This window comes from Perognathus longimembris, chromosome 17 (genome assembly GCF_023159225.1).
Source record: "Perognathus longimembris pacificus isolate PPM17 chromosome 17, ASM2315922v1, whole genome shotgun sequence".
NCBI lineage: Eukaryota > Metazoa > Chordata > Mammalia > Rodentia > Heteromyidae > Perognathus > Perognathus longimembris.
In genome coordinates, this window is record NC_063177.1 from 5,548,582 (window position 1) to 5,686,800 (window position 138,219).

Genomic DNA, 138,219 nt, shown 5'->3' on the forward strand with positions numbered 1-138,219 from the left:
AACTCTTAAGTGAGTTTTCCCTTGGTCTTCTTTTTCTGTGCTGTCATTAACAGTTTTTCATATGCTGGCTTTGCAGACTGATTTTGGAGGCAGTTCATCTTCTCCTACACCTTATGTCAGTCTATGAATCAGGGCAACAGTTTGTTCCTTGAGAGTTGAGAGAACAGCTCTGGTGTTTCAGGCCTCAACTGAGTTCCTTGATTGCCATTCCCTCAGCACCCTCTCTTGTTTCTTCCTTAGTTCTTTCTGAGTACATGCCTATGAACCAGCTTCCCCTACCCGACACCTGACAGTCATCATTGATCCCTGACGCAACAGTCAGTCACTGAGTCTCAGAGTCTTTACTTAATAGCCCTTCAGTTTATGGGAAGGCCATTTCCACAGCATGGGACAGGTTCATTTGGATTGAAGCTCAACTCTATGTGTCACCTTCAGGGAGGATGCTAATCAACCACCTGGTTTGTATCCAGAGAAAGGTGACCAAGGGGGAAATGACATAATACAAAATTATTAGAAACACAGGCAATGCTCTCTAAAAAGAGGAAACTGGAGAGAAGCAATGCCTATCTTCATGTTTGAAGAGCAGTATCCTTCGGAAAGGCAAAAGTCAAGTCGGGCGTCATGGCTCATGCTGGTAATCCTAGCTACTCAGGAGGCTGAGACTTGAGGATTGCAATTCAAATCCAGGCCCATCTGGAGTTCATGAAACTCTTATCATCAATTAACCACTAACAATCTGGAAGTGGAGGTGTGGCCCAAGTGGTAGAGCGCTAGCCTTGAGCGATAAAACTAAGGGACAATGCCCAGATCCTGAGTTCAAGTTCCATTACCAGCATTAATAAAGAAAAGAGGAAAGGAGAAGGGGGGGAAGGAAAGAAAAAGAAAGGTAAAGGATGGAAAAAGGACCATTGAAAGGAAACACTTCATCTTTTTTTTTTTTTTTTTTTTTTTTTTTTTTTTGGCCAGTCGTGGGCCTTGGACTCAGGGCCTGAGCACTGTCCCTGGCTTCTTCCCGCTCAAGGCTAGCACTCTGCCACTTGAGCCACAGCACCGCTTCTGGCCGTTTTCTGTATATGTGGTGCTGGGGAATCGAACCTAGGGCCTCGTGTATCCGAGGCAGGCACTCTTGCCACTAGGCTATATCCCCAGCCCGAAACACTTCATCTTGATACAGCAAGATGTTAGAGAAATCTAGAACAGAGTTTATTCTAACAGAGGTCTCAATTGGAGATCGTATTCAGAGAAAAGACATAGCAGATACTATAGAAACAGCTCATAGTGACAGTGTCTGACTGGCCGCATAAAGATTTATCATTCTGAAAACAATTTGAATTCAGGAAGTCGAATGGCCTTAAATTAATAAATAGCAAAACTGGGCAGTTCCCTCAAACATAATGTATCCATGCTCTACATCCTGTTCCCCAGAGCAGGAACTGTGTTAGGAAGCCATAACTATTTTTGTGAGGGACCCTAAACCCCACATTGGACACTCAGGATTGAGCTTTTCTTAGGGTTTCTTGTTCTAGGCATCTCTGACACCTAGTGAAATAAACTAAGAGTCCTACGTTGTGTCTTGCAGGTGGCCAGGCACCAGGCCTCCAGTTGAGTGTGGCTGAATGTTTGTGGGGCTTGTTTGTGGGGCTTCTGAGATAGCGTTTCATAAACCTTTGCATTTTTCATTCACTTCTGTACTGACACCTCGGGAGTTTCATTCTGAGAAATCGAGAAGCTCTGAGCTCTCCTTTGCCCCTTACTATACCAGAGAGAACTGGGAGGGTGTGATGTGATGTCCAGGCTGCTAGGTGGGAATTGATGTGGTCTTTCATGCTAGTTCCTTGTTATTATCTCATCTCTCTGGGTCTGTTGTGTCCTGGACCAAATGGATTCTGACCTGGGGGTTTACACATGCCTGCTCCCTGGAAGAGGCCAGGTAGGAGCTGCTCTAATGGCTGCCAGACAGACTTGCTCCCTTCCTCATGGTGTCCCCCTATGACAAGACTCCTCAAAGGGAGGGCCTCTTCAGACCCCAGAGTGGCCATCTCTCCCTCTATCCTTGATGGCTTGGCTTCCTCTATGGTGGCTTTGTGCAGGCAAATTCCAGTGGCCTCTTCCTACCTTGCATCTTCCTTGAGGGTTTCTTCAAAATGCGATAGCTACCATTCATCCCTGCTGGTTCCTCCCACTAGGAGCTCCTCCCTTATCATTCACCCCTGTTGGCTCCTCTTCTCCCCATCTGTGGATATGCTGCCTGCCTTTACCAGGACTCTTGTCTGCCAGGCCCTGCTGTGGTCCTTACCTGGCTGCCTGTCTCAGTGTATGCCTGCGTCTGGAGCCTCAGGGCAGGCTTACTCCACAGACTTCCCCATTTCTGTCTGCTGCACCCAGACGCCAAGCCCTGAAAGCTCTGTCTGCCTTCTGTCCTCCTCATTCATATTCCAGCCAGTCATGATGGTGCCCTTCAGTCCTCCAACCCCGTGCTTCTTCCTCCTGGCTCTTTGCCACCCAATTCAACTCTCTTCCTTGCCATAGGTTCTCTCTCTCTTGCTCCACCAGAAGAATCTTCTTTGGAAAACTCCTTCTCCATGTTCAGAAGCTGTTGAAGGAATCGGGTTCCCAGGGTGAGTGTGGAGGCCTTGGGCTTCCCTTCAGGCTCACGTCCCACTCTTTCTTCCTGAATCTTCATCTGCCTCAGCTCACTGCCTGACTCAGTTCCACCCAGAATTGGCGTATGTTCACGTCCCACTCTTTCTTCCTGAATCTTCATCTGCCTCAGCTCACTGTCTGACTCAGTTCCACCCAGAATTGGCGTATGTTTTTGCTCTCACTCCCTCCAAGCATTTGGTTCATTGCTGATTCCCCAGTGCTGTGTGGCCCACACATGGCTCTGGTCCCCCAGTGTTCCTGGATGAGTGACAGTCCAGTGGAGCAGCCAGCACAGGGGAGAGCCAGCCCTCAGCCTGCCGTGGCTGGCAATTGCCCGGCTGCACTGTGCCAATCTGAGAACCCTTGGGGTTCACCCATCTTCCCCTCAGGAGCTGTGCCCCCAGGCATTTCACTGGCCTCCTGGGGACATCTGAAGGGGCTTCACACACCATGTCATTGCCTCCCAGTGACAGGACAAGGCCAGGGTCCTGGGATTGCTTCAGACTGGAGCCCTGCCAAACTCCATGTGCTCAAGAACCCCTTTGGGGGAAATCTCCTTTCTACTCTCCAATTCAGTCAGCAATGAGTCAGAGAGCTGGGGAAGCCCTGCAACACCCCTACAAACACACACCCCAACAGGTCACTCCCTCTCTGCCCACAGCTTGCCTGGAGAAGTGTTGCTGCACCACCATGCTCACCAGGCCCATGGGTTCCTGGCCTGCCCACCTGCCCGCCCCCGGCAGACAGGCTGTGTGGCAATTAGGAGCAGTGTTCCCAGGGGGACTGGGGCAAAGAAATGATCAGGGGATGATGGTTCTGGGGAATCTTCAAACATCTGCTGACCTACCTACCTTCCAGAGATTAAGGCAAACTCAGAATAAAGATGTTTAAATTGGGAGCAAAGGAAGAATTGCAAATAACTGCACTTACTTTGTATGTTGTCCTTTATAGTTTGTGAAAACTCTAAGTGTCTTTCCCACATATGGGCCCTGGTCTAATAGGTATGTTAGAACAAATAAGAAAGGATTGTCTTCTCTCACGGGCAGGGGTCATAGGTCAGCGTAAACAAGGACAAAGTTTCCTGTCTCTGTTTCTCATTCCTTTCTCTTCCCTTCTCTCTTTTTTTTTTTTTTTTTTGGTCAGTCATGGGGCTTGAACTCAGGGCCTGGGCAGTGCTGTCCCTAAGCTTTTCTGCTCAAAGGTGGCATTCTGCCATTTTGAGCCACAGAGCCACTTCCAGTTGTCTGGTGGTTAATTGGAGATAAGAGTTTCACAAACTTGTCCTCTCCAGGCTGGCTTTGAACTGTACCCTTTAGATCTTGGCCTCCTGAGTAGCTGGATTACAGGCATGAGCCACCAGCACCCAGCTTCTCTTCCCTTTCCTCCCTTTCTCTTTTTCTTTCCTTTACTTTCCCTTACTTTCTTTTCTTCTGTTTCCCTTCCTTAACTTTCCTTTCTCCTTCCTTCCTGCCTTCCCTTCCCTTTCTTTCCTTCTCTGACTCTATCCCTTCTCTTTCCCTCCCTCCCTTCCTTCCTTCCTTCCTTCCCTCCTACCTTACTTCCTTCTAAGAGGTCTGCTCTGAAGAGAAAGAGGGCTTTCTGAGGCAGAGGTGAGTGAGCAGTAGATGAACTTCCCAGGAGATAGGCCCGTCCTATTCCTAGTTGGAGATTACCCACACTGGCAAGCAGCACCCTTCTCTGTGTGCAGGGAGGCTGATGGCCTCTCTGCTTCCTTGAAGGGCGTAGCCATGGCGGGGCGGGGGCGGGGGGGCGGGAGACACACCTGTAGGTCTGGAGACATAGCTATGACACCTGCAAGAACAGGAGCTTGTGTCTAGAGCCTCTTTTAGTCCCTGAGAGCAGGAATATTCTCTATGTTCTCTCTTTTGTGGGTGGGTGGGTAATCCAAGAGTAGGTGAACAAAAACCAAGGCCCTCCCACACCCTCAGTTGTAAAGATCTGGGGTTGGTCTCCAGGATGGATCCTTTTTCTGAATCTTCTAGGAGAGGGTTGGAGGGCTGGGAATATGGTCTAGTGATAGAGTGCTTGCCTCACATACATGAAGCCCGAGGTTTGATTCCCCAGCACCACATGTATAGAAAAAGCCACAAGTGGCGCTGTGGCTCAAGTGGCAGAGTGCTAGCCTTGAGCAAAAAGAAGCGAGGGTCAGTGATCAGGCCCTGAATCCAAGCCCCAGGACTGGCAAAAAAAAAAAAAAAAAAAAAAAAAGAGCATAGAAGAGGGATAGAGTGTGCAGCTGCCCAGCCACAAGGCCAGGATGTGGACAGCAACATATAGTCCTGAAGGTCGTGATGGAAAAATATTGGTTTGTGTGAGGCAGTGAGCTATGAAATGTACAGGCAGGTAAAAGCAGTGGTAAGGGTGTGGCTTTTAAAGCACTTGTTAATAAAAGCTGTCTACTTGATCACTGAGAGTCTACTGTGATCCCAACACTGGGAAGGAGGCTGAGCCAAGAAGACATGAGTTCAAGGCCAACCCACAGTACATAGTGAATTTGAGCCTGACCTGGGACACATAGCAAAAACCCTATCTTAAAAGGAAATGCATTTTTTTTTTTTTTTTTTTTTGCCAGTCCTGGGCCTTGGACTCAGGGCCTGAGCACTGTCCCTGGCTTCTTCCCGCTCAAGGCTAGCACTCTGCCACGTGAGCCACAGCGCCGCTTCTGGCCGTTTTTTCTGTATATGTGGTGCTGGGGAATCGAACCTAGGGCCTCGTGTATCCGAGGCAGGCACTCTTGCCACTAGGCTATATCCCCAGCCCAGGAAATGCATTTTTGAACTCATAAGTCTAAGGAACTCGGACCCAAGGCATGTGAGATACTTAGAGGAATCAAGAGGTTGTTCTAGAATGGAGAGAGGAACCGTGGGAGAATGCAGTCATAATATTCAATGCACATGTATGAAAATGGAACTAGGAAAACTGAAGGGAGGGGTTGTATTGGGAGAGGTGGGGGAGGAAGATGATGAAAGGGATGACGTTGATCAAGATGCATTGTGCTCATAAACTGGCATGTTGAATTGAAACTCCTTTGTACAACTACTTAAAGATAATAATTAAAAGAAAGACTGTGTATTGGCACTGACTAAATACAGAAGGAGGGGGCCCCAACTTCTCATTCCCTTCAGGCCAGCACCTCCTAACTCAGGGCACCAAGTGGCCTGGCCAGTGTTTTCCCCTGAGATGCTGTGGCTGGTGGAGATTGCCCCTTTGTAGAACTAGGCCCAGTATGCATGCTCTCTATGGACTGTCTAAGGGCTTGGGTCAGGACTGTGAGCATCATGTTTGGAATGACCACCATTCCACCTTGAGTCCAGAGCTCAGTCCCCCATCTTAGAGACTCCCGTCTTTTCTCTGGCAGCCATTCATTCAGTATTTCCAAAGATTGAGGATTATTTCTCAATGGTTAGTTCTCCTAAATTCTTTCAGATGAAAGTGGAAGGTCCTTTGGAATCTTCACTGAACATTTGATCTTGTTTAGGGAAGAGATGTTTTGTAATGCCCATCAGGCTCATAGCATCTTCTTATTGACCAGTGAAAGATCACCTCTAATTCATTTGCTAAAACAGTAATGGTCTCACTATGCTCTGCTTCAGTACCAACTGGCCAAGACTGTGTATGCTAAAGAATGTCTGCCCTTTAAATAACCAAGTCCAAACTGATATTTAGGGGTTTACATCTGCAATCCTAGCTACTTGGGAGAGGAGGCAGAGATCAGGAGGATCATGGTTCAAGGCCAGCCCAGGTAGAAAAGTTCAAGAGACTCCATCTCCATAGAGGAACACTAGATGCATCAGTGCACTTCTGTGATCACACCATTAACAGGAAACATAAAGTACATAAATGATAGGCTCAAGTGTGTGTCTACATGGGAAGTAAGATCCTATCTCAAAAATAAATTAAAAAATAGAGCTGGAGGCATGACCGGGCAGTAAGACCACCTGCCTAGCCTGCCTACATTTACTAATGTCTACTTGAATTCCAATGGCCATAAGAGAATCTGGGAAAAGCAATTTAAATTTCTTTAAAAGTTATTGCTGTATCTGGGTAACGGTGGCTCACACTTCCAAGGAATCCTAGCTACTCAGGAGGCTGAGATCTGAGGGACCTCAGACCTGGGGAAGAAGGTCCATGGGATTCTTATCTCCAATTAGTCATCGAAGAGCTAGAAGTGGACTTGTGGCTCAAGTGAAAAGTGAGCAAAAGAGCTCAGAGACAGTGCCCAGACCCTGAGTTCAAGCCCCAGGACTGACACACACACACAAAGTTAGTACTATAGAAGAAAGGAGAGTGAATGGAAGGCATAGTGGCTCACACCTTTGATCTCAGCTGCTTGAGAGGCAGGAGAGTGGGAGGACTAGGATTTGTGAGGTTCCTTCTCAACCGCTAAACTGACATGAATGGAGTGTGCCTGTAATCCCAGCTAAGCAGGAGGTACAAAGAGGAGGACCATAATCCAGACAGAAGAAAACAAAAATGGAGGATACCTTTGTTTGAAAAATAACTAAAGCTGAAGATATGATTGAGCACCTGCTTAGCAAATAAGAAAACCTGAATTCAAATCCCAGTGCTTCCTGTGAAATAAAATAAAGTAAAATACTAAGTCCCACACAGAAGTGGGAAATCCATAGAAGAAATTCATGCTGCCTCTCCAGGGGGTGTCTTCCACTTCGAGATGTCCCTTTCAAGGAAATTTGGGGTATACCACCATGTGGTTGCCATTTAAGGTCAGATTCTAAACCATACTCCACACACTTAGGGAAACTCCACAGTGCTGTGTCTAAATGTCACTGCAAGACAGATAAACAGAAACGTAATTTCACTTACTAGACAATTCAGCATTGGCTGAAATACAAGTTAGCGTCTTGGTTTGTCTATTGTATTAGAGAGACCTAAAATACTAGTATCTTAAACAATATAGAAGTCTATTTCTCTCTGATATCAAAGTCAGAACATAAGCTACCCACACATTTAAAGAGACAATTTCTTTCGATCTTATTCCTTTGTCATTCTCATGGTTGAGGTTGAATGTTGCTGTAGAAGTTGCCATCACACCTAGCATTCAAGCTCCCAAGAAGGGAACAAAAGGAAGAGGGAGGGCATGCTTGTTCCTTTTAAATGCATGACTTAGAAATTGCATTTACGAATGTCTACTCACTGTAATTTCATGGCCACACTTAGTTGTGAGAGAGTTTGGGAAATGCAATCTAAACTTTCTTTAAAAAAAAAAAAAAGTACTACTATAGAAGAAAGGAGAATGGATGGCTCACATGGTGGTTCACATTTATGATCCCAGCTACTTAAGAGACAAAGATGGGGGTGGGGGGAGAGGTACTGCACTTTGAGGCCAGCCCAGGCCAAAAAATTAGCAAGATCCCATTTAACCACTAAACTGGGCACAATCGTGTGTGCCTGCCATCCTAGCTATGCAGAAAATACAAACAGGAGGATCACAGCCTAAGCAGGACTGGGCAAAAATGCAAGACCCTATCTGAAAAATAACTAAAATGAAAAAGAGCTGCAGATGTCGCTGAAGTGGTGGAGCTTCTGCCTAGCAAGCACAAGACCTGAGTTCAACCCCTAAATGCCACCAAAAAGGAGGAAACGAGATGGGGCATGGATATGCAATGATAACTTGGAGTTGCATCTATGTTTGAACTCTGTGAGTTTGGGATCTTTGTAAATAGTAAATATGTAAATAGCTGTGGAGTAAGCATACCTTCTAAGCGTTGTTGAAAACCCTAAGGTGACATATATTCCTAAAGACAGAGTCAGAGTGCAGATCCAATAGATAGATAAACAGAAATGTAGATGAACAAAAACAACAATGCTCTTCAGCCTTAAAAAGGAATGAAGTCCTGACAGTGCCACTGTGATGACATTGTGCGTAGTAAAGTAAGCCATTTGCTGCCTGCTTCCGTTTACACAACAGCCAGAGTTGTCAGACTCAGGGAACAGAAAAATCCCATTGAGGTTACCAAAGGCTAAGCAGGAAGCATAGTAGGAAGTTAGTGTTGATTGAGACAGGGTTTCCATTTGGGGAGTGGAAAAAAAGCTCTGGGTGGATGGTGGCAAAGGATGACATTCACAACAACATGGATGTATTTGACGCCATGGAACTATACATCCAAAAATGATTACAATGATGAATTTTATGTTATGTGTATTTTGCCACAATGTGTGTGTATGCACGTGTGTGTCTGTGTGTATGTATTGGTACTGGTACTTGAACTCAGGGTGTGGACACTGTCCTTTATCATTTTCGTACAAGGCCAGCATTCTACCACTTGAGCCACAGCTCTACTTTCAACTTTTTGGTGGTTAATTGATGATAAGAGTCTCCTGGGATTTCCTGCCCAGGCTGGCTTCAAACTGTGATCCTCAGCCTCATAGCTAGGCTTACAGGTGTGAGCCACTGGTACCTGCCAATTTGCCACAAGTGTGTGTGTGTGTGTGTGTGTGTGTGTGTGTGTGTGTGTGCCGGTCCTGGGCCTTGAGCTCAGGGCCTGAGCACTGTCTCTGAGCTCTTTTTTCATGTAATTTATTGAAGATAAGAGTCTCATGGACTTTCTTGCCATGGCTGGCTTCAAACCACCATCCTCCAATCTCAATCTCAACTTCCTGAGCAGCTAAAATTACAGGTGTAAGCAACTAGCGCCTGGATTGTCAGAGGTTTTTTTTTTTTTTTAATGTCATAGTATAAAGGATCAACAGCCCAATTGTTTGGCATTTTAGTCCCTAGGGATAAAGGGACTCAACAGCCTTTGTGTGAGCTGTCTGCTTGTGTTACCCTTCAGCTCCCAGTGTTTTATGTTGTCTTGAGACGTTCACAAGACTTGGTAACATTCACATGTGTTATTTTTGTGGCACATTCTTTTATCACTTGCTCAGTTTTGAGCCCCTGGATTCCTTAAAGCCACTGATGGTCGCTGGACCCTTGCACTGATGTTCAAAGTTCCTCTTGGTGATGAGTGGGGAGAGCCTTGTCAGGGGCCTGGGGGACTCACAGGTAGAGTTTCCAGGATTTTATTTTTCCATTCCCTGAAATGAGAACAGACTTTTCCAATCTTTCCATGTCTCTCTCTCTGACTGGGTCTTTCTCTTTCATGTTTCATTTTCTCTCATTTTACGAACATAGTTGATGGCAGTTCCCTTTTATGACCTACAGTTTCTTTATGACTCTGAGTTGCACTTATCCTCATTTGCAATCTAGGACTCATTTAAGCAAGAGGGACGTTGGGGTGTGGCTCCATGGTAGAACACGGGGCCTAGCATGCACAAGGTCCTGGGTTCAATCCCCAGCACAGAGAAAAAATAAAAATGAGCAGCAAAGTTCTATTTTATTTCAGATCCTTTCATATCAGACTCCATCCCCAATCTGCCTCTCTTCTAAATCCCAAATGTGTCATCCACTAGCTCAAAATTTAACATTGGCTTTTGGCCTTTGAGTAAGTCTTTAACCACTTAGCTTGGTATAGGAAGCCATTGCTGCCTCCCTTACCACACCCACACTGTACCCTTTAATGGAGAGAAAGGATGGAGCTTACCTAAAGGAACTGTCTCCTGTCTCAAGTCTCTCTTCTCTGTCTATTTTCCATGTATGACTTTCGCCTAAGTAATTACTCCTTCCAGAAGATTCATAAAGTTTCTGGAGAAATGTGACCAGTTGACACTGCCGCTCTTCCAAAGTTCCTATTGTACCTGTCCTGACATGGGACCCTCCACTGCATAGGGCCATCTTTGAAAGTTGTTTTAGGTGCTGCCACTCTGCTCTTTCTGGCTGTGACCTGGCAGTCTACAAGGCATAGAATCGTTGAGTGCTGGGGCCAGCATAGGGTAGTCTTCAGTGGGACCAATGAATGGTTTTCCATTTGGAAAGTCATTAACCATTGGTTGTCTTGCCTTTGCATTGTCCTGAAATACCGTGTATTTTCCCCTCTTCATTTGAGCCATCTTGGGGGGGAAGCAATTATGGCTTTAACTTGCATTTCCCATGAGAGGAATGAAATGGAAGCACCTCTTGTATGCTTAGTGGCTTTTTGGATGCCCTTTGACCAAATATCTGTTCAAGTCTTTCATTCATGTTTTTAGAGGGTTATCTTTTTGTGTGTGTTCCTTGCTCTTGCAAGCACCTTTCTGTGGTGATTGTCCAGGGTTCTGTGTTTCCAGAGTGATGAACCCCATCAGGTTCTTAGATCTCTGGGGTCTGCTCAAGTCATACACCCTCATACACTTTTCTGTCTTGGTGGAATAAACCATCTTTGGACCATACTTTGCAGTAAGGCAACCCATTGTCCTTGAGGAAAATGAAGACAAAGTATGGCCTGCTTTGCACTTTGAAAGTAACTTCCCAGGCCGTTTGTGAATTTTTAGTATTTTCTTCAAGCCTTGCTTCTGAGATGTGCTCCTTGTCATTCTTCTGGATCCGTTCCTTTTCTGTGTGTGTGTGTGTGTGTGTAAAAGTGTGTGTGCATGCATGTGAGAATGCCAGTCCTGGAGCTTGAATTCAGGGCCTAAGCACTGTCTCTGAGATTTTGTGCTCAAGACTAGTACTCTACCACTTGAGCTACAACTCCACTTTCAGCTTTTTGCTGATTAATTGGAGCCTTACAGACTTTCCTGCCTGTACTGGCTTTGAAGCATGATTCTCAGATCTCAGCCTCCTGAGTAGCCAGGATTGCAGTGTGAACCCTAGTACCTAGACATCCATTAGTTATCAACATTGCTTCCATCTTTATGCATGCCTCAAGAAATCACCTTGGCTCCCTATGACACTGTGACCGCACCTCAGGTTTTAATTTTCCATTTTCTTTCTGTATAAAGCCATCCTCTCTGGTTCCTGATCTCTCTGGAAATCTGCTTCCTCAAACATCGGTGACGTGTGTTTGACCGTGTCTCATCTCTCGCTTCAGGATGATTACACACTGAGGGGATGTGGTCATTTTTTCCCTGTCTTCCTCTCTCGCTGCTGTTTTATAAGCCTTATGGTTTTCCTGGCCAAATTTTAAAACAGAAGACAGGAATTTTCATAGTGTTCTGGGCATCCTAAGAGAAGAGGGGAGCAGAAGATGAGGAATAGTCTATAGGCCTGGTTTCACCTTAGGAATCTCCAGCATTTTTCCAGTGAAGCACCTGCCATTCTTGGGCCTGGTCTGTGCATCAATGTTGTGACCCAGGTCAGACAAGCAACACCTAGTGCTCTGTGCTTCTCTCTTCTTTCCTCTTCCTTTACAACTCCTGATCATTCATTCATTCCTCCACTTGCTCACTCACTCATTCTTTCATTTATTCATTCACTAAGTACATGTACCAGGCACTCTTCTAAGCCCTCATGGAACTTACATTACAGGGGCTGCCAGTGAAATACAACACAGTAGAAAGTAAAATGTATACCATGACACTTGGTGCTGGAGCTGTGGTAAAAATAAAAAAAGAAGAAGAAGAAGTACAGCAGGTTCTTCCATCAATGGGAATTACCAGACCTCATTGAAAACATAACATAAAGACTGGAAGAAAGGGAGGGAGTGAGACAAGCAGACATTTAGAGGAAAGAGCCCTCCAGGAAGAGGAACAGCAAGTATAAAGGTCCTGGGGCAGGCCTGTATGCTATGCTGCTGTAATCCTTCTAGTCTTCAGAAAGAGGTGACTTCCATGTTGTCACCTGCAAAAGCTCAGTATTTGAAACACAGGACAGGGCATTATGCAACTGTATCTCCCATAGCATCCAAACAAGTTTCTTATGGTCATATTCACTAATATGGGTTTTTATCTGAGTCAGTAGGCTCAAGCTGGACATTCTAAGGGCCCTTCTACCTATAAAATTCTGTGATTATCTTAGATGCCTGGTAGCTTTCTTCTAGATTTTCCTTCTAGACTTTTCTGAATATGTGGTCCAATGGTCTGTGGTTACAAGGCCTTATCTCTATTAAAGTGTACGTTGCAAACACTATTACTGTGAAACAGTAGTAGTCACAATAGACATGTAGTCATTTAAGGCTCCAGTCATTTTGTTATGCTCCTGGATTGAGGGGGTCAGGACCTTGTGTGGGCACAATGGGGATGTCAGGTCTGTCTGTGGTTAGTGATGACTGGAGCCCCAGCTGGGGTGGTGCACAGAGCTGCAGACTGGACCTGGAAAGCAGGGTGCCTGCAGTTGCCTCTCCATGTGAGTTGGGCTTCCTCACATCAAGGCATCCTCCAGGAGGATTGTTGACTTTCCCATGCGAGGCCTCAAATCTTCAAGTGCAAGTCTTCTAACAACAGAGACTGTTATGTTCACCGTTCCTGACTGACATCATGCCCCTTCCACTGTAATTCACTGGTTTGAAGCAGACACCAGATGGCCTAGGTTTAGAGGGAGGGGAGTTCCATCTTACCCCTTGAAGAATGGCAGTGTTGGGATGTAGAAGGGGCTGTGTGATGGGAGACATTATCCTGACTATCTATTGGGCTTATGGTATTATGTTGTAGCTTCTGCTTTCCTAGTATCTTGCCATGCCTGGCAGGGTTATATTTAATACAGGTATGTTGCATCAACAACACAACTCATCTACCCTGTTAGGCCCATAAGATTACAAGAAAGTGGAAATTTCTCACTTCCTAGAGACCTCAAAGCCACCATAAGCTGTGTGTTCTTGTGTGTCTGTGTTGCTGCTGGCATAGCCAGACATACTGCACTGCCTATCATTGAAAGGATAGATGGGGAAGGATGTAAACACTTAATACGGCAATAGATATGTTGCTGGCTTACACTATACTGAACTTTTTTATCAGTGTTTTGGAGTGAGCTGTCTATAAGCGATTACCGTAAAGCAACATTGTGAAGCAGTGCCATAAAGCAAGATGCCATGTTACATCAACACAGCTTTCTATCTCGTGTTCATGTGAGCACACTCCGTGACACTGTAGGGCCAGATTCCCAATGATGTACTTCCTAAACTGTATTCCTATTGTTAAATAATGCACAAACTGTGCTTAGGAGGGGTGCATCACAATGTCACACACAGGAAACTCACTATAGCGTGTGTGTGTGTGTGTGTGTGTGTGTGTGTGTGTGTGTGTTTCCTCAGTGAGGATCCAGCCTTTTCAGCCAGGATAGATGATAAGTAGGAATAAGGCTGAGGGAATAATGAAGCTTGGAAATGCTCTTCTGTCTTCCTCCCTCCCTCTGTTCTTCCCTTCTCTCTTTCCCTCCCTCCCTCTTTCCTTCTTCCTTACCTCCCTCCCTTCCTTTTCCCTCCCTTCATCCCATCTCAGAGTCCCCACAACCTGTCTTGCACCCTGATGGGGCTAGGCTTGCTCAGACCTGAAGCAGTCTGAATACATAAAGCAAAATCTCCAGACTGGCAGGGAGAATGGCCCATTTTCTCAGGCCAGGGACATGAGGATGTGAGTGAGAAGCTGTGGTGGGGGTTCTGGTTGTGGGACATGTGAAGAGAAGGCATGGTAGAAGGATAGGAGGCACTGTGCAGGGGCAGTGATGTCTTTCTGGTTGGGGTTAGACAGGCAGGGTGCAGCTTTTGGAGAGGCCGTGAAATAGAGAGAAAAGCTAGAGACCCTTGACTCGCTGGGTGGAGCTTCAGTGTTAGCTAGGGCCTGCCCATCTGCCTGGAGTATGGGAGCCCCTGTGAAAACCAGAAAAGATGGGGCCTTTGTGGGGAGCTTGTGGGGTACCCTCACTTCTGCTTGAGTTGTGAGTCCCCATCCCCTGGGACACCTAGTCCCATGGGGTCTCCCTGGAGCGCTTGTACACACCTGACCAGAACTCATCAGAGAATTCAGACAGGCCTGGGGAAGCCCCCACCACAGCACTTCCTAGAAGGTTCTCTGATTCCTCTGTCTTCCCACATTTAATGCAGCAGGATGGATTTGAAGAGGTCATAGGATGGACTGGCTGGCAGATAGGGAATGGGCTACCATCTCTCAGCCCACATGGAGGGGGCAGCAGGAGGACCCTTGGAGGCCTGTGGCCCTGTACCTCTAGGGATCCCCAAATTGCAGAGCCTCCGGCTGCCCTGCCACATCCTGTGCCCCGTCCTCAGGGCTGCTCTCGAAGCACAGGGCAGATGTGCAAATTCTGCGGCTGTGCCCTGAGTGAGCACAGCGCAGCTTTCTTTTCTTGGAAATCATCAGTGATTTGTTAGAAAAACAGGAAACCTGGGGGCAGCTGGTGTGTGTCTTGACTTTTTTGTTTTTGATTTTTAGTTTATTTCATCTCTCCTCATCTCCATAGCCTCTCTGTCCTCTCCCTCTTAGGCTCTGCAGCCTTTTCTCAAAGCTCTAGACATTACTATGGGCAGGGACCAATGGAGGTAACCATGGAAACTGAGTGATGGATGCACCCTGGGTGTGTGCTTCTGCAGAACCTGATGTCCTTGTGCCTGACAGCTCTGTCTCAGCCTCAGTCCCAGACCCAGCTCAGCCATATTTGTGCCTTAACTCATTGTGCTTGGAATGGAAGCAACATAGTCTCTGCTCACAGGGTCCTGCTGTGGCTGTGACCACTGGGGTGACTCTCATTATCCTGTCCTGTCACTTCCCATGCTATGCAGGACGGGAAGCTCTCCATCCCTACTGGACCAGGTGGGAGTGGAAAGGGCCCTCAAATCTTGCTTTGCCCAGGGGCTGAGACAGAGGAAGAAGACTCTTCAAAGGCCCCAAGTTGGATGCCCTGGGTAAACAGGAGAAACCGAAAGGAGACGAGGTGATCTGACTCTCCCCTTGGTTTTTATTCATTCATCACTGGGGGCTTAGCAGCACCTCTTCAGCTGGGCCCCCTCTCCTCAGGAAGCTGGGCTTGGCAGCCACCCTTCTGAAGTCATATAAGGAATCTGATTTGAGCGATTAGAAACTCCCTGCACTTCTCAGAGTGTGCTGTTTTGAGAAGGAATTAACTGTCCAGAGAGAGAGAGAAAGTGAGAAACAAAGCTAAGGTGGACTCACATGAGACATGAAACATACTGTATTTAGGGAGCTCCCAAGAAAATAAGGGGATTGGTGGAACTCTGAACTACAGAAGGAAAGTGGCAGGGAGTGGCCACCTCTCCTGCCAGAACTCCTGGACATCAGTGAGTGACAGCAAACCCCAGGAGAGGGGGGGCCCTCCCTCCTCCATCCTCCTGAGTTGCATGACTTTGAGGGGAGCAGAGATGCTCACTCAGGACCTGTGAAATTGGATGGGGAACCCATGGCACCCCTAGTTTCAGCCACTCCCAGCCCAGCTTGAGAATTTCCTTCTATGATGAGTGTGTGCACTGAGCCGCCGTCTTAGCGCTAGCACCTGGAACTGTCACCAACAGAAATCCAGATGTGTTTGTATCACTTCACCACAGTTACTGCCAATACCTCAGATGCCATTTATGCTTGTCAATATTTTGGAGTGGTGGTAGTGGCAAGTGTTGTTATTTAATGGGATAGCCAGAAAAATCATAAATTACCACTGTATAAGTCTGATTATTTAAAAAAATAATTTGATAATTGTTTTTCAATGTGCAATCGCCTGTGATTTCTTGCATGCATTGAACACATTATTCTGAAGAAGGACTGGGAGATTTCTCCAGATTGTCAGATGAGCTTGTGGCAGAATACATACACACACACACACACACACACACACACACACACACACACAGTAATGCTAGGTGAAGAGGTCTGTTGCTAAGCAGATCTGAATTAGCATCTTTGCTCTGTGTCGCTCAGAGCTGTGGTTTCCTAATGTATAAGGTGATGAATTCCTACCTTGGAAGGTTGTTCCATGAGTAGGTGCCTGCCTTGTTCATCGCTTGGCAGGCCAGGGGAGTTCCACTGTGGGTGTTAACTGTGGCATAGCATCATCTTATTTAAGCCCAGAAGACTCAAGCAGGAAGCTTCTCTATCACAGGGGAAACTCCAGGCTGGCCTCATGTCTTAACTGTCCTTCACACTGAAGGGCAAACTTGAGTCATACCTGGATAATATCTCTCAACTTTTTTTCACTCCAGCCTAGGGGCAAGTATCCCCAAGGTTTAAATTTTGGCTCATAAACTCAATCACTTAAGAAATACTTGGGGCTGGGGATATGGCCTAGTGGCAAGAGCGTTTGCCTCATATACTTGAAGCCCTGGGTTCGATTCCCCAGCACCACATATACAGAAAATGGTCAGAAGTGGCGCTGTGACTCAAGTGGCAAAAAGAAGCCAGTGACAGTGCTCAGGCCCTGAGTCCAAGGCCCAGGACTGGCAAAAAAAAAAAAAAAAGAAATACTTGGCATATTCACACAGTGGAATATCACCCAGTTGTAAAAAACAGTAAGTGCTCTCCCCTGTAACAACATAGATGAACCTAGAAAACATGTGAGGTGGGGTGGGAGTCAGATGTGCTGAGTGCCAGTAATTTAGACCTGTAATCCCGTCTACTGACGTGGCTGAAATCTGAGGATCACAGTTGAAAGCCAGCCCAAGGAGGAAAGTGTAGAAGACTCTCCCCTCCAATTAAGCCCCCAAACAGCTGGAAGTGGCACTCTGGCTCAAGTGGTAGAGTGCTAGCCTTGAGCATAAAAGCTCAGGGGCAGTGCCTAGGCACTTTATGAGGTCAGCATTACCCACTACCAATACCAGACAGAGATAATAGCGAAAAGAAAAGCTACCGATCCGTATCTCTCTGCCCATCCATAGATGTAAAACTCCTCAACAAAGAAAAGAAACACAGCAACAATGTATAAAAAGAACTATACATGATCACCAAAGGGATTTATTCAGGCATACAAGACTTCTTCAGCACTTGAAAGTCAACTAATGTAATCCATGACATCAATGGAAGAAAGAAGAAAATCATAGCATCCTACCAATAGATGCAGAAAAAGAAAAGACAAAATCCAACACCCCAACGTGGCAAAAATTTTCAGCAAATTATGAATGGGGAGGAGCTTCCTCAACTTGATAAATAACACTTCTGAAAAAAAAAAAACATAGCTGACATCATTCTTCATGTCATGAAACTATGGGCTTTCCCATTGAGATCAGGAACAAATTCACACCAGTTCCCTCTTACCACACCTGTTCAGCCTCACATGGGGAATGAAAGCTACTGCAAAAAGACAATGAAAGGAAATAAGAAACAAGTAGAATGAGAAGGAACATGCTTTGGTCATAGATGGCATGGTTGTCTATGTAATCCAATCCCAAAGGATAGACAATAAAAACAATAAAACTCCTAGAATTAATCAGGGATTATAGAAGGTAGCAAGATACAAGACTGATAAGCAAAAGCAGTTGCTTCCCTCTATGCCAGCAATAGATAACTGAAATTTGAAATTAAATTAAAAAAAAAAAAACAGCCAGGCATCTGTGACTCGTGCCTATAATCCTAGCTGCTCAGGAGGCTGAGATCTGAGGATCCTGGTTCAAAGCCAGCCAGGCCAGGATGTCTGTGAGACTCTTATCTCCAGTAACCCACCAGAAAACCAGAAGTGGCGCTGTGGCTCAAAGTGGTAGAGTGCTAGCCTTGAGTAAAAAAGCTCAGGGACAGTGCCCAAGCCCTGAGTTCAAGGCCCACAACTGGCAAAAACAACAACAAAAACCACTCAGGTATGATCTAACAAAAATATATCAAGATCTATATGTTAAAAACTCCAAAACTGACTAAAGACATCTAAGGAAATTAAATGCATGGAAAAGTATTCTATGTTTATGGGTAGGAAGACTCACTATTATGACAGTGGTCATTCTTCCTAATCTGATCTATGGCTCCAGTGTAATTCCCAACAACAAGATCAATCTCAACAAGTTACTTAATCCATACTACCACTTCTGAGTTACACACCAGAAGCCCATGGTATTATATCACCAAGTATAATGTGAATGATCTATAAGCCAATAACTCAGACCAGTTTCCGTTCTGTGGATAGTCCAGAACTGGAAATCACCTGACTTGCAAAGGATCTCTTAAATATACCATATAACCATATTTTTTTTTGAGAAAAGAAGTCTTTTCAACACATGGTTCTAGGACAAATAGCCATCCACATGATAAAAAGATGAGTCTAGACTTAAGCTCCATCTTTTTTACATAAAAAACCAAAAGTACACTCAAAATGCATCATTGCCCTAACACTAAAATACCAAATAAAACACAAAATAAAATTAACATAGGAGAAAATCTTGACGTCCTTCCTCGGGTTTCTTAAAGCCTTCACTTTGAGTCATGATGGACACATCCTACAGGCACATTTGGGAGTCACAGCTGCAGTGACAGCTGAAGGAAGACAATTACATCAGAAAACTTGAATGCCTATCAGTTCATGTGGAAGATGCAGTTCTGGGAGTAGGACCTGCTTCAGGATGGAAAAGAAAAAAAAAGGATAGTGTTAATCTCCTTCCTCAGCCTCTTTTTCAACAGGGCAGACATCTCAGAAAGCTCTAGCAAACATCAGGTCAAGCCAAGTGGTCCCAGCTTCTGCAATGTCTGTGTTACCATTTAGCATGTGCCAGCTCACTGCACCTTAGTCAAGTCTCTGCCAGGTCTCATGGTGAGAGGCTGGTAACTGATGCCAGCTTAGAAGCCAGTGGGGAACCAAGCCCCAACAACAGGCATCAAGCCATGCATTGACCCTGATGAGGGTCGCATCTTACTCTCTGCTGATCTCTGCCACAGTAAGTGGGTCATGGTGGGTTTTGTCAGCAGAGATGCCCGATGCACATGTGGCCAGAGGAAGCAGATATGGACATGAGTACCAGGTTGGTTTGGCATTCTTTCAGATCACCTTTTATGGCTCCATCAAGTCTGAGGGAAGTGGTAAGGGAAGACGCAATGGTGGTAAGCAGGACAGTTGAGGTTAGTGTAGGCTGAGTGCTTAGGACTGAAGTTTCTGTGAAGCTGCCATCAATGTCCTCATTGTCTACCATGAAAAGCACCATCCGAACGCTCCAGGGTGGTGTGGGTGGTGAGGACGGAGTGGGAGAGTTCAGTGATAGCAGTGGAAACCTGAGGGCTGGCTATAGGGAAAACTAACTGCAGCTCAGCTTTGTTGCTGTAGTCAGCAGAGACATTTTACGATCACAAGGTCTTCCCTACTGAAGAGTCCCTGAGACCTGGGTTCCAATCAGGTCAGTTTATAGATCCTATCCGAGATGAAGTCTGTGATCTCCTTGCCAATGGCATTGGTGATTGGCAACATCTTCCTTGCCCGTGAGCAGCTGCCCGGGATGGGAGAGATGGCTGTCAGTGACAACACACACTTCAGCAATGAACCTGGGCTCCAGGTCTACAAACTCTGCTCCAGGAACATGCTTGCGAGTGCCATCTTATTGGAGGAATCTTCTCCTCCAAAGGGTTTGTCACATGGCATCTGGCCCGTGGGCTAAATGCTGTGTCCCAAGCAGCAGAGCTCCCAGCAGGCATTGCCCAACCAGACACCAGCCTGGCCAACATGCGTGGAGATCCACTCCTGCTTGCTGGCCTAGGATTAGGAGGGGACCATGACAGGAGCAAACATGGCCCCTGGTTACTGTCTCTGACAAGCTGAGCCAAGATAAGTAGCACAGTCAGCCAGTATTCCATACAACACCAAAAGCATGATCCGTGAATAGGAAAATTAGAGAAGTTGGACTTGATTAAAATTCTTCTACTCTTGGAAAAACACTGGCAAGACAATGAAATTCAAGCCAGAAAATGGGAGAAGATATTTGTAGGCACATACCTAACAAAGGACATGTCCAAAATATACAGAAAACTCTTAAACTAATAATTGTGAAATAGCCTGATTAGAATGTGGGCAAACTCATCAAAGAAGAACAAGTTCACCAAAGAAGATTCAAGAATGAAAATAAACACATTCAAAGATACTCAACATCATACATCCTTTGGAAATGCAAATTAAAGCAAAAATGAGACTCTACCACACACTTAACTGGTGAAAAGCCAAACTACTGACAACATCAAATACTGGCAAAGATACAAAACAACAGAATCTGGTTGATTGCTGGCGGGGATGCAAAATGGTACAGCCGTTTGGAGAGACAGACTGACAATTCTTACAATTCAAAAAGTAGGCTTCCAGGAGTATAAGAGACTTTCAGGGCAGTGAAGATATATGAAACTGTATTGATGTATAATTATGCATTGGCAAAACCCATCGTACTCTACAACTTTAATGCAAATGGTGGACTTTAGTTTGTACAAATGTATTGACATCAACTCTCCATGAGTTGTAACAAATGTACCACACTAATGGCAGTTATTAATAATAAAGGAAAGTGTGTGTGGGAGGGGAAGAAAGGGGGCCTATAAGATGCCTGTGCTTTCTGTTCAATGTTTCTGTCAACCTTTACAAATTAAGGGCCATAGAAAAATTTATGTCAAGTGAAATAAAACTCAGGCTCAGAGAGGCAAATGGCACAAGTTTTTCTCTTACATGTGGAGGTTAGATCTAAATTACATATACGAAAGCATAAACAGTGATATGAATATATACACAAACAAATTGACTAAATAAAGGTGGTGTTCCCTGGGTGAGAGTCCCACAGTTTCACTCCTCTGACCAACTAAAGGACAGCCTAACAAAATGTTCAGGAAGCTAAAACACATTTTGTCAGCTGGGGGAGAGGGATGACATGAATTGAGAGGGAAGCTGGGCAAATACAGTCATTCAGTGTACATTATGTAACGTTTAACTGTGTGAATTGATGATATGGAAATGGGAGGATGACATTGGGGTGATATTAATCAAGGTACATAATCTGATTTTTGACTTGAAACCTCTTTGAGCAACTATTTAAATTTTTTTTTTTTTTTTTGCCAGTCCCAGCTGGGCCTTGGACTCAGGGCCTGAGCACTGTCCCTGGCTTCTTTTTGCTCAAGGCTAGCACTCTACCACTTGAGCCACAGCGCCACTTCTGGCCATTTTCTATATTATGTGGTACTGGGGAATCGAACCTAGGGCTTCATGTATACGAGGCAAGCACTCTTGCCACTAGGCCATATTCCCAGCCAACTATTTAAATTTTTAAAAAGAATTTTGAAAAGCTAATACAAGGAGGTAAGGATTAAGGTCTATAAAAAGGGAAAAAGGAGAAATAACCATTTATGTTGCTAATCTTTTCCACTACTGAGGTTTGAACTAGGCAGATGCTCTACCATGTGAGCCACATCCCAAGCCCCTCTCTCTTTGCATCAACTAAGCCCCACTGGTTGCCCATCCTGCCAGGAGCTCAGTTGTTCCCTTTGCCACCATAAACCCTCCTCAGGATTGCCTGCCTTCGTAGCATGGCAATGGGGTGAGAGGAGAAAACAAGATAAGGAAGGAAATAGTTGCATCCTATACTCTCCTCTACTCATACTCTGAGCTTAGGAACAGCTCCCAGGAAGCCTGGACTCTGACCGAAACCTCTTCTCTTGGCCTTGGGCAGAGGAGATACAGGAGGAAGTTGGTATCCCAGGCAATAGGCTAATGCTGTGGGTGGCCCACAATCAACACCCCTGCCTAGTGACTCATGGGGTGTTATAATAGATGTGATTTCCCCGAGATTTCAGGACTACCTCTTTCTGCTCATATGGTCATAACATCATGGCCATGCATTTGGGAGAGGTGCTGGCTCACACTTTTATGGAACTGTTCAGAGAGTGTCTGTGCAGGCTCTTGGGTCAGACAGTGTGGTGGCACCATGAGTGTGGTAGACAGCACTATCATCAGTGGAGGTGTTGTCCTCAGTCTGAGCAATTTCCATTGCTTTATCCGTAAGTTCATTGAGCTTCTTTTGATGGTGGTGGTGGTGGTGGTAGTGGTGGTGGTGGTGGTGGTGGTGGTGGTGGTAATGGTGGTGGTGGTGGTGGTGGTGGCAGTTGTTGTGGTGCTTGAACTCAGGGCCTGGGTGCTGTCCCTGAGCTTTTTCGCTCAAAGCTCATGCTCTACCACTTTTGAGACACACTCCACTTTCAGTTTTCTGGTGATTAACTAGAGATGAAAGTGTCATGGACTTTCCATGGGCTGGCTTCGAACCACGATCCTTAGTTCTCAGCCTCCTAAGTAGCTAGGATTACAGGTGAAAGCCATTGGCACTGGGACTAATGTCCTTTTTTATTTTGGTTTTGTACATCCAATGATTTTTCAGAGACTATTTCTCAGTTCTGTATTTCTACTTGTTGTTGTTTTTTTTAATTTTCCAATTCTCTACTGAGATTTCTCCATTAATTTCTTGTGCCCATCTGTCCCTGAACTATTTTAATGTAATTATAGTATGTATTATATGTTATACATTATAACATATATTATATAGTAATTATATATTGCACATATTATATAATAATTATATATTACATATATTGTATATATTTTAATAATGTAATGTTTAACACATTTATTATATTATAATTCCAACACAACTTTCATCTTTTGCATTTATTTCTATTGTATTCATTCATTCCCTCATAATAGGTTACATTATTCTCCATCCATCCTTTTTTTACTCTTTTTTTTTTTTTTTTTTTGCTCAAGGATATCACTCTGCCAACTTGAGCCACAGCATCACTTCTGGCCTTTTCTATCTATATATGTATATATGTGGTGCTGAGGAATCCAACCTAGGGCTTCATGTATATGAGGCAAGCACTCTTTCCACTAGGCCATATTCCCAGCCCCCATCTGTCCTTTTTTTAAAACAAATTATATTCTAGGTGTTGTGTTGGATTTTACTGTTTTCCATTGAAAGATGTCTGTTTTTATTCTGGCTTGCAGTTCGTGTACAGGCAGATGAGCCATTGGGTGTTTCTTGAGCTTAGTCAGGATGTGTGTAGCACTGTCCTTGCTTGAGCTAGAACTGCCTTTCCAGGGTGTCAGCTGATGCCTGTGGTACCCAGGGAGGTGCTTCCACACTGGCTGATGGGAAATCTGATGGCTCCCAACACTGTGTAACTTCAAGAACCTCCATTTCATTCAAGGCTTCCTGTGTCTGCAGGTTCATGAGGTCTTGTCCTGTACATACTATTTCATATTTCAAGACTCACAAAAGACCCTCTTACAGATTTCTAGACCTCTTCTTTGTCCCATTTCCAGCTTTTCTAGTTCCCTAAGCCACAAACTTCTAGCCCCCTCAGGAGCACCAAGCTCAAATTCCTGCCTTCCCACCTCAGAAAGACCCCTGTGTCTGCTCAGGTTCTTTCTCCATGGTCATCCTCAGGGAAGTGCCTTCCAGCAGAAGAGGGTCATTTACCATGTATATTTTATTTCTTCTCTCTCTGAGGTAGCAGTCCTGGTGGGCTGCCTGGTGACTGTGTTTACAAACATTGCTTCGTACATTTTGGGCCTCCTTACAGCCATTATATTAACCAATCACTCCTCAACTCTACTGATGAAAATCTCCTCTGAATAGATTCTTAAATATGGCCTCTTTCAAAAGATTGAAATGTGGCTGATAAATTAAATGTGGATTTTTAGAAGGATAGAAATTAGAATATTGACAGTGGTTATTCTGGGTGGTTTTAAAGTTTATCCTTTAGGATTCTGAAGCTTACCTGTTCACGATTTTAACTTGTTGTTGTTGTTGTTGTTGTTGAGATTTTCAGGGAAGGCCCACATGTAGGACTATGAGCATATAGTTACATGCTCTATCACTTAGCTGTATCCGGCAATCTTAATTTTGGTTTTTTAATTAGTTTGTTCTTCCCTTAAGATAATTGTAGATTCATTTGTAGTTACAAAAAACAACAGAGGTCAGGCACCTGTGATTCAAGCCTGTAATCCTAGCTTCTCAGAAGGCTGAGATCTGAGGATCATGGTTCAGAGCCATCCCAGGCAGGAAGGTCCATGACACTCTTATCTCCAATTAACTATGGGAAAGCCAGAAGTGGAGCTATGGCTCAATGTGGTAGAGCACCAGCCTTGAGCAAAAGAGCTCAGAGATAGCACCCAGGCCCAGAGTTCATTCCCCACAACCAACCAAAATAAAGATTAAAAAAGAGAGGAAGAAAGAAAAAGAAGAAGAAATAACATAGGTCTCATGTGGTCCTTACCCAGTTGAATCGAAGGTAAATCTTGCAAAACTATAGTACTATCAACATTGGTACAGTCAATATATATACTCCATTACCAAAAGAGCCATCATATTATTACCCTTTTATAACCACATCCACTTCCCTCCTGCCTTCACTCAGCTCCTTAATCCCTGGCAACCACTAATAGGTTACCCTTTGACAATGTTGTCATTTCAAAAATGCCATTTAGGTCGAATAATATAATATGCAACCTTTATAGATCGTGCTCTTTTGGTATTGACCTTTTTCAGTTCAGTGTAATTTGCTAAACGTTCACCAAGGCCATTCATTATATGTGTCAGCAAGTTGTTCTTTCTCTGTTGCTGAATAATTTTTCATGGTATAGGTACATCATCATTTGTGAACTGCTCCTTCAATGAGAGACACTGGGTTGTGTCCAGTAATAGTTATTATAGATAAAGCCACTAACAAACATTCACGTGCACATTTTTATATAAACATAAGTTTGTATTTCTCTGAGTTAAATTCCCAGGAGTGTAATGGACAAACCAGTAATAGGTTTTAATTACACATTCTGGGCTACAGATTTCCCTTTCAGAAGTATGTTAGCTGTGTGAGACAAATCTCAATATAGCGTATATTCATTTTCAATCCATCAGTGAATTTTTGGGCTTTTCTTGAGCCTTCCTTCCTCAATGACTTCTGGATGATGTTTATTTCAGTTTCCCAGTAATTATTCCATTCCGGTCATAGAATGCACTCAGTTTGGTTTCAGTTATTTTAAGGTAATTAAAAGTGAGGTTAATTTTAAGTCCCAGATTATGATCTGTCTTGCCCTTTGTTCTGTGGGTACTTGAGTAGAATGTGTATTCTGCTCTGGTAGGGAAAGGGGGGGGGGGTTTCTTTTTTGTGTCAGGACTGGGCTTGAACTCAGAGCCTGGACTCTGTCCCTTTAGTTTAGTTTTGTTTTGTTCTCAAGGCTGAAGATCTATCACTTGAGCTCCACTTCTGGCTTTTTGCTGTTTAATGTAATGCTGCTTGTGCTGACATTAAACTTTGGTCTTTAGATCTCAGCCTCCTGTAATCCTAGGATTACAGGTATGAGCAACTACTAGTGCCAGGCAATGTTGAAGATATATAGATAGATAGATAGATAGATAGATAGATAGATAGATAGATAGATAGATAGATAGATAGATAGAGATATAGATATATATATATAGCCATTCCTGATTTCTGGATGTTTGCATGATATGTATTTTTCCATCCCTTTACTTCCAGTCTGCCTATGTCATTATATTTGAATTGGTTTTTTTTTTTTTGTCAGCCAGTGTTGAGTAATTCATTTCCAATCTCTATCGTTTAATCTCAGTGTATTTAAATGCAATGGAATGATTACTATGCCAGGGTTAATGTGTTATCTTATTAGTTTCCTAGTGAATTTATTTTCCTGTTGTTCTGTGTTTTTTCCACTTTGTGTATGAGCTGTATATTTTTAGAATTCATCTTGTTTTATCTATGATATTTTTACCTCTCTCCTTGTGCCCATCTCCTGCACGCCATCACACTGTGCATGCATGCATAACTTAGGAGTCTATGGGTGCTGTCAGCCCTGGTGAAGTGTAGAAACCTTGCCTTTCTTCACTTCCTCTATTGCCCCACTCATAGAATACATAGTTGCCTCTGCTCTGTAGACAGCTACTACCACATCAGATGGGTTATCATTTTCTATTTAATCATCAAACACAACCCAGAAAACTCAACAGGAGACAGCAAGTCTGTTGTAGCTACCCAGGTTTTTGCCTACCAGGTTTTTTTTTTCCTGATAAGCCAATGTCTTATCCCATTATAATCTTCTTCCTGTTTAGACAATCTCTTATAACCATTCTTCTCAAGTATTGTATGTCCCTAGCACATTCTCTGTTTTCCTTCATCTGAAGAGTGTTTTCTTATTTATTTGTGTTGTTATTGTTGTTTTGCCCACTGTGGGATTTTCAGTGTACAGTTCTTTATTTCAGCAATTGGAAAAAATAGTTTTATTAATAGCCTTTGTGATTTCTGATAAAGGAGCCACTGGCGTTCCCATTATTGTTCCTTGAGCCTAACGTCAGGCAGTGACTCTCTTCTGCCTCTCTCGTGGCTTTCTATTTTTCTTTAGTTTTTTAAGTTTAATAAAAAAGATACATTGAGCTTGGAGCAAGTGGCTCACGTCTATAATCTTAGTTACTCAGAAGGTGAGATCTGGAAACTTTTATTCAAAGACAGGCTAGGTAGAGCTGTCCTTGAGACTCCAAAATAATTAGCAAAATGTAGGCTGGAGCCATGGCTCAACTGGCAGAGCACAGCCAAGCAACATGAGTGAGCCAGAGGCCCCTGAGTTCAAATCCCAGTACTGGCATGAATGTTTAAGTTTTCTCTTGGGGTATATTTCCTTGTTTTTATTTCTTTAGGGTTCACACAGCTTATGACTCTAAAGTTTTAAAAAATTTATTTTGCAAGATTTGCCAAATTTTCAGCCCTCATTTCTTTGAGTATTTTTTCAGTCTTGCCCTCTTTCTCCTCTCTAGCTAGGACTCCAATGATGTGAGGATTAGAACTTTAGTTCCCCTCGCTTTAGTTTGTTTTCTATCTAGTGTTCACATAAGGTAATGTTACTATCCAGTATTTAAGTTCATTAATTTTTCTCTCTTCTATTCCCTACATTCTGTGGTTGAGCTCATTCACTGAATTTCTTTATTTCAGTTATTTTATTTCTCAGTTGTCATTTTTCTACTTAGTACTGACTTTTATTGCCTATTTCTTTGCTAAGACTTTGTTTTGTCCTGTTTCACTCAGTTTATCATGGTTTAGTGAAGCATTTTTACTGATGGCTGCTTTAAAACATTTACCATCCATCATCAGTACTGGCATCACTTGATTTTTTTTTTTTTTGGCAGTACTTGAGATGGAACTCAGGGCCTTGTACTTCTGAGCAGGTCTTCTACCACTTGAGCCATACCTCTAGCCCATGTTACTTTGGTTGGTTTTGAGGTAGGGCCTCACTTTACTCCCAGGGTCAGCCTGGGCTGCAATCCTCCTGTTTATACTGCCCTGTGTCGCTGAGGATGTCAGCTTGCACCACTGCACCCAGCTATTTTGTTTCTCTATCACTTGGGGATAACAGACACATGCCATCTAGCACAACCATTGCTCCAGATGGCGTCTCACAAAACAGCTTTTTTCCTCAGTTGGCCTTGAACCATAATCTCTGCTCTCCATGTGCCAAGTAGCTGGGATTACAGACTTGAGCCACCACACTCAGCTATGGACTCTTCTTAAATTTAATTTGAAATCTTCCTGGTTATTGAAGTGACACATTATTTTTGAAGCAACCTGGGCATTTGGGGGGATTAGGTAAGTAGATCTGAATCTTCTTCAGCACTTCTATTTTGGCTGGATTTCTCTAACAGTTCTCCACCAGGGAAGTGAGGGTACTGTCTCATTACACAGCCAAGTGGGGTGGAAATCCCAGTTCCATGCTCAACCTCTGCCCACACCACCCAAGTTCCATTTTCCTATTTGACCTTCACTGTCCAGAGGTTAGGAGGAAGACACGGTAATGACACAGTAGTGTGTGGTGACTGCTCCAGTGTCACCGTGATGGAGAGCGGGGCAGTAGCCAAAGTCCTGACTCTCACTTAGGCTCCTCCCAAACCCATCTCATGGTGGTCAGAGGAGTGGTGCTGGAGGAAATCCCAGATCCCAGCACCCAGTGGCATGAATGCAGTGGGAGGCACTCCTTGCTTGGCAATACTCATGGATGGGCAATGGGGTCTGAGGAACCTTGTCACAGGCCAGCATAGAAGTCCACCCCACCCACCACCACCACCTCAGTCTTCACTGGTGGATCTGACGTCAGGTTTTCTGGTGGAGTTGGTTAGAATCAAGCATCTCTTGAGTGTCTTGCTAAGCCTCCTCTTTCCTTAAACTGACTGGGAAGAGTCAGTATTCCCCAGCTGTATGCATTGGTTTTTCCAGATTGCTAGCTCTTCAGCTCCGAGGCTGGAATGGAGAAGGCAGAAAGAGAACCCAGGACACCTACTGCCCTGTTCTTCTGCCATTGTGGTGCCCATGTCCCCTAGCTGCTCTGCTTTCCTCTCCCTCAGAGTCTCTGGCAAGAGTTTCAGGCACAATGTGTAGATGAGGCATAAGCATCAGGCAAAAGCGTCTCTACTTTTCCTCCCAGAACCCTGACCTAGTGTTGCCACCTACAGCATCATTCTTTGTGTGATAAAAATGAAGTCTAAAGTAGGAATTAATATAAAAAGTTTGTAGGAAAAATAAGAAGCCTGCACCTTTTTTTTCTGCCAGTATTGTGGCTTAAAATCAGGACCTCCTGTATGTGCTTGGATTGCTTGCTCATGTTTGATATTCTACCACTTGAGCCATGCCTCCAGCCCAGCTTCCTGCTGATGATTTTGGAGATGGATTTAAGTTCTTGTTTCTTCTTAGTGAGGTCTGGTTCACACTAATAAACCATATTTATTAGATCAGGAGGATGAAGACTTTTCTTCTACCCATGGGCAAGAGTCTAAGGAGAAAGGAAAAGGGAGATTAAAGTAGATGGCCAAGCACCAGTGGCTCATGCCTGTTAAGCCTAGCTACTCAGAAGATTGAGATCTGAGAATTATGGTTCAAAGCCAGTCCAGGTAGGAAAGTCTGTGATACTTTTGTCTCCAGTTGGCCAACAAAAAGCTAGAATTGGAGGTGTGGCTCAAGATGTAGAGCACCAGCTTTGAGTTAAAAAGCTAAAGGACAGTGCCCAGGCCCTGAGTTCAAGCCCCAGTACCAGCAAAGAAGGAGGAGGAGGTGGAGAAAGAAGAGGATGAGGAATAGGTAAAGGAGAAGATGGAGGAGGGTTGGAGGAGAAGAAAGAGGAAGAAAAGGAGAAGGAGAAAAGGGAGAAGATATTTTATCAATGATTGAGAGCAAATTTCTGCAGCTGTGGAATTCCTGGGGAGAGCAGTGGTCGATGGATTTCTCTGGGGGGAGCCAAGCCACAGGACGGGAGAGATGATAAAATACCTGTAAGTCATGGTGCTCTCAAGGAGCAAAACTTCCTTTGTCCCAAACTGTGAAATATTCACATCAACCTGACATACCCGATAAGAGTTGATCTGTAGTGAGCAGCCTGTAATGAGTGCAGTGTATCACAACCACAAAAATTTTCCACAAAGTTTCTGAAAACTGCCCATAAATATGTGATTGGTCTTGGTGGAGTATTTGCATGTATTCACCACAGCATTACTCTACAAGGATTTGCTAACAAATATGACAGGTTCTTAATTCAAAAGGGGTCAGGATCAATTCGGGCATTTACCCAAAAGATTACAAATCAGGATACAGTAAAGATGCTTGCACACCCATGTGCACTGCTGCACTATTCACAATAGCCAAGTTATGGAAACAGCCCAGTTGTCCTTCAGTGGAGAAACAGATCAAGAAAATGTATATAGATATACAATGGAATTTTATTCATCCATCAAGAAGAATACTATTATGTCATTTTCAGAAAAATGGATGGACCTGGAAAAATTATGTTAAGTGAAATCAGGCTGAGAGACAAAGGTCACATGTTTTTTTCTCATATGTGGGAGTTAGATCTAAATTACAAATACACATGAAAATGTACCCAGGGTCATAAGAATATATACATAAACATATTGTCTAAAGTATGATATTTGCAGGGGAGGATCCCAGTGGTATAACTCCCTCGAATTATAGTCTAACAAAATGAATAGCAGGAAACTAAAACATATGTTTTAGAGGAGATGCATGGAGAAAGGAAGAGTGGATGAATAGTCATCATAGTCAATGTGTGTATGTGAAAATAGAACCAGTAATGTGGGGGGATGGATGGGGTTGGGAAAGATAGGGAGAATGATGGAAGGGGTGACATTGATCAAAATGCATTATACTCACAAATTGTTACATTGTATGAAACCACTCTGTACAACTACTTAAAAGACAGTTTTTTTATTGGTTGTGGGGCTTGAACTCTGGGCCTGGGCACTGTCCCTGAGCCCTTCAGCTCAAGGCTAGCACTCTCCCACTTGAGCCACAGTGCCACTTCCAATTATCTGGTGGTTAATTGGAGATAAAAGTCTCACAGACTTTCCTGGCCGGGCTGGCTTTGAAGTGGGATCCTCAGATCTCAGCCTCCCAAGTAGCTAGGGTTACAGGCGTGAGCTGCCAGCGCCCAGCAAGACAATTTTTTAAGTTAATTTTTTAAAAGGTGGGAGGATCTATAATCTCGGTGCCAGATGCCCATGGCTTAGCCCAGGGGTCTGTAGCATTTAGCCCAGTGGACAACCTGCAGCATCTCAACAGTAACTGCCTTTCCCATCTAGCACTCTCTCTCTCTCTGGCTTCCTTTGCCAGAGAGAGAGTAAAGGAGGTGATTGTGTATGGTGCACATCACTGACCAGCTCTGTGCTTCAATATCCTACTTGTAAAATGAAAGTGTTTGATGAAGGACTATCTCTTTCCCATGAAATTGTCTTGTTGAAATGTTTCAAACAGTGCCCAGCCTTATCTGCCATTGTTAGAATTACCACAGGCAAGCACAGCATCAACACTGAGCATCCTGGTTTCTTGTCTGAATACAAGGCCGTCAAGCAGACATGAGTTCAAATCCTTCCTAGGCTACTTGCTATTTGTGTGTCCTTGGGCAGGTTGTTCAGCCACCAGCAGCTTCACATTCCCCTCAGGTGTGTTTGGTGAGTTGTAGTCTTCACTATGTGGTCATTGGAGAACATTCCAGATCCATTCTATAGAGCTGGGTGTGGAGCTCAATGACAGATGACTTTGCATAAGGCTCTGGGTTCCATTCCCCAGCACCACAAATAGAATGGGGGAGAAAAGATGGAAACTGTAGCAAATGAAAGGCATTACTTTGCATGTTGAACTGTGGGTCAGAGTCATTTGGAGAATCTTTTTACTTCTTGAGTAATCCCAAAGGCGTCTGGAATTGGGCAGCCATAATGTGTATGGTACCAAAGCCCTCTGAGGGCCAAAAGACGGCAGTCACCCCACACTTATTATGTACATTATATTACATGTTTACAGTGCATCATTCTAAATATTTTCTCTGTAATATTCATTGTACTTAATCTTGGGCTCTCAAATACCTCAGCCTCATACCTGACATGGCCCTTCCTTTTACCCTGCAAGTGACATCAGCATCCTAATGGACACAAATGCACCCAGACAGGCAGTCCTGGGGATGCCACCTGTTTCAGTTCTGGGTCAGTCCTGGTCTCCATCATGCTGTCAACTTTGAAGATTCAATGGTCCCTTCCCTGTTTCTTTTTGCTATGGCTGCCTAAGGTAGACTCTCTTCAGTAACTCTAGTCAAAGAATAGTCTCATCCAAGCCAGAAAGACCCAGCAGAAACGGAAGAGCTTGGTCACTGTGGGTGGCAGGGGCAAGAAGGCATGAGACTTCTCTAAGGATACCTAGGTGGAGAACTTAGGCTCTTATGAATCAGTACTTTAGCTTGGCACTGGTGGCTCACACTCTACTTCAGGAGACTGAGATCTGAGATCACAGTTTCAAGCCAACCCTGGACAAGAAAGTCTGGGAGATTCTTATCTCCAATTAATTACCAAGAAGTTGGAAGTAGAGGTATGGCTCAAGTGGTAGAGCATAAGTCTTGAGCAAAAAAGTACAAAAATAGTATCTAGGTCCTGAGTACAAGCCCCAGGATGGGCATGAGGGGGCGGAGATGGGGGTGGGAGGAAAGAACCAGTATTTGTCTATCATTCTGTTTGTCTTCAGCTAGTCAAAATCCTATACACCGAAGTTCTTTAGATTAGTTCTCTTAATCTCCATCCCCTCTGTGAGATTGGTTTTTGTTGTTGTTTGTTGGTTTGTCCATTGTGGGGCTGAACTCAGGGCCTGGGCAATGTTCCTGACCTTTGCTCCTCAAGGCTAGTTAGTGCTCTACCATTTTGAGCCACAGTGCCACTTGGGATTTTCTGGTAATTAATTGGAGATAAAAGTCTCATGGACTTTACTGCCCTAGCTAGCTTTAAACTATGATCATCAGATCTCAGCCCCTGAGTAGCTAGTATTACAGGTGTGAACCACCAGCACCCAGCTTTACGTTTCTTATTTATAATACCATAAAGTTAATTTGTTATTATTGGCACTTCATTTTTGGTCCTCTGCCATATGTGGGACCAGAACTGTAGGACGCAGCCCTAGAATATTCCAGACTGCAAGGAAAGCAGTGTGAAGTGCTAGCCAGATGGGGAGGCCCATGCCCCTCTCCTATAAGATGTGGTCCACCAGCTCTGCCCTTTAGCACTGTTTGAGAAGTCCCCTTTCACTCTCCCCAAGAAAGGAAGCCCTGCCCTGTCAGAGGCAGAGGGAGAGACAGCCACCAGAAGAGAGACCCTGGCAGACCCACCCTCTGTCCAGCTCAGCAGTTAGAGTGATGGGGGTGCAGGGCTGCCTTTCCCCTGTGAAGCTTGGGCCCTCACAGACTGATCCCCAAATCTTAGCCATTCTTCCCTGCTCAGGGTCCCCACAAGGACTGGAAGTCCTCTGTGGTGGCCCAGAAGAGGAACTTGGGGTGGGGAGGCCCCATTGTTTAGTATTTCAACACTGCCCAGTGGGGGAGGTGCATTCCGGGTAGTTGCTAGAATTTCACAATGGGGGCTCCTTTTAACAAGTGGTGGGGAGTAGGAGGGTAAGGGGGCTAGGATTGGGATGGGATAGCAAGGAAGCCTGGCCTTGCTTTGTCCAGCATTTGACCAAAAGCAAAACCCTATTTCGAGGGATCCCATTGTCTTCCTCCCGTGCCCTCCTCCCCAAAGCAATGGGGTTCTGCCAACAAGTCACAGGATAGGCTGATGACTGGCTGAATCACCAGCGGGAAGGAGCGGTGTGAGGGGCAGGCACTGAGCTGCTCCCTCTGTGCTCTGGCTGGCTGACCGCCCCCCCCCCCACCTCCTCCCCACCTCATCTCCAGGGCCCAGAGCTCAGGCACATCCTGCCTCAGAAGAGTTCGGGCCAAGCTCTAGTTAGCCCTACAATGCTAGGGAAGGCAGCACAACAGAAACAGTGCCCAGGCCCCTTGGGTCACCCAACTCTACCCAACAGAGATCCATGATCTCCATCAAATCAGGAGACATGGAGGCCAAGAGGGAGAGGAACAGAGAAGCCAGGGCCAGCACAATGGATGGTGCTGGGTGGGTTGGCCCTCTGGGAAGCTGCCCCAGACACTGGGTTCTGATGTCCTGAAGGACGAAGTGTTGTTTTGGAAGGCTCCATTGTGTCACGGCATCATCATGGTGTGGGACATGTAAGTGATTCTGACTCTTGCCTGCTGGTGTCTCATGTTAGGGGTTGGGCTGAGGATGACTTAAAACCCAGTACAAACCAGGCACTGCTGGTTCATGCCTGTAATCCCATCTACTCCAGAGTCTGAGAGCTGAGAATTGCAGTTCAAAGTCAGCTCCAGCAGGAAAAACCATGAGACTCTTATTGGCAATTAACCAGCAAAAAGCTGGAAGTGGAGCTGTGGCCCCAGAAGTAGAGCACTTGACTTAAGCAAAAAAGATGAGGGACAATGCCCAACCCTGAGTTCAAGCTCCAGTACTTGCAAAACACTTGGGCCAGGTCCCCATAGAGATTGCTGCCAGCCGCTCCTGCTGGGCTCACCAGAACATCCTCCCTCTCTGGAGGAGGCAGAGCTATGCTGCACATTTGTTAGAGATACATATGATAAAACACAGATCCCTAGCATCTGAGAGTATAAACTTCCCAAGAAAAATCACGACAATTGAGTGGGGCACCAGTGGCTCATGCTGTAATCTTAGCTACTTGGGTGGCTGAGATTGTGGGGGATCAGAGTTTAAAGGCACTCAAGGAGACTCATCAACAAAAAGCCCATGCCTGTAATCCTAGCCTACACAAGAAGCCTGAAAGAAGTGAACCTTGCTCACTTGTATGCCTGAACAGGAAGTAAGACCCTGTCAGGGTCAGAGCTAAAACTGTGGCCCAGTGGAAGGACTGCCTGCTTAGCAAGTACAAGGACTTAAGTTCAATCCCTACCACTGCCAAAAAGAAATCATGGCAGTTCAATCTTCAATTCTTATGGTAGAAACAGGAGTTGTCCTATTTCTCCTCCAAATACTAAGGGCCATATACTATAGTGGTTAAACCTCAGACACCCCAGGTTTGCCTCCTGACTTTGCTATTTCCTAGCTGCTAGCTAAGGCAAGTTGTTTAACTTCTCTATTCCACTACTTGCCTCACCAAGGTGGGCCAGCCTTCAGCCCCCAATTCCTGCCTCCTTTGTGCCAGTCCTGGGGCTTGAATTCAGGGCCTCAAACTCTCACAAGGCTCTATCACTTGAGCCAGAGATCTACTTCTCCCTTTTTGCTAACTTACTGGAGATAAGAGGCTCATGGATTTTCTGGCTTTGAACCTCAATGCTCAGATCTCAGCCTCCTAAGTAGCTAGGGTTACACGCATGAGACACCAGTGCCTTGCCTAAGTCTTCAGCCTCTTACTGCTGGCTTTCCTCACCCTACTGGTTGGCCCATTAGTAGCAACAGAATGCTCTGGCTTAGCTTTGTTTCTAGATATGCTTTCCTCCATGACAGGAATGCATGGCTTTGACTTGCATGGTAGACCCGAAAGCTGCCCACACTCTGAGCTCTGCCCTTGCTTCTCCCAGTCCAGGGCAGGTGGCAGAATCAGCCAGCTACATAGATAGTGAAGTGGGAATGAGGTGTCAATGCCCTTACCTGCAGGCTGTCCAATCTATATGAGGGATTCTCTTTAAGCCCTGTGGATCCTGGCTTTGGGGAAAGAAAGGAGAACCTTCCAGAATGCTCTACCACCTTTTTTCTCACCCCAGTCTTACAATCTTACAATGAAGAACTCAGTTATCACCCCTATAGCCAGAGGCGTGGCACCTGGAGCAGGCTGTGTCCAAGGCCAGCCCAGCCCCCTGGCTCCGTGCTCCAATCCTGGCTGGATGCCTAGGCCTTGCCTATTCTGTCTCCTCTTTCTAAAACAGTCCGCCTCCTTCCGCTTTAGGCTTTAAGTTCCTTCTTCAGAGACCCCACACACACGACTAGAGTGAGCTTCCCTGCTGTCCCCTCCAGCACCGACCTCTCTTTCCCGTCTTTTCAGGGTTCCTCCTGGTATAGCTGTCAAGACCAGTGCCTCTCACCCCAAAGCATGCTCACTGAATTCCCTGCTATATCCCTGGCACATACTAGGTGGACAGGAAATCCGTCATGAAACAGAAGACTCCTCTACTTCGTACATCCAGGCAGCAAGGCTGGATGGCTCACAGGGCTTGTTGCTCACAGGAGCCACGTCCCTGTCCCAGACTGAGAACGTGCAATGATTTGCCTCTGTAGGGCTCTGTGCTCCAAGTGTCCCTGTTGCCCAGTTGGACCTGGGTTAGGAGTTCATGGCTCTTTGCGTATCATTTGCATACCTCAGTCTGAGCTCTCTGCTTCCTCTTCTGGCTTCCTGGTCCATCCCAGAGCCGCAGAGCTGGCCCACCAACTTCCTCCACTTGCTGGGTGATCTTATCTGACTGCCCAGTGATGGAGTCCAATGTGAAGGGGTGAATGCTAGGAAATTCCTGGGGTCAGGGCGAGTGTGGCAGAGATGGCAGCATGGTAGTGATCACATAGTGCACATTTGCTCCATGCACCCCGTGACATTTAATCCCCCCAACAGCCCTGGGAGATCTGCACCACTGTCATCCCTACTTTGTAGTTAAGCAAACTGAGTTGGAAAAAGTTAAAGAACCTGCACCAATGGTAGAGGAGTAGCCTTGAGCAAAAAGGGACAGTCCCAGGCCCTGAGTTCAAGCCCCATGACTGACAGAAAAAAAGAAGAATTTGCACCAATCTTACTACGGTTGGCAAATAGTAGCCTAGAGATTCTCTGAAGTCCTGTCAGTAGCCTTCCAACCCAGCCAGGCAGTCCTAGATCTGCCCTTGTGATGATGAGGAAAGGACCAGGCAAAAGCTTTGCACAACCATGACATCATGAACACTCAGAGGAAGAAAAAAGAAAAAAATGGCAAAACAAGGTCAGGCACTAGTGACTTCCCCCTCCCTGTAAGCCTAGCTACTCAGGAGGCTGAGATCTGAGGAAAGAGGTTTGAAGCCAGCCTGGGCAGCAAAGTCCAGAAGACTCTTACCTCCAATTCATCACCAAAAAATCCAGAAGTGGAGCTAAGGCTCAAGTGATTAGAGCACCAGCCTTAAGGGGAAAAGCTAAGGGTCAGTTCTCAGGCCCTGAGCTCAAGCCCCAGTACCAGTATTAAAAATAATAATAATAACAAAAGAAGAAGTTAAAGCTCAAAGGACAGGAGTGCCTGGGACCTGGGTGTGGTGGGAGGGGAGCAGGGGTGAGGACTCCATCAGCATTGGGGCACCCAGCACATGGAAAGAGAGCCTGAAACCCCCTCCCCGAAGGACTACAGGACGCATGCCTGGAAATTCAGAAGAAGAAAAAAATCCCCTAAGTGCTCTTGATTTTCCCCTGGAGGTCCCTGCCCAGCCAGCTGCCTGGGTTCTGGATGTACTTGGGCATTCCTTGGGCATCTGGTGTCCCTGTGATCTGCCCCTGAGCCCTCCCTCCCTCCCCCTTCCTGATGCTCTGCCACAGGAGTGCTCCATCTGGGAAGCATGCCTCCGGGAAGCCCTTCCACCCCAGGAGCTGCTGTAAGCCTGCACTTTTTTTTTTTTTCTTGCCAGTTATGGGGCTTGAGTTCGGGCCTAGGTGCCATCCATGAGCTTCTTTTGCTCAAGGCTAACATTCTACCACTTGAGCCATAGTGCTACTTCTGGCTTTTTTTAGTTTATTGGCAATAAGAATCTCACAGACCTTACTGCCTGAGTTGGCTTTGAACCACGACCCTTGTATCTCAGTCTCCAGAGTAGCTAGGATTACAGGCATGAGCTTAGCATGAGCTTGGGGTGGGGATGGAGAAAGGGTAAGGCTGAGTGCCTGCCCTGCAGGGCTGGGCACTCTAGGGCAGGGAGCTGGACAGGTTGACTGGTGTCTGTTCCCCATGCAGGTGATGACTCAGGATGCAGCCAGAGGCCACAACGTGCACAGAAGACCGCATCCAGCATGCCCTGGAGCGCTGCCTGCATGGGCTCAGCCTCAGCCGCCGCTCTGCGTCCTGGTCAGGTAGGACTGGGTTTGCGGCTAGGTCTTAGCAGGAGCTGTGGTAGGCTCTGGGCCAGGTTTGGGAGGTGGTACCTTCTAGGTCCAACTCTGTGTGTGTGGCTTGAGGTAGTCCTTCAACCTCACCTGAGCAGGCGCTCACCTGGTACAGCGCGACTCATCCGTATGAGGCTCTTTCTGTCCCCGCTTTGATGTCTTCCCCATCTTCCTCAGGCCTGTGTCTCCTGTCCACTCCTCATGCTCTCACTCTTGTCTTCTTATTCACTGGAAGCTTAAGGCCCCAAAGAAGATATCAAGCCTGCTTAGCCACAGCTGCTAGGGATTTGCAAGCAGCTGACCCCAGAAATCTGCCCTCTTCTGCCATGTGGAACAAAGGGACTCTTCCCCAGAGCCACGGGGAGCAGAAGGTCTCTGTACTCCATGCCCCCTCAAGACCAAGAAATGAGGTGTCTGAAGGCTGGGACTCCCAAGCCTGGGGTCTAGTTGCGTAAGCAAATTCCATATGCTGGGAAATTTTTCACATCTTGTGTCTCACTTGCCTCCCTAGCTTGGTGAGACACATCCAAGACTTCTTTTTTGTTTTTTGTTTTGTTGTTTTGTTTTTGTGCCTGTTGTAAGGCTTGAACTCAGGGCCTGGCCACTGTCCTTTCACTTGTTTCCCTTAGTACTGGTGCTCTACCACTTGATCTGTAGCTCCATTTGCAGCCCGTGGCTGGTTAATTGGAGATAAGAGTCTCATGCCCAGGCTGGCTCATTGAGTTACACACACACACACACACACACACACATGCACGCACGCACGCACGCACATATTTATGTATATAGTTACATATATATGTATTTACTAGTATATACTTATATATAAATATATAACATAAAGCTATTATATATTCATTGGTTATATATTTATTTATATAGGTGGGGGAGAGGTGGAAATATTTAAATCCTAGGGCCCCATGAACTTAGGTAAGAGCATCTGGGGCTCCGGAAGAGCTCCGTGGACATGAGGCAGCTAGGAAATGTATGGTTAGTCCATCTTGCCCACTGCCCCATCATACACACAGACTTCCCGCTCTGTGAGCATCCTTTAACTGTTAGGGGTTTGCCCATGCTGACTTCAAGAAATAGACTGACAAACTAAAAATCCTCTGGGGAAGTCACCATGACACTGAAGGCTCAGGGGATCTTTTCTTGACTGTAAGTGTATCTAGTTTCCTCTTCGTGTCTCCACGGCCAGGACCTTCTGGGAAACCAAAGATTGTTCTCCCTTGGATCTGGCATGGCTCTTGTCACGGCTTTTCGCTTTTCTTCCAAAATGATCTGCCCTGATCTAATGTCTCTAAGCAACCTATGCACCAGCACCCACTGTAGGAGCACAGGTCAGGGGAGAATGTGGGAGAACTGATGTCCCAGAGGTGCAGAACAAAGTTTCAGCCAATTGGTGGATCTCGGTGGGGGCCCCAGCCCATGTCTCAGATCCCTGTGTGATGCAGCCTCCTGTAATTCAGGAAAAAGAACAAAAAATGGATCATTGTATATGAATGGGAAATCATAGGGTTGAGTGTTGCCGGCAATTTCTTCAAGACTGTGACTTTGGAGAGTTCCAGGTCAGATCACCCTTGCCTATGGCCCTGCCTGAGTGCAGCCAGACCCTGGGGCTGACCACTGGCCTCTTGCTTCTGTGCAGCTGGGCTGTGTTTGAACTGCTGGAGCCTACAGGAGCTGGTCAGCAGGGACCCCGGACACTTCCTCATCCTCCTGGAGCAGATCCTACAGAAGACCCACCAGGTGAGGCCAGCTACAGAGTGGCACAGCTGGTGCCGACCTCATAGTGTCCAGGGATGATTCTGCCCTGGGTGCTCAGACTGCCAAGCATGGTCAAGGCCTAGGAACCAAGAGCTGTGCATTGAGGGTCTCTAGAGTGAACATATAACAAGGGCTTGAATTTTGGACCTGGATGCTAGCCCCTTAGCTTTATTTTTAACTCAAGGCTGGTGCTACCACTTGAGCCACAGCTGCACTTCTAGCTCTGAGGTAAAAGTCTCATGGACTTTCCTGCCCCAGCTACCCTCGAACCACGACCCTCAAGACCCTCAAATGGCAGCCTCCTGAGCAGCCAGGATTACAGGCGTGAGCTACCAGTGCCTGGCATAGGGGGAGGGTTTTGTAGAAGGGATCAAATAGTAATTGTAGCACACACAAGACCTACTCAGGATAAGGTGAAAAGAACAATTTAAACTTGAGCCTCTGAGACAGTGAGCCTCAGGTCCCCAGACTTCCAGAGTGGATGGAGGGATTTTTAGCAATTTAACCTCATTGTCTTCTCCACAGGTCCAAGAGACAGGTACCTATGACCTCCTCGCCCCTCTGGCTCTGCTCTTCTATTCCACGGTCCTCTGTGTAAGTGTAGGTGGGCCAGGACAGGAGAGGGGGGAAAAGGAAGAGAGGAGTCTCCATGCAATGACACTTGAGATGCATTTCAACTCTGATGCCTTCAGAGCTGCCATCATATATACAAATATATATGATATATTTTAATTAATTACATGAATACAGGATATATTTTTATATAAATACAGGATACATATATACATGAATACAGATATATACAGAATATATTTTTTCCACATTAAATGATTACCTGACTACAAGACACATTTTTTTTCTTTTTTTTTTTTTTCCTTTTTGCCATTCCTGGGCCTTGGACTCAGGGCCTGCGTACTGTCCCTGGCTTTCTTTTTTTGCTCAAGGCTAGCACTCTGCCACTTGAGCCACAGCGCCACTTCTGGCTGTTTCCTATATATGTGGTGCTGGGGAATCGAATCCAGGGTTTCATGTGTACAAGGCAAGCACTCTTGCCACTAGGCCATATTCCCAGCCCGGGATATATTTCTTAAAACATGAATGATCCACATTTCTCCAGCCTTGAGGAGAAAGGACCAATGCTGCCATCTTGAGAGGCCTCCATGTGATTGCCATTCTGCCTGGCATCTTCCAGGCTTCATTGAAGAATTGTGACCGTGTGTGTGCCTACGCCATAAAAAGTGTCACCTCATTTTTTCATTCCCAGTGGTCAGTTTCACCCAGCAGACTCATGACACATAATGACTCCATAGGCATGGAATCAAGCTACCCAAAGAATAAGCATTCTCCTGTAGTGAAAATAGTTAGATAAAAAAATTATCTAAGCATAAAAAAGTGTTCCCCAATATGAATAGCAGCAATGGCGCCATTTAAAATGACCTCTGAGGTGACAGCTTGGGTGAACTATGGCTTTTTTTTTGTAAAAATAATAATAATAATAATAAAAATAGCCATTATTTTGGGGACACCCCAGGTGCCATCTTACCCATCCGGGGAGTCACTTCTAGTTCTTGACCTTATCCTGGGACATACTGTTCCCATTAAATATATATCCATTGTGGAGCATTCTAGAAAGGGAGTAGAGACTGTTCTGAAATACCAATAAGTGGGACTGGGAATATGGTCTAGTGGCAAGAGTGCTTCCCTCGTATACATGAAGCCCTAGGTTTGATTCCTCAGCACCACATATATAGAAAAGGCCAGAAGTGGCACTGTGGCTCAAGTTGGCAGAGTGCTAGCCTTGAGCAAAAAGAAGCCAGGGACAGTGCTCAGGCCCTGAGTTCAAACCCAAGGGCTGTCAAAAATAAAAATAAAAAATAAATGAAATGAAATGAAATACCAATGAGCTCTTTTTCACTTGGACCTCCCTGCTTATTACCCACCTCTCCTCCCTAGACACCACATTTTCCACCAGAGTCGGATCTCCTTCTGAAGGCAGCCAAAACCTACCACCAGTTCCTCACATGGCCCGTTCCCTACTGCAGCATCTGCCAGGAACTGCTCACCTTCATTGACGCTGAGCTCAAGGCTCCAGGTAAGTGTTCAGAACACCAGCACAAGGAGCAGAGATCATGTGGTCAGGATGCTTCTGGATCTTCTGAAACTGTTCTTCAAATTGACCCTCCTCACCTTACAACCTTTGGTTCTTCTCATAGTCTTGGAGTCTCTGCTTCATGGTACACTGAGTAGGTCTGAGTCTGCACGAGCTAATGCAATAACCATGGAGGTCACTCCAAGAAGAACCAACAGAGAGTGATAGAGCCAGCATTCAGAACAAGGAGACCCCACCACTTGGCCCGCTGCTCTGAAGAGCTTAGCCAAAGAGGGTCTCTAAGGTCCTGTGGATCAGCCAGAGATGCCCCAGAACACACACACACACACACACACACACACACACACACACACACACACACATACACACACACACACTGCTTTTTCCTTGCAACACAAGCAAGTAGGCAATTGTGTGAGTGAAATGGCTCCGTTCTGGTGGTGCCAGGGAAGGACAAGTTGATGGCGCCATGACAAGGTTGGATAAAGACTTGGTTTGCATCAAGTTTGCGTAGAGGAGATCTGAAAAGAACTTCTTGGGAGATTGCAAGTACTATTATAGGCATGAGAATGAAGTCAGAGGAAACCACAAGAGCACAAGAGAAAACATAACCAAGGAAGATTTACTGAGAGGTAGCCCCAAATTAGAGTAATTCATCATGCTAATATTGCAAGGAATAAAGCCACCCACATTCACATCTCAATAGATGCCTCTAAGACATATGGTACACTTCCACACATGTTAATGGTATTCAAAACCCCTATATATATGAAAAGTATTGCCATAGAAGTATTTTAAATATGGCAAGAGGCGAAGGCAAAAAACTGGAGACACTTCCTCTACTTTCTGTCTCAGTTACTTTCTGTCTTTGCTCATAAGTATTTACCTATGCAAAAAGACAAAAATACAGACTATTTCCTTACCTGGAGACAATAACAATTTAATCATTTAAATTTCAAGCAAATGCTGATCTATCAAGTTTAGGAGAATCACCCGAATGAATAATTGTCAGAATTACAGAACAGAGAACTTTGCCTTATACCTGGACCAACCAGTAAGAAAATATAATGGGAGAAAAAAATATTGACAGAAGCCACTAAAAATATTTCTTAATGAAAGAAAAGTAGAAAAGTTAATATTTCACTGAGAGAAAACAAACTTTCCTAAGGGACAAATAATTGAACAGATGTCACTATTGAGTTGAATTGATATTATAATAACATCAGATGCTAGGAAAGTTAAGTGTAGCCACAATCAAAATTACCAACACAATTTTAAAATTTAGCACAATAACTTGTCTATCCCATAGAATAATGCTCTACAATAGCATATATATTATGCATTTATATTATGCATTATTGGCATATATTATGTGTTATCCATATGTTATGCATTTACTCTGTGTGTGTGTGCGTCAGCGTGCGCACGCGCGCGCTGTTCCTGTGGCTGAGATCTGAGATTTGAGAGTCAAAGCCAGCCCAAGCAGGAAACTCTATGAGACTCTCATCTCCAATTAACAACCAAAAAGCCTGAAGTAGAGCTGTGACTCAAGTGGTAGAGCACTAGCCTTGGGCAAAAAAAAGATCTGGGACAGCACCCAGGCAGAGTTCAAGCCCAGAACAGGTGTGTGCGCGCAAACACACACACACACACACACACGTATGAAAATAGATGAGTGGAACAAAGGTAATATCTGTAAACAAATTAAATATACAAGGGTTTATTATATAACCAAGGGGCATCCTCAAGCCAGTGATTTTTAAAAATCTCATTTAATAAATGATATCAGGATAGTTGAGAAATCCTTTTTTTTAATGAGTTAGAATTGTCTCCAAAATAGAAATAAGTTCTATCAGAGCCGTAAAATAACGTGCAAATAGGTGAGAAATCCAACTATAGAAACCAACTGTAAACGACAGAAGAAACTGTAAAAGCAGAAGAAAAATAAGCTACAGGAGCCTGAACCAGGCTGGGAATGTGGCTTTGCGGTAGAGTGCTTGCCTAGGATGCATGAAGCCCTAGGTTGGATTCCTCAGCACCACATAAACAGAAAAAGTCAGGAGTGGCACTCTAGCTCAAGTGGCAGAGTGCTAGCCTTGAGCAAAAGAAGCTCAGGGACAGTGCCTAGGCCCTGAGTTCAAGCCCCAAGACTGGCAAAAAAAAAAAAAAAAAGAGGCGCCTGAACCAGTGAAAACAGCTGTCACATACATCCCCAACACAACAATGGTAAAGAATTATAAAGATTTGAAAGCATAATATTAAATCTTATACATGGGAATCCATAAATGAAACATTTAAAAAATTAAATGCAGCAAAAATGAATTTATAAACCCAAGATTCATTTTGGTTTGGTTTGGTTTGGTTTTTACTGTTTAAAAAGTAAATACACCAATAGAAATATAAATAAGAATATGACCAGAAGTGGAGATGTGGTTCAAGTAGTAGAGCTCTCGCCTTGAGCTTTGGACAGTACCCAGGCTCTGAGTTCAAGTCCCAGTGAATCAACAAAAGAACCACAAATAGCTAAGCAATGGCTCCCAAAATATTCACCCCCACTAGTAATAAAGCAAATGCAAAACTAAAGAGTGAGACATCTTTTTTTCCTACCAAAATTAGCAAAGAGCTTTGTAAATGGATGAAAAGGAAGAATAGGGTGGCTCAAATCCTTTTACTCAGCAATGCCATTTCTATAAAGGATTCTGATGAGTAACTATAGAAATGCAAAGGTTTACATTTACAAGGATGTTCATCAGTGCATTCTTAACCACCTGCCAAGGCAAAAAGATCTAAATTTTGGCCATGATTCAGTGTGCTATTTGTTAGGAAAATGGAGGAGAAGGGAAAAGGAATAGGCCGGACTTGATTATCAACAGGCGAGGAATGTTTATTGAGGAACAGTGAGGGGCACAGACCTTCCTGTGGGATTGGAGGTTGTGCGAGGGGATGAATTTGGGGCCAGGCTTATATGGGGTCTGAGCAAGGAGGCAGGTTATTTAAAGTGCCACTAGGTCTAGGTCTAGGGCTTTTCCATTTGGCCCACAGAGGGTTGTTTACATCTGGGCCTAGGTGAGATATCCTGCCTGCATATCAAAGCAGGTTCGCTTATTGAGGTTCCTGCCTGGTGTCTGTATGGACCTGAGGCAGTAGAGTGAGGATCAATCCTTCACTATTCACTTGGGAAAAGTGATAAGATAGGTCCAGTTTGTCTGGTCAAAAGATTAACTAAATTGTTGAATAAAAAAAAGCGAGCCCTGAGGCTGCAGATGGGGCTCAGTGGTAGAGTCCCTCTCTCACAAGCAAGAAGACCTGAGTTCAAGTCCTAGTAGTACCAAAAAAGAAAGAATCAGAAGCAAAAGAAAAAAGTAGGCCCTCATGTACCTTGTAATCCAACTTTGTTTTTCCTTTATAGCATTTACCTTCTCTATGTCCTGTTTAATATTAACAGCATCTAATTGCCACCATCCAGATTAAACAACAGAGAAGAGAAATACCAAAACTTTTCTTCAAACTCATGCTCCCTAAAAAGCTCAGGACTGGGGCCAGGAATATGGCCTAGTGGTAGAGTGCTTGCCTCATATACCTGAAGCCCTGGGTTTAATTCCACAGCACCACATATATAGAAAAAGCCGGAAGTGGCACTGTGGCTCAAGTGGTAGAGTGCTAGCCTTGAGCAAAAAGAAGCCAGGGACAGTGCTCAGACCCTGAGGCCCCAGGACTGGCAAAAAACAAACAAAAAGCTCAGGACTGAACTTTTGCTTGTGAATTCCTTTAGAAGGGTCATGACTTCCTTCCTCAACCAATCAGCTTATCTGCCTGTCTCCCAACCAAGTGGCCATCTGTTTTTCCACCAACCAATCAGCTTATCAGTCTTCTCCTAACCAATCAAAATTCTGTTGTTACAAATGAGCAGCTAGAGTTTGCCAACCCCAAAGTGTACCTGTAAAATAGTCTCCCCCTCAAGGTAGATCCTTGGATACAGAGTTAAGACTTCACAAGTTCCTGAGAAGGTGTGGTGCACAGAAAGGTGTTTAGGCATATTCTAAAGAGTCTGCCAATCTACCTTCCTAAGGCATCCTAAATAAGCAAGCCAGCTAAGGTCAATCTCCTTCCTTCTCGCTTCCCACTTCTCTCCCTCCTCAACCACAGAAGGAAACTTTTTTTCTTTTCTTCTACCATTTCAAGGGAAAGAATTCAAAATTCAAAGAATTCAAAGGCCTTGACTGGGCCTTTGGTGCATACCAAAGATTTAAATGATACCTAGTGCTGGCAGCTAGCTACTTAGGAGGCTAAGATCTGAGGATTGCAGTACAAGCAGGAGAGTTCATGAAACTCTTATCTCCAAGCAGACACCAAAAAGCCAGAGTGGAGGTATGGTTCAAATGGTAGAGTGCCCGCCTTCAGCAAAAAAGCCAAGCAAAAGAGCCAGCCCTGAGTTCAAGCTCCAGCACTAGATAGATAGATAGATAGATAGATAGATAGATAGATAGATAGATAGATAGATAGATGTTAGCATTTCCCTAGCCTCAGGTCCTCAGCTCCTCCCACTAGCCCCCAGATCCACCCATACTCACTCCTACTCACTACCTAACTACTTCCCCTTTACCCCCTGAGAGAGAAGCTGCCACCTGGATAAGGTGCAGATGCCATGTAGCTCCCTCTCTCGTGGGAACTATGGCCCCACTAATAAACCTCCTTATGAACCTTCTTCTACTGTCTGTGGTTATCTCCGCCTGGTCCTCTGGGATGGCCGATACCTATGCTTTCAAAAGAGTGACAGAGTGATTTAAAAGATTGTTTCTTACTTTGAGGAGGCTAAGAGAGATTGGGCCGGGAAGGGGTGTCAGCTGTGGGGAGACCACTTCCCAGTTTTAAGTGGAGCCAGCTGGCTCACCTCAGCTGAGTGCATGCTATGCCTTGAGGTATTGTGGCAGGGTACTGGCCGCCCTTGAAGCAGATGTGGAGAGGCAGGCAAGAGCGAGGCATAGAACCAGTGATGATGGGAAGCCAAGCCTGAGCAGCAAGAGCCAGGCAGAGCACTGGAGGAGCACATGGAACGAAGGCCCTGATCAGAGAGGATCCCAGAACCCTCGCTCCCTCCTTCCCTGCTAGGGGTCTGATCTGCCCCCTCCCCCTCACCTGATGACCAGGGAGAAGTCAGATGCTGCACAGGGAAGCTCACCAGAAGCTACCCATGCTAGAAAGTTCTCTTCCAGGAAAGCAGAACTGAAATAGGAAACCATTCGCTCTCGCATGTCAGAGAACATTTTCAAACAGTTCCAAAAAATGTATTTAACTATTGCAGTGAGCCTGTGCTGACATGTATTCCACTCATTGCTGAGCAAAATGGTAGAACTGGCTTAAAGAAAAATGTGAGAAGTCAGGCTTGGTAGTTCATGCCTGTAAGCCCAGGTACTCAGGAACAAGAAGAGATCAGGAGAATCGCAGTTCAAAGCCAGGCAGGACAAAAAGTGTGCAAGACTCCATCTCAACTAAGAAAACAAAATTTAAAGCTGCATGTGGTAGAGTATACTTTTCATCCCAGCTACTCTGGATACAATAATAGGAGGATTATGGTCCAGACCAGGCTGGGCATAAATTAGACTTTATTTGAAAAATAATTAGCCAGGGACTATTGGCTCAGGACGATAATCCTAGGTACTCTGGAGGATGAGATCTAAAAGATCTCAGTTCAAAGCCCATCCAGGCAGGAAAGTCTACAAGACTTCAGCTTTAATTAACCAGCAAAAACATGGCTCAAGTGGTTGAGTGTTTGGAGTCAGGGAAACAAGGCTGAGCTGCAGGAAGGCAGTTGGGGGGTAGGAGGAGGGTGTTGCTCAGCACCCACAATGCAGTATTTCGCATGGAGAGAGTGGCTCCACAGATTGCTGCTCCTGCAGTGTGACAGATGAATGTCTTGGGTCAATCCAAACAGACAGGGTAAAGAGGACAGGGCTAGCGGGGTGTGGGTTATATCGCAGACATTAAATAGGGCATGCAGGTCAGTGGTAATGTTTGCCTAGCATGCACAAGGTCTTGGTTCCATGCCCAGCACTGCAAACAAAATAATTTAAGTAGTTGCAGAAAGGGGGAATATTTGCCTGTATGCCCTGAATTCAGGGAGGTTGGGGTGGGGCACCCCCACTCCTTGCCATGGCATTGGTAGTGCTTTTCTATGCAATGTATAGGAATGGTCACTAGATGGCGTCCCAAGTCCTGAGTACCAGCCACTGTTTCAGGAACATACACTAAACATAACCCAAAAAGCCAACGTTAGAGCAATTAGGCCCCACGTCAGAAGAGCATGATTTCCTGCCATTTCCTAAACACAGTGTATGGGCTTTGTGTTTGCCACTGTCTCTAAGTCCCCAGTCTTAGCTTCCCCTTATCAGAGGTGCGGCTCTTGGTTCCCAACTCTGGCAGAGGAGGTTGGAAGGCCTCTACCTAGCTGAGCTACAGCAGAAGAAGGAGGGGGGGAGGGGGACTGCCTACCACATCCCCACTACAGGAAGATGCCAACCCTGTGGGGGTGCAGAGCCAGAGACCCAGGAATGTCGGGGTAGCAGGGACTCCAAGCTGCCTGGGCCCAGGGTTGTCCCTTCCACAGTGCTCTGCCTCCCAGCCAAGACCTCTGGGAATCACAGGCGGATGAGCAGCCTCAGAGGCCATGCCTCTATGCTGCCCTTTACATGGAGAAACTGAGGCTGAGCTGTCCAATGACTGACTCAGGGCCACACAGAGGAGCCTGCCTGGCTTCCTCTCCTGCCTGGGGACCAGGCATGGGCAGAGTGGCTGAGAGGGGAGTGGGCAGCCTGTTGGAGGGATGGACAGCTGGAGAGGATGACCCTTGGGGTGGATTGAGGGAGGAGGCTGGGGTCCCAGGGCAGGGATGTTAAGAGGCAGACCGGGGTGAGGTATAGATGAAGATGGCTGTGGTCTTCCCAGGTTTCTCCTGAGCCCCCCAGGAGCTTCCAGCCTGAGCCGCAGTTCTTGGCCCACATGTCAAGGCATGAGGACATGACCAGTGGGAGGACAGGCAAACCCATACCTCCCTTTTTCTCTCTTGTCGGCCCGCAGGAATCTCCTACCAGCGACTGGTGAGAGCCGAGCAGGGCCTGTCCATCAGGAGTCACCGCAGCTCCACCATGTAAGTGCTGGGGAGGAGACAGAGCAAGAGGCCCCATTCACTGTCCCCTGCACCCCAGCATCCCCACCATTGCATACACACTCCCCCACCGCCACCACCACCAAGCTTCCCTGGGCACCTGGACGCTTTGCAGTTGCAGGGGGTGTTTTATGTGTGCTTTTGTGTTTCTGGGTTGAGGGTCTGCATCATTCATGCCAGGAACTGGATCCACATTACCTCACCTTCATTCCTACTCCACAAACAAAGACATACAAGATCAGAGAAGCCAAGTAACTTCCCAAAGGTCATACAGCTATAGTGAGGGTTTGAACTAGGATTTGAACCCAGTCTAACTTGGTATCTTTCCACCGAATATATTCCTCTGGGTACTAAAATAGCATTATCCAACCTTTGTGTCCAGGACCTACACAAAAGGTACATTGCCATGTGCCTATGAATCCTAGTTCCTCAGGAGGCTGAGATTGAGGATCGAGGTTTGAAGCTAGCCTTGGCAGGAAAGTCCATGAGACTTTTATCTCCAATTACTGACCAAAACCAGCCCAAAGTGGTAGAGCACTAGTCTTGAGCTTAAAAGCTCAGGGCCAGTGCCCAGGAGAAGGAAGGAAGGAAGGAAGGAAGGAAGGAAGGAAGGAAGGAAGGAAGGAAGGAAGGAAGGAAGGAAGGAAGGAAGGAAGGAAGGAGAAGGAAAGGGAAGGGAAGGGAAGGGAAGGAAAAGGAAGGGAAAGGAAGGGAAAAGAAGGAGAAAGAAAGAGATGGAGGAAGGAAGGAAGGTTGGTTGATTACAGTCCAAATTTTCTTTAAAACCCCAGCTCCATTTTGAAAAATTCTTTGTAAATATCATGTGCAAAATCCTGCAGAGTAGACCAAAGCTTCTCCTTGGCAGTGGGACCGGCACACCTCCCCATCCCCATCCCCATCCCCATCCTCCCTGGTCCTGCTGCATCCCCACATCCCCTGCAGCACCTGCAGGGCTGTGAGGAGCCACAGGGGCATGAAAGGTACGGCCACACCCTGGCCTGCCGCCCAGCCCCAGGTGCCATGACCCATGTCCCCCTCTGTGTCCCCAGCACTGTGCTGTTGCTGAACCCCATGGAGGTGCAGGCTGAGTTCCTGGCCGTGGCAGACCAGCTGAGCACACCTGGCCACTCGCCCCACCACGCCTACACCACCCTCCTCCTGCATGCCTTCCAGGCCACCTTTGGAGCCCACTGCGACCTCCCCAACCTGCACCACAGGCTTCAGGTGGGACCTCAGGTGCATCGTGGCTCGGGTGAAGCATTACCTGGGGCTGCGCTGGCAGGCTGGACAGTGCTTTCAGGGGCCCTGTGTGCTAGGCTGGGCTGCCGATGCCTGGTGCCTTGGAAGAATGGGAGCATGCTTTGGAGCAGGTCTGGCCTGGAGTCCTGGCTCGGAGGCCAGTCACCCTGGCCAGCCGCAGGGGAGGTGGGCCAGGAAACCACTGCTGCCCTAGATCAGCTCTTGTGAGCTAGACCAGGCCATGGGACAGAAATACACTTTGCATCCTCCTGGTCTTTCAGTCCAAGACCCTAGCAGAGCTGGAAGACATCTTCACAGAGACAGCAGAGGCCCAGGAACTGGCATCTGGCCTGCGGGACCCAGCCGAGGCCCGGCAGTGGCTCAGGACCAAGCTGCAGGCAGTAGGAGAAAAAGCTGGCTTACCCAGAGTCTTAGGTGAGACTTGGGGTTGGGGAGGGAGCAATGGGGCTCTGCCTGCTTTCTCCATCCCCTGATCTGGCCCCTTGGGTTTGCAGCCCAGTGGGTCATGTGACTGTTCCACAGAATCTTCCAGGGCCTGGTTCCTCAGCAGCTTGGGCTCCATAGTCCATCAGAGCACAGTTCCATTTGCAAGGTACAAGCTGCTGTCCGGGTCGGCCTGGAGGAAGAGGGAAAGACCAGGCTAGCTGAAGAGGAAGCTGCATGTCACATCTGCACTTGCCTTCTTTTTCTGTACTGGGGCTGGGGCTTGAACTCAGGGCCTGGACACTGTCCTTTAGCTTTTCCACTCAAAGCTAGTGCTCTACCACTTGAGCCACAGCTCCACTTCCTGATTTCTTGGGGTTAACTGGAGATAAGAGTCTCATGGACTTTACTGCCAGAGCTGGCTTTTGAACCATTCTCCTTATGTCAGCATCCCGAGTAGCTCAGATTACAGGCATGAGCCACTGGTCTGGCTGCATACACCAGTCTGGATGGGCCCACCTGTGCCACATGGCCACATCTTGTCCTAAATGCCCCTGGAAAATCTCAGCAGGTCTCCAGACAGGACAAGGGAGCAGACTGTGGGTCAATTAGCAGTTCCCATTACACTATTCTCCATAAGAACCTTTCTAGGGGCTGGGCAAGGTGGTTCATGCCTGTAATCTCACCTACTTTGGAGGTGGAGGTCAGAAGGACTGTGGTTCGAGGGCAGCCTGGGAAAAAAAAGTTAAGGAGCCCCTCCCCATCTCAACTAACAAGCTGGTGTGGTGGTATATATCTGTGATTTCTGCTATGCAAGAAGGCTTAGGTAGGAGGATGGACATCTGAAGCAAGACTACCTGAAAAATAACTAAATTGAGAGCAAAAAGAAAGGACTCAGGGCATAGCTCAAGTGGTAGAATACGTGCCTCGCAGGTACATGGCCTCCTGAGTTCAAGTCCAGTACTCCAGAAAGGACAGAAAGAAAGCAAGAAGGAAGGAAGGAAGGAAGGAAGGAAGGAAGGAAGGAAGGAAGGAAGGAAGGAAGGAAGGAAGGAAGGAGGACTTATTAATTTTAAGTACCTCTATGCTTGTGGGGTATGTGTATTGGTACCATAGCTTGAGCTCAGGACCTCCAACTGTTGCTCAGCTTGCTTGGCCTCATCATGCATCTCCAATCTGGCATTTTGCTGACTTATTAGAGAAGGACATTTCTGCCCACGCTGGTTTCAAACCTCAGTCCTCCAGCTCTCAGCCTCCTAAGCAGCTTAGATGACAGGTGTGAGCCACAGGCACATTGCTTGAGTAATTCTATTCTTTTCTCAGGTGGCTATGGGAAAGTGAGGCCCACAGGATATAACAGCCACACCCATACAACCAATCAAGGGCTTGGGGTACTTAAAAGAAAGTCCATCTAGGTAGGAGCCATGCAGGAGCCAGGCTGCCTAGCTCCCATTTTACTTTGGTCCATCCAGCTGTGGACCAGTTGGTCCTTTCCCAACTCTGGCTTTCTCTCTGAGGCCAGAGGACTGGGCTGGCCATCTTACAAGGCCTATCTCCAGCTCCCTTCTCTTGCCCTTCTTGCTCCTACAGACACTGCAAAACCGGGCATGCTCCACACCATCCCCATCCCTGTGGCCAGGTGCTACACCTACAGCTGGAGCCAGGACAGCTTTGGTAAGAAGTGGATTGGGCCCTTTCCCCATACTGCCCATTCCCCATACTGCCCAAGTTCTCTTTCTGGTCCGAGACTGTGCTGCCTTGAACCACACAGGATCTAAATAGAGGGGAACTCTGGGAAGGGGTGAGAAGGGTAGCACTCTCATCCTGGGCTAGCGCCAACTTCTCTCCTGCCTCCTCTTCAAGTCTGAAGGACTCCTGGGTCACACACACCAACAGTGTCTTTGTGTCCTTCTAGACATCCTCCAGGAAATCCTACTCAAGGAGCAAGAGCTGCTGCAGCCAGGGGTCCTGGGGGATGATGAAGAAGAAGAGGAAGAGGAGGAGGTGGAGGAGGAGGAGGAGGAGGAGGACTTGGAAACGGATGGGCATTGTGCTGAGAGGGACTCGCTTCTTTCCACCAGCTCCTTGGTGTCCGGTGACTCCACCTTGTCACTGGCTTTCCCCCAGGCCTCAGGGCCAGCGCTCTCTCGACACCTGCTGACTTCCTTCGTGTCGGGCCTCTCCGATGGCATGGACAGTGGCTATGTTGAAGACAGTGAGGAAAGTTCCTCAGAAGGGCCAAAGAGAAACACCAGCCATGAACACCACAGCCACCGCAGGCCCAAGCAGAAATTTCACAGGATCTATAAACTTTTCAAAAGCACTAGTCAGTTGGTTCTGCGGAGGGATTCTCAGAGCCTGGAGAGTGGCTCAGACATGCCACTGCCCCTCAGGAGGGCAGAGAGCCTCTGCAGCCCACTGGACTGCACCACAGAGCTCCCTTCCCGAGCCCAGCGCTCCCACTCCCTGCCCCAGCCCAGGCTCAGCACCCAGCTTCCCAGCTGGCTCCTGGCCCCAGCTTCCCACCACCAGCGCCGCCGCCCCTTCCTGAGTGGGGATGAGGACCCCAAGGCTTCCACACTCCGAGTTGTGGTCTTTGGCTCCGATCGCATCTCTGGGAAGGTAGCTCGGGCATACAGCAATCTCCGGTAAGAGCCATCAGGGCAGGCCTGTGTCTGCCATCTGATGGAATCCAGGGCCCAAGGCTCAGGGTACAGGGTTAAAACCCAGGGTTGTGATTCTCACCATCTTTCCTTACCAGGCGGCTGGAGAACAATCGCCCACTGCTCACACGGTTCTTCAAGCTTCAGTTCTTTTATGTGCCTGTGAAGCGAAGCCAGAGGACCAGCCCAGCCCCTCGGAGCCAGCCATCTCCCTTCCCCATGGACTCCCCAAAGCACCCCTGTCCTGCGGTATGTCTCCAACTCTAGACAGGGTGGGGTGGGAAAGAGGAATGGATGTAGGCAGATTCTAGCTTCCTGAAGGATGCTGGTGGATTCTATCCAAACCAATCAGCTGTGTCTGCAAGATGCCTCTCACTGCCTGACCTGCACTCTTAGTTTCCCCTCCTGTCTTGCACTTGGCCATGGCATTTTGCCATTGGACAAAGACTGAAAATCATCATGCTCCTGGGCCCTCCTGCAAGGGCAGGGAGAGGCTCAGCCTGGGGCTGCCTGCAGCTGTGGCCCAGGGCCCTGCAGCTGAGGGGTAGGTCTCCAGGGAATGATTCTGCTCCCTTGTCCCAGGAGCTAGGCCCAGCTCCCCGGGAGGACAGCACCAATGACATCTCCCGCTACCTCGGCATGCTTGACCCGTGGTATGAGCGTAACGTTTTGGGCCTCATGCACTTGCCGCCGGAAGTCCTGTGCCAGGTAAGTGGCCGGTGGGGTGGGGAGGGGCAGGGGAGCCAGGGCCTGAGAAGGTGCTGAGTTTAGGGAATCCTTCACGAGGCCTCCATGGAGGAACAGGGCTCACTTGGAAGAGAACAGGGAGCGTGCCTGAGAAGCAGGACTGAGCTTGATGGGGAGCCTGAGGACAAGAGCGCGGTCACAGGGTGATATGATCCTCAGAAGAGTCTGGAGGACCTTAGATTTCAGCTACTGGGTAGTCCAGCCTGACCAGGGACCTACCTCCCTAGAGACCCATGTGTTCCCTGAGAGGTATTAAGGCTTCCCCCTAATGTCTTCTCTTCCTCTCTTTCCTCCTGCTTCGGCCCCCTCTGCCTTCTCTGTGCCCATCTTGCTTTCCTCTCCTGGCTTCTGGCTCTCTGGACCTCTGTTCCTTTACTTTGCTCCCCCATGGGCTACAGCAGTCCCTGAAGGTGGAATCCCCGCCCCTGGAGGGCTCCTCTGCCCAGCTGCCCATCCTGGCAGACATGCTGCTCTACTATTGCCGCTTTGCCGCCCGGCCGGTGCTGCTGCAGGTCTATCAGGCAGAGGTAAGACCCTGGTGCCCACCTGGCCACCATCTCCTTCCCTAGACTCCCAGGATCAGCACCGGCAGTCCCAGCTGCACCCCCACACCGACCCCTGAGCATCAGCTGTGCGGGAGGGGCCGCATGTCCCACCCCCAGAGACCCACCCTGAACCACCTGCCCCTTGCCCTCTCCAGCTGACCTTTGTCTCTGGGGAGAAGACTTCAGAGATCTTCATCCACTCCCTGGAGCTGGGTCACTCAGCTGCTACTCGAGCTATCAAGGCCTCAGGTGGGTATGCCTGAGCCCTGAGCCCTAAGCTGGAGGAGGGGGCCCAAGAAAAGGGGGTGGGGAACCCTTGGAGACCAGGCCAAAAGAAAGGCGGGGCCAAAGGAAGACAGGGCCTGGGGAGGGAACCTGGGGGTGGGGCCAGAGGAGGGCGGGGCCTTGGAGGGATCCTGAGGGTGGGGCCAGAGGAAGATGAGGTCTGGGGCAGGGCCCTGGGTGCGGGGATAGGAAGATGTCTTTGGGGGCGGGGCCAGAGGGGTGGGGTCATGGGGGCGGGACCTGGGGAAGGAAGGTGTCCTGAGGGCAAAGCCAGAGCCAGGTAGGACCCTAGGGAGGTCACCCTGAGTCCTGGGGAGATTGGGATTGAGGGAACTGGGGCTCTGGGAGGCAAGGCCGATGGACGATGGGGCTCGAGGGGAGGCGCAGGGCCCTGGGGAGGCCAAGCTAAGCAAGAGGAAGTGAAGTGTGCATCTGCCTGTGGCACAGGTCCTGGCAGCAAGCGACTGGGCATCGATGGCGACCGGGAGGCCGTCCCTCTAACACTACGGATTATTTACAGCAAGGTAAGGTAACAGCTGGGCCTTCCCTCTGAGGTCTTCTGCTGATTCTTCCCCCACCACAGCTTGAGCCCTGAACGCATAGCAGAGTTCTCAGGCTCCCCTCCCCTGGGTGCTAAGAAGCGGCCAGCACCCAGGGGAGCAGATATCTCTCCCCTCTGGCCTCCGGAGCCTCCAAAAAAGGCTGAGGGGTCGGGATGTGCTGTTCCAGGGATCCATCAGTGGCCGTAGCCGCTGGAGCAACCTGGAGAAGGTCTGTACCTCCGTCAACCTCAACAAGGCCTGCCTGCTGGAGGATCTAGGTAAGGGGGGGAGGGCAGGGGGGGTCAACGAGGGGAAGGATATCCCAAGAAAAGGTTCTGAGCATGCTCTGAGCCTCCCTTGCCTTCCAGACTCCAGCATGGAGGCCCTGACACTAACCCTGACAGAAGTAGTGAAAAGGCAGAACCCCAAATCCAAGAAGGGCTTTAACCAGGTAAGTGTTTCCTTCACACATTCCAGGCACATCCCAGAGTGTGTCGTGGGCACGTGTACCCATGCACATCTTCATATTTGAATATGTGTTTATGAGCATCTGTTACGACGTGCATGTGTGCAATGTGAGAGACAGCAAAAAGGATGTCAGTGTCAGGGCCCATGGCTGGGAGAGAAGGGACAGATGAGGGCTATGGTGGGTCTGGGGTTTGCACAGGTGGAGAGCATAGTGGGCATCATGGTGGGATCTGTGTCCTGTGGACTGTGTGGGTTTGGGAAATATATGAAATAGCTATTTAGAAAAGCCCTGAGCCTGAGGAGTGCGTTCCATGCTGGGGGGGAGACCCCAGGGGCATCACAGTAGGGGTGGAGTGGGCAGGGCAGTCTCCTCAGGGGGTGATCACTTCCACTCAGGAAAGGAAAGAGGCCAGGGGGAAGGCAGAGCCGATAGAGGCCTTGGAACTGCTCCCCTGACCAGGCCAGTAGCCAGGGGGAACTGTCACACACACACACACACACACACACACACACACACACACATCTATTGGGCAGTTCTGGGGGATGGATGGAGCACTGAGGGATGGCAGAGTTGTGTGACCAGAGCTCCAGGTTCACCATGGCTCTCCCTTCCAGATTAGCACATCACAGATTAAAGTGGACAAGGTGCAAATCATCGGCTCCAACGGCTGCCCCTTCGCTGTGTGTCTGGATCAGGATGAGAGAAAGATCCTACAGAGTGTGGTCAGGTAGGAAGGAAGCCCCAGCTATTCTCCAGCTGAGAGGTGGGGGGAGGAATCCCTAGGTTAGTTTCTATACTCCCATCCAAGGCCTGGAAGGAGCTAGGGAGTGTTAAGGGGGACTGGGCCTTCTTACCCTGCCCTGCCCCCAACAGGTGTGAGGTGTCAGCCTGCTACAAGCCAGAGAAGAGCAGCCCATCACCCCAGATGTCCCCTGACCTGCCTGCCCAGGCCATGCCTGACCTCTGCTCCCTTCTCTGCCTGCCTATCATGACTTTCAGCGGAGCTCTGCCCTAGCATGGCCCTGGCACCAGACTGAATAGGAAGCACTGTGTGGCTTCTTCTAGACCTCTATCCAGGGCAGCTGCATTCAGTGGAGGACTGAGTGGCCCTGTGTTCGGTCAGGGTCCCTTTGTGGGCATCAGTGATCTTGGCAGGAAATGAGCATCAGGGCAGAGGCCTGGCTACTTGGCCTGACAAGTTCCACACAGCAGAAGGAAAGGGAATAGGGAGTTGACCTGTGAGGGAAGGTCAGAGGCTCTGGGCCTCCAGCTATGGGGTAGGCCTCCTCTTCCAGCCTTTGGTTGGTTGGTGGCACCCTTACTGGGTCAAGAACCCAAGGACTCTGTGTCTGGAGTTCAGTCTTCTCTACTCTGGGGCTCAAGTGGGAGAAATGTGTGTGAGGTTTCTTTCTTGACCTCCAATGCCATCTTTCCACCCCCACCCCCACCCCCAAGTGTGTGCACACATACAGACACACTTTCTTGCTCTCAACTACCCTGGATCCTCCAGAACACAGCACTAGCATCTGACCTGTCTACTACCAGAATTTGTTATAGAGTCTCTTGAGCCCCTCTCTGGCTTCCCGGTCCTGGAGAGACAGGATAGGCTCACACTCAATAGCAGCTCAGTTACCATCTAACTAAGGGGCCAAAAGATGTTAGTAAACTATCTTGAGCCCCTATTTCCTCAGCACTAAAATAGGAGGGAAAATAAGTTCCTCTTAAAAGGTCCACAAGCAGCCAGGCACCAGTGGCTCATGCCTGTAATCCTAGCTTTTCAAGAAGCTGAGATCTGAGGATTGTAGTTCAAAGCCAGCCTGGGCAGGAAAGTCTGTAAGACTCTTTCACCAACTAACCACCAGAACAAAACCAGAAGAAGCACTGTGGCTCAAAGTGGTAGAGTGCTGGCCTTGAACGAAAAACCTCTGGGACAGCACCCATGCCCTGAATCAAGACCCACAACTGACTAAAAAAAAAGTTCACAAGTGTCCACAGAAGCACCTCCCCCAGTGCCTCACAGTGGGTGCTCAGGAAAGATTGGTGCCTTACTCCCAGTGCAAATTCCTTGCCTTTGGCCACTGTGATACTCTGACTGCCTCTGGGAAGTTCTTCATGTAATCCTTCCCAGTGCACAGATGAGACAGAAGCCAGCATGAGTGGGAAAGGAGCAATCAGTTGTATCTTCTAAAGAAGGACTTGCCTTTGTCAAGGTTGAGGGAGGGCTGCTGGGGTGTTGTTTGCCCTTCACCACCCCCTCTCTATCAGGCTGGTCTCAGTGCCGCCCCATTCCATCTTCTGTGTGGTACACGTGTACAGAACACTTGGCCTCTCAAGTTTCACACAGCAGGAGCAGAGGAAACAGGGAATTGACATATAAGGGAATGTGTTGGGCTCTGGGCCATCAACTATGGGGTAGGCCTCCTCTTCCAGCCTCCTCTGTCCAGAGGATGAAGAGACTGGCATCATGAACTTGTGCCTGATTTTTTTTTGGGGGGGCGGGGAATATCATAGAAATCATTCATAGAAAACTCCCAGCACATGATGGAATGTGATAAGCTAAAGTGGAAGCCCATCAGGTTGAAGCAGTGAGAGGAGTTGACACAAATCTACATGGCCAGGGTGGTGGATGGCTGGACAGGACTTGCACTGGTCCAAGGAAGGGAAAGAAACTGTGGAAGCATAATGCTGTGTCCCATCCAGAGCCCCTCCTTCTTGTGCTCCTGCTTCAAAGGTCTTGGGATGATAGGAGTCCATAAAATCCTACTCTAAAGGAGAGAAGAGGACAGAGCCATCATGTCCCTATTCCCTCATCCTAGTCATCTGTATTTTCTCTAGGTGCTGAAAGAATGGCACATGCCTGCACTAGTACTAGGGTTTGAACTCAGCCTCATGTCCTCACTTGGCTTTCACTCAAGGCCACATCTCCAGCTTTTTACTGGTTGCTGGTTAATTGGGAAAAAGAATCTATCAGATTTGTCTATCCAGGCTGGCTTCAAACCATGATCCTCAGATCTCAGCCTTTTAAGTAGCTAAGTTATGCAGGCGTAAGCCACCACCAGCACCTGGTCTAATACATCTTTTTTGTCTACTGTGTTATTCTACTGTGTGATCAACAGATGTCCAGGAAAGAATGCATGGAATTTAATATTATTGTCCAATAAAACTTGATTTGTCTCATACGTAATGACCTGTGGTTATTTTGCTGAGTGACAATTAGCTGCTGTTTGGACAGTTTACACATACCACTTCATTTATAGCAGATTCTTGTGGGAAGGGTTGCATTGTTGCTCTTTTTGTCATTTTCTACTATACAAAAACTAAATATTTGCTCTCTAGGCCCTAGTGGCTCATGCCTGTCATGCTAGCTCCTCAGGAAACTGAGCTCTAAGGATTGTGGTTCAAAGCCAGCTGGAAAAGTTCATGAGACTCTTATCTCCAATAAACTATTCTGCAAAAGCTATAAGTGGCTCAAGTGGTAGAGTGCCAGCCTTAAGCAAAAGATGCTCAGGGACAGCTCCTAAGCCCCGAGTTCAAGACCCAGGGGTTGCAAAAAAAAAAAACAAAAAAAGAAAGAGGAAGGGAAGAAGGAAGGAAGGGAGGGAGGGAGGGAAGGAAAGAAATATTTGCTAAATTTTCCCTGATACCATTCCACTTAAGCCTCACAGGATTCACTGTCTCACTGAGCAACAACAAAAATCCTATACAAGTCCACAATTGGATTTCCTGTCCTCCAGCCCCAGAACTGAGTGGGCCTGAGGCTCCTCCCACTAATTGATGGTAACTAGGCTCCTGCACCCACTGTGCAACTGAGAGCTCATTCATGACTCTTTGCACCTGGGACTGCCTTTGGACTTGGATCACGCTGTGAGAGAGAAGAGGTGCTGTCGTGGTAGGAGTGCCCTGATTCCGAGCCGCAGGTGGGGTCCCGGTGTTCTCTGTGGGTTTTGCCCTGGACTGGCAAACCAGAATCAGGCAGGTGAATGGGCCAAGGCCTAGATATGAAGCAGTATCTCTTCTGCCAATATTCAGCTGGGCAAGGCCCATAAGGCACATCATCCCATGAATGGACTCAATCAGCTCCTTAAACTTCACACCGGATCACATAAAGTCTCATGAAAATTACCTTCCCTCTGATTTTATTTCCATAATCTTAGAGGAATCCTAAGAAAAATAGGAGACAAAGCTGGATTGTGGGTCCATCTACAGGAAGTCTGGCCACTGTCCCTCTAGTTTTCAAGATTAATGCTTACTGTCTGAGGAGACCACATAAGCCTGAAAACTAAACACTTGATGAAACCCTGCATTGGACAGAAAGAGGAAATTCATGAGAAAAAGATGAATAAAACCTACAGTAAGAAAACATAGCAGAGCTTTATTGTGTAAGCCAGCAGTCAAGCAGACAAGCCGACACGCAGAAAGGCAGGGGCATACCCTAACACCGCGTGGGTGCTCTCAAAGGGAGAAAGATTACAGTTTCATTTTTCAACACATACACACACACACACACACACACACACACACACACACACACACACAGTGCCAAATCTTAAAGACAGCCAGAAAGAGATAAAGAAAGCCCTAACAATTAATCCAGTTTCTTTCTCAACTTCCAAAACAATTGAAGCTGGTAGATAGTAAAATGACATCTTTAAAGTCTTGAGGGGCAAGAGGGAAAGAGGAATGGCAGTTGTCAACGAATTCTATACCTAGAGTTATGGTTAAGTGTCTGTAAATTTTACAGTGCTCACACAAGATACCCCCCCCCCTTTTTTTTTTAAAGTCCCAGTCCTAGGGCTTGAACTCTGAGCCTGGGCGCTGTCCCTGAGCTGTTTCTGCTCAATACTAGCACTCATCACTTGAGCCACAGGGACACTTCTGGCTTTTTCTCAGGAGTTGGATGGAGATAAAGAGTCTCCAGGACTTTCCTGCCCTGGCTGGCTTCAAACCACAATCCTTAGATCTCAGCCTCCTGAATAGCTAAGATTACAGACATGAGCCACCAGTGCTCCTCAAGATGCTTTTCAAATTTCAGATCATATGGACTTAGAGTTAAGCCAAGCTCAGAGAGACAAATGATGCGTGTTTTCTCACATATGTAGAAGCTAGATATAAAATATAACTGGACATGATAACCTATACAGGACACTGGACAACACAATCAGTTTAAAAGAAGATGCCCCTAGAACAGGAATGCAAAGTATAACTCCTCTAAACACTTAAAATACTATTTACCAAAATGAGCTCCAGAAAATGGAAATGGGTGGGGGTTGTTGGTAGGAATATTGATGGTTTTTGTTTTTGCTTTGGGGATTTTTGTGGTCATTTGGAGGCAGGGGTGGGGTGGAAGATGGGCACAGAAAGGGAGGGAAGAAGAGTGAACACATGCAGACATGGTGTTGGGAAAATGGAGAACAGAAAAGGAATAGGCTGGACTCAATCACCAACAGGCAAAGACTGTTCACTGAGAAACAGCTAGGGGCACAGACTTCCCACGGGATTGGAGATTCTTCAAGGGGGTGAATTTGGGACCAGGCTTATATATGGGGTCTGAGCAATGAGGCAGATTATTATTTTTTTTTTTTTGCCAGTCCTGGGCCTTGGACTCAGGGCCTGAGCACTGTCCCTGGCTTCTTCCCGCTCAAGGCTAGCACTCTGCCACTTGAGCCACAGCGCCGCTTCTGGCCGTTTTCTGCATATGTGGTGCTGGGGAATCAAACCTAGGGCCTCGTGTATCCGAGGCAGGCACTCTTGCCACTAGGCTATATCCCCAGCCCGAGGCAGATTATTGAAAGTGCCACTAGGTCTAGGAAGTTGGGGCCTTTCCTTTGGCCCACAAAGGGTTGTTTACAGCTGGGCCTAGGTGAGATATCCTGCCTGCATATCAAAGCAGGTTTACATTTTGAGGTTATGCCTGGTGCCTGTGTGCTTTGAACATCTGGACTCAAGAGATTCTCCTAACTCAGTGTCCCAAGTAGCTGAGACTATAAATATGCATTACTTCATCTAATTATAGATGTTTCTGTTTTTGTTTCTGTATGTCTGTTCTCAACGATTCCTAGATCTGTGGTTTGATGTCCGTTATTGATTTGGGGAAATCCTTAATTAATCACTATTGTTTCAAATATTTCTTCTGTTTCTATCTCCTTCCAACATTCTCATTCCTTTGTGGATTACAGCTGATGGGTCCACCAGAGGCATTCTTCATTTTGTTTACTATGCTTTTGCTCTCTAGTACTTCCTCTTGATTCTTTCTTGGAGTTTCCATTTCCATTTATATTACTGTACATGGTTTTGTGTGTTGCCTGTATTTGTTGGTTGATTTTTGTTTGGTTGTTTTTCCCCCCATTAAAGCCCTTGGAAGCTGAATGCCATTGTCTCCTGGCTGCAATCTTAGCTACACAGGAGGCTGAGGTCTAAGGATCTGAGTTTGAAGCCAGCCCAAGCAGCAAAGTCCATGAGACTCTTATGTCCAAATAACCTCCACAAAGCCAGAAGTGGAGCTATGGCTCAAGTGGTATAACACTAGCCTTGAGCAAAAATGCTCTGGAACATCACCCAGGCCCTGAGTTCAAATCCCAGGAGTAGCGTGCATGCACACGTGCGTGCACACACACACTTCCCTTAGAATATTAATTTAGTTGTTTTAACTTCTTTTCTTTTTTTTTTTCTTTTTTTTTTTTGCCAGTCCTGGGCCTTGGACTCAGGGCCTGAGCACTGTCCCTGGCTTCCTTTTTGCTCAAGGCTAGCACTCTGCCACTTGAGCCACAGCGCCACTTCTGGCCGTTTTCTGTATATGTGGTGCTGGGGAATCGAACCTAGGGCCTCGTGTATCCGAGGCAGGCACTCTTGCCACTAGGCCATATCCCCAGCCCCTGTTTTAACTTCTAAGTCTAATCATTCCAAGATCCTTGCCACTTATTAATATAGTTCTGATGCTTATTTTGCCCCTTCACACTGTTTCTATTTTATTGGTTGGTTTTGTCTTTGAAGATGGCTTGTAATTTTTTTGATTGAAAGCCAACCTAGTGGGCTGGGGATATGGCCTAGTGGCAAAGAGTGCTTGCCTCGTATACATGAGGCCCTGGGTTCAATTCCCCAGCACCACATATACAGAAAATGGCCAGAAGCGGCGCTGTAGCTCAAGTGGCAGAGTGCTAGCCTTGAGCAAAAAGAAGCCAGGGACGGTGCTCAGACCCTGAGTCCAAGCCCCAGGACTGGCAAAAAAAAAAAAAAAAAGAAAGCCAACCTAGTGTACTGATTCAAAGGAACTGACATAGGCAATTATTAGCATGAGGCTTTACATTTATCTCTCAGGAGCTGGGCTGTGTTTGTTGTGATTGTAGGTGTCAGAGGCTAGCATTTCTTCAGGTATCCTTTGTTTTGTTTCTGTTGTCCGGTTATACAACAATCTGTTGATGTGGTAGTATGCATATGAAGGGCAGGTGTCTATGGTCCTATGAGTAGGTATTTTAGAGCGTCTGACCCCTTTTTGTTTTCAAAAAGGAGTTTCATGTTTCTCAATTTCCCTCCCTTAGGTAGGGAGGGATGGCTAGGGAAGGCAACAGTAGATATAAGCTTGCTCCCACAGGAAGGCTAGAGTGGGCTAGAGTGAAATACTGACCTTTCCGCAGTAAAAGGAAGTCTCTGGTCTCTTGTGAAGCCACAGTCCATTAGGCTCTGGTTAAACAGTTTTTCTCTGAAAGCAAGCTTTGTAAACAGGACTAGAATGTTCTAGATGTATTTCAAACTGGCTGCTTGCCCTCCCTAGCTTGAAAGCGTAAGTACTTGCATTAAATGTGGATGGATGAAATGCTCCATAGACAGAGATTGTCAGTTTGAATTTTTTTGGTTTTTTAATGGATTTATTTATTGTCACCATGAGGTACTGAAGGGTTATAGTTTCATATGTAAGGCAGTGAGTACATTTCTTATCAAACTTGTTACATCCTCCCTCATTTTTCTTCCACCTTTTCCCCTCCCCTTCTCCCTCACCCTCCCCATGAGTTGTACAGTTGGTTTACAGCATAGAGTTTTGTAAGTATTGCTGTTGCATTGGTTCCTCTTTTAACCTTTGTCTCTCCATTTTGATGTTCCCTTTCCCTTCCCTAGTTCCAATAAACGTAGATATAATACCCATGGTACCAAAATCAATAACAGTGACATCAGGGGTAAAACCCTGGGGAAGAAAGACAAACTATATGCTGTATATAAAGATACATCTTCAAAGCACAAAAGTGTTGAAAATGAAAAGGTAGAAAACATGCACCAGGCACAGAGCAACAAGGAGGGATAATATTACTACTATGTTAGCACCAAATAAAATAGACTTAAGAAATATTACCAGAAGCCAGGCACTGGTGGTTCATGCCTGTGATCCTAGCTACTCAGGAGGCTGAGGTCTGAGAATCATGGTTCAAAGCCAACCTGGTGAAGGAAAATCCATGAGACTTGACTTATCTCCAATTAACCACTAGACAAGTAGCATGATAGCCTTGAATGAAGAAAGAAGCTCTGGGACACTGCCCAGGCCCCAAGTTCAAGCCTCATGACTGACAAAAAAAATTATATTATATATATATATATATATCCATAGACAAAGACAAAGATTGGCATTTCATAATGACATAAAATACGCCAAGAACATAATTACAGTAGACACTTTTTGGTCCCCACTAGTATATATCTCCAAGGGGACCGTTGAGCATGCTCATGATGCTCCATGTTCGGCACTGTACTGCAGGTATGTGATTCGCTTTTCCCATCATGCTGCTCAAGGTAGACTGTCTTTCAGCAAATCTAACATTTTCACCTTATCACTTAAGTTAAGCACATTACATATACATTTTTGGTTTGGAGGGATTACCACCATTTAACCTTGCTTTTTTTAGGCACCTTTTGGTTTTCTGGGGGAAGTGTACTTTCACAAAATTAAGGAAAGCTAACACTCAACAGATCACACAACTGACACGAGACTGACTGAGAATTTTCTCCACATCATCTGAGCTGAGTAACACACAGTGGAGATTAAAATTTTGTTTTTGAAATGTCTTTTCATATTTATTTACATATGTATTATTTATTTATTTATTTATTTATTTGGTAGCCTTGGTCAAAAACGTATGTATTAAATCCACAAATAAGATAGAATTACACACCTAATAATAAAGTCCAACAATATATTAAGTGAATAATGAATAAACTTGAGAGGAAAAAATAAATAATTCACCAAAAGTCCCACTCTTGATAACTAGACAAAAAACTAGCAAGGATATATAGAAGCTGCAATACCATTAACAAATTTACCTGACATTTATAGACCATTTCTCTCAATGGCTGTAAAGTAAACATTCATTTCAAGTCATAGTGTGATTCTTGCAAACAGCTAAAAATCTCTATTAAAAAAAATTCTAACACCAGGCACTGGTGGCTCATGCCTGTAATCTTAGCTACTCAGGAGGCTGAGATCTAAGGACTAAGTTTAAAGCCAGCTGAGGCAGGAAAGTCCATTGAGACTCTTATCTCCCCAATTAATGACTAGAAAGCTGGAAGTGGAGCTGTAGCTCAAGGGGTAGAGTGCTAGTCTTGAACAAAAAAGCTTAAGAGACAATGTAGGTCCTCAGTTCAAGCCCCAGTATTGGCGTGCGCGCACACACACACACACACACACACACGTGCATCTAAGAAAGTAAGAAAAATATGTTTGAGATGGTTGGTTTATTTAAGAATCTTTTGCAAAAGAATAAAGCCTGAGTCTCAGCTCAAGCTGACCAAAAAAGAATCTCTGAGAAATAGAACTTTAATATCCACATATTTTTAAGTACCCTTGCCACGTACCAGTAGCTCACATCTGTAATCCTAGCTACTTGAGAGGTTGAGATCTGAGGATTGAAGTTCAAAGTCAACCCAGGCAGGAAAGTCCATGAGACTTATATCTCCATTAACCACCAAAAATCTGGACCAGAGGTGTGGTTCAAGTGGTAGAGTGTCGGGATCTGAACGATCCCCTTCTCCCCGATCCCACGGGGAGAATGGTGAACCCTTAAATCTATGAAAGAGCACTCGGCCTTGCCCTCCGCCGGCGGAAGGCCAAAGGCATACTCACATGGACATGCGCTAAGTTGAGGAAAGGTTGCTGAAGCCTCCCCTCCCCCCAGTCCCCTCACATGTTACCAAGAGCGGGGGCGAAAAGGAAGGCATCAGGGACACGCTGCGGTGGTGGGATGCGTCTCAAAAACTTTAATAGGGAAAGGCATTTATATAGAGGCAATGGCAGGAAAGAAAGGGGGCTGGCCAAAGGGCCAGTCATAGGCTAAGGACCATGTCCATCAAGTGACATCACGAAACTTCCTTTGTGGGCGGGACAACCCCATCATGGTGGCACGCACGTGTTAGCCTCCCAGGGGCAGGGGGCTCCTCTTCCGGTTGAGGCCGGAAGGTGGGAGGGGCCCCCTCCCATTGTCTCAGGGCTGGGGGAAGGGCAGCCCCCAACAGTAGAGCACTAGCCTTGAACAAAGAAAATCGTAGGGACAGCACACAAGCCCTGAATTCAAGCCCCAGGATTGACACACACATAAAAATTCCCCCTGGTAATTCTGATGGATGATGAAAGTAGAGACCACTTCCCTGGCTAGTATCACCCACTATAGGAAAATTACTTAGGCCAAACTTAGGCATTAATCAATGGCCAGGCTTGGATGAGCACCTGTAAGATCAGGTGCACAGCCTAGATAGGCCCACCATGACCTGTGAACCAGTTCATGAGACAAAGGCCAAAGCTACAAGGGCTCTAAGCCATAATCTCTCATCTAGTCCATGAGTCCTGAGGAAAGTACTGGGGCCCTGGCACTAGAATTCCAGTTAGGTCTTGGCTGTTGGCAAGGAAAAGGAAAGCGGGGGGTGGTGGGGTGGGGTGGGTGGAGCTGAGTTGCTAATCTCCTCATACTCTTCTTCAAGCTAGACCTCCTCCACAGGGCTACTTGGCCATGGGCAGAGGAGGAACCGGCAATAGACTTGAAGCCCATGCAGTTCACAGTGGAGTCAATGCTACCCTAGGGCTAACACCACATAGGTAGCCTTGCCATCCCTGGCAGGGACATTACCTTGACTTAGGGCGATGGGAAAGTTGCCCTTTTGCTAGTGTCTGCTTCCAAGAAGGCTGGATGGGACCCAGTTAGAGAACCCAAATCAAGTCATGCACTGAGTATCCCAGAGTTAGGGCTATAAAATGGAGTGCTCCCTGACCCCCACTTCTAGAACCTTCCTCTGCACCTGTAGCAAACTGCAGGATCTTATAGTGGCTCTGCTCCCTTGGCTAGCAGAGGTGACCTTTGGGACTGACAATAGGGAGGCCTGGCAGGAACCGGAACTGCCACCCCTTTGTGACCTGGTGTAGCCAGCCCTGCCAAGCCCTGTTTTCTCACTCTGAAAGGGGAGGGGATGTGAGAGGAAGTGATGTGGAAGGAAGCCCACAGGCCCCAGGGGTCCCTGGGAGCAGAAAGCCAAGTCCCTTGGCCAGCTTGGAGCCTTCCTGAAGAGGAGGTTCCTCCAGAAACAATGGCTGGGGCTTCTGTTTGTTTCCCTCAGGCAGCTCCATGCTTCCTTTGGGGGCATCCCCAACCCCATCCCTCAAGCTCCCCGCCACCCCAAGCAGGGAAGCCCACAACCTCCCCAGAAGGGCTCAAAGCAGAGGAGCAGAGAAGTTTCCAGTCCTGGCATCTCCAGGAGACAGGAGATGAGGAGTGGTCCCCAGCCCCCTACTGTCTTGTCAGATTCCCCTCCCTCATTGACACTGGCATCTCCTACTTCAACACCGGAAGGGGAAGGGGAAGGGGAAGGGGAAGGGGAAGGGGAAGGGGAAGGGAAGGCTCTCAGCTCCCCTGGAGACAATTCACCTTCTTCCCCCACCTTTCTGAATCTCTCTTTTCCTCCAACCCTGCCAGTAAAACCAGGGTACCAGATGCCTGGCACCTGCACCTGTCCCCAGCACCTGTCCTCCACCTCCCTCTGGGGGGCAGAACAAGCAAACTTGGGGGCAAACTTGGGGGGCAAACTGTCCCCAAGTACAGCTGTTTATTTCTCTCTGTTCCATACATTGTGCACGTGCAAGTATGTGTGTCCCTGAGACCTGAGTGTGTAATCCTGGGTAAGCTGGCTGTGGCTGTGTTCCTCTGAGGGGTCTTATAAATCAAGACTGTACTAGTGACAGTGACCTGGCCAGTCCAGAAACCTGGCCAGACCTGAAAACACTCCCCACACTTCCTGTGTGCTAGCCAGCTGCAGAGCTGGGATTTCCCATTCACGTCAGCTCACCTGAGCTGAACCTCACAGGTACTGCAGGCCCAATGGGTACTGTTAGACCCATTTTACAGATGGAGAAACAGAGAAAGGGAAGTGGAGTAACTTGTCCAAGGTCACACAGGTAAGCTTAAAAAACAAACCATCAAACAGGGTTCCAGCCCACAGTCAACTCTGGAGTCCTTGGTGTGTGTGTGTGTGTGTGTGTGTGTGTGTGTGTGTGTGTGTGTGTGTGTGTGTGTGTTGAGGCTGGGACTTGATCTGGGCACTATCCTGGAGCTTTTTTATTTTTTGCTCAGGGCCAGTGCTCTACCACTTAAGCCACAGCTCCATGTCCAGCATTTGCTTAGTGATTAATTGGAGCTAAGAGTCTCAAGGACTTCAAACCTTGATCTTCACATCTCAGCCTCCAGAGCAACTAGGATTACAGGAGTGAGCCACTGGCACCAAGCTCTAGCCCCTGTTCTTAACCATTAACCCCTTCTCAACCACTGGCACCTAGTGGTGGGTAAAGTGAGCCTCGGGAAGACAGGGAGACAAAGTTCACAGGGATGTCTTAGAAGGATGGCTTCATTGGAATGTAATTCAAAAGGAGCTCTGGCAGTTTCCATCTGGGAAGTGAGGAAGGGGTGGGGTGGGGCTGGAGGAGGCCGGAAGTGCCTGGGAGAGGTCTGGTGGGGCTCAAGGGCTGGCTGTCAGGAAGGGAACCTGAGTGTAGCTTCTGCCCTGAGAACTAACTGTCCTGATGTGGTCCCTGGAGGACAGGAGAAAAAGGGAACAGAGGGGATCCCACTCCCAGCCCCCACCCCCATGGAGCGGGGCCTTTCACAGCCATGGTCCAGAGGCTTCTCAGGGCAAAACTGGAGCCATGAATCTTTAAGACCCGACCAGGATCCTTTGAGAGACTTTGAAGCTGAGGAGCCTCTGCAAACACACTCTCCCAGGTCACAAAGGGGGAAACTGAGGTCCAGAGAGGAGGGTCACACAGCTAGAGGCATTCCAGAAGAGGAGCCCAGCCTGGTGACTTTTCTAGCTTTTGGAGATATGTCTCCTGTGTGTGTATGTATGTGTACCTGTGCATGAACACCTGCGTGCACAAGCACATATATACGCATGGAGGCCAGAACATTTGCATAGGGTAAAGGTGGCTTTGCAGGCCTGTCCCTCGTCCTGGTAGGAATTCCTTTGCTGGAAGGCAACAGTGAGTGTGTACTTTACACAGATCAGGAAGCCTGGGCACCTCAACTTGTCCTGAGAAGCTCCATGGCCTGCTGCCCGGCTCAGCGGATACTAATTGTAAGCATGCTTCTCTTCATTATTACCCCCAGCAAATTCCTATTCTGCACACATAATCCACAGACCTGCACTGCTGGAAGTAAAAGAAGGGAAATTCCACTTTCAATACTGTTCTTCCCTTTCCATAGCCACAGCAGGCAGTACTAATCACCAACCAATTCTCAAGTGATGCTGATGCTGCTGATCCAGGGACCATGCCTTAGGAACTATTTGCTTAGAGTTAGACTTGTCCAGTTTCACTGGGTAAAGTGGGTGGAGGTTGGATAGGGTGCCCCAGAAGCAGGAGTACTTATCAGTATGCCACATCCCAGTGGCACAGCCTGAAGGTCTTCCTGTGTAGCGAGTACACTGGGTGTCCCTGCTTCCAGCCCCACCTCCATTAGGGATGTGAGCCTTCAATTCTTTTTTTAGCCATCTCTGTAACTATATTGTTTAAAGGAAGTAAAATATGTTATAAAGCTGTTTTCTGACCTGTTATCATCATTTTATAGACTTACAACTGGAGTCTGAACTCAGGGCTAGGCACAAGTGCTCTACCACTTATGTACCCGGTCCTTTTGCGCTTTTTAGTTCTTTTTCAGATTGGATCTTGCTAATGTTTACCACTGTAGCCTATAGCCATGACCCTTTTACCTAGGCCTTCCAAGTAGCCGGTGTTGCAGGCACATGGCTCCATGCCCGACCCTATATTCTCACCATTTTCTAAGAACAGATCTGACCAACCTGGGGTCCTTCTCATTTTGGGAGATTATTGGATGTCAAAACTAGGAGATGGAGGGCTGGGGAGATAGCCTAGTGGCAAGAGTGCCTGCCTCGGATACACGAGGCCCTAGGTTCGATTCCCCAGCACCACATATACAGAAAAACGGCCATAAGCGGCGCTGTGGCTCAAGTGGCAGAGTGCTAGCCTTGAGCGGGAAGAAGCCAGGGACAGTGCTCAGGCCCTGAGTCCAAGGCCCAGGACTGGCCAAAAAAAAAAAAAAACAAAAAAAAACTAGGAGATGGAGCTAGAAGGAACTGAAGTACTCTAAATGCACTTTCAATTCCATGGAAAAAAATCAAGAAAGGAGGAACTGGGAGCTACAGAGTTTGGGTCACTCGAGGAGAGAAAACCATAGAGTCCACGCCCAAAGCTACTTCAGGGAAGCCGGGTGATAAGAAGAGCAAGAGAAGCCAGCACTGACTCGTGATTTTCTATTTCAGTTAGATCAATGCTGATAATCAGAGTTTGCAGTGGGGTGGCTAAGTTGGGGGGTGGGGGGCGAACAGAGAGCTGCTCAACTCCTGCTGAGGCTACAGGGATGAGATCTGGGTCCTTCATCCTGTCCCGGGCTTATTCATTACATTCAAATCCCTCCATCCACTCACACCTCCTCATTTGCTCATTCTTCCATTTAATTATTCCCCATTTATTCATTTCTCCATTCATCCCATGCACTCATTCCCCATTCACTCCTCCCCCCACTTACTCATTCCCCCATTCATTCCTCTCCCATTCACTCGTTCCCCCATTCACACATTTCCCCAGTCACTCACCTCAGTCACTCATCCATTCAATCATCCCCCTCATTGACTCATCTCTCCATTCTCTCATTCCTCCATTAATTTCTTCATTTGTTCATTCATTCATCCATTTGCTTTATTGAATAGCTAAGCACACTCAACAATCTCTTGTTCTGTGATGGGTAGAACAGTGAATAAGAAACACCTAACCACTGTTCTCCCAGAATTCATTATAGGGAGAGTGAGGGACAAGGCAGGCTGGGATCTAAGAACAACAATACAAAGATGCAAGATAGAATGTCAGTCTAGTCATATGACAGCAACAGAAAAGAAAGACCTATGGGAGGGAGGCAGAGCCATGGAATAAATGATTTACATTTCTTGGCTATTCTCCCCCTGCTTATACATACATACATACACACACATACACACATATACACACACACACATGCATACACATATTCCTGTAAAATGAAGGGGACCCAGTTTAAAACCCAATTAAAGGCCCTGCAGATAAAGATCAATGATTTTACCACCCCAAAGCACCACTGGATACAAGTGACAGAAACCCACCATGAACTTCTTTTGCTCAAGGCTCGCACTCTACCATTTGAGCCACAGCACCACTTCCAGCTTTTTTGGTGGTTAATTGGAGATAAGAGTCTCATGGGCTTTCCTACGTGGGCTGACTTTGAGCCACCATTCTTAGATCTCAGCCTCCTGAGTAACTAGGATTGTAGGTGTGCACCACCAGCACCTGGCTTTTTTTTTTTTTCAAAAGAAGTTTTAACATTAGAATTTTTCTCTTGGGGAAACATACTTTAGGTCTTGACTTTTGTACAAAAAAAATTAAGTATAAAATATAGATATGTCTTATGTCTGTTGTTAAAAATGGAAATCAAAGCAGCTCATGCTTTTTATTTTATTTCTCCAAATGAATTTTCAACTAGATCTCTGTCATTTAAATTATTTGTGAGATACCTGATTATCAGGCAGCATAAAAAAACCAATGGGCCTTGATTATACAATAAAATATCAATTGATTCGTCATCAGAACCAGTTATTTCAAGTACATCTTTTTTTGTTTTTTTGTTTTTTGCCAGTCCTGGTGCTTGAACTCAGGGCCTGAACACTGTCCCTGAGCTTCTTTTTTGCCCTAGGCTAGCACTCTACCACTTGAGCCACAGCGCTATTTCTGGCTTTTTCTGTTTATGTGGTACTGAGGAATCAAACCTAGGGCTTCATGCATGCTAGGCAAGCACTCTACCACTAGGCCACATTCCCAGTCCCTCAAGTACATCTTATTAACAAAAAAAAAATTATAATACTAACTATAAAAATGTATAGTACTAACTCTCAAGCCTAACTGTGAATTTGAGGGGTTGGAAATCAGGACTCGAACTTGGTATCTGACACTTTAGGCTTGTTGGCTGGTGTCCTATCACTTGAGCCATGCCTCTAACCCCATTGTTTTGTATCTTAAATAAAGTAATAATATTCTCAAGCTGTGAACTATGAATTTTCCAATTAAATTTTCCATGCTAAACATGATTTTTTACGTGAACAACGTTTTGTTTAAACTATCAAATGTCAGTCAGTATCTTACAGTTTTATTATAAAGTCATTATCACTAAATGAAGATTGACTTTAAAAATCAAATTAACTTTAGTTGTTTTATTAATGCCAATCTTGGGACTTGAACTCAGGACCTGGCCACTGTCACAAAGCTTTCATGCCTAGGGCTAGCATTCATCACTTGAGCCACAGCTAGACCTCCAGCTTTTTGCTGGTTAATTGGATTTAGAAGAGTCTCACAGACTTTCTTGCCTGGGCTGGCTTTGAGCCGCAATCCTCAGATCTCAGCCCCTTGAGTTGCTAGGATTAGAAGGGTGAACCACTGGAGCCTGGCTGTATATTATTTTTTACGAATAAAGATAGGCTTAGAGTGAGAAGCACTGATGTGGAGCAGAGCTGGGGTGGAGGTGGGGGGTCTCTGTGTCTCAACCCCATCAGCACCTGTGCAAGGCCAGGTGGCTGCCCCGTCCCTCCCACAGAGTTTGACAGCAAAAATCAGAATGAAGAACCTAAGTGACCACAATGGCTTCTTTAGAAAAGACCCTGAAGCTAGTTGGCCTCATGGGGAGGAGCTTTGAAAGCCACAGGGAGGAAAGGGAGGGGGAAGGAAGAGGAGGGACAGGGCTACTGGGTGCAACACAAGACTTTTTCTCTGCAGATCTGGACAGAAAGGCTAACTCCTCCAAGACAGCTGGCCCCTCCAAGCTGTTGGGGGTCACCGGGCAGAATTTCAGGGAGCTCAATGACTGGAGGATTTGGGGAGCAGAGAAGCCACATCGAGGTAGGTGGTGGCTGGAGTGGAGGTATCTGTCGGGGAGCTGGAAGAAACAGAGCTGAGCCAAGGCAACAGGTGGGGAGTAGACCCCAGGTTGTTTGCCAAGTGCAGGGCTCCATGGGTCAGCCTTTCAGAGAAGAGTTTCCCCCAAATGTGGTGGGTATTTTGTGCTTGCTCAGATAGTTTTCAAATAATCGAAAGAGCATAGGACCCTGTGAAGGAGCCTCTCTGAGATCTTGTATTGTCAATGACAATAGATCCAATTCTACCTGTGCCATGATGTAGAAAATGCCTTTTTATTCCACTTGATTCTCTCTAGTGATAAATGGTGGGGGGGGGTGCCAATGCTGTGACTTGAACTTAGGACCTAAGTGTTCTTCCTTAGCTGTTTTGCTCAAGCCTGGCACTCTACCACTTGAGCCACAGCTCTACTTTGGGCTTTCTGGTGGTTCACTGAGATAAGAGTCTCATAGAAATTTCTGCCCAGGCTAGCTTTGAACTGCTATTCTCAGATCTGTCTCCTGAGTAGCTAGAAGTACAGGTATGAGACTCCCATGCCAGGATGGAGGGAAATGTTTTTAATGTCCATTTTCTAGGTCAGGATACCCAGGCTCAGGAATGAAGCAACTTGTCAAAAATGACAGAGTGGCTAAGCAAGCAGCAGACTCAAAAGGAATCTCCTGGGGCCCCATCTCTGTCCCTTCTTGGGCATGCTCTGTCCATCCCTCTCCTGGATAGGTAGTGATTGCATGCTGGCTTAGCTGATGTTCTCCATGTATGTGGATGAGGCATCTGGGTGGGTGGCCGTCTCAGAGCCTGATAAAGACATAGCCTTTGCCCCTGAGGAGCTGACCTCTGCACTGGGAGTTGAGACATAGCCATGATTGCAGAAAGCAAAATGCAATAGGGGGCCTAGGGAAATGAGGCTGTGCAGAAGTGGAAAGGGGGGTGGTGGTCAGGTGCAAGGTCAGAAAAAGACTCTGGGATGTACTTCTGAATGCCACTATGAAAGAAGGTGGGCCTGGCATGCAGACAGGAGGTAGAGGCACCCCAGCTAGAGGGGGCAGGGAGAGCAGATGTGTAGGCCAGGCTTTGGGCCACAGGTTCCTTGTGATGCCCAGAGGTATTTATGCAGGCCACAAGGGCCTGTTCTGCTCTTGAGCTCTAAATAATCATCCTCTTGTCCTTTACTTCTCCTGCTCCTCCTTTCTCTTCCTCCTCCTCCTTTCTTCTTCATATTCTTCTTCTTCTCCTTCTTCTTCTTCCTCCTCCTCCTTCCTTCTCTCCTCATTCTCCTTCTCCTTCTTCTTTCTCCTACTGTACCTCCTTCTTCTTTCTTCTTCTTCCTTCTTCTTTTCCTTCTCTTTAATCTTCTTCCTCTTCTGCACAAGGGATTGCCCTCAGGGCCTTGCACTTGCTAAGCAGGAGCTCTTCCACTGGAGCTAGGCTCCCTGCTCTCCATGTGAGTTTCAAGTATCAGCTGACTTCATCTTCATGGCAGTCTTATAAAGGAAAGTCTTCCCAGCTGCATGCTGTATGTTCGTATTATTTTATTTAAGTGTGTGTGTGTGTGTGTGCGTGTGTGCGTGTGTGTGTGTGTGTGTTGGTACTGGGGCTGGAACTCAGGGCTAGAGAACTTTCCTTTGAGCTTTTTTGCTCAAGGCTGGCACTCTAACAATTGAACTGTACCACTGCTGGCTTTTTTGGTGGATAACTGGAGATTGGAGGAAAATGCTGCAAGCAAGTCTCCTTTAAAGATGATGGAATCAAGGCAGAGCAGCCTCAGTAGCCAAGTATAGCCACCAGCCCAAATGACCCTAGTGACAGGACAGACTGAAGGCTGGCTGTGTGGCTACTGGTGCTGTGCCTCCTCCGCCCCTCACTAGGGCCTGTGGCTCCCCCTATCCACCCACACTGTTTCCCAGAAGGCACCTGGCTGATGTGGCTCAGAAGCACCCACCCCTCCTCACACTCTTCACTCAGCATCCAGGTCCCTTACACTCAGGTCTTGGGAACAATGCTGATGTACACACACACACACACACACACACACACACACACACACACACACGCACTTCTTCCCTGCCAGGTGTTTCCTTCCCAGCCAGGGAGGAAAACAACCACTGGAAGGAAGGCCAGGGTCCTTCCTTCCCTAGCCCTCTCCTTGAGCCTCTTGAGCTTTGCTGGGGTACAGGCTGAATACAAGATCTGATCTGCCCATGAAACATGGGGGAGGGGGGTCTAATGTGAGGGGAATACCAGGAGGACCCACACGGGGAAGTGACAGGCTCTGTGTGCTGAGTGCTGGGAAGTTTGGGGGTACAGTCTGCTGTTGAGGCAGACTGACTAGGAGCTGGAAATGGAGGTGGGTGCTGGAAGGCAGGGGCAGGCCTGGGCTCCAGCCAGGACCCCTGGGCTCCTCCAAGTCCTCTTTCCTCTAACCAGCCTTGTCCCGGCCCCAGGTTATCACACACCAGCCACACACTCCCCTTTGCTTTCCCCCACCCCCCTTAAAGTGGGTTCTTGGTCTTTTTATTTTTTGCCAATGTTCTGGATTTAAAAGAGAACACATGCTCTCTGGTCCCCAGTTGACTGGTTGATGTCTTCATTTGTTTGTTTCATGCTACCTTTGATCTCATCCCTCTGTCAAGAAAAGTGAAGACTCTGGGGGTGGGGGGGAGGGGGGGATGCGTGCACATGTGCACACCAGTACTGAGGCCTGAACACAGAGCCTCATCCTGTCCTTTAGCTTTTTCACTCAAGGCTGGTGCTGTACCACTTAAGCCACATCTCTACTTCCAGCTTTTTGTTGGTTAACTGGAGATAAGAGCCCCACAGACATTTCTGCCCAACCTGGCTTTGAACCATGATCTCATTCTCCTGAGTAGCCAGGATTACAAGCATGAGCCACCGCCCCCTGGAAAAGATGATCTTGAAACTACCCTAAGCTGTGCAGAGACCAAGCCTATGGAGACTTAACTCCCAACCCCCTCCCCTACTGGTACTGTCCCCTGAAGAGTGGCAAGCCAGGCACCCACCCTGCTCAGGACTTTGCTGTTTTCTTCGCTTGGGACATTTCTCCTGTAAATATGGCATAGTGTCCCTTGTCTCATTTATTTATTTATCTATCTATTTATTTTTGTTGGTCCTGGGGCTTGAACTCAGGGCCTGGGCACTGTCCCTGATCTCTTTTTGCTCAAGGCCAGCACTATACCACTTTAAGCCACAGCCCTATTTCCAGTTTTCTGGTTGTTAATTGGAGATAAGCATCTCATGGACTTTCCTGCCCAGGCTGGTTTCCAATCATAATCCTCAGATCTCAGCTTCCTGAGTATCTGAGTTTACAGGCATGAGCCGCTGGTGCCGGGCTCCTTATCTCTTTTATATCCCACTCAAATGTCACCTCTTGTGAAAATCTCCCTGGTTACTCTTTCAAACATGATGCACACATTTGGGGGTCAGGGAGATGACATATTGACAGTTTTACTTAGAAGGAATACATTAGATGAGATACTTTGCACAGCATGGTGACTGTAATTAGCAAGAACCCCTTGCATGTGATTGTCTCTGAGTGATTTTTTAAACACTTCATCATCCTCTAATAAACAATTTAATTATTTAGTTGGCTGTTGGCATCCTTAGTACAATCTTTATAAAAATAGGTATTTTTGCTTATTTTCACTTGCTGCTGTATCACTAGGACCTGGAACATTGTCTGCCCTATAGAAGAACTCTATAAATATTTGTTGGATAGATGGATGGATCCACCCCCTTAGGCAGTCTCCAGTGAAGACCCAGATTTCTCCTTGTGGTTATAATACACAGTGTGAATGAATGAAATGACCAATGGACGCTTCCAGGGGTAGAAGTGAGAGGCTATAGTCCCCGTTGATAGCATCCATGCTTATGCTAGCTGCTGAGGCTCTTCTTCAGCTGGCAGAGGTTGATAACCTGCTGTCCTACAAGGCTGCATTCTGTGGTTACCATGAAAGTGGGCAAGGGAGGGGAGTGTGCATTCTATCTGATTGGTCAGCACCTTGCCCATCATTTTGTGGCACAAAAGCAGCAAGCTGACATGGAAGCCTGGGTTGTCCAAGATGAGACCTGAGTTCAGTAAGCCACCACTGGTGACCAAAGTGATTACCCTGTGAGTGTGACGAAGCACAATGTCATTTTCACCATTATATCTGTCTCCTTGCTTCTTTTTAAAATCTTTTATGGAGTGGGGGTTGTTGCACAGTTTTCAAGCTTTTGCTCAGTTTTCTCACTCAATGCCCAATGCTCTACCTCTTGAGCTACATTTCCACTTCCAGATTTTTGCTGGTTTTGGAGTTAAGAGCCTTCCAGATTTGCCTAGTCAGGCTAACCTCGATCCTTAGATTTCAGACTTCTGAATAGCTAGGATTTCAGGTGTGAGCCACTAGTATCCAGATCAGACTGTGATTTTTTTTAATGCAAAATCTGAATTTGTTTAATGTTGGCCACAGATTGAGGTGCACCCTCTCTGGGAACAAGAACTAAATGGGCCAGAGGACAGGTGAGAAGGATGCTTTCTTTTCATGGTAGAATCACTCCCACCTTTTAGTCTTTCGGCCTAGGTACAGACGTAGTCTCCAGGGTCTCCCCTGGGAGCCTGTGGATAAGGAGGCTTGTTAAGCATCAGAGTAGGTGGGGTACTCTGGAGAAACAAAATCCACTGGTTATGCACATAAATGAAAAGAAATTTATTGCAGGATTGGCTCACATGAGTAAGGAGGCAGACAAGTCCCACAGTCCACCATCAATAAGCTGAAGGTCCAGTAACACTCATGCTATAACTCTTGATTTTCTTGTTCATGGCTGGTGCTCTGCCAGCTGAGGCACTATTTCTGGGCCCTGGTGGCTCCCACCTGTCATCTTAGCTACTCAGGAGGCTGAGATCCAAAGGATGTGGTTTGAAGCCAGCCCAGGAAGAAAAGTTCATAAGATTCCATTTCCAATAAGCCAGCAAAAATCAAGGCTGAGGACATGGCTCATGTGGTAGTGCACCAGCCAGCAAGCATGAGGCCCTGAGTTTGTTTCTTATTTAAATGCCGACTTTCCTCATGCGCACTAGAACACTGGTCCCCTGAGAGCCACGCTATGTTGCACAGGTGCACATTTTCTGTACTCACCACTCGCCCTCACTACCTGCCTCTTATTTTGCAGAACCTCTGTGTAGAGAAACAACCACGCTGCTTTCCATTCTTCTTCCTGAGACAACCACATCCTCCTCACAAACCCCACAGGCTGCCATGGAGGGCTCAGGTCAGTGTGGGGAGGGGGGCCTAGCGAGCCTGGCTGAACTCCTACAGATGCAGGTGGACACTGGAGCTGGCAGGACCACCCCTGCACTCATCCAAGTTGCCAGTCTCCAATCCAGCTGCCCATAGTGAGGACCTGGTGAACAACAGACAGCCACATTGCTTGTATTGGGCCCTGCCCCCTTACAGGTCGCTGAGCTGGGCAATGGGAAAGTAGTAAGAAGAGCCAAGGTGTGGCACCAAATTATTGTGGTTAAATAAAGAGTCAATAAGAGGGGCTGGGGATATGGCCTAGTGGCAAGAGCGCTTGCCTCGTATACGTGAAGCCCTTGGTTCGATTCCCCAGCACCACATATACAGAAAATGGCCAGAGGTGGTGCTGTGGCTCAAGTGGCAGAGTGCTAGCCTTGAGCAAAAAGAAGCCAGGGACAGTGCTCAGGCCCTGAGTCCAAGGCCCAGGAATGGCAAAAAAAAAAAAAAAAGAAAAGAAAAAGTAGCCAGAGATGGAAGTGGTGCTGTGACTCAAGTGGTAGAGTGCCAGCCTGGAGCACAGATCGGCTCAGGAACAGAGCCCAGGCCCTGAGTACAAGCCCCAGGACCAGCAAAAAAAAGAGTCAATAAGAATATTTCCTTTTTCCAAGGATCGGTGAAAACACTTGACAAATACCAACTGATTTGCTCCACTCTGGTGGGTTTTTGGGTTTTTTTGTCAGTTATGGGGCTTGAACTCTGGGCCTGAGCACTGTCCCTGAGCTCTTCAGCTCAAGGCTAGTGCTTTACTACTTTGAGCCACTACTTCCCCTGGTTGGTATTATCTCTTACTGTAATAAAAAGGAGAAACAGAGGTATGTTGAAAGGTGAGTATTTATAGGGAAGGCACTCTGCTTTACTTAGTCTATCCATTTAAATGTTAATCACATCCAATAATACCTGAACAGAATATAATGTTTGACCAACTACCTACCTGGACACCCTGTGTTCTAGTCAAGTTAATTCATAGAATTAAATATCACAAGTGGGTACAGGGTAACTTCAAGAAGATTAGTCTTCTTGAAAAAGGATTCTTAGGTTTCATTCAAATCAGGATGGACCCCCAAAAGAATTAGGGAACTACTATTGACTATTTGGCTCCAAGGTCACATTCCTGAACACAGAAAAACCCAGCAACAACAAATATATCAGCTTGCTCTACTTTTTGCTCTTCTAAATCTCTTCCCACCACTTCTGACAAACCAGGAGCCTTGCTGCTGTCCTGACACTGTGACCTTCCTCAATTTAGATAGCTGTCCTCTGTGAGCACTGGCCATCTTGTCATGGGACTCCCTTCTAGTCTAACACCGAAAGGACATGAAACTCCAATCTGGCCGCATAAGACAGTCATTATCACTTGAGCTTCACATCAGAGGCCCCTGGTGACGATAAAAAGTTCAGTGGTGTGGTCCTACCCTGTATGGTCTGATTTAATGGGAAGGGTTTTTGGGTGTTTTTTTTAAACACCCTAGGCAGCTGTGATAGGCACTCAAGTTTGGGTAAAGGTGAGCTCTCCTTGAGAAAAGAAGTTGAGAAGGGATTTTTCTCTGTAGGGTCACAGGAAAAGGAGGGCCACGAGGAAAAGGATGACTAGGAGAGGGAAGCCTTGAGACAGATTTGAATGGCCTGGAATTGAGGAGCAGGCCTTAGACTAGGGATATTCTACCACAGTCAGGATCTTACTAGCCTCTCCTTTACCTTCCTCCCTGTAGTCTTTTAGCTGTGAGAGCTGAGAACCTTTTGCAAGGGTGTTTGTTTCTGTGTATCATACCCCAGGTGCACATAACTGGACATACACAGTCTTTCCTGGGTCTAGCCTCTTGTTTCCTTTCTCAGTGAGCTCATGTAACTTTGATGGACGAGCATCTCATGAAGAAAGCTCTGCTTCCAACAGTTCTGTCCCCTCTGAGACTAATTTTTCCACCTATGAAATGAGAAGAAAGGTGCCTATTGGCCTGACGGTTGGCAGTTGAAGAGGCAATGTGGGACATAGAACCCAATGTGAGACTTGGAATCTAGCAAACCGAATTGTATTTTGTGCTGCTAAACTCAACAGGGCTCTAGTCCCAACCAAATGAGTTACCCATGGGAAAAGCTTTGTATATCCATGAGTCAATGACTAGGCACTGTTTCTTAGCTTTTCTTGCTCAAGGCTAACATGTTACCACTTGAGCCATAGCTCTCCTTCCAGCTTTTTGCAGGTTTATTGGACAGAAGCATCTAATGGACTTTCCTATCTATGCTGGCTTTGAATCAGGATCCCCAGAGCTCAGCCTTCTAAGCAGCTGGGATTACAGCTGTGAGCCACCACTAGCATGGCTTCCCTTCTCATTTTGTTGCTTAATCCAATCCAATCAAGTCTCAAGTCCTCAATTCCCAAGATTAGTATGAATTCTGGTGTCATCCCTTTGAGGAGCTACCTACTCCTGCGGGCTGCTGAAGAGCATGATTCCAAGCCAGCTCAGGCAGGAAGGTCCTTGAGACTCTTATTGCCAATTAACCACCAAGAACCTGGAAGTGGCTCAAGTGGCAGAGTGCTAGCCTTGAGCAAGAGCTCAGGGACAGCTCCCAGGCCCTGAATTCAAGCCCCATGGCCATGGGGTAGGGGTGGGGGGGAGGGAGATTACCTTTAACTAAAAGCCATTGTCATCATTGCACCCTTTGGGGACAACCCAGCTTGATGGGCCCAGCTAGCTATCTGGGGGTCTCCAGGGGCCAGGCAGGATGATGGGGGACAGTGGGGACTGGGATGGAGCATCTGGCCCCTGGCCCCTCAGCCAGCCCTCACACAGAATGTGCGTGCCCAGTGTCAATCCAGTTCCCAGTTTTGAGACTTGCCAGGCACTCTAACTTTCACTTACAATCTTCTGACTCACGGGTGTTGACAGCTAATTCATCTTTTAAGAGAGACTTCACAAACCCAAACAAAACATGTCTGCAAGCCACATCTGGAAGGAAGGAAGCCAAGGGTTTGTTCCTGTAGTCCAGACTTTGAAAACAAAGTTTGTTCGAGGTTGTCTCCTCAGCCTACTGGTAACTTCTCTGAAATTTGTCTTTGAAACATAAAAACATAATTCCTCTTGCAAAACAGGAACTCAGGGTGCAGGGACGAAGTCTCAGCTGCACTTCTAATGAGGAAGAAATCAAGTTGTCACCATTTTAGGACTTTCTGTGAAGCCCATGAAAAGGGGACAGGGGAGGAGGAAGGAATAAAGTGGAGAAGAGAGGGGAGAAAGGGAAGGGGGAGGAAGGAGAGAACAGAGGGAGGAAAGAAGGCATGGAGGGGAAGAGAAAAGAAAAGAAAGAAGAAGAAGGAAGGAAGGAGAGAGAAAAGAAGGAAGTAACCAATTGATTTCTGAATAACTCATACTGCATTAACTCATCAAATCTTACAGCAAGATGCAGAGGGGTAGACAGGAGGGCAGACTGGAGCCGCCTGCTTGCCAGGCTAAGTGATCAGTGTGGGGAGGTGTCATCCTACCCAGCCAAGCGTCCAGGAGGGCATGTGTGGCTATACCCTCTGTGCAGCCATTCTCCACCTGGAAGATGAGGCTTTGACAGTGGCAAACGTCTCATGGTGGAGGGTGGGGTGAGGGGACAATTAAGAGCCAGGGGAGAGCCAGGATGTCAGAAGTGCCAAGTGAGTCCCTTAGACTTTGCATGGTCCCATGTCAGAGCCATGGAAGGGCTATGTGGTGCTTTGGGCACCAGGGCCCAGCGCTGGGACTGGCCCAAGCTGAGTTTAACTCTTGGATTATATACAATGTGTCAGTATTGACATTTGTCATTTCTACCCAACTTCCTTCCAAAGGGAGGAAATTAAGAAAGGCAGTTAAGATACACAGTAACTAAGCTGGGCACTGGTGGCTCACAACCTTAAACCTAGCTACTCAGGAGGCTGAAATTTGAGGATCATAGTTTGAATCTAGTTAGGTAGTAAAGTCCATGAGATGCTTATCTCTAATAAAATACTCAGAAAAGGCTAGAAGTGGAGCTGTGGCTCAAGTAGTAGAGTATCTCTGAGCAAAAAAAGCTCAGGGATAGTGCCCAGGGTTAATACAATAAAAAAAAAATAAGAAGCAGTTAAGATATACATTTAGGGGTTGGAGGTTTGGCTCAGTTGGTAGAGCACTGGCCTGTGAGTGAAAGTGGCAAGTACCAAGTTTGAGTCCCAGTCTTGAACCTAAAGAAAGAGAGAAAGAGAGAGGGGGGGGGAAGGAAGGAAGGAAGGAAGGAAGGAAGGAAGGAAGGAAGGAAGGAAGGAAGGAAGGAAGGAAGGAAGGAAGGAAGGAAGGAAGGAAGGAAGGAAAGAAGGAAGGAAGGAAGGAAGGGAGGGAAGGAGGGAGGGAGGGAGGGAGGGAGGGAGGATATACATTAATTAAGCTGGTCTCTGGCAGCCCTCAGCTGTCATTCTAGTTACTCAGGAGGCTGAGGTCTGAAGATGGTTAGAAGCCAGCCTGGGCAGAACAGTCAGTGAGACTCTTGGTTCCAATTAACTACCCATCCAATTAACCACCCAAAAGTCGGAAGTAGAGATTTGGCTCAAATGGCAGAGTGTCAGCCTTGAGTACAGAAATCCAAGTAAGAGTGCATATAAGCCCTGTATTGGGGGGGGGGGGGGAAGGAGGGGGAGGAGGAAGAAAAGGAAGGAATGAAGGAAAGGAGGGAGGGAGAGAGGGGAAAGGGAAAGGGGGAGGAAAAGGAGAGAGAGATTAACCATGATGAAGCACCCAAGAGGAAAGGTTTCTGTCCCTTGAAATGAGCTCTTCTTTAGACTGGGTGGGAAGTGGCCTGCAAGATTGATTCCTGGCAACCATATCAAAAAGGGAACCCCTGACAAGTGTGCTGTGCATTGTCTGGCCTCTAGAGGCCGCATGCTATTATTCTGTAGGGACCTTTGGTGGGAGCTTGCTGCCAAGGGGGATTTTTGTGGGGGGAGGCCCCCAGGCTTCCTGCCCTGGCCTGAACCTTCCAAGAAAGGGACATGGCAACAGAATTAGGTATGCAAATGATACTGAAGCTGATGATGCCCTGGGAAGCCTCTTCCGGGTCCTTGAGTACCAAGTTTCATGATGTCACTACAAAGAATTTTAGAGCCAGGTGCTGTAATCCTAGCTACTCTTGAGGTCGTCATCCAAAGCCAGCCAGGTAGAAACACCCATAACACTCTTATTTCCAATTAACTAGCAAAAAGTCAGAAGTGCAGTTGTGGCTCGAGTGATAAAGCTCCAGTCTTGAGTGGAAAAAGCCAAGTGAGAGATCCAAGCCTCTCATTTGATGTGTAGGACACATCATGGTAGAGAGCAAGACAGTGAATATTAGTAAAGCTAAGACTGCAAGATTGCAGACATGGGATAGCGATGCAAGGGTGGCTCTCATAGCACGGGTTTATGATGGAAAGTTAGGGTTTCACTCCAGTTCACCTTAGGATGAGTGGTTCCAACACCTAACACATCTTATCACTCTTGGTGATACACTGTCTTTTATCAATTGGGCCTGGTGATCTCAAAGTTGGCTTATTTATTCTGGACCGTTGTGACATCAATGTTTAGCATCCCTTTAAACAAAGTGTGGATTTTCTCAGAGGCTCCCGTTAAAGCCAGTGACCATCCTTAAAATAGATATTTTCCTTCGCAAGCACATTTTGTGCCCAGAACATTTTCCCAATTGCTCCCTTCCCCTTGTCTCAGGACAGGCTCTTTCTTTAAGATATCCTTCTTCTGCTTCTGGAAAGCACTAATTATTTGGACACATGCACAAGGTCAGATGGACAAAGCTGATCTTCCTCTCCCCCTTTCTTCTCCTCAAAGTTCCTTTCTTCCTTCCTTCTTTCCTTCCTCCCTCCCTCCCCCCCTCCCTTCCTTCCTTCTTTCCTCCCTCCATTCCTTCCTTCTTTCATTCTTCCTTCCTTTCTTCCTTCTGTCGGTGGTGTCATTGAACTCAGGGCCTAGATGCAGTCTCTGAGTTCTTTTGTTCAAAGCTAGCACTCTACCACTTTGAGACAGTCCCATTTCCAGTTTTCTGGTGGTTAATTTGAGACAAGAGTCTCACAGACTTTCCTACCCAGACTGTCTTTGAACCATGATCCTCAGATCTCAGCCTTCTGAGTAGCTAGGATTATAGGCGTGAGCCACCAGCACCTGGGCATTAATGTGATATTGGTCTCTGAGTTCCTGGCTGCCTTGTTTTCCCTCATCCATCCTGCAAGGAGGGAATGGGGTCTGGCTGGGATACAAATCCTACCCACAAAGGAGAAGGGGAGGGCAGGACATGACAGCCTTAGACCAGCAGGAATTGGGAAAAAGGCATGACTACATGGTCAGGGAAGCTGAGGTAAAAATCACCCCTCTTGGTGTGGTCCTGCACTGAAGGATGGCTTTGCCAGCAACCTGGTACCACAGTCAGTTGCACTGCCTGGGTGGGCAACCAAGGCTGAGCCGTCCCCTCATGTGCCCTTCCTCATGTTCCCATCATGACCGTTGACCACCACTGAGGGGAAAATTTCCCTGATGCATGTCAAAACGACATGCAAAGACCTTATTCAAGATTGTTGCCACCAGGTGCTAGTGGCTTAGGAGGCTGAGATCTGAGGATTGCAGTTCAAAGCCAGCCCCAGCAGGAAAATCTGTGAGACTCTTATCTCCAATTAACCACCAGAAAACCTTCCTGAATTCAAACCTCAGAACTGACCCCAAAAAATTAAGAATTATTTATTTCTAGAATTTTCCATATAATATTTTATATTGTTGACCAAGGGTAAATTGAAACTGCACAAAGCAAAATCTCAGGTCAGGGAGGAATTTCACATAGGCACACATTGAGAAATGCTGGCTTTACAAACAGCACAGGCTGCAAAGGAAACGGAGTCTTCCAGCCCCAGGTTGAAGGCTGGCTGGCAGCTCTAACAGTTTGCATGGGTGAAGGGGATTTTCTCAAGGCTCCCTTCCTCACTGTCCCCCTCCAGATGTGGAGCTGGACCTGCAGAGGAGTGTGCAGGCTGTGCTACGGGAGCTCAGCGCCCCAGCCCTGCAGAGCAACCAGGGTGAGAGCTGGCCTGCAGGTGGGAACTACCCTACTCAGCCCCTCAGAGGGGCACTCAGGAGAGGGTCCTGGCTTGGGGTTCATGGGGAGTGGTTTCTGCTCTACCCATCCTCTCCTGGTGGAAATACCTGGAGCATCCAGAAAGTTCCCTGCTCCTGGTTCACTGTTACCAGCAGCTATGGCAGAAAGCAGTGGGGGTGGGGACGGGGTCCTGGCCCTCTTCTCACCACCTTCCCCAGCAGACCCAGCACCTCCCACCTCCTCACCTTCAGCAGGTCCACAATCCCCCCCTCCCCGAAAAGTGACTGGAGCACACTCCTGTCCCCATTTGTGACCCCCTTCCCCCTTCTGCCCTGGGAACTGTGTCCCAGCCTGTAGATCGGATGCCCCATGTGGACCCAACATTGGCTGCTGGGTCCAAGCCACAGTCTGGGGCTTGGGGCTCAGGGTCATCTCCTCTAGAGCCCCCAGCCCAGCCCTGTCATGCTGGGCTCCCTTGTCCCCTGGCCCAGGCATGTGGAGATGGTCCCTACATAAGAAGGTGGATCGAGATCCTGCTAAGAGCCCAATGCTGGTGCGCATTCTGCTCCGAGAGCTGGAGAAGGTGGGTATGTGCAGGCTGAGGGGGGCCACTGGGATGGGGCTCAGCTCCAGCCGCTCAGCACCCCCAAATGTGGGTGATCCACTTCATTTTTTACCAGACATGTCTGTGTGTGTATGTGTATGAGAGAGAGAGAGAGAGAGAGAGAGAGAGAGAGAGAGAGAGAGAGAGAGAGAGCATGAGAGCTTGAACTCAGGGCCTGGGCACTGTCTTGTGTTTTTGTTGCTCAAGGCTGGTGCTCTACCACTTGAGCCACAGCTCCACTTCTGGCTTTTTGGTGCTTAATTGAAGATAAGTGTCTAATAGACATTCCTCATTCTCAGCTCTCAGTCTTCCAAATAGCTAGGATTACTGGCGTGCACCACTGCAGCGTGCCCAGCTGGGGTCTCCTGTTTTGCAGGCGGACAGTGAGGACCACAGGCACGTCATCATTCCCCTGCTGCACACGCTAATGTACGTGCTCACCAAGGTGAGCCCAGCCAGGGCCTGGCGGGAGGCGGCCATGAGCACATGAGCCCAACACTCTCCTACCTGCTTAGCAAGCTTCTGACCTCTGCCTGAGTGAGCCTAGGCCAATTCCTGGGCTGCCTGCAGCACCCCATGCGCTTCCCCTCCCCAGAGATGAAGCTGGAGGGGCAGGGAGAGCCTCAGTGGCCCCTGGGAATCACACAGGTGCTACGTTATTGCTCCCTACAGGTTTGCATGCCCTGGGGAGGGGCAAAGGTTCTCAGGGCCCACTGAGGCTGTGGAGAGCCTTGGGGAATTGTGGGTACCTATGCATGTGGAGTGCAAGGAGGAGCAAAGGAGACCCCAGCTGGGTCCAAGATTTTTGAGCCTAGTGAACCCCAAAAGTGCACCTCCCTACATACGGCAGAAGGGTTAGGAGGGGAATTCATCCCAATGGCAGGTGTGGGATATATTTCTATCAAAAGGAGGTCTTGCACATACTGGCAGAAGAGGATGGAAGGTATGGAGAGGCAGAGAGCTCCTCAGGACCCACCCTCCTCCTTCCCGCTCTCCCACCCAGGGCCGTTCATGAACGAGGGCTTTCCGTGTACTCCAATTCCCGTCTTTCCTCAGGCCACGGGTGTCCCTGAGGAGCTGTACTGGAGAAGCTACACCTTGTGCACCCAGCTGCTGACCCTGCCTGCCCCCTATTGCACAGTCGCCTTGGACTGTGCCATACAGCTGAAAGCAGAGACCGCCATCCCAGGTGAGAACTGTAAAGCCTGGGCTACAAGACAAGCACACTTCCAAGACTACCTCTTTTCTCCAGGATGCCAGGGAGCTCCAAAGTCTCAGTAGCAGCACCTTGTAAGGAGGAAAGCTGGCTGGCTGACAGAGGATCTGGTTTGCAGGGACACTCTACCAAAGGACAGTCATTGCCGAACAGAACCTGAGGAGTGAATTGTACCCCTACCAAGAGAGGTGAGCAGGCTGGGGATGGCTGCCCACTTCAGCTGAAGATGCTGGGGGACTTGGTGACTGCTCACTGACAGGACACAAAAGTAGACTTGTGTTTGTGCCATACGTGTTCAGCAGGGCAGGGCAGTGTGCTTGTTGTTCTGGCAGAAAGGATTTAGCCACCCCTAACTCCCAAAAGTCCCTGGACCAGGATGCTTTAGGAGGGAGGATGTTTTTTAGCTAGAATTTCCACAGGCACAGGACTGGATCAGTTTCCCTTGTGTAAACAGTGGACTCGTATGGCTGAGAACAGCACTGTTAGCCCTTAGGAAAGACTGGACCCCTCCCTATTGTCAGCCTCACTCAGAGTCATTTGAATTTGAAGATCTTTATTTGGGAGTGGTGGGGGAGAGGAGAAAGGTTGTGGGGCTTGAACTCTGGGCCTGGGAGCTGTCCCTAAGCTCTTCCACTTACCACTTTGAGTCAGAGCACCACTTCTGGTTTTCTGGTAGTTAACTAGAGATTAGTCTCATGGATTTTCCTACCTGGCTTTGAATTCTGATCCTCAGATCTCAGACTCCTGAGTAGCTAGGATTACACTTGTGAGCCACCATTCCTCAGAGCTAAGCCCTAGCCAGGGGTGGGGTGGGGACCCCGGGCTTGGTAGTGCCCACAGTGGCCCTTCGCCCTTGCCCCCAGGGTGCTCCTCTTCGTGGACCCGGAGCTGGTGTCCGCCTCCGTATGCAGTGCACTGCTGCTGGAGATCCAGGCTGCCCAAGAGCAGCAGAGCCCTGAGTCCTGCATGCGCCACGTGGTCGCCCATGCGCTACAGGCCGCCCTGGGTGAGGCCTGCCATGCAGGTGCTGTGCACCGGAAGCTGCAGGTAACCGGGACCCTGGGTGTCCAGACCAATCACCACCACTCACTTCCGGTTCCTGCTTCCTGTCACTCCGGCCTGTAAATCCCTATAGATCAAGGAATAAACGGTTGCTAAGGCACATGCCTATGAAAAAGAAAAATGACAATGACTCAACTTCTCTATCTAGAAGTTATAGCACTTAACATTTTGATTCAAGTCCTTAATAATGGCACCCATATGATAATAGCTCATTTATTTATTCACTACTGGGGCCTAAACACTTTGTTAAAACCTTGATATCACATTTTGAAATTCTCCCTACAACATTATGCAATGAATGCAGTCATCCTCTACATAAACAGATGGGGAAACTGAGACCCAGAGATGTTGAAAATTTTACTTGCCATCTGAACTTTTTGGGAGGGGAAGGGCTGCTGTGGGTCTGGAGTGATCTTCTGTGGGTGGTGCTGGAGACTCAAGAAGGCTGGGAAGGCTGAAGTGAATAATGGCTAAGGCTGGAGCTGCTGGGACTTGGAGCCGTGGAGCTGCCTCTATGGGAGGGGCCAGACCCCAGAGGGGAGAGGCATTTAAGGGTCCACTGGTCCACCTGCTCCCTGCAGCCCTGCCCCAGGAAGGACCCTGCTCTGCTCATGCCAACATACCATACACATGGCAGTGCTTGCTGTTTTCTCTCTGGAAATCTCCCTTCTGAACCTGACATCTTGGATCTTTTTGAGGAGGGGCAGTGCCTTTTCTTTCTTTTTATAAAAGAATATACTTTATTAGCTTTAAGTAATTGGACAAAGGAGTTACCATTCAACAAATCAGTTCATAAACACAATGCATCTTGATCAATGCATGTCACCACTTTCAGCATTCTTCTCCACCCCTCCAGCCCAACTCTTCCCCTCCCCTTCTGTTACATTTTTCCTATGAAAACAAAAACACCCTCTGTAGGTTTGAAGTTTTGTGTCTTATTCATTGAAAACAAGGCATATAAAAAGGGACTATAAGATAAATTCACTGGAACATTGTCGTAGCACTGGCTCTGTCAGTGTGCATACAGTGGAATAGTACACAGCTATTTAAAAGATGGAAAAACTCCACAGAGGCATACAAGAGAAACAGTAAGCTGTACTTGTGTGCGCAGCATACTTCTCCTGTGTATGGCTGTGACCTGTCCTTGAAGCGGCCACCGGCCGGGCTGGACCTCGGGCTCTAACCTCACCCCTCCACAGGCCAGCTCCCACAGCGACCTGGAGCACTACTTCCACGCCGTGGTGGCCGCTGTGGAGCAGGGGGCCGGCGAGGCCAGCCAGGGCCTGGCGGGACACCTGGAGCGGCTGGAGGAGACTTACCGCTTACTGCTCGGGCCTGCAGCAGACGTCGCGGAGCGCTGCACAGGTGAGCAGGGGTGAGGGGAAGGACATGGACAGCAGGGGGCGCTGCGCAGATAATAGGGGAGGGGCACGGATAGCAGAGGGCACAGTACAGGTAAAGGGGGGAGAGACATGGACAGCAGGGGGCGCGGCACAGGTGAGCAGCGGTGGGGGTCGGGAGGTGCCAGAAAGCAGCACTGTGCCTGGAGGTGGGGACTCAGGGTTACAGGAGCCTCCTCCCCCAAGAAGGTGACTGGTTTGGCCATGCTATCCCACACCTTACAGATCACCTGCCCTGCCCCAGTAGCCATACCTTAGGCATATTTAAATCTCTCACATACATTAAATCATCTAACTTTCGCAGTAAGCTAATTAGATTAGAACCTATCACCACCCTTATTTTACTGGGGAGCGAAAAGGGAATCCTGAATGAGGGGGGCGAGGATTAAAGAAAAGGAAAAGTACAAGACAAGAAAGAAAAAAGACAAGAGGCGAAGATAGGGTATGGGAGGTCTGCAGCCTCTGATTGTAACTCAAGACTGCAGCCACGTTTATTCTTTTTTTTTTTTTTTTTTTTTTTGGCCAGTCCTGGGCCTTGGACTCAGGGCCTGAGCACTGTCCCTGGCTTCTTCCCGCTCAAGGCTAGCACTCTGCCACTTGAGCCACAGCGCCGCTTCTGGCCGTTTTCTGTATATGTGGTGCTGGGGAATCGAACCTAGGGCCTCGTATATCCGAGGCAGGCACTCTTGCCACTAGGCTATATCCCCAGCCCCACGTTTATTCTTAACTTCCAGTTTATATGCAGTTTAGGAACAAGGAGTTCAAGAACACAAGGAGGCTTTGAAGTTCGCAACATCTGATGGCAGTAAAGACAGGATGAGGTTGATTAACATAGGAATGTACTCCAGTGACTTAGCAAAGTGGACATAGCAAAGCAATTCTGGGTAGTGGCTGAGATGCTAGTAAAGAAATGTCCTTGCACTTAGCATATCCTAGTGATAACAACACAGCCAGAGGTCAGAATGAGATTAGCTGCTCTTTCGGCTCCCAACATCTCCCCCGTCTTTGTTTAAAGAAGTGAACCCGCCTGTCTTAGATTGGGTGGGTCGCCTAGCCTGCCTTACCCGTCATCGGGAACATCTTCAGAGCAAAGCTGAAGGCCCTGTCATAGGTTGGTCAGACTGAGACCCCCTCTTACCCGTTTCTGGTCGCGGTTCCTCTCAGGGGAAATTCATTGACTTGGAGCTTGACCTTATGCAGCTGACTGGCTAAACTCATGAAAGAGTTTTGCAATATGCGAACAATGCAAGGAAGGAATAGGAAAACCATCAGCAAAAGTATCCCTGGGCCGAGCAATGTCATTAGCAGCCCCTTAACATTAGTCAAGGAAGGGATATACTGTTGAAGTTGTTTAAACAGTTCTTTTGCTGTTTTTGCCACTTCAGAGTCCAGAGGCGGAGCTTGTTCTAGTCCAGCTATTTGCCTATGGAGTTGAAAGAGATCTAAGGACAAATTATTATGGTGCCAAATACCATTAAGATGTGCTACAACTTGTTCCCAAGGATAGCACGACCCATTATATTTATGGAGGGTCACACAAATAAAGTCAAACCCAGCATGACAGCGCACCCATTGCAAAGTTTGTAAAGCACGAATTTGTTCTCCTAGAGACAACACAGATTCATACAATGCTTCTAACTTTTGTTCTACCTTATCATCAATCCTGCCTTGAAAGTGCAGGGCTTGCATAGTATTATGAGCAAGCTGATTAACATAGTGGCCTGTTTGCACACTTTGTGTCAAAGCCACAGTAGCTGCTGCAGCAGAGGCAGCTAAGGAAATAAAGGCTACAATGCCTGCTATCAATAGCCCTATAAATCGTCTAGGGCGCATGAGCTCTTTTAAATGTTTTAACACTTGAATACCTGTTTCTTCATACCAAGCTTCAGATATGTTCACAGGAAGCATGACAAATGAAGACTGCTTAATAACAATTACAGAATCAGTAAGACCACTATACAAGCAATTTGTAAACGAACAGTTAGTACAAGTAACATTGAAATACATGGCTCCTATAGAAATATTAAAAGGTCCATAAATAATGGCATAAGGAGGTGTTACACAACTCATAATATTTTTTAAAGAAGAAGGAGTGGGCCAGGAGATATTATTTAGGGCAGCCACTAACATCCAGACATGACGTTGAGGGTGTCCATTCATCCACCACAGACCTGGGTTGTAGTTGTTGGTGAGCTTGGCTCTGGACCAGTCCATCAGTTGAGAATTAGTTCCTGAGATATTGGATATAAAAGGATGTTCATGTCTACACTTTATGGGGTGCAGTTCTCCCATGGATTCTACAATCTGAGAAGAATTGATGCAGCAAGGTATCATGGACGATGTAGAATTAGCATGTACAGGGAACCCAATAGGCAATGAAGTCATTTGTATGTTATATACTTGACTGTTATCAGGAATCCAAATTCTATGATTTATGGATTGCATTACAGTGCAGCCTGGAATATAACTGTTGGAGTCAGTTGTAAAACATAAAGGGGTTCCAATGCCAGAAGCTGCAAAGTCTCCCATTTTAACGTGTTGGACAAAAAGATCTGGAGCTGTACCGTATGCTGATCTGTTGACATGGACAAACACCTCAGCTCCTTCCCAAGTCACAGGGTGTACAATTGGTGGATCTGGCACATAAGCCCAGTGGGTCAGCGCTTGTACCATTCTGATGAGCTTCCACAATCCAAATGCAATGCTCAGGTAGCCAGCGGGTGTCATTTTCATCCTGTGAAAAAACATAGACATGTCCTCGACCCCATGTCAATATTGGATTGGGCCCATGCCAAGCACCTGTTAAAGGATCTTTTCCACTTACCTTGGGCAAAAGCTCTTTGCTCTCTCTTTTCCCAGAACTGCTGTGCTGCGGAAAGGCCATTACAGTCCAAATTTAAAAAATTTAGTATGAATAAAGCATGAGAAAGAATATTAACAGGAGAGAGGGGGTATAATTCACCCCTTTTAATTTAGAAATTTGGTGTTTTAACAAACCGTTGGCCCATTCAACAATTCCTTGTCCTTAAGGATTATAGGGAATTCCTGTAGAGTGAACAATTTGGTAAGATTTGCAAAAAGTTTGAAAAGCTCGTCCAACATATCCCGGACCATTATCAGTTTTAACATGTTTAGGAAGTCCCATAGTAGCAAAGCAGCATAAGGCATGGGAGAAACAATGTTTGCTAGCTTCCCCAATAAGAGGAGTCCCCATAATAAAATTAGAGTGTCTATGGTAACATGGACAAAGCAGAGCCATCCAAAAGAGGGAATGTGGGTAACATCCATTTGCCAAACATGGTTGGCCACTAAGCCTGGAGGGTTAATGCCATTGGAGGGCGCAGGTAGGAAGGTAGTACAGTTGGGACAAGTTTTTACAATTTGACGAGTTGCCTCACGTGTGATATGAAAATGCTGATGTAAGGCACAACTGTTTTGATGGTGGGCAGCATGTGATTGCTTTGCTAAGTCAGTTTGAGTGAGAAAAATTTGAATAGCCTTATTCGTAATAGCATTGCCCTCACTTAATGGTCCAAAAAAGCACGGACAGGTGCGCGAGTGAAGAAGTTGTATCTGGCAAAAAAAGAGTTTGGATAGTGGAATTAGCTGTTCCAAGAAAAGGGACAGTTTCAATGACCTGAAGGACTCGAATAACATAATGACTATCTGAATATAAATTAAAAGCTTCAGTAGGTAAAAGTGTAAGGGCCTGTGAAACTGCTTGAAGTTCAACTTCCTGGGCTGAAGAAAGACCAGTGTCCCAAGATTTAGTTTCACCATCAATAGTAAGAGCGGCTGTTCTGTTAGAGAATCCATCTGTAAACACCAAGGCAGCCATACAAAGAGGTGATAGAGATATAACCCGAGGAAATATAAAAGTCTAAGAAGAGGCAAAGTGAAGTAATTTGATGGAGGGATAATGATGTGAAATTGTGCCCATAAAATTGTCCCAAGCAATGGCCCAGGAATCACAATGAATATGAAGCCATTCTTGCTGCTGTAAAGTATAGGGGATATAAATAACCTGTGGATCACATCCAAGATACTTACAAGATTCCACACGGCACATATGGACTAAGGTGGCCACCAATTCATAATAGGGAGTTAACACTTTTGAGGCAGTAGCAGGCAAGGAAAGCCATAGAAGGGATCCCTTCTGCCAGAGGATGGCTGTTGGAGAATGAGGTGTAGTTAAAATATATGCTTCCCAAGGGGCTGAGTAATCAATATAATTTACATGTTGGGAAGAAATGGCAGAATTTACTATGCTTAAGGCTTCAGCTGCTTCAGTTGTCATTTGTCTGGGAGATGTAGGGTCAGGGTCCCCCTTTAATAGATCAAATAAGGGTTTTAATTCAGCTGTGGATAATTTAAGATAAGGGCGAAGCCAATTAATATCTCCCAGAAATTTTTGAAAATCATGCAAAGTACGCAAATGAGAAGTCTTAATCTGTAATTTCTGACTAGTAAAATAATAAGGACCTAAAATATGAACAAGATAAGTATACTGAGGATGCTCTTGCACCTTTTCACTAGCTATTATTAACCCAAAAGAGGTGAGATCTTGTATTAATTGTCCAAAAGCTTGGCGTACTACTGCAGGGTTTAGATGAGCTAATAAAATATCATCCATATAATGAATAATATAAACAGAAGGAAAATTTTTGCGAGTAGAAGAGAGAGCCCTTGCTACAAAGCTTTGGCATAAGGTGGGGCTATTTGCCATGCCTTGGGGCAACACTAGCCAATGGTATCGTTTCATGGGTTCTTTAAAATTAGTTGAAGGGACACTAAATGCAAAGTGTTTGCAATCTTGAGGAGCAAGGGGAATGATATAAAAACAATCTTTTAAGTCAATTATTATTTTGTATGTATTTTGAGGAATTGCCATAGGAGAGGGCAAACCTGGTTGTAACACCCCCATAAGTTCCATTGTGGCATTTACTCGTCGGAGATCCTGAAGAAGTCTCCATTTACCAGATTTCTTTTTAATAACAAAAATAGGTGAATTCCATGGGGAAGTAGAAGGAGCAATGTGACCCAAGTCCAGTTGTTCCTGCACCAGCTGTTGGGTGACAATAATCTTTTCAATTGATAGGGGCCACTGATCCACCCACACCGGAGTCTCTGATAACCGTGTGATAGGACTGGCATGAGGGACAGGATGAGTAGCAGCCCCCATTAAAACTATCCCAGCCCTTGTCTATGATGTCGGGCTGGGGTTGAATGGGTTCTCTAATTCCTTGTTGATGAATTCCCAATCCTCCTGAAGGCAGTAGCCCTTGACTTAAGAGTTGACAAGTAACTGCATCACTAGGGCTAAACAAATAAACTCCCATCTTTTCCATAATATCCCTCCCCCACAAATTTATGGGAAAGTGATCTAATACATAAGGCTGGAATGTCCCATAATGGCCCTCACCATCTCTCCAGTTAAGGATGGCACTGCTTTGTTGGGGATCTGTGGCATGGCCAATCCCCTGTAAGGATGTGAGAGATGCAGTAAGGGGCCAGTGGGAAGGCCAGTGTCTCTTGGCTATCACAGACACATCTGCTCCTCTATCTAATAGGCCTCGGAAGGGTTTTTCTTGTATATAAATTGTAAGCTCAGGCCGTTCCCATTTTATGTTTTGAACCCAAAATATGTCTGAAGACCCAAAACTCCTTTCTCCCCTAGGGTTTGCAGTGGCTGAGGCACCGACTGAAATTAAAGGAACAAGGATGAACTGAGCAATTCTTTGTCCTGCAGGGATAGAGATAACACTAGCAGGCGCTGAAGCCATGATTTTTATTTCTCCAGTATAGTCCTGATCTATCACTCCTGCAATAATATGTAGGCCCCTCAGTGCAGAGCTGCTGCGGCCTAACAGTAAGCCAACAGATTCCCTTGGAAGGGGGCCAATGACTCTTGTAGGGAGGGCCTGGACTCCCATTTCCGGAGTCAGTACTGTGCAGGTGGAGGAACAGAGGTCCAGTCCTGCACTCCCTGGCGTTGCTCGGAGGAGACTAGAAATTGATTGTAGTTGCGGGTTGTCGGAGGATAGGCTTGAGGTTGGGGGAAGGAAGGAGCCACCCCAAAAATTTTTTGTGGGGCCAAGGGCTGGCCCCTCTGCCAGTTTCCCAAAATCAGGTGACCATTGTTATCCAAAATAGATCTACAATCCCTGGCCCAATGCTCCCCCTTTTTACAACGGGGACAGATTCCAGGCCTAGCTCCCTTTCTTTGATTAGGGCAATGTGCCATCAAGTGGCCCATTTGTCCGCAGAAAAAACAGCTGCCAGGAGGCCCAGTAGTGCGGGGGCGTCCCCTACCCTTTCCCCTTTTACAGTGGGTGCGTAAAAATTCAGCTACAGTTTTCCCTTGGAGTGCCGCAGCCAGTGTGAGACCCTGCATATAGGATGGACCAATGTCTGCACAGAGCTGAATATAGTCAGTTATTCCTCCCTTTTTCTTAAAAGGCCTGATGGCTGCTTGGCAAGCTGCATTAGCATTTTCGTATGCCAATTGTTGTACAAGAACCTTGCCAGCATCTTCATCTTGGATCAGACGGCCTGTTGCTTCTAATAATCGAGAGACAAAATCTTGATAAGGTTCATCTGGTCCCTGTCTAATTTTGGAAAGGTCTTCAGTCTTACTAGAGTTAGGGAGTCTATTCCAGGCACATTTAGCAGCAGCACTGATCTGACCATAAACATCCAGAGTGTAATCTAACTGGGTCTGAGTGTCATTGTAATCACCTTCCCCAGCGAGCTCTGCAAATGAAGCAGGCAAATTATTTGTTTTGTTGGCCTCTGCTGTGGCTTGACACTGTTCCACAAATTCAGATTTCCACAATAAGTAATCTCCTCCACTAAGACAAGCTCTAGCCAACTGTTTCCAATCATTTGGGCATAAAGTTTTAGTAGCCAAGGTTTCAAGAATGACTTGAGTAAACGGCGCTGTAGGGCCATATTGAGCACAAGCATTCTTTAGATCTCTTATTTGTTTAAATGGCAAAGGCTGATGGACTCTTTCGTTATCTTCATTCCTCCTTATGGGGGATAAATGAAAACCAGAAATGTCCTCACCTCTTTGAGCAGCCTGCGCCAAGGAGAGTTGCAGGGCGCTACGCTTAGGGGTAGGATTAGAACTTGTCCCAAAGGGGAGTTCACCATTAGGAGGGCCAGGTGCCTTTAACAGCACAGGCTGAGATGGTACTGGCTGTGAGACAATAACAGGCAAAGGGGGTGGTGGGAAAGTCTCTACCTTTACAGGAGTTTGTTGTTTTGGATGAAGCTGTGACAATAGGGCTATAATTGATTCCAACATATTCTCAACATGGGTTAATCTATCTTTAGTAGGCTCATTGCATAATTTTTCCTCAGTGTCTGAGCCATCTGAGTCTTCCTTAATATCTAGCCCATTGGGTTCAGATCTTATTAATTTTCTCAGCTCTTCTCGGGCAGCAGCATATGCTCCCGGGGCTGGGCAATGCTCATCAAGTCCGTGTTCAGTTTCTCCAATCGACTGATTGAATTTAATCTGTTCATGTCTAGGATCTAAGCAATCTCTGACCAGGTTCCAAAGAGTAGAAGCGTCCACTGGGGTTTTTTCAGGGCCTTTGTGTCATAATGTCCCTGAATCCTTTTTCCTATTTTTTGCCAAACTTCTAAGTTAATGGTCCCTTCCTCTGGGAACCAGGGGCATATTTCCTCGATGAGGTGAAAGAAACGTTCCAACTGACTTTGCCCCACTTTCACTCCCTGGGCATGAAGCGTCCCTTTGAGGGCTTGCACGTACAGCATGCGACTGTTACTTTGTCCCATTATATTTCACTCCCGACTGTACTTTTCCGTACTCTCTCCCGCTCTCTTTCCCAAGTGATTGGATGTCCTCTTACCTCAGCAGGGTCCTCTGCCTTTGTCCCAGGTTTTCAGGTCCCTGTTTGGGCGCCACTCTGCCAGAGCCAGCCGGAAGTGAAAAGGGAATCCTGAATGAGGGGGGTGAGGATTAAAGAAAAGGAAAAGTACAAGACAAGAAAGAAAAAAGACAAGAGGCGAAGATGGGGTACGAGAGGTCTGCAGCCTCTGATTGTAACTCAAGACTGCAGCCACGTTTATTCTTAACTTCCAGTTTATATGCAGTTTAGGAACCAGGGAATAGCATAGGGTTGCTAAAATTCAAGAACACAAGGAGGCTTTGAAGTTCGCAACATCTGATGGCAGTAAAGACAGGATGAGGTTGATTAACGTAGGAATGTACTCCAGCGACTTAGCAAAGTGGACATAGCAAAGCAATTCTGGGTAGTGGCTGAGATGCTAGTAAAGAAATGTCCTTGCACTTAGCATATCCTAGTGATAACAACACAGCCAGAGGTCAGAATGAGATTAGCTGCTCCTTCGGCGCCCAACAGGGGAAGAAACTGAGTTAGAAAAAACAAAGGTTAAAAAAATCTTGCCCAAGCCGTGCACCTGCTGACTTGCCACCTGATACACAGGAGGCTGAGGCTGAGATCTGCAGGGTTACGGGTCAAAGCCAGCCCAGGCAGAAAAGCTGTTGAGACTGCATCTCCTAGCTAAACAACAGAAAGCTGGACTGGAGGAGTGGCTCAAATGGTAGAGCCCTAGATAAGGAAGCAAGCCCAGCAAAAGTGCAAGGCCCTGAGTTCAAGTCTCAGTACTGGGAATATATAGGAGTACCAAGATGCAAACCCAGGTGTCTAGAAGGCCCTGCACAGAGGGTCTAATGTAGCAGACGTCAGAATTATTTATACCACAGATTTGGGGTTCCTTTTAAAATGTTCAAGCTTCTTTTTGCATATAAGCTAATGTCATGATGGGCTCAAGTCCAATATGGATGAGGAAATTCACAACAGCCCAGCAGTGGTCAGAAGATTCTGGAATCTTCATGGAGCACATCAGCTTCTAGAAGCAGGGGCAAGAGCAGCTGCTATTCACGTGCGACCCTCCCCCCCCCCCCCCCCCCCCGCCGCCAAGCTGGGCGGGGAGATGAACAGGGAAGAAGCCCCCAGCCCTCTCTCTGTGGGCCCCATCACCTGCTCCTCTCTTCAGGGGACCCTCTCCAAGACCAGCCACCAGGCATCCCACTGCCCAGCCCAGCCATCACTTTCCACCTGTGGACCGGCCAGGAGCAGCTCTGTACGTGCCCATGGGAGCGGGAGGGACTCGGCGGGGCATGTGTGCACGTGCAGTCATGTGTGGGTCTGCACATGGGTCTGTGCATCCATGCCTATCTGTGCCCGTGTGTGTGTGTGTGTGTGTGTGTGTGCATCTGTGACTGCCCATTACTCTAAACAGCTAGAAGGACAGCTGCTCTCCAGGTGGGAGTAGCTTCGTGCATTGGACTCTGGTCTCATGGGCCAGGAGCTCGTGTGGACACCAGCAGGCGTATGTCCCTGGGAGGGAAGAAGGGAGGGAGGAGGCCCACCCATCACACCCTCCCACCTGATGTCCCGCCCCATCCCCTTGACTCTTCTCAAGAGAGAGGGAGGACAAGGATTCAGAGACCTGGGTTCAAGTTCTGACACTTTTGTATACTGGCTCATGCTGGTTGGACTCGATTTTCTCTAAGCCACAGTCTCCTCATACGCTATACATATATATATGTATATATATATATACATACATATGCACATATACACACACATATATATACACACACATACATTTTTAAGTGAGCCAGGTGCCAGTGGCTCATGCCTATAACCCTAACCTACTCAGGCAGCTGAGATCTGAGGATCAGGATTCAAAGCCAGACAGAAGAAGGAAAGTCTATGAGACCGTTATCTGCAATCAACAACAAAAAGCCAAAAGTGGAGCTGTGGCTCAAGTGGTAGAGCATTAGCCTTGGGTAAAAAAGCTCAGGGACAGTGCCCAGGCCCTGAATTCAAGCCCAGGACAGACAGACAGACAGACAGACAGACAGACAGACACACACACACACACACACACACACACACACACACACACACACACACACAGTGGGTTAGACCATCCGCTCCTTTCCTGGAGCAGTGACTTGAATCTGTCTCCGGGAAGCTTCGGGGTGACTAGGAGGGCTCCCGGCAGAGCTAGATGAAGGTGCTGGGTGACGCTGATGTCTTCAGAGCCTTTAGCATGTTCTCGCTCCAAGGGGACTCAGGCCTTGGCAGGAGCGAGCAGGGTTCGGGATCTGTCCACCATGGCTCCTCGGGGTGGGGGTGGGGGGGCACGGGTGGAGGGCTTCGCCGGGGGGACCCCTGCCGGGCCCGGGTGCCTGGCTGTTCTGACCCTGTTCTCCGGCCCAGGGAAGGAGCTGGCCCGCGTCCTCCGCCTTCCATCCCAGCTGCGCCTCAGCGCCGAACTGGAGGCCTTGGACCTGCAGGGCCTGGGGCAGGCTCGGAGCCCGGGGCCGGAGCGGAGCCTGGCACGGGAGTCTGTGCTGTCCGCCGACAGCGGCATCGAGCGGGACCTTCCCCCGGAGGCCGAGGAGGCGCGGGCGCCCCGCAGCCCTGAGCCGGAGCGGGCTGCACTGCGCCGCCAGGGCGGCGTCAGGAAGCGGCTGTGGCCCCCCGACGGCTCCGCGTCCGGCACGCCAGGGCTGCACAGGCGCACGGGCAGGCCCGGCAGGGACTGGGAGCTGCTGCCCGGCGTGGCGCGCGTGCACACCGCCCGCGTGCTGGTGCTGGGGGACGACCGCATGCTGGGGCGCCTGGCCCGGGCCTACCTCTGGCTCAGGTGCGGCCCGCACAGGGCAGGGGTGAGCCAGGTGTGGGCTGGGGGAGGGAGAAGGCGGGGAGGGCAGAGTGGGGGAGGGAGGGAGGGCCTGGTGTGGGCTGGGGGAGGGCAGAGGCGGGGAGGGAGGGCAGAGGAGGGCGGAGGCCAAGGGCTTCCTGGGGGGTGCCTCCGTCCCGTCGGACCTCGCAGCTGCAGAAGAGGAAACTGAGGCTCCCAGGGAGGCGCCCATGGCTTTAAGTGGCTCCAGCCTCTCATGCTAGCGACTCAGGAGGCTGAGATGGGAGGATCTCGGGTAGAAGCCAGTCCAGGCAGGAAAGGCCAGTTAACCAATAAAAAGGCAGAAGTGGAGATGTGGCTCAAGTAGTAGAGAGCCAGCCTTGGGTAAAAAAAGCAAAAAAGCAGTGCACAGGCCCTGAGTTCAAACCCCATATTTGCCACAAAGAAAAAGGAAGGGAAAGAAGAAGGGAAGGAGAGAAGGAAGGAGGGAGGTAGAGAGAAGGGGGAGGGAGGAAGAGAAAAAGAAGGGAGGAAGGAAGGAAAGAGGGGGGAAGGAGGGGGGAGGGAGGAAGGAAGAAAGGAAGGAAGGAAGGAAGGAAGGAAGGAAGGAAGGAAGGAAGGAAGGAAGGAAGGAAGGAAGGAAGGAAGGAAGGAAAATAGAGAAAGGAAAGAGCCCCAGCGCCCGCGCTGTCAGCTCCCTACCCCATTCTGCTCTGACTGTACTTTGCTACTCGTTGCCAGGAAACAGGAGTCACAGGATTTCTGCCTCACCCCGAGACTCAGCCTGCAACTCTACTACATTCCTGTGCTGTCCTCGCAGGTGACTGGACAGGGGCGGGGAGGGGGCGTGGGAAAGGAGCAGATGGGGGTCCGGAGCAGGGCTGGGCAGAGCCGGGAGGGGCCAGGACTCTCATCGAATGCAGAGCTGAGAGAAGCTTCGAGGGTCTTTGGGGGCCACAAGTGGCCAAGACAGGTTCACGCACAGCACCAGCCGGCCTGCTGCCCGCTTCTCTGTTTGGTTTGAGTTTTGTATTCTTTGGGAGTTTTTGCCAGTACCAGGGTTTGAAAGTGCCAGGGCTTGGAACTTGGTCTGTTTTCTTCCTTGGCTGGCACTCTGCTACTTGAGCCACACCTCCAGCCCTGCTTTTTGCTGGTTATTTTAGAAATGGAGCCTCATGGAGTTTCCTGCCTGAGTTGGCTTTAACTCTGATCCTCTGGATCTCAGCATCATGAGTAGCTAGGATTACAGGTGTGAGCCACCTGACAAGCTTGGTTTTGTAAGAGAATGTGATTGAACTTCTCCATAAACATAGGCCTTTCCCCCCTCTTTCTCTCTCCCCTCCCTCTCTCTTTCTGTCTGCTTCCCCCCACACCTGTTTCTCTCTCTTTTTCTCTCTCTCCTCTCTCTCTCTCTCTCTCTCTCTCTCACACACACACACACACACACACACAGTTTTCAGGATCACATGAAACCATAAAAAGCTCACACCTGTAATCCTAACTACTCAGGAAGCTGAGACCTGAGGAATGAGGTTCAAAGCCAGTGAGAACAAAAAAGCCCATGAGATTCTTGTCTTCAATTAACCAGCAAAAAGTTGAGAATATAAGGCCTTGGGTTCAAGCCCCAGGAGCCCACCCCACCCCCCCACCCCCAGACAAGAAAAGCATGGATGACTTCAACAGTGGAGATTGACTTGTGGCTTCACTTCCTACCACACTGCTGGAAGATCAAAACACTACTGGTTTCTACTGTCAGGGCCAAGGATTATTTTTCAGTCATCCCTAGCAGTGGGCCCTCAAGCCAAAGCCATCCCCACTCCCTGAGTTCACGAGGCAGATACTAATTCATCAAACACAGTGCACAAGCCGAGGCCCTGAATGGTTATTGGCCTCCCTCACAGAGCACAAGCTGGGATATAGGAGACCCCAGGCCAGGAGGCAGGGCCTGAGGGATGAACCCATCCTCTCGTCCCCAGGAGCCCACAGTGTCCAGGCAGCCAGAGCTGGGAGAGCTGGCCACGTTCCTGGGCCGGGCAGACCCCTGGTACCAGAGCACCGTCAACACACTGTGCCCGGCCATCCACAAGCTGGCTGAAATGGTATGGGCTCTGGGGATGCAGGGAGGGAGGGAGGGCAACATGGGGCTGCACAGACAGGGACACATGGAGCCCAATGGGGAGGGAAGGGAGGATGGGCTGGAGGGAGGTCCCTTTTTAGATGCTGATGTCAAGAATCAGCCCCAATCCTAGGTTCGATTCCCCAGCACCACATATACAGAAAACGGCCAGAAGTGGCGCTGTGGCTCAAGTGGCAGAGTGCTAGCCTTGAGCGGGAAGAAGCCAGGGACAGTGCTCAGGCCCTGAGTCCAAGGCCCAGGACTGGCAAAAAAAAAAAAAAAAAAAAAAGAATCAGCCCCAAGGGGGAGGAGGGAAGGGGGTATGAGGGACAAGGTAACAAACAGTACAAGAAACGTATGAAACTGTAACCTCTCTGTACATCAGCTTGATAATAAAAATTTGAAAAAAAAAATAAAAAGAAAAAAAGAATCAGCCCCAAAGGAGGCAGGGGAGAGGGTGCTGTGGAGGGCTGTGCAGCCAGTACTGGGATTTCCTGAGATAAGCATTCTCTGAGCCTTCTTTGGAGCCCAGTGCTGTGGGAAGGTAGAGTAAACCCATCTTTTCTAGGGGTGCAGCCAGAGGGAGGTTTTCAGGGATCTTCCAGGGAGCATTTGCTGACACTGCCCAGCTGGTTTCCTTAGCATTAACTATGTGCCCAGCACTGATCCAGGCTACTTGTGTGTGTGAGTGTGTGTGTGCGTGTGCACGCATGTGCATGCTTGAACTCAGAGCCTGGGTGCTGCCCTTCGCTTTTTTGACCAAGGCTGGTGCTCCACTACTTTGAGCCACAGCTCCACTTCTTGCTTTTTGGTGGCTGATTGAAAATAAAGAGTCTCGCAGACTTTCCTGCTGGCTTTGAACCACGATCCTCAGATTGCAGCCTCCTGAGTAGCTAGATTAGAGGTGTGAGCCCCAGTGCCTGGCATAAAGCACTTCTGAGAAGGGATTTGCTTGATTAAGTCTCTCCTTGCCTCCTGGGCAGGTCCTGTCACACCCGCTGATAGCATCCACACAGCAAGCAGCTGAGGCAGAAAGAGACTGTTAATGTGCCCCAAGTGACAAAACCAGCAGAGCTGCACAGTGCCCTAGGAACGGGCAGCTTGGCACCAGGCCACGCCCTCTGCTACACAGCACTGCATTCCCTCAGCCACTGATGGGGGCAATGGAGTGGGGAGCTGGCTGGACAAGGGCCATTAGCTAGTCACAGCTACATGTTGCTGATAAGTTTTTTTCCACTTTGTTGTTTTCATTTTTGTGCCAGTACCAAGGCTTGAACTCAGGGCCTCATGCTCTGATTCAGCTTTTTCTACTCATGTATGCTGCTCTACCACTTGAGCCATGCCTCTAGCACAGCTTTTTGCTAGTTAATTGGAGATTATAGTCTCATGGACTTTTCTGTCCAGGCTGGCCTCAAACCTGAATCTCGTAGATCTCAGTGTGCTGAATAGCTAGGATTAGGGCCCCAAACCACAAGTGCCTGGCTTTTTTGGTATTTGTGTGTGCGTTTGGCTTTTCTTGTTTTCTTAAAGAGTGCAATGTAGTCAGACAGAGCACATTTCTTCTTTGGGCTTCTGCCTTCAGATTCTTGCTTTGAAAGTCCTTCCCCACTTCAAAATTAAATATTCACTGTCAATTTACTCAAACACATTCAGTACCTTGGATTTTACAGTTAGCTAATTAGCCCATCTGCAGTTAATTCTTAGTGTTTCGCAAGGCAGGCAATTTTGCTTTTTTTTCAAAGGTTTAGCCAGTTGTCCTGAAGCTATTTGTTGCATTCGTCACCTGGCCTTATTCTTGTGCCATACTGTGTTTATCACTGATTAAATTCTTACATCTGCTTGGGCTTATTTTTGGACACCCATTCCCTCTCCTGGATCTGGGTAGTTCTGTGGAAATCAACCCTTTTATTTGTTAATATTTGCCAGGGATAGCTTCTACCATTATCCTTCTTTTACAAAACTTATCAGAACATGCCAACTCTTTATCCTTCCTGATAAACTGTAGAATTGCCTTTCATGTTTTGCTTTGGGTTTTCAGTTCTATTGGGATTTTGAGAATCACAACAGAATTACAATCAAATCCTGGAGAAATAGTTTTTTTGTTTTGGGGGATTTTTTTTTGTAAGACATGGGGCTTGAACTCAGGTCCTAGGAGTGGTCCCTGAGCTCTTTCTCCTCAAGGCTAGCCCTCTACCACTTTGAGCCACGGCTTCACTTCTGGTTTTCTAGTGATTAATGCTATATAAGAGTCTCACAGAGTTTCCTGCCCGGGGTAGCTTTGAACCCTGATTCTCAGACCTCCGTCTCCTGAGGAACTAGGATTCCAGGTGGGAGCCACCAGTGCCTAGCCAAGAATTAACATCTTTTCTTTAGGAGCAAACTGTAGCTCTTCATTGATGAGAGTCTTTATTTTATATCCTTCAGTATAATAGTGTGGCTTTCATCATATTAGCTTCTTCCCATTTCTTCCTAAGCTCATTTTTCAGGTTTGATAGGTCAATGGCAGAACCTATGAATAGTTGAAAAGGTAGCTATTGATTTGCACATACTTGTGCTTTCAGAAATGAAGATTAAAGAACACAATGTTTATTGTTAGTACCGGGGTTTGAATTCAGGGCCTCTCACTTGTTCAACTTTCTTGCTAGTAGCTGGTGCTCTACCACCTGAGCCATGCCTCCTGTCCAGCTTTATGCTGATGAGTAGAGATGGAATTTTTGGCTCCAGGATTGATTCAGGCTTTTCATCTTCCATATCTCAGCCTCCTTAGTACCTAGGACTACAGGTGTGAGCCATTAACACCTGCCTACCCATTTGTTCTTTAACTATGGTACAGACCTCTCCACTTTGCTTTATAGTTGATTGGGTAGGATGCCTTCTTATGTTTTCAATTCATAGAAATATTTGGGTATACATGTTTTCTGAATTCTACCTTATCTAGGAACATCTTTGCATATATATGAAGGGCTGTTTAGTGGAGTAATAAAATATTTTTTTCCTTGAGCCCTGGAGGATTCCATGAGGAACTTTTGATGCAGAACATATATAAGATTTGGGGGTTTCCCCTCTCCCCCTATAATTAGCAACTCATATGGCTCTGTTGCTTACCTCAAACACAGCTTCTCCATAGAGAAACTGGATGTATGTGGGCAGTGACAACACTATGAGAGCAAGTTAACAGTTCACTGATGTGAGTGTGAAGGGAATAATAGTGCAATAATCTAGATGTGAGAATCAGAGACATTTCATAGGATCAGATAGGACCTGAATGAGATAAACTCTGAGATTATAGGTTGGCCATCTGCCATTCAAAACTCCAAATCCTAAGTAGCCCATATGTCCAGAAATCTTGAGCACCACCATGAAGCAGAAGTGGGAAACGTCCCCCCGGTCCTGGTGGCAGGTCCCAGTCAGAGCACGCATGCTCAAAGTGCTATATGAAGGGTGCCTTCAGCCTACAGAGCTAGAGGTATAGCCAGCAAAATAAATTTCATGTTTAAACTAGAATCCCGTCGCCCAGATATCTCATGAAAATAGTCTAAAATCTGAAATCAGAGATATTCTTTTGTTTTCTGGTTCTACATGTTCCAGAGAAAGGATCTTAAACCTGTAATACCTTCTATGTCGATGTTTTTTTCTGTGTGGCCTGGAAAAAAACAGTTATTATGGGTTACAATCATGGGAGGCTATGAAAGCTATGGGGATAAGGCACTAAGTCCATTCCCAATAAAACACAAACATTATTTGTTTATTATTTATTTATCTACTTTTTTTATTATAGACAGGGTCTTGCTATGTTGTCCAGGCTGGCTTTGGTGTGAACTGTCAAACTAACTAATGCTCTTCCTACCTCAGCCTCCCAACTAGCTCGGATTACAGGCACAAGCCATCACACCCAGCTGATTGATTTCTTTATTAATAGATCCAGAAACAGAACTGAGAGCGACATCAGCTCATGAAGTTCAACCTCTTATTTTCCCTTGGAAAAATTTGAGTCCTCAAAAAAGTTTGAATATGCCAGGGGTCAGTGGTTCACACCTGTCATCCTAGCTACTCAGGAGACTGAGATCTGAGGATCACAATTCGAATCCAGCCCAGGCAGTAAAGTCTGTGAGACTCCTATGTCCAATTAACCATGAGAAAGCCAGAAGTTGAGCTGTGGTTCAAGTGGTAGAGTGCTAGCCTTGAATGAAAAAATTAAAGGGCAGTATCTAGAGGCCATGAGTTCAAGCCTCAGGACTGGCACACACGTTTGAAGAACTTTTACCCTAGCCGTCCTGGACAGTAAGTACCCAAGCCACACCAGGCTCTTCCATCATTAGTGCTCCCCTCAAGCATCCAGTGCAGTGCTCGCTGCAACTTTAAGTTGTTCCGTGTGTCCTTGTACAATGGAAACTAATCAGGTTCCTTGGGGTGCCGGAGCTCTGTGCAGACACATTCTGGTCAGGAGTAGAAATCAAGTGGCCAGGAAGGCTTGGGCTGTGTGTGGAGTAACCAGCTGGGACTGGGTGTTGTTGAGAATGTGTGAAGGCTCTCGGGGAAATGGTGCCTCATCAGTAGCCTGGGTAAAATCTGCAAAGACATTCCCTGTCTCCCTCACAGCCTCCCTGCCTGGATACATCCCACACGGTTAACCCCTTCATCCTGGATGCCATCACTTACTATGTTCGCATGGGTACCCAGCCTATCTATTTCCAGATCTACAGGGTCAAGGTAAGCCTCCCATGCCTCACACTTGGGGCCCCACAGGTACCATGTTAGAACCACAAGACCATCAACTGGATCCCTATGGTGAGCACAGATCACCAGCCGCACGTCACAGACACCACCACCCCCCCCCCACACACACACCCACACTCTTGGTGATAACACTTTATCTGCTTAATTACTGGTGAATCCAATCCCTTCAGAGGGTGGGGATCTGGGAGAGGCTGCTCTGAACTGTTTTCCAATTTCTAGCCACAAATTCCCATGAGTCCAAGGCTTTCCCCCCCCCCCCCCCAGCACTGGGGCTTGAACTCAAGCCCTTGAGCTCTCTCATTTGGCTTTTTCATTCAAGGCTGGTACTCTATCACTTGGGCCATACCTCCAACTTCCAGCTTTTTTGCTGCTTAACTGGAGGTAACAGTCTCACAGACTTTTCTGTTCAGGCTGGCTTTGAACCATGATCCTCAGATCTCAACCTCCCGAGTAGCTAGGATGGTAGGTGTGAGCCACCCGCACCTGGCTCAACTGCTCATTTATACATTAAAGGAGTACATGGTAGAACACTGATCAAATGTACAGTTAGTAAATGTTTAAGTGTTCTCATAATCAGGTAGGGATGTGATTGTGTGTACAGCATGTGGGTGTATCTCCACCAGCACCATAAGAGTGTGAGTAGGATGTTGTGCCCTGGCTTTGCAACAGCTACGACGTCTCTTAGGTGGGGAGAATTTTCAGCTCCATTACAATCTATGGGATCATGGTCAATTATATGTATATATATATATACATATATGTGTATTATAGTATATAATATTATGTATAATATAATATTGTATTATATAATATATTACAGTAATATATATTATATTTCTGTAGTGGTGGGTGGATTCAACTCAGAATCTATCATGGCCAGGCACCACCAGTGACTCACGTCTGTAATCCTAGCTACTCAGAAGACTGAGATCTGAGAATCACAGTTCAAAGCCAGTGCAGGCAGCAAAGTGGGATACTTATCTCCAGTGAACCAGCAAAAAGCCAGAAGAAGATGTGGCTCAAGTGGTAGAGAGCCATCCTTGAACAGAGAAAAAGCTAAGCAAGCATGAGGCTCCTGAGTTCAAGCCTTAGTATTCACACACACAAAAATAACTAAAATAAAGAATGGAGCATGGATGTTGTGAGGCAGAGGTAGAGATGTATCTGGCCCCGTGAGCCATGGTTCTCTAAACCTTCTTCCTCCCTTCCTACTCCTTCCTCTCTCCAGATCTTCAGTGATCTGAGCCAGGAACCTACAGAGGACATTTTCCTCACAGAGCTGAAGATGAAGATTCATGAGCCTAAACCCCCCAAAGGTGAACAGTGTTTTCCCTTTCCCAAACCCCGGGCTCAACTTCCCCCAAACTCTCCCACAACTTCCCCCAGCCAGCTAGACCCTGCACCTTGCCAATGCCACAGCTGCCCTCCTGAGCTCCCCAGGCCCAGAGCCTGCCTGGGCCCCCTGAAGTGCTAGCTTAGCATCCAGGGCAGCAGCAGGTCAATTCATCAGCTCAGCTTGGCCTGGAGGGGGACAGGGACCTTACCTCTCAGTTTCCATCTCCTCCCCCTTCACAGAGGGCGCTTCACCCTGGAGGAGAGGGGCAGCAGAGAGCCTGGGTGCCGAGCTCTCCCTGAGCTACCAGAAGGTCAGTGACCTGGCCAGGAGTGGGCCAGGAGATACCGCTGGCAGAAGTGGCTTCAGGAACCTGGAGGTGCAGAAGGCACCGAAGGAACTTTCTTTCACCTCTTTTTTAAGGGGTGTGTGTTATTACTGGGGCTTTCACTCTGGCTTGATTTTTTTTCACTCAAGGCTGGTATTTCTACCACTTGAGCCACACCCCCATTTTGGCTTTTTGCTAATTGGAGATAAAGAGTCTCTCAGATTTGTCTGTCTAAGCTGGCTTTGAATTGCAATCCTCAGATCTCAGCCTCTGGAGTAGCTGAGATTACAGGTGTGAGCTGTTGGTGCCTGGCTCCTTTGTCTTTCTTGCAGCTGTTATCAGATTTTCAGGGACAAGGTGGAGGTAAAGGCATCAGAGTCCACCTTCTGGGTCCACAGGGCTCTCTCAGGAGCTGACCAAATGCCTGAACTAACCCACTGGGGACTTCAATCTGTGGGCTGGAGATGGCAAGCTAGGCAGACTCCATGCCTCTGTCCCTGGCTCATTAGGGACAGCACCACAGGCAGGACTTGGGGCAGGGTGAAACATAGAAGAAACCAGACTGGGGACATGAGGTTGTGGGGAGAGGCACAACCTGGACCCCACCTGTTCCTCACACCCCTCCCCCCCAGGCCCTGCTCAGCCACCGTCCCCGAGAGGTCATCATCTCCCTTAGGGCCACTGGGCTGGTCCTGAAGGCCATTCCTACAAGTAACACTGAAGGTAAGGAGCCAGGGGTGCAGAGCAAAGAGAAGGAGAGAAAGGCTGAAAAGGGAGAAGTCAGGGAGAGGGGAAGAGATGAGGACAGGAGAAGGGGGAACCAGCCAGCAGGGGTGGGGGTCCCACGTCTTGTCACAGAACTCCAGCTGGGACAAGCTGAGCCCTGAGCTCTCCTGACTGGAGCAAGACCACCACCCTTTAGTGGGTCATTGTCATTAACCCACACTCTAGCCTGGGCCTCAGGTCTGGGCCTCTGCACCTGGGAGATTAGAAGACATCATTAGAGTCATTAGAGGCCTGCCTAGCAGACTCAATGTCCCAAGTTCAAACCCCAGTACTACACAGCAAGATTGCCTCTTGTTTGCCAGGGCCCAGGCAGTGCTGTGTTTATGGATGAACTCCTTTGAGCACATGCTGAGCTATGAGACTGTTCCTTTAGAGGAAATGACTTCCCAAGGCCACTATGTGTGGAAGGATCAAAGCTGGGGCCCTGCTACTGTCAAGCTCTGCTGTTCCTCACTATCCAATCTCACATAAGACTTTAGAGATGTGAGCACAGACTTGAAGGTCATTTCTGAGCCAACAAGAACATTCACCCATGGGCTGGGGATATGGCTTAGTGGTAGAGTGCTTGTCTAGCCCTGGTTCAATTCCTCAGCACCACATAAACAGAAAAGGCCAGAAGTGGTGCTGTGGCTCAAGTGGTAGAGTGCTAGCCTTGAGCAAAAATGCTAAGTGACAGCACCCAAACCATGAGTTCAAGCCTCAGTACCAGTATTATCTCTGTCCCTACTGAATTTGTGCTCTTCTTTTTTGGTTGAGACATTAACTCACCAGATATCCCAGGCTGGCCTCGAACTTGACATCCTCCTGCCTCAGCCTCCTGCATTTGTGTCTGCTTGTTTGTTTATGTTGCTGGCACCAGGGCCTCGTGCTCATAAGGATGGCGCCCTGTCACTTGTTCTGTTTTTACAGGTCAATTGGAGGTAGTCCTGTGAACTTTTCAGCCTAGGCTGGCTTTGAATCTTGATTCTCCATATCACAGACTTCCTGTGTGGCTAGGATTACAGGCCATTAGTGCTAAGCCACACTTGTGTTATTATAGGGGCACCAGAGCTCCAGTTGAACTAGATTTGTGGGTGACATGTGAAACTCCTTCACAGACATTCTTTCCCTGTAGTTGATGAACACATGGGAGCAAAGAGTGGCTCCTAGCTTAGAGGGAAGTGCAGACAATGGAGTAACAGGGCCAGAGCCGGATGGACAGAGGCTGAACTCCGGCTTTGCCACTTGCCACCTGGTGACTTCGTCAAAGATGCTGTGACTTCTCTCCATTTTCAAAGCAATTTAAAAGACTCAATACTCATTTGTGACATAGAGTAAATCTATGACATAGAGTAGAATCTTGGCCCTTGTGATTAAAACTGAATTCCTGTATTTTCTTCACAAGGTACTGGTGCATCCCCTGCACCCAAACCCTATCAGATCAGGTCTGGCAATGTCAGAGTCCCCCTCAGAGGCACTGACCTGAGTACCCCACCCCCCGTTAGCGGGAGGGAGGGACTATGCCCAGGGCAGCCGCACTGTCATTATAAGCATGTTGGTGGAAGTCTGGGGATGGGACTCAGTGATACACTTACCTGGCATGAGAGGGTCTCTGGGGTCAATTCCAGCACTACAGATAAGTTTAAAAAAAAAAAAGTAAGTCAAAGAAACCAGGCACTGGTGGCCTCATGCCTATAATCTTAGCTACTCAGGAATCTCAGTTTGAAGCCAGCCCGGGCAGGAAAATCCTATGAGACTCTTATCTCCAATTATCCAATTAAAAACAAAAAAGCTAAAGTGGAGCTATGGTTCAAGTGGTAGAGTGCCAGCCTTGAGTGAGAAAGCTAAGGCCCTGGGTTTGATCTACACACACACACACACACACACACACACACACACACACACACACACACACACACACACGCACGCATGCACACACACTCCACAGTCAAAGGAAAGCGTAAAGCAGGTACTCTCCTCATTATGATGCTTCTGGCTGGCTATTCCTTTTATTCGCATGGTATCTGTGGCTACAGAGGAATTCAATTGAATATTTTACTTCCTTTGACACAGGGGGCAGGGGTGGAGAATGGAGCTGTGGGGAAGAGGAGTTGGGGCTGACCATAGCTGCCTGGTCTGAGGAGACCAGAAGCCTAGCTGATTCTCCAGGGAGCTGGGTGATGGGGAAGCAAGCGAAAGTTACCTAGCACAAGAAAGAATCCAGAAGTGGGGACCCAAGGGGGTCGAGCTGGGGAAATGGTGTGAGCTGGTTTTTGGGTGATCTTCTTAGGACCCAGAGTCTCCCATGGACACTTCCCAGGAGTCCCACTCCCAGTCCTCCCATCTAATTCCGTTTTGGGGTTCCCTCACTGCCCCCCAGTGGCTGCTTCTGCAATGGACCACACGTGTCTGAATGTGAGCGTGGAGGAGGTTGTCAAGTCTTGCCACCTGGCAGGAAGGTCCTTCTCGGTAGGTTCCAGTGCGGAGGTGAAGGGAGGTGATGGGAGCTGGCAGGTGGCTGAGAGCCTTAGTACAGGGAGGGGATGACAGGAGAGGACCAGGCTCTGCCAGCTTAAAGAATCTGCCCTCCAGGCAGTTTGTTTCAAATACAGAATACCAGTGAGGCTACGTAAAGCACTCAAAGGTCTCAGGGCCCTATCCTCCATTCGAGGGCCACTTGAGGACCTGTGGCATATCCCCAGACCACCACAAATGCCCCTAGCATCCCTGAGTACCATGCAGCAGCCAGACTCCTAAAGAATATCAGCATTTGCCAGGCATCAGTGGCTCCCTGTAATCCTTGCCATTCAGGAGGCTGAGATCTGAGAATCAAGGCTCAGAGTCAGCCCAGGCAGAAAAATCTGAGACTTATATTCTTGTTAATTACCAAAAAGCCCAAAGTAGGGATGTGTATCAAGTAGTAGAGCACCAGCCTTGAGAAAGAGATCTTGAGTTCAGGCCCTAGTACTAGTACAAAAGGGGGCAACAATTGTGATTCACACCTATAATCCTGGCTACTCAGGAGACTGAGATCTGAGGATTATGGTTCAAAGCCAGCCTGGACAGGAAAGTCCATGAGACTCTTATCTCCAATTAGCCAACAGAAAACCGGAAGTGGAGCTGTAGGTCAAAGGGGTAGAACACTAGCCTTGAGCACAAAATCTCAACAGCACCCAGGCCCTGAGTTCAAGCCCCATGACCAACACAAAATATTGTGTATGTTAAATTAATGCTGAAAAAATGAATGCTCTCAGGTATTCAGTTGGTCATTTAGAAGTACCGCTAAATGTTTACCACCTTAGCGTAGGAATTGTAGTAGTCCAACATGCACTGTCCATGGTATTCAGGCTTGGAGAAGATGCTCAGAATCCATGTGAGATCCACAGGCAGGACAACAGGGAGGAAGCATAGACAGGGTTGCCACCTCCCAGCATCATTTCCAAGAAATAAGCAGGGGACCCTGTGACCTGCACAGAAGAAACAACAGACCCCAGGCAGGAGATGCGGGCAGGGCTATCTGCCAAGTGAGGGAACACACATATGCACTGTCTCTATGTGCAGATGGCCACGAACACCTTCCGGACCTCCAGTATCCAGGTCCAGAGCCAGGACCGGAGGCTGATGACACTGTGGTTGGACAAGGATGATCGGCACACATTCAGGGATGTGGTTAGGTAAGCTGGGCCTGCCATCCCCACCCCCCCACCCAAGCCAGGGCTCCAGGCTCCATGGCACAAACCAGGGCACCTTATCAGTTGTGGTACCTGCCACCAGACAGATGTCCTGATGACTTGAATCTAGGTAGCCGAGGTGGACACTGGGGAGAGGCTGAGATGCCAAGGGGTACACTCAGCCTACAGCCCTCCAGACCCAACCCCCTTGCGCTGGCTCTGAGAGGCCTTCCACCCAGGCAGCTCTCTGGAGCATCTGTGCCCCCAATTGATGTGACCTTGCAGGCTTTATTTAGGGAACTGTGTTCAGTGAGAGACAAACAGAGACAGAGAGAGAGACACACACACAGAGACAGAGACAAACACAGAAATTCATCTCCTCTCCTGAGGAGCCCAGGCTCCCCATATTCTTTCTCCTTTTGATTTTTCCTCTTTCCCCTGCACACCACCTTCTTCCATACATTTCAAATGCACTGGGCATCTCTGGGCCCTCAGATGGTCCTCTGAGCCAGTCTGTCCCCACCACAGATTCGAGGTTGACCCCTGCCCGGAGCCATGTTCTAGGACTCCGAAGTCCAAGATGCCATGGCTCAATCCACAAGAGCAGAAGGCGATGGAAAAGACCAAAGCTATGCCCAGGCCCCTTCAAATGCCCATCAACACCTTCTCTGGCATCATCCAGTGAGCCCGCTGCCAGGACAGTGGAAGAATGGGTCCCAGGGCAGCAGGCTCAACAAGAAACATGACTCCCAGGCTCTCCAACACTCACACCAACAGCCGAAACAAAGGCCTGACGCCTTTGGAGAGCTCTGGCTTGGACCAGGAGTCTGGGAGTACTTGGGAGCTCAGGACCTGCCCGTGGGGTTGTGTGATGATGAAAAATGCAGACCAGGGTCAGGCGGTGCCTGAGTGGAGCCAAGCTGAGATGGAATGGAAGCACAGGCCCCTTGGGAAGCACCATTGTGTGTGTGTGTGTGTGTGTGTGTGTGTGTGTGTGTGTGTGTGTGTTGGTTCATTTTTGTGCTGGTCCTAAGGCTTGAACTCAAGGTGCAGGTACTGTTCCTGAGTATTTTCCATTCAAGGCTAGCACTCAACCACTTGAGCCACGGCTCCATTTTCAGATTTTTAATGGTTACTTGATGAAGATAAGAGTCTCGCAGACTTTCCTGCCAGGACTAGCTTGAAAGCAAGATCTTCAGATTTTAGCCTCCCGAGTAGGTAGGATTACAGGTGTGAGCCACTGGTGCTCAGCTTGCCTTTGTTTCAATCACTTCCTTCTACTCTTGTCTTTGACCACTCAAGCTCACCACTCCGCCTTAAAAACCAGCATCAGGGGCGCTGGGAATATGGCCAAATTACAAGAGTGCTTGCCTCATATACACGAAGCCCTGGGTTCGATTCTTCAGTACCACACATATAGAAAATGAAAAAGTCCAGAAGTGGCGCTGTGGCTCAAGTGGTAGAGTGCTAGCCTTGAGCAAAAAGAAGCCATAGACTCAGTGCTCAGGCCCTGAGTTCAGGCCCCAGGACTGGCAAACAAACAAACAAACAAACAAAAACACCAAAAAACCAGCATCAGATACTCCCAGGAGAAGAACACAAAAGCTCAAGGCCTCTGTGCTGTTGCTCATATAAAGTACTTATCCAAATGAATTCCAGGGAATGGAAACAATAATTTCTTTTTATCTTTTTGTCTTGTTGGTTCATTTCTTTTTTTTTTTTTTTTTTTTGGCCAGTCCTGGGCCTTGGACTCAGGGCCTGAGCACTGTCCCTGGCTTCTTCCCGCTCAAGGCTAGCACTCTGCCACTTGAGCCACAGCGCCGCTTCTGGCCGTTTTCTGTATATGTGGTGCTGGGGAATCGAACCTAGGGCCTCATGTATCCGAGGCAGGCATTCTTGCCACTAGGCTATATCCCCAGCCCCTTGTTGGTTCATTTCTATGTCTTGGGGGGGGAGGGCAAGGGGAGCACAGAGATGAAAGGACAAAGGATGAACAAATGCAGCATTGGTACTCACTAGACACTGCATTGAAAATGAACTGTACAAATTGTGGGTGAAGATTTAAGGAAAACACTGGGAGAGAGTGAGGGAAGGGGCGACATGGTCTAAAAAGAAATGTGCTATTCAGCTGACTTGGGTAACTGTAGCTTATGTTATTTATGTCCCCCTGTGTACTTCGTCTTTATAGTAACAATCTAAAAAATCTAAAAGGAAAAAAAGTCAGTATCAGAGCTGCTATTTCAGCCATTGCTCTAGGGCCAAGGGGAAAGATGGAAGAAGGTCAAAGGGGAGCAAAGTTGCTGGCTCTTGGGTCTGCTCACCCTATGTGTGCCGAGGCACATCTCTCCCCCTGAAGAAAAGAATGGCAGAGTGGATAAATGCGCATGGAAGTATTTCTCTTTTGTCTACTACTCAACAATATTTATATTTTAATAGAAACCAGAGGGCAGACCTTGTCACTAACGTAGGGATGGTCCTCACAAGGCACAAGGTAGAGGTGGAAATAGTCATTTTAGAGGATCTTGAGATTAAAGACACTACAATTCTTAACATTTGAGTTCAAAATTTTACACCCAGGTATAAAAATGGGAGCATCAATGACAGTGTTCTAGCATCCCACCCTTAGGAGGCAGTCTCCACTCAAGAAGGAGAAAGTAACCATGAGAAGGCAAAGACTCGAGCTCAGCCCTGAAGAGGCCTTTTGAAGTTTGAGGCTACAAGAGGAGAAAAGTGAAGCCTATGTCTGTAATCTTAGCTACTCAGGAACCTGAGATCAGAAGATCAAAGTTCAAAACCAACCTGGGCAAGAAAGTCCATGAGACTCTTATCTCCAATGACCCACGGAAGAGCTGGAAGTGGGGCTGTGGCTCAAGGGGTACAGCACCAGCCTTGAGTGAAAAAGCCAAGGAACAATGCCCAGGTCCTGAGTCCAAGCCCTAGTATCAGTACACACACACACACACACACACACACACACACACACACACACACACCGTAACAACTTTGGCTTCTCATTGTCCTAGGAATCAGGACAAGTACTGCGCCTTAAAGTCTCTGCAGGGGCATGAGAGCCAGGCACAGGTTTTCTCAGGTAGATAGGAGTCTCAAAGGGGAAAGAGTGGAGCCATGGGCAGCAGTGTGGAGCCCAGCACCTGGAGCCCTGCAGATGTGAGCACTTGAGAGCAAGCAGTGGGCAGAGTGCCTGCCTCCCAGGGCAGATGAGCCTGGGACTGGTCAAGACAAAGATGGATGAAGGACATGATAAGGAGAGGGACAAGGGACAGGCCTAGTGTGGCTGAGCTGTTTTGACACCTGAAATGACTACAGACAGTATCACTGAAGTTGAGTGAGTTGCCTGGAGATGGCTGAATTTCTTTTTCCTTTGTTTCTGTATTGGCAGGATATAAACTTCTTCATATTCATGAGATCTGTAAGTAGACATGTTTAGAGTTTCCCAGCTGTTAAAGTGTAAAAGTACTGGGCTTTCTCCCCAGCTTTCTAACAATGTCAAGTCTTAGACTAAATTCTGCTACATAAGCAAACAGATTAACAAGTATTCCTGCCCCCAGCCCTACCCATTGCCAAGGCAAGGGTTTTAGATCAGTTGTAGAACACTTGCCTAGCATGTGTAAGGTCCTAGGTTCAATTCCCAGCACTATGAAAAACAGAAGAAAAGCTGGGTGCCAGTGGTTCATGCTTGTAATCCTACCTACTTAGGAGGCTGAGATCTGAGGATCTCCATCTCAGGCAGAAAAATCTCCATGAGACTCTTTTTTTTTTTTTTTTTTTTTTTTTTGGCCAGTCCTGGGGCTTGGACTCAGGGCCTGAGCACTGTCCCTGGCTTCTTTTTTGCTCAAGGCTAGCACTCTGCCACTTGAGCCACAGCGCCACTTCTGGCCGTTTTCTGTATATGTGGTGCTGGGGAATTGAACCCAGGGCCTCATGTACACGAGGCAAGCACTCTTGCCACTAGGCCATATCCCCAGCCCTCCATGAGACTCTTATCTCCAATGAACTACTCAAAAAAGCCAGAAGTGATGCTGTGGTAGAGCACTAGCCTTGAGTACAAAGAGGCCCAGGGACAGTGTCTAGACCCTGAGTTCAAGCCTCAGGACTGGCAAAAAAAAAAAGTTAACAAATCACTGGATTAATTTGAAGTGAAGTTTATGGCATTATTTGGACTGCTAGAATATCTAGATTCTTCTATTCTTTCAAATGAAGACAAGAATGCCTCATAAATACTGTAGATCACATACTGTTAAATTCACCTGTAAAAATTTTATGTTAACAGATGAAACCACTTCTTTCGACCTAAAATTGTGGATTCGCTTTTATCGGCTGCCTCTTAAGTGTGGCTTTTAATTAAAAGCTAGTTTGGGACCACTGGAAGATGTACCTCCAAATAAAGCCAGATATATTGCCCTAGGTCCAGATTACAACTACCAGTACAGATAGACTTCTGAGGGGCTGTGATGAGCCACCAGGATCTGCTCTGACTCCCCTTAGCTGACAAAAACGTGTTGCACAATGTCACGTTTTTTCCAGGGCAGTTTGGATACAATGAAACAGTCCTAGATCTTAGGAACAACAACAAAAAGTCCCTGCCTTCCCAAAGCCTTTGATTGTTTGGAAACACTATGAACAAGGTAAATACAAGACCTAAAGGGGCAGAACACTTGATAGTAACCAAGTAGTAGGAACAATTAAAGCAGAGGGTGGAGATGAGTCTTGGGTTACACTTTCACTTGGTGCACAGGGGGTGATCAGTGTGAGTGCCGGTGGATTGGGAAGCTTTAGAGTAACAAAGAAGAAGGAGCTTAGTAGATCTCTTTTCTCCACTCCTCCCACGTCCATCCCCCATCCTGACCCAGACATCCTGGAAGAAAGGCACAGGACACCCTTGGGCCAGGTGGAGCCTGTACCCCAGCTCAGAACACACCTTGGAGGCCCCAGGATGTGTCTGTACCTGCGCACATCCGGCAGCGGGTGGAAAAGCCACCAGCGGGACGTGGCAGGTGCGGCGGACAGGTGTGCCGGCCGCGCCCCGCCCCGGCCTCCACGCCACGCCCCCCCCGCCGCAGCACCACGCCCCGTGCCACGCCCCCAGCCGCCGCGCCGTGCCTGCGTCACGCCCCCAGCAACAAGCCACGCCCACTGTCACGCCCCATCCGCCACACCACGCCCTCCGCCACGCCCCTAGCCGGCGCACCACGCCTTCTACCACTCCCCCCAGTCTGTCACGACCCCTTCGGGGGCGGGGCTGCTTCCGGGTGGGGGCGGCCGTTGACTGGGTGAGCGCGGCGCCGCCCGGGGCGGAGGCCGGCCGCTGTGGGGCTCGCCCTGAGCCGGGACCCCCCCCCCCCCAGCCTCCCTCCCGGGGATCATGGAACCGCGCCCTCCCCGGCCGCCACCGCGCCCGCGCCACGCTCCCCTCCACGGTCCCCATGTCTGGATCTGACGGAGCCGGGCAGCCATGAGCGCCAACCCCCAGTGGGACGTCAGCAGGGCGCTGGGGGTGGCCCGGCTCTTCCACCTGGTGTGCGGGGTCCGGGACGCCTGCGTGACCCCGTTTTTGACGCTGTACCTGCGGCAGCTGGGCCTGGCCGCGCCCTGGGTGGGCATCCTCATGGGGACCAAGCACCTGGTGGCGGCCTGCTGGGCTCCCTTGTGCACCTTCCTGGCCAGGAGCTACCAGAAGCGGCGGATGCTTCTGATCGGCTCGCTGCTGGGCTCGGCGGGGGCCAGCCTGCTCATGGTGCTGGTCCCCGCCCTGGATGGACACCTGAGGGAGCGCCCTTGCAACGGGAGCGACAGCGTGCCCGCCACGGCCCTGCCTCGGGGGGCCGCGATCCCTGGGAACACGACCTCCGCCCGAGAGTGGAGCTCGAGCCCGCCAGTCGGGGCGCTCGGCCTTCCCGCCCGGAGGAGGAGGGACGCCCCCGAGGCACCTGGCCTGGGAAACGGACCCCGCGAAGACCGCGGAGCACGTCCGAGTGGCCTCCGGGGCCGCTGGGTGGGCCCGATTGAAGAAGCCAGGACTTCGACCCAAGTTCCCGGGTCTCGTACTTCTGAAGTAAGAGACGACGCTTGGGAGAGCGCCCTGGAGGTGGTGAATTCCGCCCTCGCCCTGCTTCCCTTGGGGACAGTGCCAGAAAATCCAGCCAACTTGTCAGAGGTCGAGGAGGAAGCCCAGGCCCTCGGCCTCTCCCTGGAAGGGTTGCGGTGGACTTTCACCCTCTCCCTGGGGTTCGTGGTGTTTTGGGAACTGCTCACCGCCCCTCTGGAGCAGGTGGCAGATGACAGCCTTTATGAATACTTAGATTTCGTGGATGCCACCGACCGCTACCGACACTTGTGGATCTGGAGGTTGCTGGGCATGTCAGCAGGTGTGTGTGGCATCACCGCCTTGGTGGGGCAACTGGACTGCCTCCCCATGACCAACGGCCCGCGGGGAGTGGTCCACTTCTACAGCTACTCCCTGGTCAGTATCCTGGCCTCGTTGGTGAGCATCGCCTTCCCTGTCCCCATCTCCAGGCGGCCGGAACCCAGCTACAAAACCATCAAAGCCCTGTCTGTCATAGGAGGCGACCCCCGCCTCGTGCTCCTGGCTCTGACCGTCTTTTTCATAGGAGCTGTGGCCAGCACGGTGCAGAACTTCCTATTCTGGCACATGAAAGACCACGGCAGCAGTGAGCTGATCATGGGGTTTTCTGTGGCCCTCAGCTTGCTGGGGGAGCTCCTGCTCCATCCATTCAAAACGGTGTTGCTCAAGAAACTGTCCCGGGTGGGCGTGGTCGGGCTGGGGCTGGGCTGCCTGGCTGCGCAGTTGCTTTACTACTCTTTCCTCTGGAGCTGGTGGTCCGTCCTGCCCGTGCAGGTCCTCGGGGCCATCAGCAGCGGGGCGCTGTGGTGGGGCGTGGCGGCCTCCATAGAGGAAGGAGCCACCCCAGGCACCGAGAGACCTCTGGGCACCATGTTCCAGGGCCACTTTTACGGAGGTGGCTGCAGTCTGGGCAGCTTTGTAGGGGGGTTCGTGGTGATGCGATTCAACCTGGTTGTGCTGTACCGGTCCTGCTGTGTGGTCCTTGTGCTCTGGCTGGCCTTGTTCCTGTCCATCCAACCCAGGCTGCCCAAAGGGCAGAAGATCAACTACTCGAAGCTGTTGGCTGTGGAGGGAAGCGACACCAGCGACTCTGAGCAGGGGTCTGAGCGGGACTGGCTCGTGAGGGCCATGAAGGAGGAGCATTGCGGCTGGAAGGGCTGAATGGGGCACAGCACACACAGCACATGCACCTGGGAAGGCTCTAAGGGATTGGACAGAACTCGGTCCAATCAGGAGCCAGGATCTACAAAGGATGGCATCCCTCCCCAGCCACTGGGAGCCTTGGGGAGGAGAAGCCTGAGTATGCCTGAGGCCCAACAGGATCATCTCATTATATGATTTTCTTTTGAAGTAAAAAAAAAAAAAAAAAAAAAAAGAAGATTTGACTCTTTTCTGCCATTCAATCTTTTTTTTAAAAAAATAACAATGGAGAATAATACATTTGGTTTAAAAACTCCTTTGCATTCACTTCCTTTTGAGGAGATCTGGGAAGGCCTTAACTGCAGTGGTTAGTGTGATATTCGGTCCCAGGAATAGCTATAGTGAGGGCATGAAATTGGCAGCTTCAGAAAGGCAAGGGGGTTCTGCAAAATGCAGTAGGCAGAGGGGGAGCTGGCTTGGATGAGACATGGGTGTCCCCAGGGGTCATAAAAGTGGAGGCCCAGCCAGATGCTGGCGGCTCAAAGCTTCAAGGTACTCAGGAGGCTGAGATCTGAGGATAACAGTTTGAAGCCAGCTGAGGCAGAAAAATCTACAAGACTGTGATCTTCAGTTAACCATCAAAAAGCCAAAAGTGGAGCTGTGGTTCAAGTGGTAGAGCATCAGCTTTGAGGGGAAAAAAAGCCAAGCAAGAGCACAAGGCCCTGAGTTCAAGCCCAATACCAGCACAAGAAAAATCAAAACAGAGGAGGTAGCCTGTTCTATAAATGCTCAGCTAGGACAGGTGATAATGGCACTGAACACTGACCCTTCCCCAACACACAACACGCACACATTATATACTCTTACTAGAGAAAATGATGGAGCATGTACTGTGTGCTGGGAACACAGGGTGGTTGACAAGTCTCATTCTTTCTCTCAAATGTGTATGTTGGTTCCCCTGGCCCTTTATTTCAGAGGCCAGTGTGCAGTATCCCAGTTGTGCTACCTGAGAATCAACAAAATGATCTGGATGTAGAAGCAGCCTCATTACATCAATGCAGCTGTGACTCTGAGCTAGAGAAAAGGAAGCAATACATGCACGTTCACTGGGAAGACATGTATTTAGGGTCTTTAGGAAGCTTTAGGTTACAAATAACTAATACAAAATGACTTTGCCTTTGGTATCCATTTGTCTTATCTAAGACATACAGGCCATGGCAGTCCAGGGCTCAAATGGGGGCTCACAGATGCCCGTGAGGACATAGAGTCCTTTCATTGCCAGACTGTCAGACAGCATGTAGGCCCCCCATATTTATACTCGGCTGCTGTACCTCCAGGCCTCTTGCGTATGTTCCAGGCAGAAAGCAAAGAGACAGTCAATAGGGTAATGGGAGAAACAGGATCAAGAAGACAGAAGCTTCCACAGAACTTCTTGGGTGATTTCTGTTAAAGTTATGTCACCTGCCCATCTCATTGCAGAAGAGACTGAAAAGCAGTCTTTTCAGCTGGTTGCAGTGACACCCCAAGCAAAATCAAGGTTATGTGAAGATCCAAGGGTGGATATTAGATCAAATAGGAACTCCTACAGCTATGTCAGCAATGAAGTTCATATCTAGATCTGCCTCATTCCAAAGCCTATGTTCCCTTTAGCCCAATAAACTGGCTTCCCCGCAGCTAGTGGGTGGCAGAGTTGAGTGGCACCAGGACCCGAAATTTTAATTAATTGTCTGGAGCCAAGAATTTGGTGAAGAGAGAGAAAAAATGGAATGTTAATATTGGGTAGTATCTAGTGTTTATCATATAGCAGAGCGTACAATAATACCACAATACACACATATATGCCCTCCTGATCTACACTAAGAGGAACTGGTATAGGAGCTAAGGTAAGTATAACTAAGAAGAAGAATAGAAGGAAGGAGGGGTCACTGCAATTTGCCTGTGTCTATAGCACAACTCCTGCATTCCCGTGAGCCATGGGAATGCCCAACTGTGGATGGCTCAATATCCTTTGGGACTGAGATGAGCAGGAGATGTGAGTGGTACTGAAGGAGGAGCTAAAGGGAAGAATGATTTAAGAGTCTATGTACTTGGTTACTAAGTGTTGGACTCACTCTGATCCCTAAGGAATGTGCTACTCTTTCTTGGGGACCTCAAAAGCAAAACACAGAGCCCTAGATTCATACAGCCAATAGCACCCAGGTGTGTGGCTCATACCCAAAGTCCCTACTACTCAGGAGGCAGCGATCTGGAGGATTATGGTTCAATGCCTAGGCAAAAAGATCCCATCTTGACAAAAAAAAAAAAAAAAGTTAATGGCCCATCATGGTGCATACCTATCATCCCAAATAGACAGGCAGCAGAAGTAGAAGGGTCAAGGTCTAAATCAGTCACAGGCACAACACAAAACAACAAATACAAGACCTACCTGAAAAATAAACAAAAAGTCTGAGTGCTAGAGAGCCTGCTTAGCAACTGCAAGGCATTAAGTTAAAAAAATTTTTTTAAAGTCGTCTAGCTAGACTTACACACACACACACACACACACACACACACACACACACACACAGTATCATATTGGAAGTATCTGAAAATTCTGTTTCCTGGGAACATTATCTGGAGGAGAAAATGGTGGTATCTCTGATTGTTTCAAAGTTGATAAAAATGTAAAGAATGGTTGATAACATGACTTTGTTTAAACAACGCCAGGCCTGCATCACCACACACACTTTGTGGCAGGGTTTCCAACATTATGGGGTTCTGAACCCTTCTAATAATCTAAAGATTGCCACAAATGTTCTCCCTTGATGCTTATCACATTTCATTGGTTGGGTTACAAATCCCCAAAACAACAATAATAGCAAAACACTTCCTAAGCTCAGATTAATGAAACAGATTGGCTTGCTTGAGACATCTTTTGGCCAAATGTCTTTGCAGTAGCCCCAAATTGTAAACTTTTTCCCTAATATTATCTTCCCTTGAGCCCAGTCAGTGATTTCACCATCACAAAACTCCCCTCCCCCAGTGCAATTCATTCTGCTGCTTTGTGTTCCTCCAGACTTTTGTCTTGTACCCAGTGATGCCTGGGGTGAGACAAACAGAAACCAAAGGCTGGGATGGAGAAGAGGTAGAAGTGAATGAAGGCCGGGGAAGGCAGCTTCAGTACACACACATACAGAGAAGGCCAAACTGGCTATCAGAACAGCTCCACAGCCACAACCATTGGTTGCAGTCAAGCATGTGACATCGGAGTATGGACCAATGGAACTCCTCCTTGGAATATGGGTCCAAAGCTAGCCACCCGATTGGTTCAGATGTAACAGTGTGCACTGCATTTAATTACTATGATAAATTCTGGTTGGAAACAAAGCAGATGACAGAAAAGAAGGCCTAACCAGCAGTAGGTATACAGAATGATACAGGACAAGCTCCATAAGCATGTCAGCAAGTGAGAGGCAGATGAGTCCTGGGGGGCATGACGCAAACCTGCATAGCAAAAGAAACAAAGATTGATTAGGTCAAAAAAACAGACTTAGAAGGCAATGGGCCATGGTGGCTCATGCCTGAAATCCTAGCTACTCAGGAGGCTGAGTGAGATCTGAGGATCGAAATTGCAAGCCAGCCTGAGCAGGAAAGTTTGTGGCACTCTTATTTCCAATAAACTACAAAAATAAGCTGGAAGTAGAGTTTGGCTCTGGTGGCAGAGCTCTAGTCCTGGGGGGGGGGGGGGGGGTGGAAAATTGCAACAGTACTCAGGCCCTGAGTTCAAGCCCCAGTACCAACACACACACACACACACACACACACACACACAATTTCAGGCTGGGTAACAGTGTGGCTCACACCCATAATTCTTGAAGCTCAGATCTAGTGATTCAAAGGTATCCTGGGAAGAAAAAGTCAGCAAGACTCCACCTCTAATGAAGCAGTAAAAAGCTGTAAGCCATGGCTAAAGTGGTAGAGCACCATCCTAGCAAGTGAGCCAAGCAAGTATGAGGCCCTGAGTTCAAAACCTAGTCTTGGATATATGTTTAATCAGCTACTCAAGTCAGTAGGTCAGGTAAGTTTTACAAGGTCAAATGCAATGAAATTCTGAACCCCAGTCTTGAGATTCTTGCAGATTGCAAGCCTAACATTCTGATCTTTCTTGGTTCTTGCTAAGAGGAAAGTAAATATTGAAAGAGTTGTGCTGGTTATGCTTAGATTTACAGACATTATTCTCCAAGTGAATTTGGTAGAACACTTAATCCTAGTAGGAGAGAGAAACAAAAAGGATCCCCAAAAACCTTGGAAAATGATGACCATTATTGATTCATCTTAGAAACTTACAATGCCTATTAACAAAGCAAAACCTCTCAAAAGTCCTGTAGTCAACAAGCTTGTTTCTCTTGCTTAACATGTTAAGTCCCCTGGAATATTTGGTGAAACCAACCCCCACTCCCCAATCTGACAGAGCCAGTATTCCTTCCCTGGGAGACATTTTGGAAGATAACCAGTATTAGCTGTTTGGGGGGGGGGGCTCACTTTTTTGTTGTTGTTGGCCATGGGATTTGAATCCAGGGCCTGGGCACCATCCTTGAGAATTTTTGTTCAAGCCTAGTGCTCTCCCATCTTGAACCACAGCTCCACTTCAAGGTTTTTTTAAGGTGGTTAATTGGCGATAAGGGTCTCATAGACTTTCCTGCCCAGGCTTGCTTTGAGCCAGGATCCTCAGATCTCAGCCTCCTGAGTAGCTAGGATTACAGGCATGAGCCAGCAGCATGTAGCTTTGGGAATAACCTTTTTAATTCAGCAAAGTTGTTGTTCAGGGACAAATCTGAGTTCACAAACTAGCAAGAGTCCTGAGCATCGTGCTAAGAACTTGATAAAGTTTATTATTTGTTTTTTGAGTGTGTGTCAGTACTGGGTATTGAATTCAGGGCCTGGGTACTGTCCTTTAACTTGTTTGTTCAAGGCTGGTGCTTAACCATTCCAGCCACAGCTTCACTTCCTGCCTTTTTCTGGTTAATTAAAGAATTAAAGATCAGAGTCTCATGAACTTTTCTGTCCAGGCTGGCTTTGAACCTCAATCCTCTGATCTCAGCCTCCTGAGCCTCTAGGATTACAGTTTTGAGACTCTGGCGCCCAACTTCAACTTCTCTTTTTCCCTCATTGCTCAGGTACTACCTCTTTTAAAGTGCTTCTGAAGGTGACTGACTTCTGGAATGGTGGTATGAGAATGGTGGTGAACCACTCTTCCTTAAAAACAACACAGATGGGGTGGGAATGTGGCTTAGTGGTAGAATGCTTGCCTAGCATGCATGAAGCACTGAGTTCGATTCCTCAGTACCACATAAACAAAAAAAGCCAGAAGTAGTGCTGTGGCTCAAGAGGTAGAGTGTTACCCTTGAGCAAAAAGAAGCCAAAGACAGTGCTCGGGCAAAGTTCAAGCCCCAGGACTGGCAAAAAAAAAAAAAAAAAAAAAAAGACAACACAAATGTTGGCAATGCAACTAGAACAAGCCATTCCAGAGCTCTGCGTATGTGCCAAAGCTGCAGGATGAGTGAAAGATTGTGTTACCACAAGAAAATACTGACTTCCAATAAAACAGAGGTATCTATGGCATTACAACTTGGTGATTCAGTAGCCATGAGAAGCTAGCAGTCACAAGGTGAGGAGGGAGGACTAACCTCTCAGGGAGCTCTGTCAAAACAGGCTGTATTGGAGGATGGGTGCTAGAGGGTGGGAGGAGGCAATGGACATGAATAAGGATGAATATTGTCAAAGAGTGTGTGTGTGCGTGTGCGTGCGCACACATGCACGCACATGCACGCGTGCACGTGGGCAAGTACTAGGGCCTGAACTGGGGGCTTTATGCTCTTAACTTATTTGGCTTTGTCACTCAAGGCTGGTGCTCTACCACTTGAACCATACCTCCACTTCTGGAGTTTTGCTGCTTTATTGGAGATGTCTCACAGACTTTTGTGCCCAGGCTGCCTTTCAAAGCTTGGATTTTCAGATCTCAGCTTCCTAAGTAACTAGGAATTCAATTATGAGTCACAAGCACCTGGCTCAGAGTACCTTATATATCCATGTATGAAAATAGAATAATGAAAGCTGTTGAAATTGTTTTAAGAAGCAGGGAGGGGTGAGGAAGTCAGGTGAAGACGGTGAGCTTGACCAGGGTCCATTGTATGCATATGTAGAAATTCCACAATGAAATTTCCCTTTTACAACTAATAAAAATCACCACCCCCAATCCTTTCCTACAGCATAATCAATATTTTGACTAAATTAGCAGCTTCTTGGAAAATTCATTTCCACCGTGTTATATTTTGTTTGACTTACAGCTCAGATCAGGGGAAAGAAAACTATCTCCAGAGCACTACTAAAAACAAAATGCATAAGCTACCTTAGATATCTCAGGCTCTCATCTTGCTTGCAGCAAACAAGAGCCTGGCCAACCGCAATACAAACTTACCAGGAAATCTTTGAGAAATAGACAAGTACAGGAATGTTTTTAAAGCGCTAATGTTCCTGGGGATGTGGAAGTCTGGGTATATGTACATGTGTGGAAACAACATTAGAAAGAAGTAAGTTTTTGCCATTCACCTCTGGCTGACCTTGAGTCCTTATGCAAGCAAGAAATCAAGGCCATGGCCAACTTACTAACTGCCCGGGGTGGGGGTGGGGTTGAAAATGTGCTTTCTGATCAGATTCCCTTAGCAAGGGGTGGGACACAGGGCATGGAGGGAAATCTTCGACCTCCTCATTGGATGGCCACTCAAATATGCTGACTTAAGGGAAGACCCCAAGAAACTAGCCTTTGGGCACACGTTTTCTCTCATATGTGGAAGCAAGAGCCAAAATATAATGAGATGATAGCCTATGCAGGACTCTGGGCATTCACACACAGTCAGTAAAGAGGACACCTTTAGGGGAGAAACCCAAAGGTATAACTTCTCTGAACATTTAAAATACTAATTATCAAGCCAGATGCTGGTGGCTCACACCTGTAATCCTAGCTACTCAGGAGGCTGAGATCTGAAGATCAAGGTTCAAAGCCAGCCTGAGCAGAAAAGTCTGTGAGATTTTTTATCTCCAGTTAACCATCCAAACACCAAAAGTGGAGCTGAGACTCAAAGTGGTAGAGTGCTAGCCTTAAGCAAAAAAGCTCAAGGACAGTACTCAGGCCTTGAGTTCAAGCCCTTTGACTGACAAAAAATAAATAAAACACTATTTGTTGAAATAAACTCCAGAACATGGAAACATGTTCTTTTTGTTGTTGTTTTGGTGGTCCTGGTGGTGTTTGTTTTGGTTTTGGTTTTTTTTTCTTCTGGGGGTACAATACAGGGGATGCAGAAAGGGATGAACAAAGAGTGAACAAATGCAATCACGCTATGTGGAAAATGACCTATGTAACCGTGGGCAGGGATGGGAGGGAGAAAGTGAAGGGAGGGGTGACATTGTCCAAAACCAGAAATGTATTCATTATTTGACTTATGAAATGATAACTCCTCTATACAACACTTTACTAATAACAATAAAATTATATTTTTAAATGAACAATTTCTTCTTTTTTTCATGTGCTAACAGGGAAATCAGGGTCTGTGCACTGCAAAGAGTATAGGATATATAGAAACAATTCAAGAAGTTACCAAATAAATAGCAAAAGGAAAATAAATAATAACACAAGTCCAACAATAACAAGGAAAAGAATGCAGAAATCTACAAGACATGCCACATCACAGAAACATAATCAGACAACAGAAAATGTCAGACTGGAGGTATAGCTTAATTGGTGGAGCTCCAGCCCTAAGCCAATAAAGCCAAAGGAGAGCTCAAAAGTTTTTTAGTTGTTTTGCACTAGGGAAAGTTGCCCTATGACTCAAATACCATTAAAATGTTGCATTTGAAAAGTACAACTTGAAAGTGGAGTGGCTCAGGTGTTAGATTGCCAGCCTTGAGTGAGAAAGATAATGAACAGTGTCCAGGACCTGAGTTTAAGCCCCAGTATTGGCATTAAAAAAAAGTATTGTTTGAAATGCAGTAACTTTTGTGCATATAATACTTGCAATGGCGTATAATACTTATAATGGATTGTCAAAGGTTGAATGGTAGATAATGTAGACATAACAAAAAGTCTTCATTAATTGCAAATATGCCTGGGTTACTACCTAGTTGAAGAATTTGAATAATATTTAGTTACTTTTAATAAATAGCATAGTTCAACTAATACACCCATAATTTATGAGTAGAAAGATGAGAAATAAATGTACAAAATGACAAGACTGTTACCTCAAAAGACAAACATCTTTATTTTATGTATCTGATTTAGTATAGCTGTTGTTTGATCTGAGCAATAAAGGTGGACAGAGGGAGAAAGAGAGAAATATAAAATGGCAAGAAGAATACAGAAGTAAAATTACTAGTGTAAGTTGTGGTGCGGTAACATTTATGACCAAAAAATGAATAGATTTTTGGTAAAAAAATAATATATTGTATTTATTATACTTGGCACCTTTGGCTCATCTGTAATCCTAGCTACTCAAGAGGCTAAGATCTGAGGATCATAGTTCAAAGCCAGCCTGGGGAAAGTCCATGTGACTCTTATCTCCAATTAACCACTCCCAAACCAGAAGTGGAGCCATGGCTCAAAGTGGTAGAGTGCTAGTCTTGAGTGAAAAAGCTCAGGGTCAATGCCCAGGTAGTGTGTGAGTGTGTGTGTGTGTGTGTGTGTGTGTGTGTGTGTTGCATTTAACTACATAACAATTTTCTGCCACTCAAAATACAGCCATTTTAAGTCAAAGGACCAGAGAAAAACTGAGAAAAGTACTTGTAATTTGTTGCATATACAGAAGACTGTTTTCAAGCCAGGTGCTTGTGGCTCATGCCTATAACCTAGTGACTCGGGAGACTAAGATCTGAGGATCAAATTTCAAAGCCAGCTGGGGCAGAAATGTCAGTGAGACTCTTGCCTCCAATTAATCATTCAAAAGCCGGAAGTGGAGCTATGGCTTAAGTGGTAGAGTGCCAGACTTAAGCAAAAATGCTAAGGGACAAGGCCTGGGCTCTGTGTTCAAGCCCCAGTACCAGCAAACACACACACACACACACACACACACACACACACACACACACACACACACACACACACTGTTTTTCCACAGTTAAGGACACTGGACATCCAAGATCAGGGTGTTGCCAGAGGATTGCTGTCTGTGCTCCTGGCTGTAGACAGTCACTTTCCCACAGTGTGCCAACAGTCTTTGCTGTGAGCTATACAGAAAGGAACCAGCTGTTGTCTCTTCTTATATCATGGGGTTAGGACTCCACACTTAGGACCTCATTTAACCCTAGTTGTCTCTTAAAGACTTTGTCTCCAAATAGGTTAGAGCTTCAACACGTGGATGGCCCCATAAGGGGACATAGAAATAGAAGGGGTTCTCACATCTTCAGCACTGCTCTCCTCTCAACTGACTACTCTAGGTTGGCATTAAGTTGGTGCTGAGCCAGTGCTGGCTTGCTTGGTTCTTGCCACATGGTGGTGACAGTATTTGCATTGGTGTTTCTGGGACATCATGAATGAGAGGAATAGCATGGCCCAGCCCCCCTCCCATCCCCTCAGTGTCTGTCTTTCTCCATAAGATTCCCTTTCAGTTTTTGTCTGGATTTCCAATAACCCACCAACCACCCTTGCCTCTCAGCAGCAGCTTCAGAGCAGGAAGAGCTTTTCCTGGTTTCCAGCCTTGGGGAATTCCTGGCTTTGCTAAACCAAAGATGAGGTTTATTCTCTGAGCTTCCTTTTTTTTTAAAAAAAAATTATATAATGAGGAGGTTGGAACAGATGATTCTAGGCTGTCCTAGCTCTACAATTCTGAGTGTGCATGAGGAATGAAGAGGTGGTAGTTCACGTAAGGCACACTGAGATATTTTAAGACTATAGTTTCCAAGGAGATAAAGAGGCTCAGTGGGGAAATACCCAACACAGGAGAGTTGTTAGTATGAACAGATGTCAAGTTTAGAGGGTGGGTGTCAATCAAGGTTCAGGGAATGCAGTGAAGGGGAGAGTGTTGACAAACATTCACAAGAAAAGGGGAAAGCTACCAATCAAAAGGAGATTTGGGCAAGTACCAAGGGTTCATGCCTATTATCCTAGCTACTCAGGAGGCTAAGGTCAGAAGGATCCTGATTTGAAGTCATCCTGGACAAAAACGTTTGGGAGACTATTTTTAATTAACTAGCAAAATTGCTGGGAGGCAGGTATGGTTCAAGTGGTAGAGCCAGGAGCAAGAAAGTAAAATGAGAAGGTAAGGCCCTGAATTTAAACCCTGGTGCCAGAAAAATAATAATAGAAAGAATATTAAGACAAAGTGAAGGAAGAAGAGGAGAAAGGGGAGGAGAAGAAGGAGGAGGAGGAGGGAGAGGAGGAGAAGGAGCAGATTTATAAGTATAGTGCTATAGTCGTGAGTGCACAGCTGTTATCCTAGCACTTGAGAAGCTGAGAGAGGAGGACCTCAAGTTTGAGGCCTACCTGGGCTACCTAGTGGGAACCTGAGAGAAAGGAAAGAAGAAAGGGGGAGAGGGAGGGAAGAATAAAGGGAGGATGAACAGGAAAGAAGGGGGGAAGGAGAAGGGAGGAGGGAAAGAGAGAAAATAACTATAAATTCTGAAATACTATAAATATTTTGTAAATCTGAAAAGACATGTCATTGCCAATGAACATCATTATCAATGCATAGTAAGCTACATCTCCATGCTCCTCCATCTTTCCCTTCACCCCCACCAAGAGGCATTGATTGTGACCCTGGACTGGTTCTTCATTATACTGGGGAGTTCTTTACATTTCCACTTCATGTGTACTTATTCAGGAACAGTATTTAAAAAAAACAAAACAGAGATGATATTTGAAGACTGAGAAGTGTGGTTTTTAAATAGTGGCATATAGAATAACTTCAGTCAGTGAGAACATGAGAGGTTCCTCTTGATTCTTTTTTGGTCCCCAGAGCAGAGTCCCCAGCAGCAGCTTCTGTAGGAAGATGGAGAAAGATCAGCCATCTCCCAGATGCAAGACAGTCTCTTCTTAGAAATGTCAGCATTGTAGCCATGTGGTGGTGGCTCATGCCTATAATCCTAGCTACTCAGGAGGCTGAGATCTGAAGATTGTGGTTTGAAGACAGCCTAGGCAGGAAAGTCCATGAGACTCTTATCTCCAATGAGTCACAAGAAAAAGCCAGAAGTGGCTCTGTGGCTCACATGGTAGAGCTCTAACCTTGAGCAAAATGAGCCCAGGGACAGTGACCAAGCCCAGAGTTCTAGCCCTACAACTGAGAAAGAAAGAAAGAAAGAAAGAAAGAAAGAAAGAAAGAAAGAAAGAAAGAAAGAAAGAAAGAAAGAAAGAAAGAAAGAAAGAGAGAGAGAGAAAGAAAGAAAGAGAAAGAAAGAAAGAAAGAGAGAGAAAGAAAGAGAGAGAGAAAGAAAGAAAGAGAGAGAGAGAAAGAGAGAAAGAGAGAGAGAGAGAAAGAAAGAAAGAAAGAAAGAAAGAAAGAAAGAAAGAAAGAAAGAAAGAAAGAAAGAAAGAAAGAAAGAAAGGAAGGAAGGAAGGAAGGAAGGGAGGGAGGGAGGGAGGGAGGGAGGGAGGGAGAAGGAAGGAAGGAAGGAAGGAGCAGGAAGGAAGGCAGGCAAGCAAGGAAGCTGGATTTATGAAAATCCCTCATCTTTAGACAAGCCAGCCCAGCAGGGGCCACGTACCAAGCCTAAATGCTGCTGTAACAAATCCATTAAAATGCACTCTATGAGCCGTAAAAATAATGTGTTGAAGGGAGCATCTTTATAATTTTGCTTTTGAAATTATATTTCTGAATCACTCATTTAATTTACAAATTGCTTTTCTCTTTAAAAATCCGGGCCTAATTGGGAATTCTTGAGAAGTGAGAACATCAGCTCCGCAGTTGCCTCTCAGAAGTGTGAAGTGCTGTGTGAATGGTGAATGGTGAAGTTAAAGATAGTGAGGCTGGCATATGACATTTGTGTGCATTTCATTAAATAGTTCTCTAGTTGAGAGAGAGTGAGCGAGAGAGAGAGAGAGAGAGAGAGAGAGAGAGAGAGAGAGAGAGAGAGAGAGAGAATAGATAAGAGTCTCATAGACTTTTCTGTCCTGGCTGACTTTCGACCATGATCCTCAGATGTTTCCTGAGTAGCTAGGATAACAGGTGTAAAGCACCAGTGCCTTGTTGGTTTCCTAGTTTAGAGATAATAAAGTCAGGCTTCAGACATCATTGTGGGCTCCTTGAAAGCTCATAGACCTTGGGCTCTGTGTCCTTGAGTTTGGGGGATTAGCAACCCATGTCTGAGGGCACCATGTGGCTCCTGTGTCTCAGCCCCTTTCTCCTCCCCCTGCCCCCACCAGTCACTTGTAGCGGCAGCTAGGGCAGAGCCCTGTAGATGACACACCATTGGGCAGTCACCACAATCTGGGGATTGGCCATCGCAAACAGTGGGGACCTGAGGTTGCCCGTTGTTGGGATTATAGGCATGAGCCATCATACTCAACCAAAAGTAAGAAATTATTTTACACATGCCACGACACAAATGACCTTGAGAATGCTATGCTAAGTAAAATAAGAGAGTCACAAAAGACACGTGCTATATAACTCCTAGCTGCTGAGGGGCCAGGGGTGGTCGGAGCGTAAAGGCAGAGCTGAGGTGGTGGTTACCCGGGATCTGGAGGAGCAGGAAGTGGGGAGCTGCTGAGTTTTGTTTTTATAAAAATAGTCTGGAAATGGGGGATAGCACAACAATATAAATATGCTTACCAATACTGAACAATACACTTAAATCCTTAACTCATGTGGGTGGAATTTCCATCTTTATGACATCGAATCATTATTCAAAAGTCTTATTATGAGTCTCTATTCAAGGCTGTGTGTGTGTGTGTGTGTGTGTGTGTACTGCAGCTTGAACTAAGGACCTGGGAACTGTCCCTTAGCTTTTTTTTTTTTTTAAGGGATTTTATTTATTTTTTGTTTTGTTTTGTTTTGTTTGCCAGTCCTGGGCTTGGACTCAGGGCCTGAGCACTGTCCCTGGCTTCTTCCCGCTCAAGGCTAGCACTCTGCCACTTGAGCCACAGCGCCGCTTCTGGCCGTTTTCTGTATATGTGGTGCTGGGGAATCGAACCTAGGGCCTCGTGTATCCGAGGCAGGCACTCTTGCCACTAGGCTATATCCCCAGCCCCCTGGCTTGTTTTTGCTCAAGGCTAGCACTCTGCCACTTGAGCCACAGAGTCACTTCTGGCCATTTTCTGTATATGTAGTGCTGGGGAATTGAACCTAGGACCTCCTGTATACGAGGCGAGCACTCTTGCCACTAGGCCATACTTTATTTTATTCTCAGATTTTATTCTCCTGAGTAGCCAGTATTACAGACTTGAGCCACTTTGTAACTTATCACTGATACTCCTCTAATGCATAGAAATCAACTTCATCTTCTTGCAAATTGCACAGTATCACATTAAATTCACAGCATTTTTTTTTTTTTTTTTTTGCCAGTCCTGCGCTTTGGACTCAGGGCCTGAGCACTGTCCCTGGCTTGTTTTTGCTCAAGGCTAGCATACTCTGCCACTTGAGCCACAGCGCCACTTCTGGCCATTTTCTGTATATGTGGTGCTGGGGAATTGAACCTAGGACCTCCTGTATATGAGGCGAGCACTCTTGCCACTAGGCCATATCCCCAGCCCAAATTCACAGCATTTTAATTCATTAATCATTTTCTTGAATTTCTGTAGTATGTGATCACAGTTATCTGCCATAGTGTGAAAGATGGAAAGAAAAAAATGTGATTTTCTTCTTTTTGTCTACCTCAGGCATTCAAAACAATACTGAATGATCACAGTGAGAGCTGGACTGTCTCGTCTCTTATCTTTAACAAGAAAACGTCTTTGATGTAACTTGTCTGCTGGCTTCCAATATTTTATATCACATTCATAAAGTGAATTAGTTTTAAGGATGTGTTGACTTTTTTTTGTGCCAACCTTGGGATTTGAACTCAGGACCTGGACACAGTCCTTGAGGGTTTTTGTTTTGTTTTGTTTTTGCTTTTGCTTGTTTGCTCAAGGCTAGAGCTCTACCACTTGAGCCACACCTCTACTTCTGTCTTTTTGGTGGTTTTTCCCAGTAAGAGTCTCAAGGACTTTCCCGCTCAGCTCTCAGTCCCCTGTGTAGCTGGGATTAAGGCGTGAGCCACCAGTGCCCAGCAGACTGTCAGGTTCTTTATGATGCTCTGTCTTCAGCCAACCCCCAAACCTTGTTCTCATTCTCAAAAGGAATATTACATGAAGTGATCTCCTGTTCATTGGAAAAAGTTCCTTTATCGACAGATGCAGCGAACCACATTTCTACTGGCTTCAGTTACTGAGTAACATGTGAAAGTTCCCATCTGACATCAGTATGCAGAGGAGATAGCGACTTAGGAGAGGAAGGACTTTATCTGCCTTTTCTTCCGCGACCTCAGTCCAGGGCTCAGTCCGGGCCCCAGGGATGGAGAAGAGCTGCAAGGTGGGCGGGGCTTAGAACCCCAATCTTTCCTGGAGGTGAATCTTCCGAGGGGGCTGAGTTCGCAGATATTTGCCTACATCGTTGTTTTTCTTCTGCCATTAGCCCATTTCCTCTTTTAAAGCAGGGAGGAGAGGCCAGGACAGAAAACAAAATATATTGATTGGTTTTCAGCTATCTAAAACGATCAGTTACTTAAGTCCATTAAGAAATTGTACCTAGGGGCTGGGGATATAGCCTAGTGGCAAGAGTGCCTGCCTCGGATACACGAGGCCCTAGGTTCGATTCCCCAGCACCACATATACAGAAAACGGCCAGAAGCGGCGCTGTGGCTCAAGTGGCAGAGTGCTAGCCTTGAGCGGGAAGAAGCCAGGGACAGTGCTCAGGCCCTGAGTCCAAGGCCCACGACTGGCCAAAAAAAAAAAAAAAAAAAAAAAAAGAAATTGTACCTAGAGGCAACTACCAAGACATACCAGAGCACTGGGTTGGGAGAGTGTCATTTTGGTTTGGTTTGGTTTGGTTTTTTTGGCCAGTCCTGAGCCTTGAACTCAGGGCCTGAGTACTGTCCCTGGCTTCTTTCTGCTCAAGGCTAGCACTCTGCCACTTGAGCCACAGCGCCACTTCTGGACATTTTCTATATATGTGGTGCTAAGGAATCAAACCCAGGGCTTCATGTATATGAGGCAAGCACTCTTGCCACTATTGCCACTATATTCCCAGCTCCATTGGGAGGGGGAGGGGAGTTAGTTTTATTTTTTGTGCTAGTGCCAGAGCTTGAACTCAGGTTCTCAAACTCTCACTCAGCTTCTTGCTAGTACCCACTTGAGCCTCCAGCATGGCCTTTAATTTTTTTTGTTTGAAAATGCTAAAAGCAGAAGGGTTACAATTACATAAAGGGGTTGCAGAGTGGCTACAGTTACAAAAGGCCTGGGGTTTTGCTGGTATTTGGAAATGGACTCTTACAGACTTTTCTCCCCAGGCTGACTTCAAACTGAGACCCTCCAGTTCTCCTTAATAATCTAAATGACAGGTGTGAGCCAGCGTCTGACTTGGAAAGGTGGTTTTAAGGGGTGGGGGTAGCTTTAAAAGAAACTAACCAGGCATTAGTGGCTCACCCCTGTAATCCTAACTACTCAGGAGGCTGAGATCTGATGAACATGGTTTGAAGCCAGGCCAGGCAACGAAGCCCATGAGGTTCTTATCTCCAATGAACCACCAAAAAACCAGAAGTGGGCCTGTGGCTCAAGTGGTTAAGCCCTAGTTTTGAGCAAAAAAGCTCAGGGATAGCGCCTAGGCCCCGAGTTCAAGTCCCAAGACTGGCACAAAAAATAAGATAAAGAAAGAAAGGAAGGAAGAGAGGGAGGGAGGAAGGGAGAAGGGGAGTAGGGATGGCGCGCCTCTTCCAGCAGGGATTCAGGTCAGTGCGCGAAGCGGCCAGAGGGGGGCGCCCGACAACCGCCGAAGCGCAGAGATGGAGACACCGCGGGGCGCGGCCGCCCAGCTGCACCCCACTTCCATCCCGCGGACGCACGCAGGCTCCCGCCGGCAGACAAATGCAGGGGGAAGGGGGACGAGGCGGAGGGCGCACGGGGAGCCGGGAGCCCCGGCCAGGAGAGCTGAGCTCCCCCACCCCCTACCCATTATAAAGTAAACCGTTGAAATACCAAACAATTGGAAAGACTTTTTTCCTCCCCTTTCTTTTGTGACCCTCAAAGCCTGGCTGCCTGGAGAGCCGCGCCCGGGCCGGTCCCCGCTGGCTGATCCACCCCCACCCCTTCGCTGCCCCCCCCCCCCACCAGCCTCTGGCTCCTCCCCACCCCTCGCTGCCCCCCCCCCACCCTCTGGCTCCTCCCCAGCCCCACCCCTTCGCTGCCCCCCCCCCCGCCAGCCTCTGGCTCCTCCCCACCCCTCGCTGCCCCCCCACCCTCTGGCTCCTCCCCAGCCCCACCCCTCGCTGCCCCCCTACACCGCCCCCCCCCCAACCTCTGGTTCCTCCTCCACACACACCTTGGTCCATCACTTGATTCTCACTTCAGGCCTCTTCCCCTGCCCCTCCTCCCCCTGTCCTCCTCTTCCTTTCTTCATGGCTGTCATCCAGGCCCAGCCTCCCCTTCTCCCTCCCCTCCCCTCTGGAGGGAGACCTTGGGAGCCCAGACCCACACACCCCATTTCTTCTTTACTAATTTCCATGTCTCCGCTGTGAACACCCATATTCTGCCTCTCTGGCCTGGGTACCATGACAACCAGGGGACCATCTGGCCTAACTTCTTCCCAGAATTCCTGAGGAGGGAGGTCAGGAACAGACAGGGCAGGATCCAAGTAAAAGTAGGGTTCAAGAGGACAGAGGGCAGAGGGCAGAGTGTGAGTTCTAGCTGTGGTCCACAGAGCCAAGCAGCCTGTTGCTAGGTAACAGGATCACCCATCACCACCCCCACCACCTCATTCTGAGCTGCCCTCCCTTGGCCTCTGCCTGGCTTCTGCTGAGTCTCTCTATCCCCCTAACCTTGAGAGCAAGAGGACAGAAGAATCAAGGGCCTAGTCACCACCCTTGAGTGCCTCCCCACCCACAACCCCCTGTGGCTCTGCCACTCATTGTTTCTCTGTGAAGCATAGGCCTTCTAGGCCCTGAGGTAACTGCCACCATGAGCCTGGGCATTATGGAAGAAGAAGACCTGGCCGAGTACTTCCGACTGCAGTATGGGGAACGACTGCTGAAACTGCTCCAGTGAGTGTCTAGGGGCTGGGTCCACCAACAGCCAACTTGTGCCTTACCTTCCAATTGCCCCTCTTCTCCTGTAAGCCCCAATCACCTTGCCCCAGCACCCTGACATGCTTTGC

General features: G+C 47.4%; 4 protein-coding genes across 5 annotated transcripts in view; all 4 read left to right on the forward strand.

Moving 5' to 3' along the window:
- Nucleotides 1–37,719: 37,719 nt before the first annotated feature.
- Nucleotides 37,720–57,706, forward strand: Pik3r5 (phosphoinositide-3-kinase regulatory subunit 5). Its single transcript, XM_048366128.1, has 18 exons — nucleotides 37,720–37,842; nucleotides 39,527–39,627; nucleotides 40,171–40,239; nucleotides 41,599–41,737; nucleotides 48,830–48,899; nucleotides 49,967–50,141; nucleotides 50,438–50,591; nucleotides 52,191–52,274; nucleotides 52,516–53,248; nucleotides 53,362–53,512; nucleotides 53,846–53,971; nucleotides 54,409–54,537; nucleotides 54,711–54,804; nucleotides 55,288–55,364; nucleotides 55,570–55,660; nucleotides 55,751–55,833; nucleotides 56,466–56,578; nucleotides 56,725–57,706. The coding sequence occupies exons 1-18, from the start codon at nucleotides 37,740–37,742 to the stop codon at nucleotides 56,864–56,866; spliced, it is 2,634 nt and encodes an 877-aa protein (XP_048222085.1). The 5' UTR covers nucleotides 37,720–37,739; the 3' UTR covers nucleotides 56,867–57,706.
- A 20,783-nt stretch (nucleotides 57,707–78,489) lies between these two features.
- On the forward strand, nucleotides 78,490–114,532 carry Pik3r6 (phosphoinositide-3-kinase regulatory subunit 6). The gene is made up of 19 exons (XM_048366129.1): nucleotides 78,490–78,580; nucleotides 85,571–85,648; nucleotides 86,160–86,251; nucleotides 86,649–86,717; nucleotides 87,329–87,461; nucleotides 87,607–87,676; nucleotides 88,352–88,535; nucleotides 89,750–89,915; nucleotides 99,002–99,088; nucleotides 100,237–100,666; nucleotides 101,405–101,483; nucleotides 102,640–102,762; nucleotides 107,379–107,489; nucleotides 108,745–108,832; nucleotides 109,092–109,162; nucleotides 109,810–109,900; nucleotides 112,278–112,411; nucleotides 113,504–113,616; nucleotides 114,142–114,532. The coding sequence occupies exons 1-19, from the start codon at nucleotides 78,568–78,570 to the stop codon at nucleotides 114,296–114,298; spliced, it is 2,289 nt and encodes a 762-aa protein (XP_048222086.1). The 5' UTR covers nucleotides 78,490–78,567; the 3' UTR covers nucleotides 114,299–114,532.
- Nucleotides 114,533–118,908: 4,376 nt separating this feature from the next.
- On the forward strand, nucleotides 118,909–120,910 carry Mfsd6l (major facilitator superfamily domain containing 6 like). The gene has a single exon (XM_048366005.1). The coding sequence runs from the start codon at nucleotides 119,087–119,089 to the stop codon at nucleotides 120,875–120,877; it is 1,791 nt and encodes a 596-aa protein (XP_048221962.1). The 5' UTR covers nucleotides 118,909–119,086; the 3' UTR covers nucleotides 120,878–120,910.
- Nucleotides 120,911–138,023: 17,113 nt separating this feature from the next.
- Ccdc42 (coiled-coil domain containing 42) overlaps nucleotides 138,024–138,219 on the forward strand; it is a 12,268-nt gene continuing 12,072 nt past the window's right edge. For both annotated transcript variants that reach the window (XM_048366259.1, XM_048366260.1), the window contains exon 1: nucleotides 138,024–138,106. In XM_048366259.1, the coding sequence (XP_048222216.1) occupies nucleotides 138,024–138,106 (83 nt within the window). The remainder of the gene's footprint in view (nucleotides 138,107–138,219) is intronic.

Excerpts from the sequence above, each read along its gene's own strand:
- Pik3r5 (XM_048366128.1), top strand. The coding sequence starts at position 37,740 with ATGCAGCCAGAGGCCACAACGTGCACAGAAGACCGCATCCAGCATGCC. Across the intron at positions 48,900-49,966 it reads AGTCACCGCAGCTCCACCAT|CACTGTGCTGTTGCTGAACC; the intron begins GTAAGTGCTGGG and ends CTGTGTCCCCAG. Across the intron at positions 53,972-54,408 it reads CGCCGGAAGTCCTGTGCCAG|CAGTCCCTGAAGGTGGAATC; the intron begins GTAAGTGGCCGG and ends CATGGGCTACAG.
- Pik3r6 (XM_048366129.1), top strand. Across the intron at positions 102,763-107,378 it reads TCCACAAGCTGGCTGAAATG|CCTCCCTGCCTGGATACATC; the intron begins GTATGGGCTCTG and ends TCTCCCTCACAG. Across the intron at positions 109,163-109,809 it reads TCTCCCTGAGCTACCAGAAG|GCCCTGCTCAGCCACCGTCC; the intron begins GTCAGTGACCTG and ends CCTCCCCCCCAG.
- Mfsd6l (XM_048366005.1), top strand. The coding sequence starts at position 119,087 with ATGAGCGCCAACCCCCAGTGGGACGTCAGCAGGGCGCTGGGGGTGGCC.